The sequence below is a fragment of the Heterocephalus glaber genome, unplaced genomic scaffold (genome assembly GCF_053883595.1).
Source record: "Heterocephalus glaber isolate CG9 unplaced genomic scaffold, H.glaber_assembly_v1.0 deba00001608, whole genome shotgun sequence".
In the NCBI taxonomy this organism is placed as follows: Eukaryota; Metazoa; Chordata; class Mammalia; order Rodentia; family Bathyergidae; genus Heterocephalus; species Heterocephalus glaber.
The window spans coordinates 23,045,682-23,189,860 of NW_028258379.1; the positions used below are offsets into that span (position 1 = coordinate 23,045,682).

The following is a 144,179-nucleotide window of genomic DNA, read 5'->3' on the forward strand; positions in this document are numbered from 1 at the left end:
CTTAGGAAGAAAATATATGCTCTAATCTCCCTTTCTTTACCTACAATTATTGTGTTGATGGACGCTCAAATCTAGAGATCTTGACAGAGTACTGAGAGGAAGTCATAATGTTATAGCACGTTATAGACTTTATAAATGAAAAGATATAAATTGGAAATTTCCTTCTTTTAATTGTGTTTGTGGGTCATGATACTCTTGGAAGGTGAATAATGCCAGCTCCACTCCCTGGGTGGGAGTCTATCCAAAGGGAAGAAGCTGCCTATCATTAGTTTTACATTTGCTTTAGATTAGAAATGATGGTTGTATCATTTGTATTCAACCTTCCACCTTCCCCTCTCCTCCTCCTCTTCTTTTTTGCCTCCTCCTGCACTTCTTCCTCCTTTGTTTTACCTCTTTTTACTCCTCTTTCTCTTCTTCCTTCATCTTCATTGAAAGTTCTCCTTAAAATGACTGAGAGATATTTTAAAGAAATTGCTTCATTTAAATGTGTATCCAGTCGATGTTTCCTGATTTGCTCTGGCCCCCCCTAAGAAGCTTCTGAATGAACAAAATTAGTATCTGGTTTTCACTTTCATTTGTTTATGTATTATTCCTCTGTGATTGGATCATTCTAATTTCTTACATGGACGGTTTAGAATTGAGTTTCTTATTGTATCTAGCTAGTTCAAAAAAAATTTCATAAAGTGAGTGTAGGTATTCATTGGATTCCAAACTAGGTTATTATTCTTTTGGTGATTTCTAAGAGGAAGGTGGCATTTAATAGTTAATCTATAAACTCAGAGGTTTTTAATGTTCACATAACTAAAACAGTAAGCAATTTACATGTCCTGTCTAAATTGCTGGTTTCATATCTGGGAACTCCTGACAGAATTACTCTTCATGCTAAACCCTAAGAACTCCAAGTATACAGGAATGAAAGTGGAGTTTGTGAACAAGCCTATACATACAAAGATCTTTGTGCAATGTCTTATATAAAGTAAAATTAACTGGGTACTTCTTTCTTGTTAAGTAGTAGTACCAGAAAGGATAAGGATCTCAAAAATTTTAAATGTCTATTTAATAAGATAAAACTATCTCAGACTAGTACTAGTATTACTATAATTTAAATTTAGAGCAGTGACAAAAATGTAAGAGCTGTACAGTCTACATTTGTAAATATAGTGAAATAAGCAAACTAATACAAAATGTTTACAGTGATATAAAGATTTAAATAACAAACTTTGCCTAATTTATACTGAGAATTAATGTATACAAAATGGTAAAATTATACTTTTTAAATAAGTAGGAAATGTTTACCAGAAGTGAACCATTCATTAAGTCACAGAACAAGGTCTACAATGTTCAAAGAAATGGAATAATTAACAATCAATTATATGTTCTTCAACTTCAGTGCAAAGCAACCAATAACTTCTCACCCAGGAAAATGGCAAACTGCACCTTTCTATGACTTCTGTCACCTGAGTATAATAGTGCCTTTTGCAGCCACATGTGTGGCACATGCCTGTAATAGCAGCACTGCGGGGAGGCTGAGACATATGGAATAAAAGAGTTCAAGTCCCAACTGCACAACTTGGTGGGACTCTGCTTCAAAATAAAGGAAGGGAGGGAGGGAGTGAGGAAGGGAGGGAGGCAGAGAGAGAGAGAGTGAGAGAGAGAGTGAGAGAGGAAAGAAAAAGAAAGAGAGAGAGAGAAGGAAAGAAAGAAAGAAAGAAAGAAAGAAAGAAAGAAAGAAAGAAAGAAAGAAAGAAAGAAAGAAAGAAAGAGAGAAAGAAAGAGAGACTGAAGAGTTAGCTCTGTGGTAGAGTGCTCCTGGTTTTGATTGCCAGTATCAAAGAAACAATAGTGTTTTTTGCAAAGTGCTACAATTTCTGCAGGGAAGCTCCCAACTCAATTGTCAACCCACCTCCAGATTGTGCATGCTTTGCTTGTGATTTTTTTCAATTCTTTTAAATATCTTATATAAAAATTTATATACTTGTACTGGTTTGAAGATACTCTCATTACCATAAACCAGTATTTGATTTTATTCCTATAATTTGTAGTTTTATTTTGAGGGTCATTCATAGTTAAATAATGAGATGTTGATCTGTCGCTCTTGACTTAGCTCTGCAGAGGATGATCTATTCCCTTCTTGGAGTTTCTGATCCACAAATCCATACAGTTTCCTATTCTATGTCAGAAGGTTTTTCTGTTGAATGAGGGCCTACCTAACTTCTGTTTTCAGTGATAGAAACTAGTTTGTTTAACCACTTACCAGTCCAATAATTGAAATACAATATGACAAAAATTCCGTATTTTCATTATTTTTATAAGATAATATAATAGGAAATATAAAAATGACAGTCTTATCAAATTTGTTCAATACAAGAATCAACAAGTTTTCCTCAATGTGCATCTATGGTTGAAATTACACCTGTCCAAGCCACGCTTAGTATAGTCAGTACGTAAACAAATGCACTGCCCAATGATGCTTGGGGTAAATTGTTAAGTGCATAATTTTGTCTGTACCCAAATAGACTGCAAATATTTAGAATTTAGTTATTCTTAATTAATTTTTTTATTTTAAAAAGGAAATAAAACAAATATATTTGATTAATTTTTATTGAGAGAACATGGTTAGAAAACACATTATCTGTAAATGTTATGTTCTTAAGATTATAAGAAATAAAGAAAACAAAGTAGATATGACCAGTATGCTAGTTTGTTATATAATTTTAGTTTTGATCAAGAATTGTTATCGACATGAGTTCCTGGAGCCCTGGCTTGCAAGACAAGCATCTATCAGATAAAATAGTAGAGGATTTTATTTAATTTCTTTTAATAAGTAAGGGAAATGGCCTGAATGTTCCACTGAGGATAGTAAACCTAATATTCTTATATACCCAATAAGCAATTATCCTGAATAAAAACATTTCCTTGCTTTTTAATATTTAGATTTATGAAAACGATAACAGGAGCAAATATTTTCAATAGACTTCATTTAAATGATGAATTTCAGGAACAAAGACAACTTAGCAGAACCAAAATGTCTTAGGAATTTTGATTGTGAGGTTTCACTATTTTGATTATTAAAAGAAAACTATGTTTGATATATTAATTTTCATTTTAAAAGTTTATTAAAATAGTTTGGATTTATTTGACTCAGATTAGAATAATTGAATACAAGTTATTAAGCATAGAAAGAGATAAGTTCATTCTAGGTAAACTAGTGCATTATTTTAATTGGAAAATTAGAATATGGAAAACATTATTGCATGTTATTTTTAAAGTATCTATACTTTTGCAATGAGTCTAACTTCTTACTGTATGCTCTGGTATGAATCAACAACTTTTGCAGTTATGTGTGTTTGTCATTCTTTACAACAATGAGTGTTTTATCAACCACTGACAATTCTAGTTTTAGTCTTGGCCTGGGAAATTTATTCTCTTTTAGAAGATTTCCTCTGTGATGTACATGAAGAATCAACCACAAGAGAGAGGTAATTACAAAAAAAAAAATGGAATCCACAGAAGTGAATTTGAAAATATAATCCCATTTTTGTCCCTGTTGTTTTTATTTTCTATAAATAGGTCAATCCAGGATAATTATGGAAATATGTTGTTCAGGATTTTTTTTAACAAACCCTTTATATTTCCCTTTACATTTTATATGAGGTGACCATTGGAAAATATTTCCAATGAATTAGCTACTACTAATGAGATTATTAAAGGTCGGTAGAAGCAACATAAGATAACAAATAAAATGGTGTGTGTTGTTTCTTTTTAATTGTTTCAGATTTAAAAACTTCTGTTTCTTGATAATTCACATAAAATAAATAACAGTAAAGCTAGAAACATGAAATATAAATGATTAAAGCTAAGTTTCCCATGATTTCCTTATCCAGATTACATTGCAGAATTAGCCACATTGCAGAATTAGCATCACACAAGTGGTGTAGACATGAAAATAAAATTGATAAAGAGCAATAACACTGCCATGACACAGAAAGAGGACCAGGAATGGAATAGAATAATAAGAAATCAAGTTTTGCTTCATTCTTTCTAAGGCAACTGGAAGAAATGCATTGGGATGTGAACTTTTCAAGAATTCGTTTTTGTATACATGATGCCAGTATCAAATATATGGCTGAAAATTGATAATTAACATACATTTTTATGAATACAATGATAGTATCTATGTGATATGTTTGTTGTAAAGAATATATGATTCTCTTCAGGTTGTGTTTTTCTATAGGTAGTACCACAATAACCACAAACACATATCAAAATTATAGGACCATAAATTTGAGTGTAGATCTACTGAAATGGGATTTCAGATTGGAGGTGGAAAAAAGGTTCCTAACAATTAAAATGTTAAAAAATTGTATATATTATTTTAGACACATGAAACATTAACCATAATTTGAGGAAATCATTGGTTCAAATAACTTTTTATAAAATATATACTAAATGCCTAAATACACTGTCTACTAAATATGTATAAAACATCTGATATTATGAAGTTGAGGTTTTCTTTATCAGGGAAGCTCTCAGTCTTCTAAGAAGTTATACCCATAGATATGAGAAATGTAAATATGAGAATTAAAAATAATATTTTAAATTATACAGGGTAAATATTGGTTGAGGTATATCCCTTCAGGTTTGACACAGTTATATTACTTATACTTAGAATTGAAAGGAAATTTTCTTCCAGGTTGTCTTGGCTAAGAAAAGCTTTTTTAAAAAGAGCAAGACTTGAGTGCTATTTTTGGTTTTAGTGCTTAACACCATGCTGTATTAAAGCTAAGAATAAATTTCTCAATATTGATTTTTACAGCTTGTCTATTAGCACTTTATTTGGTCTAAATTTATTCTAGGCTTCACTTAATGAATTAGTTTATTCATATGGGAAGTGAGGAGTGAGTATGTTTTATAATTCTTATCAGATATGCACATTAATACCCATAAGTGGAGAATCCTCTGAAATTTACTGACTCATTCACAGGGAATGAAGATAGGTTTGGAAAACATATTTGCCTAGAAGATTTCCACCAGGTGATCATCTTGGATGGTGATACACAAATTAGAAAGTGAGGGTATTATTCAACACTCTTATGATGAAACATGCAGCCAAAAAAGAGAAGTATGTTCATTACCTGAGAAGATAGAATTAATATCAGTACATATTTTAATTTAGATTAACTTCACAACCTTCCAGGGTGCCATTGTTTTCCATCTCTCTCTTGACTAGTTCAAGTGATTACATACTTTTTGCATAAACTTTGCATTACATTTAATTTTGTAATTTCAGTAGACATAACATATCTTCCCATTATACACCTCTCCAGGCTCCCCCTAAAGTTTCCATAGAGATCAAGTCATATAATCACAGCAAAAACTAATCAGCTTCACTTGTGAGAAAGAAAGTATGTCAGGGAAAGTAAATAGAAGCAGTAAATCAGGAGACAATTGAGAAGGCAAACAGGGCACCGATGTTCCTAAATAATCCAGAAGAGGTAGGATCAGAGACACTCACAGTATTAACCTTTCGGCACTTTCTGTGATCACATTCTTTACTGTCTCAGTGCTTGGCATGTGCTCTGCCTGCTAATTAGAGTGGGGCGAGTACATTTTCCTTCCTATATGCTAACCAAAATGTAAAATAAAGGTAATAATCATTTGGTATTTCGTTTTGCCCTTGGTAGTAAATGCATATAAGAAGACAAGAGGGATCTTTTGTTTAGCTACAGATGTTGCTTTTTTCCCCTAATTCTTTTTTTAAAGAGATGTTTTTATTCAAACACTGATGGAGCTTATTATGGCCATTTAGTGTGTTCACAGGGGTTTTTGAATTATATCAAAGCCTGTATTAGGCAAGTTAAAGCCTTTCCTTTAAAAACAAATGTTTATTAACTGTATTATTAATTGTCATTATTCATAATTGTAATGGAAGATTATCATTTAAATTTTATTATTTTATTTGTCTTGCTAATCTATTGGCCTTTAAAATTGGCTTTTTATTGCATTAAAGAATAAAAATGACAAATTATAATTATATGATCATTTTTTTCCCTTACAGGCTTACTTTCTATCAATGAAAAGTATTTGTTTCTATATTATCCTAGATGTCAAGTAATAATACCAAATTATAAATTAGTATGATGTATTATTCAGATTTCCATTATCATAACAAATACACTAGGAGTTCAACTTAAAATATGAAAGGTTTATTTTAGTTCACAGGTGGGGAATTTGTTCCACAAGTGGTTGGCTCCATTGCATTCCAACCTGTGGGAAGCTGATATCTTGTAAGAGGAAGCATATGTAGGAGGAAACTGCTCAACTCCAAGCAGTCTGGAAGCACGGAGAAAGGAAGAAATGGAGTCCCACCATCCCCTTCAGGAGCATGACTACAGTGACCTAAGATCTCTCACTAAGCACTACCTCTCAAAGGTTTATACCACCTTTTAATAGTACCAAGCTGAGAAGGAAGCCTTCGACATATGGGCCTTTTGGGACATCTCAGATTCAAAACGTAATACATGACAGAAAAAAAATAACTACAAAATAGAGTTGGACATCTAGCTCAATGGTAGATCACTTGCCTAGCATGTGAGTGAGGCCCTTGATTCAAACCCTAACATCACAAAAATAAATGAATAAATCCCTAAAGGACATAAATCACATGTTAATTCATTAAGAGTTATTGACTATATGCTATGGAGACCACAAGGCAAAGGTTTTTGTGAGATTTCTGTTGGGTATATCTGTCCAGTATAAAGAAGCACTTCATATATTTATTTGCTGTTTTTACTTCTTTGTCTGAGAAATGTCTGCTCATTTTATGAGCCCATGTTTGGATTGGATCTTTAAATTTCGGAGGTCTGATTTTTTTAAGTTCTTTATATATTCTAGATAGTAGATCTTTGTCTGAGGAACAGCTAGTAAAAATTTTTTCCCACATTGTGGGTTGTCTCTTCACATTGTTGGTGGTTTCTCTCGCTGTGAAGAAACTTCTTAGTAAGAAGAGATCCCACTTGTTGATTGTTTGTGCTAGGTCACAGGCAACTGAGGTTTTGTTCACAAAATCTTTTCCTACACCGATGTCTTCAAGAGTTCTACCTAACCTCTGTTCCAGCCAGTATAATGTTTTTGTTTTAATATTTAGATCTTTGATCCATTTAGATTTTAGTTTAGTGCATAGAGAGAGATATAGGTCTATTTTAATCTTTGGCAAATTGAAACCCAATTTTTCAAGCACCATTTATTAAAAGGGCTATCTTTCCTCCAGTGAGGATATTTGTCTCCTATGTCAAAGACAAAGTGTCATGTTTGTCTGGAGTTGTTTCTGCATCTTCTAATCTGTTCCTCAAGCTTGTTTCTTTGCCAGTACCATGCTGTCTTTATCACAGTAGCTTTGTAGTATACTTTCAAGTCCGGGAATGTGTTACCCCCTGCCATGTCTTTGTTGCCTAGAATTGCTTTATCTATTCTAGATCTCTTCTTGTTCCAAATGAATTTTTGGATTGTTTTCTCAAGTTCTGTGATGTATACTGTTGGAATTTCAATTGGGATTGCATTGAATCTATACAGTAGTTTTGGAAGTATGACCATTTTCACTGTATCGGTTCTTCCTACCCAGGAGCAAGGCATGTGTTTCCATTTTGTGTTATCCTCTTTGCTCTCTTTTTTCAGAGTGCTATAATTTTCAGAGTAGAGGTCTTTAATTTCTTTCATTAGGGTGATTTCTAGGTATTTCATTTTTTTCAATGCTATTGTGAAAGTAGCTACTTCAGTGGTTCCTCTCTCAGTTAATCTGTTGTTCATTTACAGGAAAGTTATTGATTTTTGTGTGTTGACCTTGTATTCAGCTACTCTACTGAATTTTGTTATTAAATCTAGAAGACTTTTGGTGGAGTTCTTGGGGTCTTCTATATAGAGTATCATGTCATCTGCAAATAATGACAATTTAAATTCTTCCTTTCCTATCTTTATTCCTTTTATTTCTTTCTCTTGTCAAATCACTGTGGCTAATGTGTCCAGAACTATATTGAAAAGGAGTGGTGATGTGGACATCCTTGTCTTGTTCCTGATTTTAGTGCGGAGGATTTCAGTTTTTGACCATTTAGTATGATGTTGGCTTTTGGTTTTCCATAGATGGCTTTTATTAGGTTAAGATGAAGACTCTCTGTTCCAATTTTCTGTAGGGTTTTTATCCTGAATGTGTGTTGGATTTTGTCGAATGCTTTTCCTGCATCTATTGAAATGATCATATGGTTTCTGTCCTTGGCTTTATTAATGTAATGTATTACATTCATTGATATTTTGAACCATCCCTGCATCCCTGGAATGAATCTCACCTGGTCAGGGTGTCTGATCTTTTTGATGATCTTCTGATTCTGTTTGCCAGTATCTTATTGAGGATTTTTGTATCTATGTTCATTAATTAGATTGGCCTATAGTTTTCTTTTTCATTTGGGTGTTTCTCTGCTTTTAGAATCAAGGTGATGCTTGCTTCCAGGAATAAATTTGGGAGTATTGCTTCCCTTACAATTTCACTGAAGAGTTTAAACAGTAATGGCAATAGGTTTTCTCTAAATGTATTGCAGAATTTGGCAGCAAAGCCATCAGGAAGCATGCTTTTCTTCATTGGTAATTTTTTAATAACATTTTCAATTTTGTTGACTGATACTGGGTTGTTTAGAATTTTTAGGTCTTCTTTGTTCAACTTTCGTAATTCATACATATCTAGGAATCTGTTCATTTCATATTGGTGTATAGGTTCTCAAAGTAGGTATTGATGATCCTCTGAATTTCTGCTGGGTTCATTGTAATTTCACCCTTTTCAGTCTGAATTGCATGGATTTGGGCCTTTTCTTTTCTTTTTTTTTGATAAGATTGGCTAAGGGTTTGTCAGTTTTGCTTATTCTTTTGAAGAACCAACTATTTGCTTCATTGTTTTTTTTTTTTGTATCATTCTCTTTGTCTCCATTGCATTTATTTCTTCTCTGATCTTTATAATTTCCTACTTTGCATGAGCTTTGGGTTTGTCCTGCTTTTCTTTTTGAAGAAGCTTCGGTTTCAGCATTAGGTTGTTTATTTGCACTTGCTCTGTTTTCCTAATATGAGTATTCACTGCTATGAATTTCCCTCACAAGACTGCTTTCACTGTGTCCCATAAATTCTGATATGACATATTGGTATTTTAATTTAATTGTATAAACTGTCTGATTTCTTCTTTAATTTCCTCTGTTACCCATTGGTTGTTTAGCAGTGTGCTGTTCAATTTCCATGTGTTTATTTTGCTATTGATCTCCAATTTTATTGCACTATGATCTGATAATATACAGAGATGCAAATGACAACAATGCTGAGATTCCACTTCACCCCACAAAGAATGGCTGCTATCAAGAAATCAACCAATAACAAATTCTGATGGGGTTGTGGGGGAAAAGGAACACTTCTCTCCTGTTGGTGGGAGTGTAGACTGATGCAACCACTGTGGAAATCAGTATGGAGATACCTCAAAGAAATAGGACTAGAGCTCCCATTTGACCATGCTATTCCCCTGCTGGGTATCTTCTCCAAAGAATTAAAAGAATCAAACCACAGTGATATATGTGGACCCATGTTTATAGTGGCACAGTGTGTAATAGCTAAAACTTGGAAGCAGCACAAGTGCCCATCAACTGGAAACTGGATAAAGAAAATGTGTTTTTTTTTTTATAAAATGGAGTACTACTCAGCCATAAAGAATGTGAAAGTAGAGACATTTATAGCTAAATGGATGCACATTGAGGCAATATTCTTAAGTGAAATAAATAGGACACACATGTGTAAATACCAAATAGTTTCTCTAATGTGAGAAACTGAAAGTGTAAATAAGGATCAAAATGTGTAGTAGATAATGTGAAATAAGAAGAGAAGGTCCAAAGAAGAAGAGGAAGGGAGAGAGGGATGGGAAAGGAAAGAAAGTAAAAGAATAAATATGAGAAATGGAAACCAAGTCGTTGTAAAAAAGGGGGGGGGCGGTGGTGAAAGGAGGGCAGGGGAATGGGAAGAATAAGAACCAAGGTATGTCACGTAAAGGTACAAGTTCCCAGTTCCCATCACATTGTATACCTAAAATGTACCGATAAATTTAACGAATTAAAAAAAAGAAGCACTTTAGACAGGCAAAACTATTCTGTTCCTTAATTGTTTTTGAACACAGTTTGAACCAGGGCTTTTGCACTGTGTAACATCCCCAATTTTTTTTTATATTTTGGCTGGGGTAGGAACTCACCAATTTGCTAAATACCCAAGGCTGCACAATTTGAGTTTTTATTCCTATACAATAAGTTAAGGGAAAGACTGAGCAGAAGAGTGGTTGGCTTAGTGTTGAGCAGAAGAGTGGTTGGTTTAGTATTCCCCATCATTTTTGCTGGAGTCATGTGCCAAGAAATATTGGAGGGAATTTTTATCTTATTTCAAAAACTAGGTTGGAATTTATTGCTGCTAATTAGAATTGAAAACATTCACTCATTTTCTTATTTCCCATGAAAATAAAATAAACTCTGTAACTGATATCCAACATTTGTAGAAAATAATCACATAGTTGACATACTCTGAAATTTTATTGTTAAATGAAGAATTTTTACTGTCTAGTATGGATTTCAAGAATCAATTTTGACAGAAGAGTGAAGTTAGGTTAGATTGATTGTCTTGGTGGGCTACTTGGAGATATATATTATCACCTCTTTCAGGCATTCAATAATGTTTCAAAGACTTTCAGAAATTGCACCAAAAAGAAAAGTATAGACTAATCAAATTTATAAATTTTGATATGAACCTTTTAATTTAAATGGTATGTAATAGAATACAAAAGCACAGTGGAGTAGAATATTAAGGAGAAATTCATCAAAAAGGAGCATCACCTGGGAATAACATGATGCTTTATTATTAGACTATTCATTAATACAATCTGTCAAATTAATAGAATTAAAAGGTCAAATGATTTCCAAAGGTTCAGTATAGATACAGGAAAAGGATCATATAAAACAACATGAATATTTATTTATGTGAAAAAATATTCAGTAAAACAACAATTATTATATGCAATATAATTACACTTACATATATCCTATTGGGTGCACAAGCACACACACACATACACACACACCCACATATAAGTTCACCCATATTAGTTCAAGAGCCAAGTGGTTATTTCATGGGAAACACAAGAATCTCTCTACAAAAGTAGCAACAAGTTATGGATAACCACCATCTCTAGACACATTTAACAACTGGTTGTTTTCACATTATCTAATATAATAAACGATAGAAAATCATTAAAATTGCAAAAGTGAAGAGAATGGATAAACAATCTCTAATTTCATACATATAATTACACATTTGAAAAACCAAATAGAATTCATGAATGAAAAAACTATTTTAAGAAATAACTTATTAATGTAAAAGGCCTAATATTCCTGGAACCATCTCCTACTGATTTGTGAAAACGCACATTATTAAATGATCAGGATTTTTCAAGGTGATGGACGGATTACTGAAAATTTGAAATTGACTACTGTGAAATTTGCAAGAGTCATAAACTCTGGAATATCTCCTCCACATCTCATGTGTTCAGAGGTGGATCATGGGGACACTATATTCAAAGTATTAATCCACAGTTGAGTTCAGAATTGAAGTTTCTGTTAGGAGGTAGATCTCTGCTGGGGAAGGTATATCTCTCACTCTGTTTCTTTCACTTTCTCATCTTCCTGGTTAGCATAGGTGAAAGAACTTTCATCTATTATTTCATTTCTGCCTTGGAGCCAGTCAACAGTGGACTGAAGCCTCTAAAACCATGAACCAAAATAACTTTTTTCTCCTTTAAATTGTATGTGTCAGTTACTTTGTCCTAGGAATGCAAAGGGGACTCATCCATAAGCATATCATTAGTAACCAAAAATAAAATCAATGTTCAGCATTATTCACAAACAACAAAATATGTAAGCAAATCAAATACTCATGGACAGATGCATGGATAAACAGAATATCATGAGTGTGTATGTGTTGTAAATAGTTTATATATGCTTATATTTTCCATATATGTTTGTATATAATGTAGTTTATATATTATATGTGTTTTATATATAATGTGGCATTATAGATTTCGTATATATGATGGAGTGTTATTCAGTCTAAAAAAAGACAGTATTCTATATTACACAAAATTGATGATCCACGAGGGCACTCTTTAATAAATGCTACGTCATTGAGATCCTACAGATACAATTTATTGCATACTTGTGTACTACTTTTCTGATCGATAACATTAATTAAGATTAAGGTCTGGAGACATTGAACCTGGCTCCATAAGCTTGAACTCTAATTCTACTACATAGTAGGCCGTATAACTGGTTGTTAGCCTTCCGTGGTTCAGGTAACTATTTTTTAAAATCGAGGCATTGATATCTTCCAATGGAAATATGGTGAAAATAATATTTTGCCTAAAATGTTTCAAGAACTCAAAGTCAGTTTTTAATATTATTTTCCACATTGTACAAAATGTACTAGGATGAAGTTCATATTAGTTTTTTGCACAATATGATGGGCTCTGATCCAGCAGGAAATCTGGACTTCATTTTACTTCAGTTTTGTTAAGTGACTTAATATATGAATGATTAATACCTGTATTATGACCAATGATTACCTTTTGTGGTAGTGGACATCAGGCTCTGTACAAGACATTTCATGCTTTTTATTAAAACCCATGAGTAGAGAAAAATGACTAGAATTTTAATATTTGGAAATACAGCCTATAGACTAAATATTTTTCCAAAGTTTCCTCAATTATAAAGAAAGAGGTGGAAGTAAAAGGCAAAAATAATCATCCTAAATTTAATTTTATTTTTTACTCCAATCTTTGTCCCACTCATGAGATGTAGTAATTTTTAATAATTCTACCTTTCAATTATTTTGGTATCTGATATTAATTGCATTAGTTGTTCAGTGATTTTTATTTAGTCTGAAATTAACTTCATTATGGAAGTTAAACAATGTATCTCAAAATATGTAAAATAACTCTATTCAAACTATTTTCTCCAAATTTTATTTTTCTTTTCTTTTCTAATCATTTTCAGATTGTTTTCTGGACACATTTTTGAAACTATGAGAAACAAAAATAAATAACAAAGGCAGCATTCTATTACCATTGCTTTTTTAAAAAAATGACATTTTTCATTACACTAGGTGCATGAACTATACAGTATGTGATCTTTTTGACATACTGTGAAATAAACATGGAAGATGACAGTTTTTATATGAAAATCTCTTGTTTTCTTGACAATATTCTTCATATTTTAGAAAAGTTTTCAATTTATGCAAACATTATAAAGTTTATACAGAGAATCTCAAATACTACACAGCCAGGTTGCCCTGTCAATACCATTTTACATGAATATGTTGCATTTGTTACAAATAGGGAAGTTTTAATGAACGTACCATGTGGCTGTCTAATCAGCAATGAATGGGAATTCCCATCTTCTATATCTTTGCTAGAAATTGATATTATCTATTTTTTAGAGGTCAACCACCTCATTATTCAATGTGCAGTATGATAATTAATTACCTAAAAACTTATTGCCTACTAAAGCTTATAATTTTTTTTTCATCTTAGGCTATTCCTTGTCCTGAATCACCTTTAAAAGAACTATTCTTTCTTCTGGAGATTTCAGGTGTAAATTCTCTGGTCCATTTAACCTCTATCTATATTAGGGGTTATCCTCAAGTTTTTGATCCTTTTACTGATTCCTGGTTTTATTTTCAAATATTGTTATGGATTCATTTATCTTATCATAGTTTTGATATCTGCAAGAGAATTCTGGAGGAAGGAAAAGATGCATTTGTGTAGTATATACTGAGAAACAAATATTCATCTTTTAAAATATGTAATTAACAAGGATGATGCTTTGTAAACATAAATTTAATTTAGAAATTTATTAAGGTTGAGTTCTACTTGAACAATCTGAAATGTTCTTATTCATTAAGTTTATTGGTACATTTTAGGTATACAATATGAAGACATTCATCATTGGGAATTTGTACCTTTAGGTGATATATCTTTGTTCTTATTTTTTCCCCATTCCTTTGCCCTCCTTTTAACTCCTCCAGTAGGACACAGATGCATAAATACTGAATAGTTTCTCTGGTGTGAGAATGTGAAAGTGTAAATGAGAATCAAAATGTATAATAGATAATGTGAAGTAGGGAAAAGAGGTCAAAAGGAGAAGGGGAAATAGGAGAGGTTGGGGAAAGGAAAGAAGGGAAAGGAATGAATATGAGAAAAGGAAAAAAATGGAAACAATGTCTTTGTAAATCTGAAATGTTTTACTTCTCATTTGTTTAAGAAAATTATATTAGATATGCAAAGTACAAATACATCCCTTCTTATGAAAATAATTCATAGGTCTTTAGTTGCATCCAGTATAATTTTGATATTGAAGCTCAGCAAAGATTTTATATGAAAAGAAAATTAAAGACCAATGTTGTCCATCAATATAAAAATTCTAAATAAAATACAAACTGATTGAATAGTATCAAATAATTTTCTATCAATTTTAACTACAGAGATTTGCAAATAAAACAATCTATTGGAATCTAATTCAGCACATTAGTAAAAGGTTAAAAAAATTAAAAATAATAGATGCAGATAGTGAATTTAATAAATGTTAAGATATTCACACTAGAGTTAATTTTTACTGTAATAGTGTTGGAAGGACACATTCCTAATCAAGTAAAAGATATCACAAGGACCCTCAAACAAATATCATTTGTTCCTGACAGGAAATTTTTAGAGACACTCTTCTTATAAATCAGAATAAATAATTGCATATTGAATTACTATCACTATTCATCATTAAACTCGAGTTTCTTATCAAGAAATCATTAAGCCATTCATTAAGTTTTAAAAGAAAGCAAAGAGAAAATTTCTCATTAATATTTAGAGATACTTGGGGAATAAGGGAAATTCATTAATTGATGCTAATTTAAATTAATCGATAAATCAATGGATACATGCTATTCATGTGTATCCATTGATATTACAGCAAGTATTCTAGGTGTAACAATAACATTGAAAAGCAACTTCGGCCTGGGATTTAGCTCAGTGGCACCTCATCTGCCTCATAAGCACAAGGTTCTGAGTTTGATCCCTTGTACCAATCTAAATAAATAAATACATACATAAATGTAATATATGGTAAGCATGGTTATGGAATAGTTAATCAAGTTTTAAGTGATGCTAAAATAGGGATAAGAACTTATAATATTTTATTGCACTGTATTGTGACTATAGATAAAAATCATGTAGTATATGTTTTGAAAATCTAGAACACTTTTTAAATTTTTGCCATAATAAATGATAAATGTTTGAAGAGATCAGAATATTGTCTTTTCTACACTAATCTGTTTCCTAGAATTGACTTAAGGAAAGTATAGGAGGCTGATTATTTGGTAAAATGGAAAATAAGCATCAATCATTTTTTTCTCACTGTCACTCTATGTATTCTGGAATATCTGTGTTCTAATATGTGTTTCACCATTTTGTCAATCTAATATGTGACATATATGTAGATGTCCTTTTATCTCTTTTTCTTTCACTCTTTTTTGATGATACATTTTAATGGGTTTCATTTGGGGTATTTAGATATGCACATAACATATTTTGATCATTTTTAATCACTATCTAATCTACACTAGTTTCACAACTGTTTGTGGGAAAAAGTTTTATTTTTATAACATAATCTCTGTTGGCATGTGTGTGAATGATATTTAACTTTCTTTCCATCTCTCTGTGTATACAGATCAAAACAACAAATATCAAAGAACTTCTGATAAACTGATTATGAAATTTAAATGGAACAAAAATTTGACCATCCAGACCAACAGTGATAAAAACAGCATGGTACTGCTACAAAAATAGAGATGTGGACCAATGGAATAGAATGAAGGACTCAGAAACATCCCCAGACACATTAAGCCACCTCATGTTTTTTAAAAAAGGGGCCAAAAACACACACTAGAGGAAAAAAGGGCTCCTTAGCAAATGGTGCTGGGAAAACTGGTTATGCACATGCAGAAAATTGAAGTTAGTCTAATATTTCTCACCATGTACTAAATTAAAATTATAATGATTCAAAGATCTGAGTATTATAACAGAAACATTTAACCCACTAGAAAATAAAATAGATAAAACTTTTGAAGTCATAAGCACAAGCCAGGACTTTTTTTTAACAGAAACCCAATTGCACAAGAAATAACACAAGAATCAACAAATAAGATTACATCCAATTAAAATATGCTGCAGAACAAAGGAAACAATCAACCAAGTGCAGGGATAAGATAGAGAGTGGGGAAAACCTTTGACCACTATACTTCAGAAAGTGGATTGGTATCTACAATATATGAAGAAATAAAATATTTAGACCCCCAAAAAGACACAATTAAAAAATGAGTAACTGAGATGAATGGACACTTCTCAAAAGAAGTGCAAATGGCCAATAAATACATTGAAAATGCTCAGTATTGCTGGCCATTACAGAAATGCAAATTAAAATAACACTGGGCTTCCATTTTAGTGAACAAAGAATGGCTATATCAAAAAATCAAAGAAAACAAATGCTACTACGGGGAAAAAAGTTCCAGTCTATGTTTTTAGTAGGAATGGAAACTAGCACAATTACTATGGAAATCAGTATGGAGATGTTTATGGAAAATGAAAACTAGAAATTCCATTAAACCCAACTATTCTCCTTCCAAGTATTTTCCCACAAGAGTAAAAGTCATGTTATAATGAGAGATAGATATCCATGCTTGTAGCAGCACAACACAGAACAGTGAAATTTTGGAAGCCACATATATGTCCATCAACAGATCAGTGGATATAGAAAATGTGGCAACTATACACAATGGAGCATCACTCAGCCATAAAAGTGACAAATGAAATTATTTGTAGGAAAAATTGCAAAGAGGATTTAACTCAATTTTTTCTTAAAGTTTGTTTCTTTCATTGACCTTAGCTGGTAAAAGCATACTACAAAATCTCCCTATTTTATTTATTTATTTATCATAACCAAAAAAAAAATAGGAAGAAGATACCATGAAATCCTACATACATGGTTGGAGTCCTGGTTTTAAGCAAATAGTTCACAATATTTCCACAAAACCCTCTCATGTCACAGATAACTCAGGTCCATACTAGCAGAGTTAATTTTAAACACTGAGTATCTCTTAAAAAGAATACTGAGGGCCTGGGATTTAGCTCAGTGGTGCTGATGCCTGCCTCGCAAGCACAAGGTTCTGAGTTCTATCCCTGGTACCAAAAAATAAAAAATAAAAATAAAAAATAAAAAGAATACTGAGATGTGATCAACATGGACGGTGAATGTTTACATTAAAAGTAATATGTATAGCATACTATAATGGTGGTTACTTATTGGTGCCTCCTTTTTCTATACAGACTAAATTTTCAAATCCCTCAACCTCCCAGGTTCCCTTGCATCTAGATGTGAATGTATTCAGCAGCTTTAGCTGGAGATAGGTAAAAGTTTCTGGGGAAGGATTCTTGGAAGATTTTAACACCTTTGCTCTTCTCTTGCTCAGAATATAAATGCCTGAAGGCCAGTTAGTTGAATAAAACCCATGTGCTAGGAGTGACGAAGTTTCCAGGAGAAAAAACATCTTTTCTAATTAGCATCTTTGAACATTTGAACTAACCCTGAGTTGCTGACTGTGGAATTCTTTTATGGTGAGAAAATTACAGCATTTGCTTGTTTAAGACATTTAGTTTTTAGTCGGCTTTTGCTTGTGGAAACATTCCTTCTTTTTTATAATGTGTAAAGGGGCTAGAGATTTTGTTAACATAATTTGTACTTAATATATTTTAATCTTTTCTCAACTGTCCTACTGATTCTGCATACAAGAGGGAAAAACAAAACAAAGCAAAACAAACTTATGAAAATCAGAAATTTCTCCATACCAAGCACTTATTTTTCTATAGGAAAAACTCTTTTTGAAGAGCAGAACTTAAGAGTAGTGGAAGTCTGGGATTTAGCTCAATGGTTTCAATGTCTGCTGCGCAAGCACAAGGACCTGAGTTCAATCCCCGGTACCAAAAAGAAAAAGAGTAGTGGGAATGGGCTGGGGATTTAGCTCAGTGGCTTCGCCGCCTTCCTTGCAAGCGCAAGGTCCTGAGTTCGATCCCTGGTACCAAAAAAAAAAAAAAGTAGTGGAACTTTGCAGGGCAATTGTTATAATATTAACTCAACAGTCATTCAATTTTCCTAAGTTATTAATAAATCATGAGCATTTTTAAAAAGTGCTGAAATACAACGTTCAGAAATCTAACTAAATTATGGTTCTATGGTACAAAAAGAATCTGTGTTGTAATTTTGCAACAGAAGATACAGATTGTAAATAAATCTAATATTGTTTCTTTTTTAATTATAACCGCAAGGATACAGGGAAATTAAAAGAATTTAAAAGCCAAAGGTTTAAAAACTTAAAATAGATAATATGTTAAGTTTTGTAAATGAGCAAGGCTATTGACAGCTACATCACCATTGCCTAATTTGAGACCTAATTTTAAAGAGGTATTTCCATCCTGCATAATGTGAAATGAAGAAATATGTTTGGAAATCATCAGTACTTTTAAATTAAACACATTAGGTTCAGTCTCCTTCTGTGTTAATCTTTGGGTATTTATTTTTTGGTTTTTCTTTCAACTTTTTAACTCTTTGAGAGTAAAGTATAGTAATATTGTTCTCTTCATTGATAGGAGGGTTTTGAACCACAGTTAACAGAACTCCCTATTTTTGTGACACCAACCAAGCCTGATACACAGTTTTGTTGTTGATGGTGGTGCTGTTATTGTTTTGAGGCTTCAGAGGCATCTTGGCAGAGGAAGTGGGTACAAAGATGAGCTTCTCTGCTTCATTGATAATTTAGTTTCTGGTGCAAGTTAATGTATAAGCAAATCCTATTGAAAAGTTGCTCCAAATACTAACTGTAGAGTTTTCCCAATTACTAAAATGTGCTGTATGAACACATATCAATGTACTTCCAGTTGGGAGATCACATTTATGAAATGTCATTTTTATCAGGAATCTTCATCTCTAGTTTTCTTCTTATGAAGCAGATATGAGATTAAAATATAATTTTATTCATTACTTATCACTCAGAAAATTACTGAAGGGTAGAAAGAGGCTAAGTGGAAACAAAATCTGATGTTTGATCTTGGGTTGTTGGGATATGTGGGTAGCAGTTTAAAACAATAGGTGAAATTTAAACTATATATTTTTTACATTCGTGCATTGAATTTATGATTATTCTTGGTATTGTTCATTTTACTATGATTACAGGAAATTTTCACATTCAAGGAAGATAAATGAGGATTCTTTTGGTAATACATTTCATTTACTTGTAAGTATATAATTATTTCAAAATGGCACTTTAAAAAGCAATATAGTAGTATCTTAGCTATAGAATCCTAGAGGTACATTTTATTACCATAAGGAAGTTATCTTCCATATTCTTCCTATTAACAGGGTTCTAGGAATTTTATTTTTTAATCTTGAATCTGTATCATTCCCCATTTTCCAATGTAATCATATATTTATTAATAAATGAACATAAATATTTACATATACAAATTATAATAATTATTATTATTTGCAGTACTGGTGATTGAACCCGGGATTTTCACACTGAGTTATATTCCCCAGTACTTTTTGTAATTTTCGTTTGGAGGAGGGTCTCACTACATCATTAAATTGCCAAGGCTGGTGTTGAACTTAGAATATTCCTGCCTCAGCCTTCCAGAGTCTGTGCCACCACAGCTGGGTAAATTTTATAATGTTAACACATACGGGAATAAATTCAGTTTGTTGGAATAGATTTCTCTTTATTATTTATGAACACAATTTTATTTGATATTAATTTAGAAATTGTATTTATATTTATTAGTGAAGTTGAGATATAATTTTATACTTTTATGCTGCCTAAATAGTTTTGAAACAAAATACTAATTTAAAGCTATGAGTGAAAAAAATGTAACTTTCTTCTATAAATAGAGTTGTTTTTTAGTGCAATTAGCTTATTTCTGAAAATTAGAGAGAACCACTTACAAATTCCTCAGGACATAATTTTTGTTATTATTTTGATGCTTCAGCATATGACTATTTAATTCTTATTGTCCAGGTAGGCTTTTTATTTCTGCTTTGGTCTATTATAAGTTGAATGATTTAGAATTTTTCCATTCTACTTAAGAATTTAGAATTTTGCATAAAACACTTCATTTACATAAACATTTTAAATTTTTACTGTTAGTAGCTAAATTGTCTTACTAATTTTTAAAGTATTTTATACATGGTTTCTTTCTTCAGATGTTTATTTGTTACTACTTTCTAAAAGCTATTTCTTTTTGATACTACTAACAGTAACTTTGTTTTTTAGCTCATTGTATTTCTATTTCTTTTTTCCATCACCTTCATGTTTATTCTCTTTCTTTTATAACTCATAAGATTTTTAAACTTACTTTGTAAAAGAAAATTTGAGGTTATAATTTCCAAACACTCTTTTACTGCAATTCATAAGTAATAGTGGAAAATGTTTCTGTTAACTTTCAGTTGTAAGAATTATTGGAAGTTCTAATATTTTTTTCCATTAGCCCATGAGTCATTCATTCATAACTATTTGTTCCAATTTCCATACCAATCTTCTTTGTTTGTTTTAATCCCCTTCCCTCCCTCCTCCAATTCACCTATACTGTTTTTCATTCTTGGTGATATTATTAATCTTAGTTATTGTTGTGGCATATAATGTTTACATTAATTGAGGTCATTAGGTTCCCATATGTGGTATGTCTGAACTTTACTTATATCCGTAACAGTCTTAAAGGGAAGACAGAAGCCCCAATCAATCTGTCCCCAGAAACAGAGGCCGCAGCGTGCAGGCAGGAGCAGCCAGCAGCTTCTAGAAACTGGAAAGGAAAACCATAGATGCTCCCTGGGCAACCTCCAGAAGGAGAAATCATTTCGCTCACACCTTGACTTTTGCCCCACAGGACTCATTTCAGATTTATTCCTGATCTGTGATGGAATAAATCTTCATTTTTTTCTTATCTGCTTAGTTTATAGTAATTTTATATAGAATAAATAGAAAAGTATATACCCTTCCAATTCTTTTTTTTAAATTTGCTTAAATTCTTTTATTAATACATTTTAGGTATACAATATGTTTACATCTATCATTGGGTGTTTGTACCTGTACATGATGTATCTTGCTTCTTATTCTTTTCCCCATTACCTCTGCACCCTTCACCCCCTCCACCCTTCCCTGTTTACAAAGACTTTGTTTCCATTTTTTCTTTTCTCATAATTTTTCATTTGCCTTCTTTCATTTCCCCTTCCCCTCCCACTTCCCCTACCCCTTTGGAACTTTTCTTCCTATTTCAAATTATCAATTACTCATTTTAATAATTGTAATCCTTATTCTCACTTTCAGTTTCTCACAGTAGAGAAACTATTTGATATTTAAACATGCGTGTCCTATTTATTTCACTTAAGGTATGGCCTCAATGTGCATCCATTTAGCTATAAATGTCTCTAATTTCTCATTCTTTATGGCTGAGTAGTACTCCATTTTATAAAAAAAAAAACCCCACATCTTCCAATTCTATAAAAAATACTATCCACAGTATTCATAATCAAAATTTGTCTAATCTAAATCTCTGCCCATCTTAAGATGTCTCTATCACTATAACATCTGCTGACAATGTAGAAGTATATAATCAAAGACATCTTAAGGTAGGTCAGGGAGTTAAGGTAAATGGTAGTGCAGAATGCGTGAGAGTTGTGTAAGACAAAAGGGAGAGGATGAAGGAATCAATGAGATGATGAAAGTTTCTGGAAAAGGGAAAAAGAACTTGTGAAAAACTTACGTTGTTGAAGAACTTACAGAAGTTAGGTGGGAAAGAATTATTATTTGTCTGAAGTTTTAAAAATGATGTGAAAAGTGGTATAAGAAGAGGTTAGTTGGACAGAATTTAGAGCTGAAAATGAATATAATAAGGATTTTTTTACTCTATTTTAGGAGACTTTATTGGAATGGATAGGAATAGCTTGGATTTGTGCTGCAATACATTCATTTTATGGTTGCCACCTCTCCCACCCTTAATAAAATATTTCAATGCTTTTATTCCTCACATTTAAAACATCTAATTCAAATATATGACATGGATCATAATAATTTTATGATTCCACACATTATGCATCTGCAATAATGTAAATATCATAGTTATTATAAGTGAATAAAATGAAATATTATACTTAAGTGTCAATTATTTCTGGTTACTGAGTAAGCAGATAAAATAATTAATGGAAGTCAGTTAATTATGCACATCATCTTAATCAATAAATGTTAGATGGACACAATATTTCTTCATGCCCTTTTGCCCAGCCCTAATGAAAATAGAGATGAAAAAGAAAAATCACTGTGATTAAAACAAATCTTCTATGAGTGAACTTTAAAATTAATGTGTCCCTTGTGATAGTCATGGTCTGGATTTTATTCCCAATTAAGTACAATCAAAAAATGAATTAAAAATGACAGTCCTAAATGGATGGAAAGAAAATCATATATACCAGTGATTTGATTTTAAAGTCCCAATGATATAGCTCTTTTAAAAAATCTAAGAGCAAGAATGATTTGGCCTATAAAACTTCTCGTGTTAGTATTTCCCCAAGACAGATGAGGCCCTACTAATTCTTATTTTAATAGAACTAGTTTGGGTTCAAATGTCGTACAAAATGCCACATATTATTTTATGTTTTATTAGTCTGATGAAAGTTTGAAGTGTGTGGAGCCCCAGAAAATCCTCAAAAAAGATTTTAGAATAAATAAATAATATTTCCCGTGGCTAAGGTAATTATAATCAAGTTAATGGGTACAGTCTCCTTTCATATAGTACATATAGATGTGATTTTTAGAAATTATGATGGGCCCAGATATTTTTGCATGTGAGAAAAAATCTGTTGGTAGATTACTAATTCAGGCTGAAGCAGAAGGATTTAGTTATGTCTCTCAGCATTAGAATGAACTCTGCATCCCAGCAATAAAGGTTTTCCCTGCACAAAGCACTTTGATTATTTATTAGTCTTATTATACCCCCTAGAAACACATTGAATACTACAACCAACTCCTATACACTTAAGGCACCATGTCCAGTCTTAGAGATAAAACACCACATCTTGAATTCAAAAAATGTGTGACTGGTGCAGCAAGGTTTTTTCAGATTGTCCTTTGCTCATTGACCCCAATATACCTCCACTCTTCCCATGAAAATAGTTATTCTTCTTTTATGCTGAGTTTTTAAAATAAGACCTTGTTGTGTACTGTATCATATAATCATTGAAATGTCCTTAAGAGAAAGATTGAGTACAATGACCCTACTAAGCTCATGAGAGTTTTACGATTTATAATTTGTCTTCCTTAAGAATTTCAGATTTAATTCATGATTCTGTGCTTTAGGAGCCATCTCAGGATGTTTTCTTCAATTTCTGTGGGCATAATATGTTCAGGAAGTTTACAGTGTAGGAAAGTGAAAGTTCTCCTAAACACCTTATTTTCATTAGAGAAAATTAGTATATAATTTATTTGTGCTTTTACTGCTATACATCTTAACTGCTCAACATACCTCTGAACAAGGGTATGTAATTTCCAAATTTTTAAGAAAATGTTTGTTATTATAGAAGACTTGTTCCAATTAAATAAAAACCCATATGGTAACATGATTTGGGGGGTTTGGGGGGTTGATTGATTTAAATTGATTTTTTCACCAGTATAAAAAACTGTATACATTGAACATATCAGTTTGGTACCATGTGATATTTCAATACATGTATGGTTGTGTAATATTTAAATGAGAGTAAACATATCTACATATTATTGATCATTTTATCACAGTGAAAATATTTAAAATCCTTTCTTTTAGCTTTTTGAAACATACAACACATTATCATTATCTATAGTCACTACTGCACAGTAGTATATCAATGCTTCTTACTCCTAACTGTAACTTACTACTGCATGACTAATGACCTGCAGAAACACTCTAATTATTACTAGCTACAAAGACTTATATGACTTGTATTTGTTGCATTTGCTTTTTATATTTTCCAGCAACTTTTTTATTTTTTATTTTTTTTGGTACCAGGGATCGAACTCAGGACCTTGCGCTTGCGAGGCAGGCGCTGGAACCACTGAGCTAAATCCCCGGCCCATCCAGCCACTTTTGTTAAATAAATGAGTCTAATAGAATCAATTTGGTTTTCTGAAATCTCCTGTAACATTTAAGTGTAGTCATTTTTAATCCAGTTCCAAATGTAACAAAAATTTATATATATGCCCAAACATTCATAACAGCATAAAATCTTTACAGTGGCTGACTTGATCTTCTGAAACTGGAATATTGCATTAATGTATCATTGCTTCCTTTTTTTTTTGGTACCGGGGATCGAACTCAGGTCCTTGTGCTTGTGCAGCAGGAGGCGAAACCAATAAGCTAAATCCCTGGCACCCGTCATTGCTTGCCTAAGAGGTGAATGTGCAGTCTTAATAAAGGAATATTTTCTAATTTACATTTGAGCTTAAATTTTATTTTAGTATTTAATATTTATATTTATTTTATATTGTAAATTTTTAATATTTTAAAACCAGACTGGAAATTATTATTTCTGAAATTGTCACAAATATCATAGTCACTTTCATTCATCTAGTACAATTTATAAATTATATAAAATCTAGATATTTCAGAAAGAAATTATTATAATGGAAATTGATTCTTAAACAGGCATAATTAAATTCAGGTGGCATACAAGTAGAAAAATTTTTCTGTGAACATTGCTTTGGCTTTGGCGTGCTAATTTGGCTTGAATTTGTATTTTCTGAACCATATGAATATTTTTGGGTTAATAATGCAGTATTGCATTAGTATTAATTAATATCTCTTGCTAGCTTTATTAAATTTTATAAACTCTTTATACACCCCACAAAAATAAAAAGTTCCAGCATGATTCTTAGTGATTCTTAATTTTAATAGGATTCTTTCTATCAGAGTACAAAATGTGATGTGATTTACTATTCTAAAAAGAAAAGTCACTGGCATTAAAAGAACACATGAAATTTGTGCAGAAAAGTAATTTTTAGTAACTATACATTTTCTCTTAAAATACAAGACATTTGATAATATGCTGTATCACAAGTAAATCAGATTCCTAGCCTAACAAAATGCAAGACAATATGGTAAAAGAATGATCAAGATAAAGTGTGGGAAGTTGAAAATGTGTTTGTTAGGATTACTCAACTGTCTTTAAATATAACTTACCCAACATGAAGATCAGGGCAAATAATGATACTCTCCTCTGATTCTCATTGAGAAAACAATTTTCAGGGAGAATGAACACAGGAGAATAATCTGATTCTAAAATCCAAGTAGCTGAGAAAACTTGTATGTTGCTTTTTCTTTTAGTTATGGTTTAATGGGTGGAGCAAAACTACAAAGACTTTTGTAAAAGCAAAAATTGTAAGAATTAGATCTTACAAAATGGTGGAAGATGATAAAAAAAGTTAGGATTCAAAAAATAGTTAAATAATGTAAGAAAAGGATCAACGACAATACCTGGTAGAGATTAAGTGAATCATGCAGGCACCTGGGATCTGGACGTGTTAACCTGCTGTGGAAACATTTCAAATTGTAATAGATGTAGAAGTCTCTGGAAGTATGTTAGCTCATCATGCCTGTGGCTTCTCTATTTCTGATAAAAAATACTATGAGCTGGAATTGGTTTTACTGTAAATAAACAAAGTTGGCAGATCAGAAGGAACCCTGAAACTAAAGCTTGGAAAAATGCAGATATACTTGAATCTGCTACGTTGTAGTTTTCACTCACCACCCCTAGCAGTGATTATATTTGGAATGTCATGGCAATTCTTTCATTTTGCCTACTAAATCCTATTCAATTTATTTTTGGTCATTTCTAACCTGGAACTAAACAGGGAAGGGTATCCTAGGAAATTTCATACCTAGTCTAATGGAGCTGACAAAACATAATCTGATACTCAGCAATGATGCAAATATGTAGAGTTTTGACAAAAATCAATTTGAAATAGAAGTTATGGCTCTCTTAACATACTTGTATAAGTTCATGTAACTAATGAGCAAGAATTTTTTTAAAAGTATGCTGGAATGTTTGAGAGTATTGATAACTGTGGTAAGGTTAAAAAGGATGGGAATTCTACACACAACTGATTTTTGAAAATAAAGAGACAAGTAGGTTTAAACAAATATCTAGTTTCAAAATTCTGAGATTTAATATTTGAATATTTACTTTGATATGAATAGTTTGATTCAATTATTTATCCCTATGATTTTTCTCTCAGGAAAATCCTTAAGAACAAAGAGATATGTTTATATAAACTGATGAATCTGACACAAGTTTTCACCTCCATTTCTTATTCAAAAAATATTTCAAAAAGTAAATTTGCTCTCTGACATGAAGAATGAGAAAGGGGTATTGCACAGGAAATAAAGAATAGTTCAATCCAAAGAAACCTAACATATAACCAATTTCTAATTAATCAGCAATTTTTAAAAGTTTCATAGGATATACGCAGAGTGGAATGCTTTCTTTGTCCTTGATTCATGATATTCATATGACTTTGCTCAAGGGAAGAGTTAGTAGAATCATGCTGCAGTCAATCATAAAGCTATCATTCAATCTTCATAATGATGTCTAGCTTCTAATCATAGTGTGTGCATAATTTTAATCAAAGGTAGAAAGTTATAGCTGGATTAAAAAATACTATTATTCTAAATTTTCAATGAAAAGATATATTTTTGTTTATAAAATTAAATTTTAATTTTATCTCATTTTTATTTTAACTAGGCCATGAAAAGATAATTCTCATATTGTAGTCTAGAAGCCATAACCAAAGTTTTTGTCATATGATATAAATAGCAAATCAGTGCATTACAATATCTTTCTAACTCTCTTTTATAATGAAGCCACTTAGCTTCAATGCATAAATCAAAATGAGTTCTTATAACATCGAGACTGAAAATATCATTAGAGTGCATGAATTGAAAATATAAAAACAAAAATGTAAATGATAAAATCTGTCATATATTTTCTATTTTCAGCTTGATTGGTTCATTTTCTTCTGGATCTTCTTTTGCTCTATTTGAATTCTATCAAGCTAATAATTTTCAATTATAATCTACCATTTTATACTTACTAGTCCAGTAGTGTTATTAAACAAAAAATTGGTGTGATAAATCATACAATATAGTATAATGTTATACATGTTCTATATACTTATATTTATATTATATTCTATAATGCAATATTATAGACATATGTATTTATAAATATCATATTTGTATTATTTTCAATGCATGTAGGTAAAAAGGATTTCAGACTTAGATAAAGTTAAAGTGATATTTCCTAATCTTACAGAGCCATCATATACATTTATTCTGCAAACTTTATGAATATATTTTCTCTATTTTTTAAGTAAACTAGATCTTATGCCAAAAGTTTAAATTTGAGTGTAAGCAAATATTCTGGTAAAGTTCATTGAATTTTTCTGAGAAGAAATAATCATTATGACTGGAAATGTATTTAAATTTAACTAATTAATTTGATTAATTAATGAGAAAAATCCACTGGAAAGAAATATTAATCAATATTTCTTAAGAAGAAAGTTACTAAAACTAGAAAATGAAAGAATAGTTAACAAGATACCTTCTTGTGAAAAGTGTTAACATTGAGTAGACACTCTTTTACAATAAAATTAGGTGCTTAATTTTTTTAAAAAAGTTTGAAAAATTAAAGAGGACACCACTTGGGAGAGAAAAACAAAAGAAATTTCTCTTTTTTGTATTTGTTTTGATTAACTTGCATTAATTTTACATATTAATAAGGCTTAGAGTGATATTTTACCACATATGGCATAAACTGATCAAATCTTGATAAGTAAAATTTATTGATTTAATTTTTTATTAATTAAGTTTATTGGTACATTTTAAGTATACAATATGATGACATTCATCATTGGGAATTTGTACCTTTACATGATATATCTTGGTTCTTAGTTTTTTCCCCATTCCCCTGCCCTCCCTTCAACCCCTCCACCCCCATTTATTTTGAACAAAGTATCCATTTGATTACAAACTTGAAGAAAAAAGATTTATAGTACTACTCTGGTGTAGATAATAGAGAAAACCAAAAAATTGACTGGACCAATTCAGTTGGATCATTTTCTCATACATCAACTCCAATGGTAGGAGTCAGAGTGCAGCCCATCAGCTGTACAGTTGAATAAGGATTTAGTTTCCCTCTCTGTTGAACTTATGGCATCCTCTAAGGTATGCTACCCTGAAAAAGAAATTCATGCCGTCACACCTAGGAGAGGATTGCTTTATAATTTGGGAAAATGCAAACAATTATTTCTTCCAAATCACTTAAAGTTACAGAACAATGAAAGGATTTGACCTGATACATCCCCCAATTCTGCTCATCTTCTGCTGACTGAAGCTCACAGCCCACCCTCCACATCCTATTCCGCGGAGGGCAAGGATGCTGCTGTGTGACACCAGATGCGCACCTACACCAGAGGGAGTAGTAGGGGTGTGGAGAAACCGTCAGAGGCGTGTGGGTCAAGGAAGACATAGGAGGTAAGAATCCTTGGGAACTTGAAGCTTTTGGAAGTGTTTAGCAGAATATTAACAATTCCAACAGAACCAATAAAACTTTTATGAAACACCAGCAGAAAGTGCATAAAAGAAGCACAGATATGAATAGATAATAAATAATACAGTAGTTTTACGTCCATTTAAATCTGAATAGTGGGAAGTAAAGGTAGAAAAATATTTGAAGAAATAATGACAATATATTTTAATGATGAGAAATCCTAATATCCAATATCCAAACAATTATGTATTTTATTACTATATATTGTATTTACAATAGTGGCTAGAGAGTGGGTAATGCCATCAGCATCGATGTCATCTAATTTTTCAATAAAGTCCCAAGTTTCAAAAACCCAATATAGAATATTCTGTTATGCATTTGGAGAAAAATGATACTAAATATATACTATGGTAGTTATGTTTTCCAAGTTCTGCTTCTTAATCAGTCTGGATATGACAAATTTCAGGCAACAGAATGTAAGGAGTAACGGGTGTCACTTGAGTAAAAATATACTATAAAGAAAATTATGACCGTATTTGATTTCTCTTCTCTTGCCACAGTGATTCTGGGTGTACATTGGTGATGATATTGAACTTCTTTAAGATTGAAGCTATCCAAAAAATTGGACCATCACATAGGCACTGCTGCCTGGAGAGCCTCAAAATCCCATCCAACAGTGTGTATGACTGATCAATAGATCTTGGTAAAAGGCTTTAAAATTTTTCCATTGTATCTAAGCGTGTACTGAAGGGCATATCTATTATGACCTAAGCATTTTTTTTCAGGATAGAAATAATAATTTTAAAAATGAATGATGTTTTTCCCAGTAATCAAACAAATGAAAAAATATAAACATATTGGTACAGTGTGATAAAAATGTAATCAGAGAGTCTAGGATGAGGTACCATGTTATAATGTCTTTTTAATCTTTGCCATGTTGATCCTAAAATTGCTTCATATTATATTTTAGGAGCGCATTTATTCAATGACTAATAAGATTAAATGTTTAGTATGTTCAGTTACATTTTCATTATTTTATAAATTAATGTTATCTTTATTAATTGTTGCACTTTTTAAAGGTTTTAATACTTTACTTATGACAAACTAACACAGAACAGGGAAGGTATTTCTGTCTCATATGATGTATTTTACTGTAGTAGTCCAATGCATTTTTGTCTTAGTAGTATTCTTATTTTCTGTAAATATAGATTTAATGTAATTAAATCTATTATCATTGCTAAGATACTAAACCATGTTTACTCATAAATCATATAAATATTTTAATTTGTTTTTTTTTCTTTTGGCTCCCATATGATAAGCATTTTAGAAGCACTTCATAAATCTTTCTCACTGGCTCATGAAAAACAACATTGAAGGAGGAACTACCCAGGCTATCAGAATAGGTCTCAGTAAGAGCAGAGCTGCAGTATAGACCCAGATTCCATGACGGATAGCTGTGATGAAGAAAGTGTTTGTACTCGTTTGATAACTTCACTTGCATTGACTTATACAATGATTTTTACATTCAACTCTTTCATTCAATCTAAACTGGCATTAAGATATGGCACATGAAAAAAGTTTCTTTTGTCCTTATACCAATGAAAATTTCCCAGATTTCTGCTACCAGTGGAGAGATGTTTTAAACAGTTTTAGAATTAGGTGGAGAAAAATTACTGCATATTAAGTCATTTAATCAATGATCATGGTTTTTGTTTTGTGCTTTAAAATAAAATTACCCTCTGGGAAATCACAACATCTGTGATTTGAAAATTTTAGACAATTGTACTTATTAGGATTTTGCTGATTTCCTTTTTAATAAGTAAAAACCCTGGTATAAGATGTCAAAATGATTGAATGAAAATAGGACAGGAAGTTATAAATATCTCAAAAAATAAATATCAAGTTGCTTTCAACTTAGTGATAAATTAAGGTCTCAACTATGTTGTTGTCTTTAAAATGAAAGCTAACTTTGTCAAACAAATGTAAAGAATAAATAAAATCTGGGTAAGTATTAATAGTTATAAAATAATGGCCTGCATTACAGTAATTATAAAAAATCTAAAGTAACCTTTTAAATTTGGTATGATGTCTTAGGGTGTGTTCCTTAGCGTTTTCTAGAGGAACAAAACCAATAGATAATGTATGGATACTTACGAAAGTGTGCTTATTAGGTAAACATCAGGATCAGAAGTGGAGTGTTCACAGTAGCCACTTACGTGCTACTCAACCCAAGCTGCTCAACCCAAGAAGGGGGAGCTGAAGAACAAGAGAGGATCAAGAATGCAGCTCCAGTCCAGTATTGAAGACTTGGAAGCTAACTGGAGAGTGGCCGGTATGAGTCGGCACTGGAAAGCTAAAGAATCTGCACTGGAAACAAGGAGAAAATGGAGACCTGAACCTGAAGACAGATGTCCAATGGTGTCCACAGCCCAGAATACAATCTGGCAAAAAGACAGAGTTCTTCAAAATGGGTACACTTCCTTCTTCTCTCCACTGTCTTTACATCCAGGCTATAGTCATTTGGTTGGTGTCACCCATGACCAGAACGGAACTTCCCTCAGTTTGCTGACCTCCATGTCAATCAAACCCAGAACTGTGCTTTACAAATCTGGTAGGCATCTCTTAATCTATTCAAGTTAACATATCATGATTCAAGGTCACATAGGGTTTATAAGTGTTGTTTTTCTTTTGCATGTATGTGTGGAATATTTAAGTAAAGTCAGTATTTTTGTCATGCTTAGTCCCTGACGTAACACTAATCTCTGCCCAGTTGAGTTAGTGGTCAGCTTGGACAAATTGGACAGATAATTCCTTTAATGCCTTAGACCTTGTTGAGGGTGGACCAAGAAGTCTACAACTGTACCATAGTCATTGCTTTCTGTATGAAGGTCAGCCAGAGATGAGAAAGTTGGATCTTCTAAGATGTGGTTTGGACACATACACAGTCCTGCATGTTTGTATATCCCTCGAAATTTCTAGGGATGTATTAGGACTTTTCAAAGCCCCAAACTGACAAGTCTTTCACTGCCTAGTCTTTTTATGGGCTTTAGTGAACCTCTTATTTGTCATAACTAACATTTTTGCTTCGGGCTTCTCTAATGCTAAACAATTTCCAGGGATTATTTTTGAAAAATATTTTTGATTTTTTTTTTTGCTGAAAACAAGCTCCAAGTCAGGACTATACAGACAAGCAATGAGAATAGATCTTCCATCCATACTAAATGATGATTCTTGTTTGGGCATTGAGCTATTGAGAAGCTCCAAAATCTCCTAGTTATTGTGGTAGTTGCTAAGTTGCTATGTGGTTAGTTTTCATAGCTGGTGTAATTGTAAGACGGTTTTTAATATTATCAGAGACATGATCAGAGGACAATGGAAAGATTTATGGAAAATTAAGAAGTCAGTCTACTTGTTATACTCACTGAGATGTACTCATTTTTTTCCTGAATTATTCTTTGATTATTATAATCTTTTGATTAACTTGTAGAATTTTGGGATTTTAAATCATAACTAGACAATTTGGGCCAGAGATCTCAACATTTCTATAGAGATAGTGATTCTCAGAAATATCTATTCCATCCCTTGACATTTGTTTTTTGTAATATGACACTCTTATCTAATAATATCTAAATAACTAGTTAGTTCATTAATCTTTCCCATCTCTTAATATATTAGATAGTTTGGAGAAATAGTACGGTAAACTGTTTTCATATTTATCACATTATGTTATCCTTTCCTACAGGCTGAATAAATAACATAGCCCTGTTGTACTCAAGCCTTTTCATTGGACTTGTTTCAATTAATAAAAAGTGAGCACAAAGGTGCCTGACATTTGTTGGCAGAAAACTTAAGGGCCATTGAGTACTTTTGCCAATCCTTATTTTTCTCCCATAATTCAAGACAAAATTTATATAGAAGCTGTACTAAAATAGTGGGTTTTTGAGTGAAGCTGTTGTGGAATAATCTGAATCCTGCCATGATGGGCATGTAGTATAAATCACCACCACTTTGAGGTTTGTTCATGCAGCATAAAATAGCTATTCAATTTAATATGGTATTTAGGATGATACACATACATATGCAATAAATGAAATGTGTTTTATGACAAAGGATTTTTTTTTGTTTTTTTATTTCTTAGTAGGCAAAATTCTACAAAATGACAAATTGATTGGTGGAGCCAGAACCTTCTTGTGGACAGGAAGACAGTGATACCACTGAGGGGTGGCAGGGTATATTCATCATCAGCAAGCTTCTGTGGTTGCCATCTGCAGCCTGACTACCTCCTCCATCTGGAAGGGGTTCTTCTCTCTGAACCCCTTATGCTGGACAAAGAAGTCCTTGTGGGCCCCAAAGGAGACAGAGGCAATCGGGCTTCATGGGGTCCATTCTCTTTCCTCATCTCAGTGCTCCCCAATATGGTTACAACCATCTTTATACCTATTGACAAGCACAAAGTTGAAGATCTTTCCTATTACCCTCAGAGAAGCAATCTCTCACACATGCTCTAGCACTGAGGTCCAGGGCTTTGGAGACAGTAATAAGGCTTGAAAAAGTGCAGGTCAGCCTAGTAATGCCGTAAGTCTCCTGCTTCCTGCTTTGATTTAGAGTTTTTGTTGTCCATTAAAACAAAACAAAACAAAACAAAATACTACATTGTCTCAGTAAGCTGCACTTGATTAAATTATACAAAATATTTAATCATTTTATACATTGCAAAAATCTTAAAAGTCTATTTATATTTTTTTCCTAAGGGCAATACGGTGCTATTTATATATCTAAAAGAGTCATAATGAAACAGGCATATGCAGCAGCATTTGTGGGATACTGAAGTTATTAATTTTGTTTTTAATTATCCTCATTCACAAAATAGCAAAACAAGGGGTCACTTTAGGTCCATTTGGGACTTTTACAAGGAATTAGTAAAGTTAAGGAAAAATTTTGACATTTTCTAAATGTAAAGTAATAATATGATACAGATCTATGCAGACTTTCAAAGGGCCATGTTCAGTCATCCATCCCTGATCCACAGGAAGCCTGATCCCAGACTATGTTTGATTATAGCATAACAAGGTTTATATTATGAGCCATTGTAAGCATTCATCTTTCTCAGTCTTTTTGTTGTACGTACAAATAATCTGAAGTTGAGAAAATGTAAAAATAATCTTTCCAAAGAAATGCACCTGTCAAAGCACTTTATTTAGAATGTAACCTAGGCCTTCCATAATCCCTGGCCAGCTGGGCAGGATTTAAGAAAAAAATGTTATTATCTAGATACTACATATGTACTATATAATATATATGCATGTTATATATATATATAGGTTGTGTATTATTCATTTATGTATTTATATATCATATATAACTATACAAATGCAATTAAGAGATTCTGAAGTCAAATAAAGACAAGATAAATTTGGAAAAAAGACCAGGATGAGTCTCATACCAGTGAAGGTAATGGTCATAGTGTTAGGATCTTAAAAAATAGGCATCATAGCAATAAATCATATTCAATTTGTGCATGAAAGTTCATGTGTGGAAGGAGTTTCAAATATGATTCAAATATAATTTGAAAATTAACTCCCTTTTCCTTATGGATCTTCTCCCTTGCTTTGCATTTAACAGCTGCTTGTTGACTGACAGTAGGAATATATGTGTCATTGCTGTCAGTGAAGGGCAACTTCATTTAGTTCATTTAATTAAAACTTCAGGAAAATAACATCTTGTAGTTACACAAACCTTCTCTCTATGCATTGCTGTGTGCATTAGGTCATTGCTGCCATTCACAACCAGCTTTTGTAGGTCTTTCTGTGAGCAGGACATTTGAATTTGGCGAGTCACACTAAATTTCAAATTCATGCTGTTACTAAAACAACATTGGAAGCATCCCAATCATGTGGACAAATAACCTGATGTGGGGAAAAAAAATACCAAGTTTTTCATCTGTCCACAGTTTCTTACCCAAGTCCTAATCCCCACTTGTTTACCATTATCAAAACTGAGCACATGGTTTGGTCATGCCCTGCTTGAAAACATGCCCGGTGGATCAGACAATTCTCATTTTCCTTGTTTAATGTTATTTTAATTTAGGATCCCCTGGGGAAAGGAGAGGAGGGAGTTCCAGTTTGTAGCAGGAAGAGGACCTCAGTGAGCATGTACTTTGGCCCCTGCTGTACTCAGGGATTTCCTGGGGCCAGGACCCCTGGGTGAGTTTATGGTGCAGACTCTGCTCACAAACTAGTCACTGTGCCTGGGAGAACAGCAAAGAGGCAGACACACTTATTAAAGGGAAGACCCTGGGGAATCTGGTTACTCATGTCTTCCCTAAACACAAAACCAGTGAATCAGAGCATCTTTTGAAAAAACACACATGGATTTCACATCTCTGGTTATATCCCTGTTTCACCAGAACATTAGCCGGAAATCTGCCTTTGAGGTTTCCTGGGGTTGCATCACAATTACTGGCAGATTGTTTGATTCTTTATGCAGCATCCTTCTGAGTGCTTGTAAAGCTAGATCAGAAATACCCATATGGCCCCACATTTAAACTTTCTTATTAGAAACAAGTTTTCAGGCAGCTTTTGCCACAGATTTTTGAAGAAGCCTGAACAAGAAATCTATTTGCACACACAGTGTGTAACAAAGGCCAGTGACATCTTTCTGAACTTGAAGCACTGCCTCATAAGCAGCCTAAACACATCTGAGTCAGCATGGGGACCCTCAACCTGGACCTCCTGTGAATGTCTATTTGGAACCTGGAACACAAATTTGTAGATTGGTAGGAAGGCATTAATGTGTGAAAAGCTAGAAATCAGACAGTGCTCTTCATTTGGTTTAGATTGTTTCTCTCTTCAGTGAACCCTATGAAAATAGATTTCCCCATGAACTCTTAGCAAGTTACTGCTTGTTTCTGTTTTCAGTATTTGTTTGTTTTGTTTATAATTGCTGTTCCATACACTGTACTACATTCTGAAGAGATAGATACTATGCTATTAAAAATCCTTCAATAAATTATATTGCTTAACTGGAGAGACCTTTTAAAAATGCACAGTGTTGTTTCAGAGACCAAGCAATAGATGCAGGTAATTGGACGGTAAAAGTTAGGCTGTAATTCCATTTATTTTGTATGTGGCTAGAGTATTGAAGAGGCACTAACCTGCCTTTGGCAATGACATTATAGAATGTGTGAAAAGGTACATTTGGTTTAAATTAACACTTTGTTTGTCAATGAATGAGCAAGTGCTAAAAATTAATAGCTATTCCTGTTACATCTCATAAAATAGGCTTCAGAAAAACTTACAAAATGCTAGAAATGAGTACTTATACAAAAAGTACAGATATTAATTCTGAGGTGTTTTCCATCTGTTGGTTACCAGGAAAAAACTAACATCTTAGGTTATCCAAAGAGCACTGATAAATATATAAAGAAAAGAGCTTCACTTAGCTGACAGGTTTGGAGATCCATGAATTTGACCATGGCCTCTTCTCGGGGCTGGCGAAGCACTTCAGAAATCATGAATGGCAGATGGCTGATGGGGAAAGCATGGGTGAGATGGAATAATCAATAGCAAGACAGGAAGTAGAACAATCCAGGAGATAGGCTTGCTATTTTGATAACAACCTGTTCTCAGGGGAACTAACTGAGGTTCTTCAGAACTACATTTATTTCTTCTGAGTGTAGTGCACCAGTGACCTAATTTCTTGTAATTAGACTCAACTTATTCAAGTTTCCACACTTCCACATCAGTCCAGTACTGGGGACCAGCTCCATGTACTTGGATGTGGAGGATACAAGCCTTATCGAAATTATTGGAGTTGTTCAATATCCTTTGAAAATTCTGATTTGAGATACTTGTTAGATATTTGTTTGGAGATGAACAGTGGCAGTTCAAATGGCCTACAGTTTAGAAGCAAATTGTACACTGGAATATACATTTACAAATTGTGAGCATTTTCGTGGAATTTAGATGTGGCGTTAGATGAGATCTTCTTGGATATGATTCCAGAAAGAGGGCCAATGAATTGAAAACAAATGTAAAGTGCAAGAGTGGAGAAGAGAGGATGGGAAGGAAAAGTAGCAAGACAGAATGGAGTGCTCAGATAGGCCAATAGTAAATGAACAATGAAAATATTTTAAAAATACCAAATAAAATCAAATGTCTAATTGTATTACCAAATAATTGATCATTGGTTTAAGTTACATGGAGTTTTGGTGATTGACAAAAATGGTTCCACTACAATGATGGTGAGTGAATTTAATTCAGTTACAACTGAAGATTGGAATGAATTTTAAGCAAGAATCACTAAATGCATCTCTCCTGTGACTACACTTTATTAAAGAAGAGGATGGAAACTCGACAATATGGAGGAAGAAAAATGAGAAATGTGTTGGGGAAATGTCCATGTATAGGTAAGAGAACATGAGATCTGGGTTCTGCAGGAGAAGCCAGGTACCACTGGGTAGATAAGTGTGATGTTGACATTGAAAATGAGGGGGAAGAAAGACAAAGGCTGTAGGAAAGAGATTTTAATGACTGGCCAAAGTGTTTCTGTATGGTTTTAGTGTCAGTGTAATGTTGTTCATGTAACATGAGTTCGGAAATGTTCTCTTTAATATTTTGGAAGATTTTGTAAAGTATTAGTGTTAAGTAGTCCTTGCACGTTGGGAATTCAGCAAAAACACTAACTCCTAGGCTTCCCATTGTTACCTGGTTTTTGATTCTTTTCAGTCTCCTTGCTCATTTTTAATCTATGCAGATTTTCTATTTTTTCACCATAACTCTAGGTAGATTCTGTTTCATTAAATATATCTTCTTCTAGCTTACCCAGTTCATGCATACTTTTTTATTGTAGTCTCATGATTCCTTGTATTTCTGGGGGAATCAGGCATAATGTCTCCTCTTTCATTTCCAATTTGATTTATTTGAATCCTTTCATTTTTCTTCATCCAACCAAGTATTTGTCTATTGTATTTGGCCTGTCAAAAATCTTCCCCATTTTATTGATTTTTAAATTGACTAGTCTCTGTGTCATTTAATTATACACTACTCTTCAGTACTACAGTCCTTCTGATTTTATAGTTTGTTCTTTTCTAGCACTTTCAGGTATAAAGTCATCTTATTTTAGATCTTTTTTTTCTTAATGTGGCATCTTGAGATCTTTTCCCCTTGGAGACATGTATCATTAAAATACTTCTCATGCAACTGCTTTTCCTGCATATATACATTTTGGTGCACTATATTTCTATTTTCTATTTGCATTTGTCTCATGATACTCTTAAATTTCCAATTTGATTTCTTCTATGACTCTTTCTTTTGGGGTGTATCATTTAATTTGTACACATTTGTAAATTTTCCAATTTCCCCCTTGTAATTGATTCCTATTATCATACCTAATATTTTACTTTAAATGACTATAATGAATTTTCATGGAATCTTTTTGTGCTCTTAATAGGCTGTTGCTTTATCATCCATTAGCACCTGAGAAATTAACTAAGGATATTGCTCTCCAAGCACATATTCTTTGGGGTATTTTATTGGAATTAAGAGAGAAATAAATGTTTTCACTCAAATCATGTATGAAAAATTGTCTTCAGGTTTCTTTAGTCGAAAATGTTATAATCTGTAGCTTGCTGATTTATTTAGTAAATTAAAATAGGCAAAAGAATAATATACTTATATTACTTATCTAAAATATAAAACATTAAAAGACAATGTTTTTAATATATAAATATATTTGATATACATTTATATATTTTCTGATATATAAATATTAAGCATATACTTTTTCTTTTTTATTTTGTATATCCCTTTATTGGTACATTTTAGGTGTACAATATAATGACATTCATCATTGGAAATTTGCATCTTTACATACTCTCTTGGTTCTTATTTTTTCCCCATTCCCCTGCCCTCCCTTCAACCCCTCCATCCCTCCCTATTTACAAAGATTTTGTTTCCTTTTTTTCATTTTCTCATATTAATTCCATTCCCTTCTTTCCTTTCCCCTACCCTTCCCACTTACCCTTCCCCTTTGCTCCTTTTCTTCCTATTTCACATTATCTATTATACCTTTTAGTCCTTATTTACACTTTCAGTTTCTCACACTAGAGAAACTATTCAGTATTTACACGTGTGTCCTATTTATTTCGCATAAGAGTATCACCTCAATGTGCATCCATTTAGCAATAAATGTCTCTAATTGGATATTGAAATTTAAAAGTTATGTAGGAGTACAAAGGACCTAGAAAAGCAAAAAGAAAAAGAAAAAAAAAAAAGTGTTGGAAGACACTTAGTACCTAATTTTAAGACTTCCTCTAAAGCTACAGTAATCAAGGCAGTGTTGGTGTAAGGAAAGACATATAGGTCAATGCGTTATGCCCAGATCGCGAAGTCCCAAAGACCACCAGGAAGCCGATTCCGATGTAAGCACACGAGGGCCGTTTATTCAAGCTCGAGCAGGGGCTCCCAACAGTCACCGACGCAGCTGATCAGAATTGAGAGCCCCGAATTTCAAATTAGCGGGGTTTTTATTGTGGTTACAGCAAGTTTGGAGATTTTTCACTTAGCAGTTACATGATTGGTTGGCATTTAGCAAGCATGAAGTGTATATTTCTGATTGGCTAGGCCTGTCGGGGAGTTTGAGGGGCGGTTACATGTAGGTTTTATGGGGGAAAAGAGGGACAAAGGTTAGTGGTCGACTGTCACATACTGATGGTCAGCACATTGACAGATTGTTCTATAGATAGTGGATCCGGAACGTTCATTTCCTGGGCAAACAGATGGTTGAGTAATTAACTTAGGAACTTTGCTTCCTTACAGGTTGTGTCTTTTGTCCCAGAGCAAGCACATTTTAACCATTAATTTGTGAGGACAATAGAGGCTAGGGGAATACTGGATTTTAGCAAAATGGAGTCGCCTTGGTCTCACAAATGGAATAAAACAGAATCTAGAAATAGAACCACACATATATGGTCCACTGAGTTTTGAAAGATTATTTAACATTAACATTTTATAGAATATAAACTCAATTCAAGAACAGAGGAAAAGATAGTGTTTTCAGCAATGGCACTGGAACACCTGGTATCCGTATATAAAAAATTAACCTCAACTCTTTATTTCCATACATAAAAATAACTTGAAGGGATCTATGAACCTAAATAAGAAAGTATAAAAGTATAAAACTTTAAGAAGAAATTATAAGGGAAAACATTTATGAATTCAGGGTAGGCAAGAACCTCCCAGGACACAAAAAACATGATGCACAAAAGAAAAAAATTGACAAATGAGATTCCATCAAAACCTAGAACTTAAAACGACATCGTTAAAATGAAAAGTAGTCCCCAAACAGACCATATTTACAATACATATAATCTACGACCAGAATATTTAAAGAACTCTTACAACTCACTAACAGACAACCCAATTAAAAAGTAGACACAAGAAGATGATAAATAGCCAGTACAGAACAAGGAAAGATGTGCAACTCTAGAATCAGAAAAATACTAATCAGTACAATAACAAGATTGAATTCCCCCAGAACCTGGAAGGAAGCTCCCCGCCTCCATCCCAGGCTCCTAGGGCAGAGAAGCTCAGCTGGTCCCAGCACCTGGAAGGAAGCTAATATATAAAAATATCTATAGCATGCTAAATAATACATTTTGTAAACCAATAATTGATACTAATGAATAAATTACATATTCCTATATCCTGTATTTGCTAATTCATGTACATTTTGCTAATTATATTGGCCATTCATCCTCCAGTGGCTTCTTGCACTTATTCCTCTTGCTGTTGTCTCAGACAAAAAGCAATTTGCCAGAAGAAATTCTCTCACTTAGCATAAAACTGACAAGAAGGACATCACCATTATTTTACCAAAAGGTGGATAATAATGACAACCTAGATAAATTATACTTTCTCTCCTAGAATGTTGTATCTTGTATGGAAAGGCAGAGGAAGGGAATCTGATTCATTCCAGTGGCAGAGCCCTGACAATACTGTTGATGTGATTGCTTACAGGAATGGGCAATGCCACCTCTCTTCTACTTCAAAAAATATATCCATGTCCGAATCCCTGAGATATGTGGATAGGCCATTAAAGAGACTTAAATGTCATGAGAAGGCTTTTGAAAATCAGATGAGAAACACAGGAAATTGCAGAGAAGTGAATGTGTGAGAAAGACTGTAGCTGACAGCATCTGAAGACAGGTGAAGGCTACAGGACAAGGAACCTGTGCAGTTTCTCATATTAGAGAGGGCAAGGGTGTCCATGCCATGTCCAGAAAAATATTAACCCTGCAGACACCTAGAGTTTAGCTCAAGGAGACTCATTTTAGACTTTGAAACTACAAAAGTGCAAGGTAATATATTTGTGTTGCTTTCAATCGCTGAATTTGTTATAACTGTAACAGATGTTAAACACAGAAAGAACTTTCCACCCTGATTCATGGCATGAGATAGGAACTGTCCATGCCTAAATAGTTCTTCAACTTCCTTTACATTAAAATATTCATCCTAATCAATCTAATAGTTCTACTTCTGTTAAATTCATGCAGAATCTGTTATTGAGTATTTGTAAACAAAATATAAAACCCAATGCATTTCTCTATATGTTTTGGTCATTTTTGTTCTAATTGGATTATAAATATTCATAGAATAAATTATATTTACCCCAAATATAAATGAAATGTAATGGGATTTTGTGAATTCCTTGTTATTCACTAAAATGTCTGCTTAATTCACTCAAAATTTTTTCAAAAAGACTATCTTCCTGAGGAACATGAACAGTACTGTGATTTTGTTAGAAATAAGAAGGGAATAATTTTGTTAGTCAGAAAAATTTTTTACTTTTCTCTATGAGATCTTGTTGTATGCCTAATCTTGATAATGATGCAACAGTTACACAAATTTTATTTTCATCTTCTGCTTAAAAATGTGTTTCATATGCTAACATTATCTTTCAGACCATTAGAACATAATTTATTTGAATGTGAATCACAAACCTGATTATTTTCAAAGACAGAAAAGGAACTTTAGGAAAATTTGCATACATGCTAAACAGATATGTTTTACATTCTTCAATAATACTTAAAATAGAGAATTTCTAGGCAATTAGAATTCAATTTTCTTGAAATGTGTACTCCTTCCCTTTTAGACACACTAGATTGAAAAAATCCTACCTTTTGACCTCACTAGAGTAGGGTTTTCCAATTTTCATATGCCCTGGGTCAGCAATTCTGCCTTGAAGTTTTGCCAGTAGGGAACTGGGTCTGCAATGATGGAGGAAGCCATGCCCCTGTAACTCTGTGTGGCTCTACCACAAGGGTGGCTCTATGCTTAGGTTAAGGACTTGAAGCACCTCTGGGCTATAATCTAATGGTGGTGACTTTATTGGTCATGGGTCTGGGAACTATCGCTATCCAATATTTAGGCTGAGGTGAGCAATAGTTATTTTTAAAAATGTTCAAATACTGATTATGAAAGTGAATTTGTGGTATTATAATTGTTCTGGTTTCATTCCCCATTCTTTATCTCGGGAATATACTTAGAAAATAAATGTTATATTCCAGGTACCAAATGAAACATAATGGAACTGAAGCTCTTTTAGAGACCAATTTTCATAAAAAAATTTTTAAAATATTATTTGGCCTGTCCTTTAGTTCCCCAGAGACTCCCTATTAGAAGAGATTGCGTTTATTTGACAAAAGTTAACCCACATTCTTCTCCTGGGGAATATTATTCAAAAGTTTTACAGGACAGTGTTTTAATGTCATTGTTGCTGGAGATTAAGGATGAAAGTTGGGCCAATCAATAGATTAATTGAAAAGCTTAAAAGGAAAAGGTGAGAAAGGATTTGTTGTATTAGTCAACTGGGTCACCACAATCCCATATCCTGGGTGACTTAAACAACTAAAATGTATTTATTATAGTTCTGGAGGCTAGAAATTTGAGAACAGGTTGCTATCATGATTGGTTTCTGGTACATGTTGTCTTTGTGGTTTGCAGTTTGCTGTGTTATTTTTGTTTCTGGCTCTGATTATATGGCCGTAGTTATCAGATTAAAGCCCCATCCTTGTACCCTTATTCAACTTTATTTCCTGAAAACTTTATCTCCAGATATAGTCACTTTGGTACTTAGAACTTTAGCACATGACTTTTCTGGTAGAGTGGACAATATAGTCCATGTAGACTTACTTCTGAGATCTTTACTGCCATTAATGTGTGGGCTGGGTACGCGCTTATACATGACCTGAAAAGAGTCCACCTCTCATTTTTAGCATACTTTGAAAATCGACAAAAATAAGTATTGAAGGCTAAGGCAGAGTGGTACATTGCCTGGTAGGGTGTTAAATCATGGTCTCACATGAACACAGGCATTTGGACAGAGTGGAGGTGATTTATTAATTTTAGTCATTTAAGGAAATTTTCTGTTCAATCTTTAACTGATTACTAAGGTAACAGAACTGAATCTTCAGTAGCCCTGCCAGACAAGGAACACATGCTTTACAGAATTAATTCTAAATGCTACTTAATAAATAACTGCAACAGGCAGCAACAATAGCAAACTGTAGGGATAGGGAAGAACAAAAAGACACCCCCTGAGGAAGCTGGGTTGGAATTACCGGACACTTTGATCAGCTATGTCTAATATATTCAAATAGCTAAAAGAAAACCTGTTTGATAAACTAAATGAAAGTATAAGTACAGTAATAGAAATGAAAATCTCATTAGAATGATTAATAGCATATTTGAGTAGATGACAGAAGCACTGAAGTAGAAGATAGGTGAATGGAGATTTATTACCTGGAGCAATCAAAGAAAATGAATGGAAATTCAAATTTCTAGAATTAGAAATAAAGAGAGATCATTACTACTCACCCCCAAAATCAGAATGCCTTTTTAAGATGTACAAATTCCTAAAAAACAATCAAGCACCAGCACTGACTTAAGAAAATAATAGAAAATAGAGATTTATAATATTTATAAATACATCATTTATTTAAAGAAAAAATGGTCAAGAGATAGAGGGAGGAGCCAGAGAAAAGAGTAAGGAAATGTAAAAAGATTTAATCTGGGTTACACACAAGTACCAACTCCCCAGAATGAATGTAATCATTAGACACTGCAAACATGTACTAATAAACATACAAATTTGAGAAAACAGATAAAAGAAAAGCAACACGAAAGGAAAAAACTCAGGAACAGGTAGTTTCACTTATGAATCATATCAATATTTAAAGAATTTACACTCATCTTTCAAAAAATAGAAAAAGAGGAAAACAAATTTCTAATATACCCCTTAAGTGCAATATTACCATAATACCTCTACCAAAAGACATTATAAGAGGTACTGAACAATATAATTGATAAGTATACATTCAAATTTTTTCATCTACATACTGGAAAATTGAAGTTTATACACTATGTTGAAATAGGATTTATTCTAGGACTATGACTCAATAAACAAAAACAATTGGTACAATATATAATATTAATAGAATTAAGAACAATAACAACTAAATGTATCTGGTCTTCAAAACAATTTGATAAAATCCAACACATTTCATGATCAAAGCACTCAGCACAATAGCAGTAGCCATCTACTTGTGCAGCATTATAAATAACAATGATAAAGCCTCACACAGTATTTTATAGTAGAAGACTGAACATTGTATTCCTAAATTCAGGAACAATTAAAGGATGTCAATTTTATTGAACACTATACTTGTAATTCTAGCCAAGCCTAGCCTATCAGAAAAGAAAATGGTATAAGATATCCAAATGATAAAGTAAGAAACAAACCCTGTTTATTTACAAATAACAATTTTTGATAGAGAAAATTCCCAAAATATACAGTTACACACAGACCCAGAATAACAAATTACTAGTTATTTTTTTAAAAACCACCTATGATATACTTTTCTCTTGAGTACTTTTTTTTTCTGTAGACCAATTTTATGTCTATTAATAATTATCCAGTAAATTTGTTGACGGAAAGATCCTTTTCATTCCCTTTTATTCTTTTTGTTTCTTTTCTCTTTTCTCCTCTTTATATTTTAACATTTGTGATACATTTATCATATAGCATAACAGGATATAATAATTTGTAATGCAAAGTAGGTATGGAGGAAGTGAAGAAAAATTTATTAAATATACATTTAAATTATATTGGATGAAGATTTATTACTTGGCAAAAGTGACAAGGTTTTTGTAATTGAGAGACACTCAAACATATTTTAACACTATATTAAAAAAGTGTTCTCCTTATCCTCTTTGTAGAAGGCTATTACTAGTTCTTCCTAGTGAAACACTTCTTGGCTATATTTATGACAACCCTGGTAACCTTATTATTTAGCCCATGTATTCTTAACTGTTTCTTTGGCTTTTGTCTCCTCCAGACTTAAAGCTATAAGGCTACCCAAGATGACAATGCCTGGCGCCTATCGAAGGCCATCAGTTTGACTCTCTGTAGAGTAATTCTGACTGATGATCACAACTAAGACCCTTTTCAGCTGGAAGTAGCCAGACTGGTCTTCCCCATTTGACCCCTCACAGCAATTAGGGGTACTTCTTCAGAGGGGGGAATATTGTAGATAGGTAAGTTAATTAGATATCTTCTAGACAGCTAGACAGGGCCTCCCTTAAGGCATCAGCATTCAAGGTCTCAGTCCTCAAGGTGCCAGCCCTCCAGGAGCCAACAGAGCAAGGAGCCAACATGGTGAACACTTGAAGCACATTCACTGGTTAGCATTATAAAAAGAAGAGGCACTACTTCCCCTAGAGATAGATAGCAGTGATTGATATTCTAAATGGGAAATTCCTTGTATGTGACTTGTTTTCGCATTTGATCCCCATTTAATCAATATTACCTGAGTGACTGTACTTGTAATTTTATTGGTTGGTTATGATTTTGTCCTACCTCATGCCCACCTTGTAAATTTCCATTGAATCTTATAGTTTTCTCACTTTGTACCTGCCTCAGCGAATGCCTTTGCTGTATAAAACATCTTTGAAAATTGAGGTGGGGGAGCAACCCATTTTCTGGTCCCCCTTCTGTCTCTCTTAGAAGATATCCTTCTCTCAATAAATTTTCCTACTGTTAAAAAAAGTATTTATTGAAATTCAATTATTTTTCAAACATTTATATAGATAACATGTTAAGGTTAATCACAATTTGAAATAGTATTTCATGCATATTTTAACAAATAAAGACAGAATATTTGTCCATTTATCTATCTAATCTGCAAATACACACATATTTATGTGCACACACACACACACAAACACACACTTGGGTTGTATCTTATAGGTTAATGTATTTACATTAAAAGGTTTTTAATTTATATGATTCAAGAAGGATTTCATATTCTAGAACTTTATTCAAGAGATGATAAAAAGTTTTCATTTCTTCATCATTTAATGTATATACAATGCAGCATGAGGAATAGATAATTTTTTATATCTCTTTTGTTAAGCTTTAATATTCATTCATAGCAACAAGTAATAGTGAGTTTATAATTCTTCCTTGTTTTAGCCTCAAATAAGTGATGGTATTGCTAATGCTCCTAAGAACATCACAATTAATAGGACTTTTTTAGTCTCATTTCCAATAGAATGCTTCTCAACAATATGAGTATCTATTTTCTCCAAATTTGGTCTATATACAAGCTGCCCAAACATGATGTAATGCAGTCTGTACACCAACTCTATGTTGTAGATGTTCTATGTTTCTCGGACAGGTAAGACAGTTAAAACACAGAGAAAAGTATCTTTCCAAATGTAACAATAAATAATATAACTATGCTCCAACCCGATTGTGTAGACTTCTAAAATGCCTGATAATATTTCTGTACTCCATGTTCTAACTCTATATTCAGAGGTAATTCTTCAAAGCTAGTGGCTAGTGTGTAATGAACAATGTAGTTTGAGTTTTGTTGAAAGAAATATTTTCCAGTTTTCATGGGCTTTGAGTTATATCTTCAAATTGTGGTGTCTCTAGTTTATATTTCTTTCTCTCTCTAGTTTTCTTCCTTCTTTCCTTCAATCTTCCCTGCCTTTCCACCTTTCCTCCCTCCCTCCCTTCCTTTCTCTTTCTCTCTTTTTTTCTTTCATAATACTCAAGATTGGACCCAGTACCCTGTGCCTTCAGAAGAAGCACCACCAACACCTTTTACTTTATATGAAATAAATTAATGTTTTGTGATTACTGAGATAATAAATGAAGCTTCCATGGAACACAAGTACATTCAACTCAGATTTTTTCTTTTTCTTATTTTACTATTATAGTCCAGAATATCCACAAACTAAAAGCTTCAGACTGACTAGTAGTATCTTGTAGAATAAGAACTTTTCTATATGTCATTATTAAGCAGTTTTTATTATACACTTAAAGAAGTACATTTTCCAAATATTTATCAACCTTTCATTGAGCATATGGGTATACAAGCTCAGTTATGTAACAGGTATCTCTGGTCTATGATACGATCCTTCCAATCTCTAGAGTAGATCTTTTGCCTGGTGCTGTATTTAATTCCATAGTAATCATTAAATGTATTAGCATAGTGTAAGTCCATTGGACTGTTTTAGCTGCCTTGAATTTTGTATTATTATATACTCGTACTCATTTCCTTTCAAACACATAGAATTACCTGGAATATAGAATTCTTTTATTATTTTTCTTGAATGTGTATGCTCATACAAAGTACTTTGTTACATATTATTGTTAATTGGTAAAATCTCATTGGTTAATACTTTCAAACTCTTAATCCTAACTTGTAAGAGTTTCTTAAATGGTAATAAAATGTTTTAAATCTCCCAAAAGTTAAATCTGAAGCAATCAGAATAGTCTTGATGAGAGTGACATAGTTAAATATGGATATCTTGAAAAGTGATTTAAATGTCATTATGAATCACTTCAAATTCAATAGGGGACAATTTCAAGAAGGCTCTTTTTTGTCTTTGCAAGGTGTGCTCAATAAACACATTAGATGCTGTTCGCTAAAGTGTCAATTAGAGGCATAGACTGAATACCATGGGGCTGCCCAGATCAATTGTGTGCAGGTCAGTCACTGAGCATCCATCAATAAACTAATCAAAGTTGAAATATATTCCACTTACAGCATCTTGTTTCCAATATTTTAGGACACAACTGTAATCATTTTTTATTCAACTCTACCCCTTGGAAGCCTGGCAAAACAGACAATGAGTCAGAGAGTCTTCCGGATTGGGCCAATTCGTGGGGCCATGCCTGAGGTTGAGGAAAGACTGAGGAAATCTAATTAATCTTCTACTAATGACTTATAGTTATACTATAATACAAAAGTTATGATATTTGCCTTTCTGAAGAATGTCAAAATTTGCAAGTAGCTACTAAGTATGAAAAGTATTATTCTCCAATTTAACTCAAATCAAGGTATAGAATTTGCTATTCATGTTTAAAAAGGCCTTAATAATTTTGGTGGAAGGACTCAGAAGGAAATCTTCCAGCAATGATTTCCCAGTCCCAGTTATGTATGACTTTGTGTAATCTCTTCTTCTTCTTCTTGAATGGGAGTGGAAATGGAGATTTGCTTCCAGCCAATAGAATATAGCAACAGTATATATAAAAGATGTCATACTTTTTATTAGGTTATATCAAAGATGATGGGATGCTACCTCATTGTTATTTTTCATTGCATAAAATTATGTTTTAGCATACTTACCACGAAGAAGCAAACATCCCTGTTATGACTTGCCATCAGAGAAGGCCACAGGGAAAGATTGAGGGTAGCATTAAGAACTTAAAAGCAAGGAAATATGGAGACATCATTGTTATGATTGCAAGATGAATTTAGACAACAATGTGAGGGAACATGGAAGCGGATTTTTCCAACTTATCCTCCCAGAGTACTACTCCAGGTGAGTACTGGCCTACTCAGTACTTAATTGCAGGCTTCAGAGATCATGCACAGTGGATTCCTATAAACTCTCCTTGAACCCCTGACAAATAATATGTGAACTAATAAATATGTGTTGCTATAAGCTGCTAAGTTTGTAGTATTTTTACATGATATTGAACATCCATACAATAATGAAGTAATTTTCATGAATACAGCTGACAGCAAAGTTCTGATAAAATAATGCTGAAATATAGGTAAGTTCTCATGAGTGAAAAATTTGTCTTAATAATTAAGTTCTTCTTAAAAAATCATGTATTTAACTGAGGAAGCATTTTGTAGTGCTTAAAATCATGAACTCTAAACTCATGGGGGTCAGTTGCTGCTCTTCCAAATTCCAGTTTTTGATTGAATGTGATCAATGCAACTCTCAAGTCTTGATACTGGCCTTCAAAAACTGGCAAATAATAGTATATGTTTCACAGACATCCTATGAAAAATGAATCAATAAAAACCATGTTGTATGTACTTTTTGAATTACTGAGTAAAGATTTTGGATTTTTCAGTATAATTGTACTGTGAATGGCACTATTATTGCCAAAATAATCAAGCTTCAAAAATTAAATAAATACCTCTTCTCATTATATCTAGAATTAGTATCTGAAACACTACAGACTGTGGAACAACAGAAATTTGCAGATATCCTTAATTGAAAGCCAGTGAATTCAATGAAAGAGCAAAAGGAAACTGAATAGTCATTACAAATCCCAGAAGTTAATTGCAGTAGATTATGGTTGTAAGAATAAATGAGATCATGCAGAACTTTCTTTTAGAGAAAATTACTTACCTATACATAAAGCAAAGTCCTAATGTACAAGTATGACTTAAAGAAATATATGAAAACATAGAAAAGATGCCAAATAAGGATAGGTAACCAAGACAAATGACAATTACTGCACTAATAAACATGCTAATGTTAAACTTTAGTAGAATTCTCTAAGACAAAAGTCACAAAACACCAAAGAAAGAAGACACTCTGGTATTCACTGAAACCACAAAATCAAGGCATGGAAATAATGTATCTACTGATAGACCGACATAGCAATTATAATATACACATACACACCTGTATATACACACAAAATGAAATATTATTCAACCTTATACAAGAAGGAGACATTGACATTGCAACAACCGGAATGAAATTTGAGGACATCATGATAAATGAAATAAATCAGAAATAAAAAGACAAATATTGATTGATCTCATACCTAAAGGGAGCAGTAGCAGAATACAATGGTGATTACCAGGGGCTGAGAGATGGGACAAAAGAGGAAATCATGGTGAAAAGTTGCAAATTTTCAGCTATACAATGAAAAAAATATTGGAAGCAGTTACTATAGTTAATAACAATGTACTACACACTTGAAATGTGCTAACATAATAGATTTCAACTATTCAAGCCACCCAGGAATTCACAAACATAGAGGTAACTATGTGAAGAAATGGATCTGTATATTAGCTTGATCATCATAACCATTAAACATGTATACACAAAGCATCACATTTCAAGTCTTAAATGTATGCAGTATTTGCCAAGCACAGCACATTAGAGGTGAGAAAAAAGAGAAAAATAATGACAAGGAGTCATTTCTCATCGAGATACATTTTTTACAAGAATATCTCAGATAACATAGTCATCTATCTGTTCCTTCATGAAAAATTATATCAATTTCTTTACACCACTGGTGTAAACTAAGCTTACCAGTAGTTGGTGTTTATGGACAGTTCATTAATTAGTTCATCTGTATATAACTCCACCCTGTATGGGATGCTCATTCTGTCAAAATGCACTTTATTAGATTCTTAAACGACAAATACAATTTCTCTCTAAAATCATGTAATTCAACGGATTAGGTCAAGGTTAATTTTTCTGGGACTTGTTTCTCAAGCATAAGAATTTTATTTAAGTCCTTATTCCCAAAACTGAAGCTATTTGAAATAGGCAAAATGTATTTGAAATAGGCAAAATATCCTTGATTTAAATGGACAGTGTTTTTGGTCACCTTTTCAAAGATTACACTTGATTTAAATAATTCTCAATAATTCCGTTCAATTGACGAAATAACGATTCTTTAAATAAAACTATTTTTTTCTTTTGAGTGTCAAGGCATTGTATTAAGATTAAACAGTTATAAAATAACCAACATCAAAAGAACACAAGCCTCCAGTGAAAAATAGAATAGGACTTTAATCCATTTGCCATTCCCTGGAGGCAAAGGAAGACGGTGAATAGGAAGAACATGCTCACCATAGCAGAAAGAAGCTTTGGAGTTCAAGAATTTTGAAGTCTACTTTATGTCGTTGTAATAAATCATAAAAGTATAACGAACAAATATCAGTAAACATGACCTTTTTGAAGGGTGTGTAAATATCACTCTATTTTTCTCTGTCTCTCTTAATTTAGAAAGATAAATAGATCATAATATGGCTCAGGTGCTAAATCAACTAGACATCAATATGTAGAGTCTCATGGATTTTTACCTTTGAAGAGCCAATACTTTCCAATAATTCTAAGTACCCAGAAATTAAATAGTACACAGTGAGCTAACATTTTATTTTCTACAATTTTTATAATGAACTTTTCATTTAAAGCTAACAACATCTATGCATAAAATATGGAATGCTTAATGAACATGTGTCAGAATTCAGAAACAATATTATGAAATACAGAGTGGTGGGTAAAATTACATATATGTATAAGCATTTATCTATGCAATTTAATTTGTATTTCTTTTTTCTATATTTATGTTTAGCCTGTTGTAAAACTCTATCACAATTGATGCTATTACCCCAATGTAAAATTTAGACATTTCTAATTTAAAATTACTGAATATTAGCATAAGTCTAATATTTTGTATGTATCTAGATGTTTAAAATACTTATGGACAAAATTGAGTGAATTATGCCTGATCTAGTAAGATGATATTTTCTATATAGACACTTGAAGCCAATCTTCATGTTTAAAAGAATAGTATGCAGTTATGATATTTATATGTAAACAGAGAGAAATATCTATTTTACTTGGGAAGAAAGATATAGAAGTTTTATATGAAAAATCCTTAAACAAATTGAGAGGCAGAAAGACAATTTATTCAGTATACATGCTGGCAAAGTGAGCACAACAATTTACTCAGTATATACCATTAAAATAAACCCCAAGCTATGATATAGGCATTTTACCACATCAACAAAAATAAAAATCAATTATCTTTGTTCAGAAATTAACAATGCTGAAAATTTACATCACTAAAATATCTGTATATATGATAATTAAATTTATAAGTTTTTATAAATAAATGAATCTGATGCTGGCAAAATAAAAGAGGGTGGAGGAAGGGGAAAAATAAATAACTGAGATATGTAAATGCAGCAATTTTCTACAGTGAATGTAATCATTACGTACTGCAAGCATCTATTAATACAAGTCAAAAAAAAGGAAAATATCCCGCCACCAAATATGTAAATTTGGGGAGAATAAACTTTTCTGTTTTTTCAGACCATAGGTTTTTGTTTAAGGGAAACATTAAGGGTTGAAATTAACAAACAAACAAACAAACACAACACTGTAAGTGGCAATGCAAAGACTTGCTGATATTTGTTGTTTATTAGGTTGTATAGTCTGATTTCAAACATACCATTTTACATTCCTTTCATCATTAAATAGCTCATGCTTATGCATACTGCAATATGTATGGAGAAAAGGCTATGATGTCTGGGATATGCTTCAGAATAATCTGAGGTGGGTGTGTGGAGGACATTCAACGATGCCAGTCTGGCTATGCACAGAGAATTGTTGAAGCTTACCTAAAGGGTCCACAGAGTGCCCTAACCATTCTGTTTTTCTGTATGTTGAAATTTTTCATAGTAAAAATTTAAATAAACTACTTCTTAATGGACTCTAGATAAATAAGTAAATAGCAGCAATCTATACTTTTTCTTGAATTTTAAAATTTTGTATTAAAGCCAGTTCTTTCTTCTACTAATATGTTAATTTATTCAGCAAATGCTGTGATGTAAGAAATTTTTTTTAGGAATTCAATATGTCTCAATACATGAAATATATTTTGCTATACAAATAATATTAAATTTACCATATACATTTTAATGTCTATAAAATCATTTTAGAAAATATATAGAATGCATGGCTAAGCATAAAACAAGGTAATTAAAAGGCATTAATCATTTTGTTGATAATATTTATTGGAAAATTTCTTTTGGTAGATTATTAATCAGATTCAAAAAGTTTGTTAATATATTTCTCATACATAAGTTCACATACACATATTTATATACTTAGGTATATATATTTTTAAATACATCCATGTAAATGTAAATGTATGTTGATATTTACATACACATAATTACTCATTCAAACCAGTATATAAATGCAAATATATTTTTGCATATATGTATTGCAAATTGGACACAATTAACAATTGTTAACCAAATCTTATTTGAAATCATGATGGCTTTATTTGCCTTGATTATGAGATGTCCACAGAAATTACTAACAATAGAAAATCATTAGAAGATATGTGAATATCAATATCCTTCTTATTCACACACACAAAAAAGATGTATATTCAGGGTGCATTGAATATCTGAAAAACATTTCTTATCTCTCTGAGTGAACAGAAATTACTTTGGGTTGATTTGATAGAAAAGACAGGTCAAAGGCAAATAGGAGATGAATTTTGAGATTCATAGCATCATATACATCTTTTGCAATGTACATATAAGTGGATATATATATATATACATAAATACATATATTTATTTTTAAAATAAAAGTAAATTTTTCTGTATTTTTTTCTCTTAAACGGTTATGAAGCTAGATATTCAGCAAGATAATGTCACAGTAAATTAAATGGAATCTTCCATGCAATAGCAATAAAAATTTCTTAGCTGATTAAAGAGGAGATAAGAAGATTGGCTAATTCAGATTAGGAATCATAGACTTTCCAGTTTGCTCTCATTTCAACGCAAATAATTAGCAACCCCAGTCATGGTAAATCTGTGTGTAGAAATAAAGCTGAATAGATCTTATTCTTCCAATTACAAAGGTAGCACTCAATTTTAAATTTTCTTGTTGGAAAGTATATAACAGTGTACATATTAGTTATTAAACATACATTATTTCTTACATCTGATTTTTTGTGTGATAGATATACTCAAATTTATTTTTTATATAGTAATGAGAGCTAATAAGAATTGCTGGCCAGGCTTGCTGGGGCAATCCCGAAACCCTACCATTCCAGGATGCCAAGGGAGAAAAGCATGGCTAGTTTGAGCCCAGATTGGAAAATAGCACCTTAACTAGACCCTGTTTCAAAAAAAAAAAAAAAAAAAAAAAAAAAAAACAGAAAAGAGGTTGAGGAGATAGCTCGGTTTGAAGGCCCTGGGTTTGATTCACGGTTTGGAAAAGATTGCCCTAAATAAGACCTTCTGAGGCACATTACATTTTGAGAATATATGAAAGTATATTCACACAAATAAATGATCCATTTGCATTTATCATCAACTACTAAAACAATGGCATTCAAAATCCAGGACATTTCACAAAAATACTCCTGGATTTCTTATTTTTCTGATGAAATTTCCCATTATTGTAAAAACCCTTCATACAAAACTCAGCACAAATAAAATGTCTTATTTCTTGTGTGTTTACAGGAGATACAATTTCCTACAAACTTTGCTTATAAATCAGATCACTTTAAGGTAAAATGCAGAATGTACATAAGGAGCTGTCTCCTTTCAGACATTTACTGAATCCTTTACTAAGGGCATGTAAGAAATGGACAGTGAAGAACAGGTCTCATTTAACAGTGTGCAAATGTAATAAGAACATGGCATAGAGCAGTATGTACAGGAATTTTATACTTGCAATATGGTGAGGAAAAATTTCGTACCCAAGCTTTTGAGGGTGAATTGAAAGTAAATTGTATCAAAAATAAATATTTCATAGTAACATTCTCCCAATATACAAAAACATGAGAGTACAATATATCATACTCCCTTCTCTTGGTAGATTTTAATAGGCATTTGTGCCCTTTAAATCATTTTTTTATTTATAACTCTTTAGTTATAGATATGTTTCTAAAAGATGCTAATGTCTTTCCCTTTCAGAAATTCTGTGACCATAGTAACTAAAGATTTTGCTTGGATTAGCTGAATTATCAGTGCTTGTTCTTGTGATAGTAATTTTTGTGATATTTAGAAAGCATTCATTAGATTTTATTCCCAATAGTTTTGCATTGAAAGTGGCCAAACTTTGGAGACATACAAACTTTCTGTGTTCTCATTTTTATATACACACATAACCCATATAATGCCTATGACCATGAATAATACAATGATGTAGAGGAATCCTCATTTTTCTTAGAATAAGAAATTAATGAAACTATGCCACATAAAACTCTATCTTCATAAATGGATAAAGAAAATGTGATATTTATATACCATGGAGTACTATTCTGCGGTAAATAAGGATAGATTTAGGTCATTTGTAGGATAATGGATGTACCTTGAGACCATATTAAGTGAAGTAAATCAGACACACAAGATTAAATATCACATTATTTCTCTTACATGAGAAATCCAAAGTAAAAATAAAGACCAAAATAAAAGATAGATAATAAGAAGTAGGAATTTAAATCATTCTTAAAGAGGAAGGGCCAGAGAGAGAGAGAAGAGGGAGAAAAAAAGAAGGCATGAAAAAAGGAACTGTGATGTGTTAAATATGTTTCTGTACCAACTCCACAAAAGGAACATAAACATTATATCCTGCAAATGAAGAAGAAGAAGAAGGAGGAGGAGGAGGAGGAGGAGGAGGAGGAGGAAAGAAAAGGAGGGCCAGAGATTTATCTCAGTGGTGTCACCATCTGCCTTCCAAGTGCCAGGTCCCAAGTTCTATAGCTGGTACCAAAAAAAAAAAAAAAAAAGAAAGAAAAAGGAAAGGAAAGGGATTAGGAAAGGGTGGAGGAGAAGGGAGGGAAAAGGGTGGAAATGGGATGAAGGAAAACAATTTAGATGTGATGTAAACATATACTAACTTCCCACATAAATTTAAACATCATGTACTACACATATGTACTAATAAGCTAAACTAATAAAAACTCTGTATTTCAGAAGTATTACTCAGTAGGCATATCAAGCTTCTCACATACCTCCTCCAAAAAGGTCAGGATGTTCAGTTGCTTGAGGGTGATGTTGTGGCTCAAAATCTTTTTCAGGTATACCAAGATGCTCTGAGCCTAAAAGGAGGGATGCTTGTTTTAAGACCCTAGAGACAATGAAAATTTCAATTGCTTATAAATTTCACCAGTATTTTTGCATAGGAGTTCCTCTGTGATTTACATCAAAGAACTTAGAACATGTCTACAGATTGACAAAATTTTAACATATTTGTGAAAAATTAACTCTTCATCTGTATCACTCTGTTGCCTACACCCACACCCACCTCTGTAGGGCAGAGGTAAGTCTGGTGGAAAGTCTTTAATAAGTAAGGAAAAACATCCAGTCCCTTATGTTTGAGATCTCAAGCATAAAACTGACATTTAATCTGACAATAACAAAGTCTGTGCAGGAAACACTTGTACCATGAACAAAGACATCTTTGTAGATAAATGAATAAGCAATTATTATTATATTCTAGGTAGTTATGTTACCTTATTTTTTCCCAGCCCTACCCTGTTTCAGAAAACAATGATTAGCAAATAAATAGCCAAATGACTGACAACTCTTCTTTTTATATGCATTTTCATTATTTTTGCTATTTTTACCTTTAATTATCCTGTCTTAAATTATATTTACTTGACTACATCCCTTCTAATCATTTTGTGTACACATTTTAAGTGAATTATTAATGTATTGTCTCTGCTACACTCAAGGTAATAATGTACTCAATGTTGAAAGGAAATAAACCTACTGAGAAAAGATTGTTTCCCCATATCTTTAAAAATGGATATATTAATCACTTCAAGAATGAAAGCCATAAGGGAGAAAGAGTGATTTGGAAACTGAGATCGGAGATGACAGGAAATCAATAGAAAAATCAATATGCCTAAATGGTGAAAGATCAAACCACCGCACTTCTAAGAAAAATACAAATATCGAGTATAATAGTTTTCAAAAATGCAGTATTATCCTCCTCAGAAAGCAAAAAAAGGACCAGTGTATGAAATATGATAATAGGATAATTAAAATAAAATTTAGTGTTTTGCAGAAAGTGGAAATAATACTGAGTTCCAGGAAAGAAGGAAAATTGTGATGGATTACCACATTGTATTTGAGAATCTTGCTGATATCAATGCATTATAAATCTCTATTCACACTTATGTTTGTGCAGATGTGGTGTGTATGCATGCAGGAGCATATATAAAAGAATAAAACAGGGGCATCTAACTATCTGAATCTGTACACGCCCAATTGTTTAAACTGAAGTTGTACACATTTGTATTCTAAACTTGTAATCCTAGGTCCTGGAATTGATCCCAGAGAATTTAATAAAGATGCCCACATCTTTATTAAATAGTAACCCTAAGTGACAAAAATCCCAAATTTCTACCAACTTACATATAATAAAATAGATAATCACATCTTGGTGTATTAACTAAGAATAAACAATAGTTAACTTTATATAATTAAAAGTTGTTTGCATCACTAAAGTTATAATTTACTTGAAAAAAATGGGCTAATCATTAGTGCTAAACTCCATCTATGGAGTTTAGAAATGAGCTTTCTCCAGTGACAGAACCAATAGGATGGATTGAGAGATAGATAGATGATAGAGAAATAACAATATTTGGATATATCAGAAGCTCTATTAGAGGAATTGGCTAATATGATTATTCCAACTGAGAAGTCCCATGTGAGTTCTTCAGCAAGCTGGAGACCAGAGTTTTAGTCCAAATCCAACAGCCTCAAAACCATTGAGAAGCCAAGTTTCAGGGTGAGGCAGGAAGTCTGATAATTTGAACCACTGTTGGTGTTAAGTCCTGAAGTCCAAAAACCAAGGAGGCTGGAGTTCTGGGTTCCAAAAGCAGGAGAAAGAGTCTATTTTACCATTTAGCAAGAGACAAAACTTCTGTTGTATTTGTTCCTTCAGTGGCCAAATGGATGTTGTTCATCCAAACTAATCTATTCTACCTCATGTATCAGTCTCTGTAGACACACTCAAATACACATTAAAAATTACGTTTCATCAGCTTCGTAGGTATTTCTTATTCCACTCAAATTGGCACCTAAACTTAACCTTCACGGGCAGTTTTGAACCTAGCCTGGGCAACTTAATGACTTAGCAAGAGCCTGTCTCAAAAAAGGGGGTATGGTGGTGGGATATAGCTCCATGTGAAGGCTCTGGGCTCAGTGTCTAGCACTAAAGAAAAAAAGAATGAAAACAATACATGACTAGAGTTAACTATAGCTGCACACACACAAAAATGACACAAATATTGACATGAAAATGTTTATATTCACTGCTTATCTCAAATTTTATGTATTTTAAAAAATAATAGTGATAAGGAATTGGGGAAATTAAAAGAAAGATATCACAAAGATATACTGCTCTATCTATGTCTGTATCTAAATTATCTATATTTATAAATTATACTTATATTCTATATACAAATGATGCATGGAAGAATCTTAAAAATGTTAAGTGATAGACAATCACACACTAAGAATATCATAACAGTGTAAAACTAGTGCATAGCTTTATAGTTTAGATCTAGAATATTCCTCAAATGGTTTACACATTTAGGGATTGTCCAGTCCCGCGGGTAAGTCAACGGAGACCCTAGAGGGGGAGTGAGAATGACAAAGGACAGGGGACACGAGAGATGGAGACAAGACAGGTTTCTGATCAAGTCTCGTTTATTGCAGAAGCTGCTACAGCATATGTAACGTAGGGCTAGAGGGAAGGAGCAAGGGGAGGGTACTGGGGCTACTTCCTTGTTGCCGGGTAGACTTGCAGCAGGCCCAGACATGCACGTAAAAGGCACTCAAGAGTTCTAGCAGCGGGGGTGGGGGGGCAAGGCCCCCTACAAGGGATAAGCCTTCTATATTAGAATCTCATGTAGCTATAATGTCAGAAAAAGCAGAATTTATGGCAATATTAATAAGGTAAAGAAACATATCTCAAACTGACATAACAGCAATCAAACAAAATATATAAAAATCATAGATGAACATGTACCTAATAATGTAACTTTAGAATATAGTAAGCAAAATGCTCAGAAACCCAAAAATAAGTAGTCAAATTCAGAAAGGAAGATTTGAATGTATTATTTTCAGCAATCAATAGAAAATTGAGGTTAAAGAAAAATTGATTGTGAATTAAAACTGTAATCAAATTTTAGTATCTAAAATACAATAATGGTGTTATATCTGAAACACAATACTGCAGAATTCTTTTCAAGGGTCTGTGTACCATTGACCAAAATGGAAATACACTCATAAAGGAAGCAAGTGTACAGTGTCTTGCTAATAAAAAGTAGAAGATAATTATAAAATAACATAGTATTTAGAAATCAATATATCAAAGAATTTAAATACATATAAAATGATAAAGACAGGAAAATTTTAACTCAAGAAAAATTGAAATGTGACATTTATAATCTTATATTACACAAGCAACTCACTATTTAGAGAAAAATAAAATATTGCTGAAAGTGAATATATTAAAAACAAAAAAATAAGCATTCATTTTAGGATAGAAGTAGAAGAGGGTGGAAGAAGGTCCAAAGCATTTTTTGTACTAGAAAACCAGAATTATAAGAAAGGTCATTATTTTAAGGTGGGGCTTCAAGCTTCCAAGAGCTGGAAGAAAATTAGCTGTTAATAAAGCAAAATGATTTTATTTGCATTGAAGGCAGTTAGCACTCCATGTAGTCACAGTGACTTTAATCCTCTCTTGTTCTGTTTCTGATTTTCTCTCCTGCCACACCTTGTTGAGATAAGCCATATCTGGAGCTCTCCTTGTCTATGTTGTCTCTTTCTCATACAAGTCAGTCTTTAATCAAGGAAGTGCACCACAGGGTTAGCAATCCCGGGTATGATTTCATAGAATCTCAGGATGTCTGGGTTTTTTCCACTGAAAGTTGAAGAACATTGACTATAATAAGCATAAAGAAGTCAAGTGATCCAGAATGTATAACACATGTAAATTATAATGATAGCAAACATTTTCCTAGCCCTAACCATAATCTTTGATCAGTCTTTAATGGTTAGTCATTACTTAGAGCAAGTCTAGTAGGTGGGTACCATTATAAACCCCATTTATGTAATAGGACTCTCAGTAGGAATTGCTGGATAACTTTCCTGACTAAGAGAGTTATTTCATGCTCCCTGAGTCAAGGTAGTCTAGTTTAAAACTATACTCTTAGCTATTGTGCTATATTGCTATCTATACACTTACATAAAACATACAAGTTTACACAAATATGTGTATATGTTCTTTTCATTGCCTGGTGCCTAGTTTCCTTTTGTACAGTTTAGATCTCTGAGTGAGTTAATCTAAAATATCTTCATTTTATAAAGTTTAAATCTGAAAAATGAAAATCTTTGAATTTTGATTATACTGGACTTTTATAAACTACAGGAATATAACATACACAGTGATTGTTTATTCATAAAGTTTTCAAGTTTTGCCCTTTTACTCATGGGCACTGTGCATCTGATTTCTGAGGCATTGTGGCAGAGCTGGTTGTTTTGCCAGAGTATCATCTTTTAAGGCAAATGCCTTGATTTCTAATTTCAACTCACAGATTTAGCTAAATGAGTTCAGATGAGTCACACAAACTGGTATAATCCCAATTTTCCCATGTGTAGAGATGAAATTGTTATCTCTGTCCCATAAGAAAATATTAAATAAAATAATGCAAGTCAAAAGAAGTTAAAAGTATTCATAGAGCAAGAGAGAGAGAGAGAAAGGAAAAACAAGATCAATCAACAACCAATACATGAGAATTACAATAACACTATGGCGTTTGGCATACTGTATCTGACTGTGGAAGGCAACAGAAGAAGGAACGCCCTAGCACTTAAGCTTCCAGTATAGTTGAGCTGGGAAGCATAAGAAATTCAAAATAATAAATGTGCAAACCATAATTTTTAATTAAATACTAACTAGGATGCAGAAGTAAAGGTCTCAAATATAAATGTATATAGATTGCCAGGGTCTCTACAACCTTGTCTCTATCTCTTGTCCCATCATTAATCCATCAGACCCCAATGTTCTTTGTGATGTTCTTTTCAAATAAACTATTTGCATGACTTTACATAAAGCTACAAGTTCTTTTATCTTCTGAGAATGGGAACCCTATCACTTTCTAGTCTTCCTGGCAAATGCATAACAGCTTCTTGAATTCTCATTTAATTATCATTTTCTGTAGTAAGCATTTTTGACCTCTCTACACTTTGGGGTTTTCATTTACTTAGTGTGATGAACTATATTAATAGACTGTAATTCTAGTATTGTCAAACTAAATTGTGAATCATGTACTATCGTTAAAATTCCTACAAGGGCCAGGGATTTAGTTCAGTGGCACTGTGCCTGCCTCGCATTGCAAGGTCCTGAGTTTAAAACCTGGTACCACAAAAACAAAACAAAACAAAAAATGCTTAAAAATGCTATGTGTGAGTTATTGTTCTAAAAATTACTAGTCTGTCAAATGACCATAAACAACAGTTAAACTCTTTATGCTTTGGGTGACTCATCTAGCAAATGAAGGCAACACTTCCAAAATCTTATAACAAATATATTTTAACACTGGTGACTACAGTAGTAAATGATATCCACTAACATTGCAGAGCATTCATTAGATCTCACAAATTGTTTTGAAATGCTGCATGTATTAACCAATGCAAGCTCTATATGATTTGTGTTATTTTTAACATCACAGATGAGAAATTTGAAGTCCCAAATGTATTAAGTCACACAGCAGAGCCACAACTTTGAGCCAGATACTGTTGCTAATGAATATGCCCTTAACTGGTACAAATAATTTATGACATTTAGCCAGGTATGTTGGTACATGCCAATGTTTCTGGCTGACGAAGGAAGATCACAAGTTTGAGGTCAACCTGGGCAAATTACTGAAATTCTCTTTAAAATTTTTTTTTAAAAGACTGGGGATATAGCTTAGTGGTAAAGGACTCTATCCCACTCCCACTACTGAAAAAAGGATAGGATTTCCAAACATGATATATGATACACAGAGAAATATATAACAAATAACAGAAAATAAAAATGCTAATAAATATTTCAACTTCATGTAATTAAATTAAATTCCAGATAACTGAAGGGTGATATATTGTTTACTTCTTTTGGTTTTTATGAATAAGAAAACACTAGCTTCTATTTAAAGAAGCAATAAACATTTGTAATCCTCTTGTGAGTTTACAAAATTGCATTATGCTTCATCAGTGAGGAAGTAGAAACACTCTGAAACACTCATGTTCAAACATGATCAGGCTTGAAAAGCCAAACTTTCTGATTTCTTAATAGTCATGATAGATGGTTTATAAATTCAATCTATTGTAATGAGTTCACTGAGAAAAATTATGTTGCTTAATATTATCTAACATGAATGGAGTGTTCATCAACATTGTTATTTTGCAAATCAGCTAGGTATTGTACATTTCACATAATCATATAAATTACCCTTTTAATCTATCCATTCTATGCAATGTAGGATATGTTAAGTAACTAAGCCCTTGTTGTCAAGGTTTAAACTACAAGGGCATCAAGCAGCTGTAATGCTAACTTCAAATAAATAAGCACACTTAGAAAACACATATATGCTAAATAATTTATTCTCATTTTAAGGTAAAATTTCATAAGCCATGATAAAAAATAAATACTACCCTTGAACCCAAAGATTGATGTGAAAAGACATTGATTACAATCGGAGACTATCTGATTAGATAATATTACCATGCTTGGGATAAAAAAAAAAAAAAGTTCTGAACTGCCTGGCACTTGCTATAAACAAATGAACTACACATAAGTTTAAAAATACTCCACTATATCAAATATCTAAATATATATGTCTGTGCATACATATACTACATATGGATATACACCTATATGCCTATATTTTATATGTATGTTTATGCATACACACACATACAAATATATATTGTTATCATATACAATGTTGGTTCTCTAATCCCTTGAGATCATGAAATAGAGCATCATTAGTGAGCCAGAAGTCATATTAGAGATAGTGAAATAATAAAAATATTACTGAGAAAAATTATAATTGATCCTTGTTAACCACAGCATCATTTTAAGAAGATGAGGAATTGTGTAAAATATTTATTTTTTCAAGAGTGTGAAATAAAATAACATAATTTATAAATCCAATTTTGGCTTTAGTGACATTAAATTTCAAGATGTACATAGAGGCTTAATTGTGTAATAGCTAATGTAATAGGAAAGGCAAATCTGTAATCAGTTAGACTAGAGAACCTCAAAGAAGCTAAAAAAAAGAAATTTTAAAAAATATTTTGGAATCCAGCTGGGGATTTAGCTCAGTGGTTCCACCACACCTGTCTCGCAAGCACAAGGTCCCAAGGTCAATCCCCTGTACTATATATATACAGTACATATATATATATATATATATATATATATATATATATATGTATGTATCCTAAATAGTAGAACTTCTGAAGGATTTGATTAGAATGTATGGAGCAAAGAAGCAATTGATGACTGATCTTAGTTTGGACAAAGGAATGAATAGTTGGCTCAATAACTAAAACAAGACAGTCTAAAGAAAGAATGTTTTATGGTCCTTGGTAGAGCTAGGAGATATGTTTTAATTACTGACTGTGAAAAACTTCTTGAATTCAGTATGCAAGGATTTCTCCCTTGATGGTTTTTCTGAAAGAAAAGTTTCTTCGGTTTCATAATCTCAGGGTAAAACTGCCTCTAATTTTCCCTTCAAAGTTGAAATTTTTTGAGCTGCTTTAGAAATTCATTTTAATTGACCATATCTCTCCCACTTGCAGAATTTTCAATCCCAGGTATTTGTCTAACATTCTTAAAATAGTTGACCCTTTACTTTTTGCAAAAATTCTAGATTATTCTCTATAATTTTGAGAAACATTTCTAATTCTGGTGTAAAATTTTAAAATATTTATATATAGAATTTTTATATTGTCATTAAAACTGTTTACCTTAAGTCTTTCTGCACAACTTCTTAAACAGCCAAGCAAACATGATTTATTTCATTATAATAATATACTATAATGACCTTATGCATTATCATTTTCAACAATATATTTAAGTAACTACTTAATTATGTATTTACCTAATTATTGAATGTGGGTTAATGTTTTATTCATATCACTTTTTAAAAATTCAGTAATTGCAGAAATAGAATTTTGTGCTTCTTTTGTATCTCCCTTGTAAAACTGAGCCACTGATAAATACTAAGAAATCAAATATCTATGAAAGAAATTGAATGTTTAATTTCACAGACTGGAGAGAGACACACTCTGAGGTAAATACTTTGTCAAATTCCTGAATGTTATTTATATTTTTAATTGAAAATTTTTCCATTACTTGGTCTTCATTATTTCTATAGTCAAGTTACTGTCTCACTGCCAAAAAGTGTCAAGAGACTTTTATGTTTATAATACAACCACACAATCTAAATTCTACTTCTTTTTAAATTTCTTGACATCTTTTATAAACAGTTAAAAAATAATTTAGCAAAATAACTACAATATGTTATTTCTCCTGTTTTTTAAATAAAAACAATGAGAAAATAGAAAAATAGCTTATAACTAATATTCCATTAGATTATCACTTGTTTTCTCATTTTTTTTTGTGGAACACACACACACACACACACACACACACACACACACGTTTGTATTTTTTTCTTTGTTTCCTGGAAGGTAAAACTGGAATTAGTAGGAAATAGAATGCTATGGAAACTAAAAACTCATCATTATCCCTGATCTTTATAATTTCACTTTTTATATGAGTTTGGGGTTTAATTTGCTCTTCTTTTTCCTAGAACCTTCAGGTTGTTCTATTTTCCTGATGTGGGAATTCATCACTATAAATTTTCTTTATAGGATCACTTTATTGCATCCCATAAGTTCCAGTATGTCATTTAGTATTATAGTTTAATTGTCAAAACTGTCTAATTTTTCTTTAATTTCATGTGATCCATTGGTTGTTTGGAAAGGTGTTATTTAATATCTATGTGTTTATGTAGTTTTTGTGCTTCCTTTTGCCATTGATTTCCAATTTCATTGTATTATGATCTGATAATATGCATGTGGGATAATTTGAATTCCTTTGCATTTGCTTAAGCATGTTCTATGATCTAGGATATGGTCTATTTTGGAGAAAATCCCATGTACTCCTGAGAAGACTATGTATTCTGTTGTTGGGGGTGAAACATTCTATAGTTATCTACTAAATCCATTTGTTCAAAGTTTGTTTCAGCTTTGGTATTTCTTGTTGACCTTTTGTCCAGTTGATTTGTGACAGTGAGATATTGAGTTCACTCATTACAATTCTATTAGTGTTTATCTGATTTTTCAAATACATTACTGTTTGTTTTTATACAATTGAGTGCAGCAATATTTGATGCATATATGTTTACGATTGTTATTTCTTCCTCATGGATTGTTCCTTAACAAGTATGTTATGACCGTTTTCTGTCTCCTTTGATCAGTGTTGGCTTGAAATCCACTTTATTTGCAAATAGAATAGCTACCCCTGCTTTTTTCTCCAAATTCCTGTTACATGGAGTATTGTTTTCCATCCTTTGACTTTCAGTCTTTGAATTTCTTTTTTAGTTAAATGTGTTTCTTGTATGGAGCTATTGTTGTATCTTCTTTCTTGATGAATTCTACTAATCTATTTCTTTAGATTGGTGAATTGAGGGCTGGAGATTTAGCTCAGTGGCTCCACCACTTGCCTAGATTGGTGAATTGAGACAATTTACATTGATAGTTATAGCTGATAGTTATTGACTTATCTTTGTCATTATATTATTCTACTGTTGTTAGTTTCCTTTCTTTCCCTTCTATTTAATTGCTTGCCTTGCTGTGTGGATTCTTTCTTTTGGGATTCTTGGAACTGTTGTATTCACTCTCTTTTTCTATAATATCTTTCAGAATTTTTTGTAGTGCTGATTTGGTAGTCATGGATTTCTTCTGGTGTTCTGTATTATGGAAGTATCTTCTCCATCAATTTTGAACGATAACTTTGTGGGGTACATCAATCTGGGTTAGAACATTTTTTAGGGCTTAAAATATTTCACTCCAACCTCTCTTTGAGTCAGTGGTTTGTGATAAGAATTCTTCTGTGATTCTGGTGGGTATTTTTAATAGGTGATTTGATTCTTCTCTCTAACAGATCTTAATATTCTGTTCTTGTGTTGAATTTCTGGAGCCTTGAATATTATATGCTTTGGAGTAGTTCTTTCCTGATCATAGCTATTTGGTATTCTATGTGCTTCACTTATTAGTATGTCAAATGTTTTTTCCATGCATGGAAAATTTTTTGCTATTACTTCTGTGAACAACTGTTTTTATGTTCTTTGTGCTATCTTCTTATTTTTCGTTGATTTCAATTAATCTTATTTTTTTCTTCTTTGTATTGCATAGGAACTGTAAGATTGATTAGTTTGTGATGCCTTGATATTTTTAAGAAATCTTTCATTTGATGGTTGTCTACCACAACACTGTTTTCTAAATCTGATATTCTATCTTCACATTGGTGGGTACAGCTGGGAATACTTTTAATAGAAATTTTAATTTCCTGTATATCTGTTTGAATCTATTTTATGACATCGAGTTCTTTCCTATGTTGGTCATTTTTGGTTTCCCTGTCTTTACTAAGCTCCTCTCTCTGTTTATTTTTTATCTATATCTATTCTAGTTTCACTACACATTTCCTTCATTACGGTCATTGTCTCTTTAACTATCTGTGTAATTATTTCTGTTTTGGTTTTGTCAAGATCAGAGTGGAAATGAATGCAATTAAGACTAAGTAAACATTACAAAGAATCAATGAATAAAGTTGGTTATTTGCAAGATTAAATAAAATAGACAAACCTTAACCAGGCTTCTCAAAAAAGGAAAGACCAAAATACATAATTAGAAATGAAAAAGTGAAATCACAATAGATAAAGCAGAAATTTAGAGGATCATTAGTACCTACTTTGAGAAATTGTACTCTAATAAGATGAAAAATGTGGAAGACATTGACAGATTCCTAGATACACATGAAGTACAAAGATGAATCAAGAAGATATAAAAACTCTAAATAACCCAATATCAGTCCATGAAATTGAAGAAGCAATAAATACTTACCAAAAAAGAAAAGCCCAGGTCCTGATGGATTCACTGATGAATTTTACATGATCATTACAGAAGATTTAATGCTACTACACCTCAAACACTTTAAAGCAATACTCCCAAAAGCATTCCTGGAAGCAAGAATTACCCTGACATAAAATGAAAAAAAGTATCAAGCCAATAAAGAGTAATATAGGTCAATCTTCATAATAAATATACATTTAAAAGTCCTCAATAAGATACTGACCAACAATCCCCAGTACCCCTCCCCCCAAAAAATCAAAAAAGATACTGACCAACAGAATACAGCAAATCATCAAAAAGATAAGACACCATGACCAAGTAAGATTCATCCCAGCGATGCAAGGAAAGTTCAACATATGCAAATGAATAAATATTTTTAACAGCACATTAACAGAATGAATGATAAAAACCACACAATCATCTTAACAGTTGCCAAAAAAAAAAAATTGACAAAGTTCAACACCAATTCATGCCAAAAAACCCTAAAAAATTGAAATAGGAAGTATTTGTCTCTATCTGGTAACAGTTACCTATTAAAAACCAAGAGTCAACATCATACTGAAACTTTAAAAACTGAAATCCTGCACTCTAAAATCAAGAACAAGAAAAGGATGCCCACTATCACTAATCCTATTCATTATAGTGCTAAAAACAGTTGCCAGAGCAATTAGACAAGAGGAAAAAATAAAAAGAATATGCATAAGGAAGTTTAATTTTTATTATTTGTTGATGACATGATGTTCTACATAGTAGACTTCTAAAATTCTATCAAAAGACTCCTAGAATTAATAAACAAATTTAGAAGCACAGCAAGATACAAAGTCAACATCCTAAAATCATTCCTATACAGAAATATAAGCTTGCTGAGACAAAACTCAGGGAAACTAAACCTTTCACAATAGCATCAAGAAATCAAATATTTAGGAATTAGTCCTATAAAGGGAGTGAAAGACATTCACATTGAAAATTAGCTACCGTACTCTAAAAAACAGAGACTGAAGTGGATATCAGAAAATGGAGCCCGGGGATTTAGCTCAGTGGTTCCGGTGCCTGCCTTGCAAGAGCAAGGTCCCGAGTTCGATCCCCGGCACAAAAACAAACAAAAAAAAGATGGTGAAACTTTTGGGCCAGGCATTTAGCTCAGTGGTTTTGCCGCCTGCTGTGCAAGTGCAAGGATCCGAGTTCGATCCCCGGTACCAAAAAAAAAAAAAAAAAAGAAAATGGAATGACATCTGTTCTTAGGCAGAATCAATATAGTGAAAATGGCCATATTTCCAGAACTGTTATACAAATTTAATACAATCTCAATCAAAATACCAATAGCATAACTCACAGAAGTAGATATAATAATTCTAAAATTTATATGAAACCAGAAAAAAACTAGAATAGCAAAAGCAATTATGGGCACAAAGGCAAAGTAGGTGGTATCAAACTCTCTGATTTGAAGTTATATTACAAAACTATGGTGATAAAAACAGCTTGATATTGGCAGAAAAACAGACTGAAGGATCAATGGAACAGAATAGAAGATGCAAAACAACTTCAAACACACTCAACCACCTTATCTTTGACAAAGGGGCCAAACACCTTCACTTGAAGAAAAATAACCTAATAAATGGTGCTGGGAACCTGGCTTTCAACATGCCAAAAACTGAACCTGGACGCATGTCTTTCAAAATGGATTAAACTAAAATTGAAATGAATCAAAGCTCTAAATATAAAATCAAAAACACTTAATCTGTTGGAAGATAGAAAGAGTAAAACTCTTGAAGAAATAGGCATAGGCAGAAACTTTTCGAACAAAACCTCAATCACACAAGAAACACTACAAAGAATCAAAAACTCAAATCACATTAAATTAAAAAGCTTTTACACAGCAAAAGAAACCACCAACAGAGTGAAGAGACAATCAAAGAGTGGGAAAATAATTTTACCAGCTACTTCTTGAACAAAGGAATAACACCTAGAATTTATGAAGAACTTTAAAAAATCAGATCTCCCAAATTTAAAGACCCAATTTGAAAATGAACTTCTTAAATGAATAGGCACTTCTCAGATGAAGAAGTAAAAATAGCAAATAAATGTATGAAAAAAATGTTCAGCATCACTGGTCATTTGAGAAATGCAAAATAAAAGTACACTGAGCTTCCATCTCACTCCAGGAAGAATGGCTATCATCAAAAAATCAACAAATAACAAATGCAAGAAGGACTGTTGGGAAAAAGGAATCCTTCTCTACAGTTGGTGGGCATATAAATTAGCCTAACAACTATAGATGTAAGTAGGGAGAATCTTCAAAAAATGAAAATTAGAGTTTCCTTTTGCCCATTCCAGTTATCTTCCTGAAAGAGTTAAAAGCGTCATACCACAGTGATATGTGTATACCCATGTTTATAGCAGTAAAATTTACAAAGCTAAATCTTGGAAACATGCCATATTCTGATCAACAAATGAATGGATAAAGAAAATGTGGTATTTTTATACAATGGAATACAATTCCGCCATAAAGAGGACAAACCTGAGATATTTTTAGGTAAATGGATGCACCTCGAGACTATAATGTTAAGCGAAATATATCAGACACATAACTTTTATTATCACATTATTTCTCTTTTGTGAGAAACCCAAAGGGTAAATAAGGAGCAAACTGGAGGATAGATATTGGGAAGTAGAAAGAACATGTTCAAATGGGAAGGGGAAAAAGAGGGGAATTAAAAGGAAAGCCAGGGAAAAGAGAATTTTAAAAAAGAATGAAAGGAAAAAAATGGAAACAAATCTTTTGTCAATGGGGAGAGGAAAAAGTGTTAAAGGGAGAGAAATGGGAAAAAAAGAATTAACAAATATTGTATGCAGGCACAGTCCTCCATGATGAATGTTATCATTATGCATGGCAGATATTTACTACTAAAAATGGAGAAAATTTTAAAGTAAAAATAAGTAATAATAGTCAAAAAATTCATTATTAACCTACAAATTGCATTTTGTGAATTAAAAATGAGTCTTGAGCCTGCAACCCAGATCGATGTACCCTGCAAAATTATCTTTCAAAATTGATGGAGAAATAAGATAATTTCATGACAAAGAGTACCTTAGGATCTTCATGAATACCAAACCAGCACTCTGGAACATTTTAGACAATATCCTAGGAAAATACAATGAGAATCACAAACCCAGGAAGCCCAGCAGAATGAATCCATCAGGAGTGACAAGAAATTAAATGCAAAGGCGGAGAATCCAACAAACAGAAAAACTTGTGACAATGATAAGTCAATATGTATGAGTTATAACCATCAATGTCAATGATCTCAACTCACCAATTGAAAGAAATAGACTGGCAGAATGGGTCAAGAAGCAAGATCCAACAATATGCTGCATGCAAGAAACACATTTAATTCAAAAAGAAACTCATAGACTGAAAAGTAAAGGGTGGTAAACAGTACTCCATGTGACAGGAACCCGAAAATAAAAGGAGGAGTATCTATTCTCTTTGCAGATCAAATGGATTTCAAATGAAAATCTGAAACACTCTGGTCCCAAGAATTTCAGATAAGGGATAGTCAACTTGTATGTACAAATCTATTGTGAACATGTGTTTTCCTTCCTCCTAAGTAAAACTTTAAGAACAGAACTGTTGGTTCTTAACAGTAATACAAAAGATTTCTATATTGCTTTCCAAAGTGGTTTTATCATTTTACATTCACATTAGCAGTATTAGAAAGTTCTAACTGGTTCACACCTATGCTGACATTTGTTCTTTTAAAACTTTTAACTTCATCTCCCTAATGAGTGTATAATTCAATCTTGCTATTGTACTGATTAGTAGTTTTCTGATTCTAGTGTTGCACACTCTTTCCTTGTGCTGTACTAGTTATTTATCATCTTCTTGGGTCTATTCTTTAATTGGGTTGTCATTAATGTGGTATAAGAGTTCTGTATATATTCTGGTCATAGGTTATATCCATTATAAATATGTTTTGGTTAAAGACTACTTTTCATTTTCTTAACGATGTAATTTAAAGTTCTAAATTTTGATGGAATCTCATTTATCAATTTTTTCTTTTATACATCATGTATTTTATATCCTAGGAAATTGTTACCTACCCTAAATTCATAAACATTTTCCCTTATAATTTCTTATCAAAGTTTTATAGTTTTAGTCTTTTATATTTAGGTTCATAGATCCTTTCAAGTTATTTTTATGTAGGGAAATAAAGGGTTGAGGTTAATTTTTTAAATATGGATACCAGGTGTTCCAGTGCCATTTGCTGAAAACACTGCCTTTTGTTCTGCTCTTGAATTGAGTTTATGTTCTATAAAATGTTAATGTTAAATAATCTTTCAAAGCTCAGTGGACCATAGATGTGTGGTTCTATTTCTAGATTCTCTGTTTTATTCCAATGATCTATATGTTTTTCCTTACACCAACACTGCCTTGATTATTTTAGCTTTAGAGGAAGCCTCAAAATTAGGTAATAAATGTCTTCCAACACTGTTTTCTATTTCTTTTTACTTTTCTAGGTCCTTTGTACCCCTACATAACTTTTAAATTTCAATATCCAATTCATTTATAGCAAATATACATAGACCTGAATTTTTATATATACCTTGTGTTTTCTAATCCTGCTAAATTCAAGTACAAGTTCTAAGGGCTCCTAGAGATTTCTTAGTATTTTCTCTGTAGATGATCATTTCATCTACATATAAAGATTTTACTTCTACCTTGCCAATCCTATCCTAATTTTATTGCCAGACTATTTTGCTTTGGGCCTATGTTTCAAAGTTTAATGGACAGATGAAGAGCAGGCATATCTGCCCTTGAGAGTAGGCATTTCTCCCACCTTAGGGAGAAAGCATTGTATCTTCTCCATTCATATAAGTTGTTTTTGCTGGAAGAATGGAGTACATGGCTTATCTGTTGAGAAGGTTCTGTTCTACTTCTACTCTCCTGATAGGTTTCACCATGAACAGCTGTAGAATTGAGTCCAATAATTTTTCTGCAACTACTGAAAGGATCTTATGGCTTTTTCCTTTCCTCTGTTAAAATGATGACTTTTGGGGGTGGATCTTCCAATGCTGAACCAATGCTGCCATCTGTATAATAAAACCACTTTCTACATACTGCCAGATCTGCCTCCTAATAGTTTGTTTTATTGCACAAATTTTTATCTATGTTCATACTTTTTTCTTCTATTATCTTTATCTAGTTTTAGTATTAGCACAATGTTGATTTCCTAAAATGAGGGGAGAATTGTTTCTTCTTTTTTGTGCTTTAAATATTTGATATAATTTATCAGTTAAAATGTATATGAGCCTATTGTTGTCATATAGGTAGGTTTTCAAGCCAGGAATATGCTTTCTTAAATAGGTGCTTTTCAAATTTTATATTTCCTCCAGAGTTAGTTTCATGAATTTGTCTTCCAAGGTATTTCTTAGAAGTTGTCAAATTTATTTCAAAAAAGGTTTTTCTAATATGCTATCTATATCTTTTTAAATTCTGTAAATTCTGTGAAAATATCTTCTAGATCTTGATATTGTAATTTTTTAAATGTATAATTGATATTGTGTAATGGAAAGAAAAGGTCTAAAGGAGTAGGGGAAGTGGAGGGGTAGAGGAAAGGAAAGAAGGGAAAAGAAAAAATATGAAAAAAGGAAAAAATGGAAACAAACTCTTTCCAAATAGGGAAGGGTGAAGGGGGAAAAAATAGGATGGGGTGAAGGGAGGGCAGGGGAAGGGGAAAAAAATAAGAACCAAGATACTCCTGTAAAGGTACAAGATCTCAATGATGAATGTAACTGTATTTTATACCTAAAATGTACCAATTAACTTAATGGAAAAAAAAGAAATTACAACACACTCTGCTTAAAACCAGATTATTAGTAACTACTTTAAGGACCTTTACTTTAATAAAATGGAAAATTCAGAAAAAAATGAGTCTTGAATAGCTGTACATAGCATTAGGGCTAAAGAAGTATATGCCAAGAAAATCAGAAACACTAAACTTCCTGGAAGCTAAGTTAGGTAGAAGTCTTCAAGACATTGGCATTGGAAAAGACTTTCTGAACAAAACCTCACAAGTACGGGAACTAACACAAAGAATCAATAACTGGGACCTCATCTTATTAAAAAGCTTCTGCACTGCAGGAGAAACCACCAACAGAGCTAAGAGACAGCCTAGAATGTGGGAAAAAAATTTTTATCAGCTGCTCCTCAGACAAAAGACTACTATCTAGAATATATGACAAACTTTAAAAAATCAGACCCCCTAAATTCAAAGACCCAATTCAAAAATGGGCATCTGAAATGACATTTCTCAGACAAAGAAGTAAAAATGGCAAATAAACATATGAAAAAATGTTTAACATCACTGGTCTTTCAAGAGATGAAGATGAAAATAACACAGATTCCACCTCACCCCACAAAGAATGGCTGCTGTCAAGAAGTCAACCAATAACAAATGCTGGCGGGATTGTGGAGAGAAAGGAACCCTTCTCAGTTGTTGGTGGGAGTGAAGACTGGTGCAACCACTGTGGAAATCCATATGGAGATACCTCAAAGAATTAGGATTAGTGGTCCCATTTGACCCAGCTATTCCTCTACTGGGTACCTTCCAAAAAGAATTAAAAGAATTATACCACAGTGATATATGCTCATCCATGTTTGTAGCAGCACAGTTTGTAATAGCTAATGCTTGGAAACAGCCCAAGTGCCTATCAACTGGAGGCTGGATAAAGAAGATGTGTTTTTTTTAGTAAAATGGAGTACTACTCAGCCATAAAGAATGAGAAACTATAGAGACATTTATAGCTAAATGAATGCACTTTGAAGTCATACTCTTAAGTGAAATAAATAGGACACACATGTAAATACCAAATAGTTTCTCTGGTGTGAGAAGCTGAAAGTGTAAATAAGGATCAAAATGCATAATTGATAATTTGTAGTAGGAAGTAAAGGTCTAAAGGGGTAGGGAAAGTGAGAAAGGTAGGGGAAAGGAAAGAAGGGAAAGGAAAAAAAAATATGAGAAAAGGAAAAAATGGAAACAAAGTCTTTGTAAAGAGGGAGGGGTGGAGGGGTTTAAAGGAGGGCAGGGGAATGGGGAAAAATTAAAAGATGAGATATATCATGTAAAGGTTCAAGTTCTCAGTGATGAACATAATTGTATTGTATACCTAAAATGTACCAATTAACTTAATGAAAAAAAAATTTTATGCCAAGGTAACTCATTAGTTTTCATTTATAGTTAAATTTATTTTAATACATTATTAAAAGTAAGGTATAATGACTGCTAATATGTTCAATTAGTTCTTTTTTTGACAGTCATCAATATAGAGGCATTCAGTTGAGTGTTCACATCTATGCCATTTGTGTTATTTATTGATAGAGGCAAGAGTACTCAAAACACTTGCTATTAGTAAACTGGTAGTACTTCTTTGTTTTGCTCATACCTTTCTACTGACCAAAGCCTCAGTTTGACTCCCCAAAATTATTAATATAATTGTACAATTTAATTGAGAGATTTGTATTTATTAGAAGTGATATACAGTTTTAATGACAGTATAATTTAGATCCCATAAACATTGACTGCAAACTTGAACTTATTCTTTCTGCTTTAGTTTTGGAAAGAAGGGTGATGTATGTATTTACTTTCCACTTTTCATTTCATGAAGACTTACTGTCCTTGGCATTATTTAAAGAAAAAGTCATTGTTTCTGCTAATAGAAGAAATGTTCTAAGATGCAAACCAATGAAATGCAATACTTTGAGAAACTTCCCTTATTTTTCCATAAATAATTACTTTTTCAAGAATATGTTGATTTTGTTTTATAAAAGACTATTATAAATATTATTAAAATTTGTTATTTAATTCCATTTATTTGAAAACATATGGGTTACATGTTCTTTAGGTGATATTATTGACTTATGTTGGAGTAGCCTTTTGCTATGATAATGAAAGTTAACTAAAGCTAGCAAAATCTTACAATTCCCTGTGGTTATATTCATTCCATTAGATGAAACTAGCTAGTATTTGGAGTGTAATTTGTTTCCATGGAGCAAAGCAATGCTGATTGACCTTTAAGGCAATTAAAGCTATAAACTTGCCTCATTTGCCATATTTAAGCAAAATGAGCTTGTATATTTATCTAGCATAATTGCCCTGTGCTCTAAAATTTAGAGTATCAAGGTATACTCAATTTTATAAGATTTCTTGGGATATATTTGCAGCCCCAAATACAGAATTCTTATATTTATTATACATTTTGTATTTATATATTTTCCTCATCCACAGCATTTAGAAAACCCACATTATTGGTAATATTGTTTTGAAAGATCTAAATATCATTAAATATTTATTTTTAATAAATTTAAGAATTTTAATGTTAAATAACAATAATGAATGCAGCCCAAACAACTTGTGTTTTCTGTTTTGAGTCCATACACTCAGCCACAGATTGACTACACATTTCTCTAGGTTCACTGAAATTTCTAATGTGCATGTTATTTAAGTAATGTGTCATGTAATTAAACAAATAATGTGGTAAAGAGGAATTATTGAATAGTAAAATCTGGACGATTTATGTCACGTTGATAATGAACAAAATTTACCAACTGAATGAAAGGATAATAAAAAACACCTTCCATGGATTTCTCAGCAACAATGCCACCAACAATGTCCCAGGGTTTCGAGCTACAAATAACAAATAACAAAGCTCAGCCGTCAATGCTGGAATCCACACTGATAAGCAATCTTGATGAATCCAAATTCAAAAGTCTTGTCATTTTAATATTTCTGCAGAATTCAAGTTGCATAACTCACATCACTAAAGGGAATAAATGCAAAAGTTGTCGCATTTATTGACTATAATTTTAAACACTAACTAGAACATGTGGCAATTAGTATATATATGGAAAGAAAATATCAAACTCTATGTGTTGATTAATTTTTTTACCTCATTAATAACATGCAAATTTTATCTTCATCCATTTCCAGAATGCTTATATGGTATTTGTAAGAAATAGGGCCAGGGATTTAGCTCAATGCTTCCACTGCCTGCCTTGCAAGTGCAAGGTCCCAAGTTCTATACCCAGTACTAAAATAAATAAATAAATAAATAGTCTAAGAAAATATCTAGTACCTGGATTATTAAAAATAGGCCTACATATTTTGAAATATGCAAAAATTTGTTACCTTAAAAAATGAGTGAATATTTTTGTAATACACAAATGATAAAGAACATTTTAGACACCAAGTGCCCAAACTACAACCCCAACCCTTTATATTGCACAGTGCCAACTGTATAATTAAACCTGAATATCCAGTGCTCAGCTCTGGGGTGACTTGCCTCAAGTGCCAAGAGAGAGGGCTCTGATATAGATAAATACATACAATTTTGATTATTTTTCATTACTATACCATTTCTTAACAGTATCAAATCTGACCAAATGTATTTCCTTGATTCTATTAGTTTACCTTTAATGATAGAATGAAAGAAAACAAACAAAAATAAAAAACCACTGGAATATTTTGACTCTGCAATGAGTATCACTAGCAAGCATAGATCATTTCTACAGTAGAATTTAAAACTGAAGCATTTAGCATAAATTTATAAGAATAAAGGAAGTTTAATCAAAAATATGAGAAAATGAAAAGGGAGAGAGTACCTCTGACAAAGATCAACCTGGCTCCTGAACAAAAAATGTAAAAGAAAATAGGGGAAGGATTCACTTTGCAGGGCTAAAGGGGCATAGATCTAAATATCAGACTCATAAAATAACTAGATCAGCTTTTATAGATAACCGAGTTGGCCCTGAGTCTGGTGGCTCATTTTCTCAATTTTGGTTTCATAATTCAGGAAGAGGAGTCTTCATGGGTTGGGTAAGTCAGTGATTGTTCTTGAGAGAGATGGTTCCCTCTCAAGGGATCACAGGGTGGTCTGAGATGCTCTGCTTTCCTAGAAACTGAGGTGATCACAGGTTTATTTAGGACAATAGCCAAAAATTTCTAGGCATTGCTCCAGGGCAGCCTGGAACTGGATGTGGTAAAAGCTTATAATTTTGTATACTTGAAAACCTTGAATATTACTATAGCTACTCTTTCTTTCTATTATTTTTTATTTTATTTTATTAGTACATGTTTTCAGTAAATGCTATTTACAATTCATTTTAATTGTGGGTATATGTACTTAACATATCTGGATTATTTTTTCCCCTTCCCCTTTCCACCCACCTCTCCCTTATCTTGGTGTGCTCTGTCTTGGAAGGGGATGAGATAAATTTAGGAGGAATAAAGTGGTTAAACTTGGGGTGAATGAATGCTTAACTGTCATCAGTTGAATATTTGGACAGTTTCAAGTTTTTGGCTGTTATGACTAATGTTGTTATGAACATTCTTGTATATGTATCCAGGGGATATGAATTTTTAATTATCTTGAATACAACACAGGATAACTGCTTAATTGTGTAGTAGATGTGTATCACAAGGTATAAAATAATGTATAGTTAAATTGGACTTCGCCAAAATTTAAAACTTCATTAAAATAACTTCAAAAGACACCAAAAATATAACTCATACAATAGAATCATATATTTCCAAATCAGAGAGTTTATAAAGGTCTTGGCTGTAAAATATAGAAAAGTGTCTTTTGAATTAATAAGAAAGAATCATTATTAATAAAACAAACAAGTACAGAATAAAGGAACAAAGTTACATGTTTCATAATCTTTAATCTTTTCTTGAAAAATGACTACAAGGATAACAGTAAATATACAAACACTGCCTCCTACCCATAAGTACACATTCCTGTCAGATAAAGCAACCACTTCGAATAGATGTAAAAAATTAATGCTTCCATGGACTTCAGCGCTCAGCCTTGTCACTCACTCTTACCATAGAAGAGTGAACAAGAAACTAATTAAAGGAACACAGTAAGAGGTAATAAAAAGTGTTCATTCTTTTTCATGGAAAGATGTCATTGGTCTCTCTAGAGGGAGAGCACCAACCTTTAAAGAAAGAAAAGGAGACAGCCTGGAGGATGAACAGAAGTTTATTCTCTGGACACTGTTTGACAATCACAAAGGAAAGAAGTAAGGCTTTTATACATGTAGGAAAGCAGCTTAGTTATTCTGGCTATTATCTTTCTGGTTTTAACATCTGGTAATAACAAGTGACTTTAAGTGACTCATAAAAGCTACAGGCGAATTTACAGGTCCCATGTTTCTGTTCACCAATCCATACATCTAAGAGCACACCGCAGCCCTCTTCTTATCAGATGGTATCAAGAAAGCAGGGCGACTTCAGCAGAAGTCAAGCTCACCCGCCCACCACAAACATCACAGATGTACATAGTGAATCATATCTCTCTCACCACCCTTAGAGTCATTGGGTCGCAGTCCTCTGACCCCAGACAATGGTTAATTAGAAAACTAGGAAAACCTGTTTTTCTCCCCTAAAACTTTTACAACATCTCTTAAAGTTTCCTAGAATTCTTTTAACAAACAGACTTGTGGTAATTCCCAGAAACAACTTCTTAATTTTCTCAGTTAACTAAATTCTTGTGATCATATTCTTACAATTAAATTACTAAATTCTACAATTTCCCACAGAAAGACAAAGCTCATCTACCAGGGTTTGTCTTCCAAACTCTGTGCTTGTCTGAAGACCAGAAACAGTCTCTCCTGGAATCAAGACTTTGACAGAGACATTCTGTAGAAATAATTCTGTCACTGAAAGTTTTTTTTTTCCACCTGCTTCTCTTCTCCCAAGGGACACAGCTATAAACATGGGAAAAAAGAGATACAGCAATAATAATAATAATAATAATAATAATAATAATAATAATAAATCTTTTCAGAACCTTGTATTTCTGGTCCTATGATATTCTTGAAATACGCCAGGGACCTACATGCCCAGCTTCCTCTTGAGCTTCTGCCCAGCACACAGCTGAGGAAAATGAGTGCTTGTCAGGAACACTTCCCAGTCTTCTCAGAACTTCACTCCTTTATGGGAAAGTCTCAGAGGAAATGGATTAGGGTCCACTTATATAGTCTGGGGTATATGAATGCTGACTCATTAAAATGAACTGGAACAACATCCTACATTAATATGTTTAACATAAAATAACTAACCCAGGGCCATAGGTTTCCATCCTGTTGTTCTGCTAATACAGGAATCAGACAACACCCATATATCACACAAAGTCAGTATCCAGTGAGATAGTAATAGCCTTAAATCATTAGCTGTCATCTCAACTCTATCCTTACATAAGAAAAAGTTAATAATTTTCACATTTTGAAACTTATTTTTAGTAACAGATGATTCATAATTTTCTCTAACATTCCCTTATGCATCTGTGGTTTGTGACACATGGGTGATACTTTCTCTGAGACACAGTCAGGTACTTTGAGTTACTGTGACATCAGCTGCTGTGGGTACTTTTTGAAACCATTATTTCTCTGGAGAACTCCTGGGACCAGCCTTTGCTTCATGCTTTGAATGTAAGATTAAACAGGAATTTTGGTTTTATCAATCAGGCTATCTCCTTTCATTGGAATTTTGGGGACATAAACTTTGGCAAATCTTTCTGAATTCTATAGCTGTATGTATTACTCCATGTTCTTCCAAAATTCTGCCCAATTGCCATTGCTTCCAACAGTCTTTCTACATTTTTATTTCTTCTAAATTACTCAAAGATGTAGTGTGTGTGTGTGTGTGCGCGCGTGCGTGCGTGTGGTTGTGTGTGCATGTTTTCTTTTTCTCTTTGCTGTAGAGCATTTTCTAGAGAGTAGGAAAAGATTATGCTTGGATATTTCAGTCAACCTTTAACTTACTTTTATTTGTTATGATCAGGAGACACTCACCTAAATAATCCATTAATTTCACTCTTGTCTCTCATGGTCCTTCTGCCATATATAAAGTTACATATCTTCATGGAACTATTTCCAAATCTAATCCAGACTCAATTACTCTCTTTGTCTCCAAATGCTGCAACTACATTGCCTTAATTACATCATTGTTACAATTACAATTCAAGTTTTGATATTTTCCAACACAAACTGCATACCTCTGTCTATTCTTCAATATTGACTTGACTATTTTTTGAGCTATTCATGTACTATAAATAAAAAATAATGTGTCATTGTATTACAACTGGCTTAAAATTATAGATAATCTGGGCAGAAATAGAAGCTTCATAATTTATAGTCTCTGTCTTCATTTATATATATTCCTTTTTGTGTCCTTCAGTATTTTATAATTTTTTGCCAAGTTTCAATTTTGATTATTCTTAGCAAACTGAGGTCCTTGTTGCTATAGGAAATAGAACTTTTTTTTTTTTTTTTTTGGTACTGGGGATTGAACTTGGGTCCTTGCGCTTGCCCAGCAGGTAGCGAAACCACTGAGGAAATAGAATTTTTGAAAAGAATTTGCATTTTCTGATTTGTTTTTTGAGACAAGGTCTCACCTTTTAGATCAAGCTGGCCTTGAGTTCACTATGTGTCCAGGCTGGCCTGGTGCTCCCAATAATCCTACTGCCTCAGCCTCTTGAATGCTGGGATTACAGGCATGCACCACCACAGCCTGGTAAAAATTACATTATGTCATTAGTTATTAATTGATATATGTGGATTCAGTACTGTTACAAGAATTATGACCTGAGAGTCTACAAAATTGATCTTTTAGTTACAATTTAACATAAGATGATCTAGGACTTTGTATATAATCAACATAATATCTCTCAGGATATAAAGGTGTTATTCCCTTCTAGCCACATCTTTTTCCTTCTCTCTTTTGCTTACTTTGTTTTTCATTGTCTTCAATAAAAGAAAGGCATTAGCCATTAATTAATCCTGCTAAGGAGAGGCACAGACATCACAGTAAAAAGAATAAAAGATTTCCAATGCCATATATATGGTGCAAACAAAATTCAATTTTTGTTATATATTTTAAAATCACAATCTCCTCCTTTGTCCTCAAGTCAACTCCATTAATTCTGTCAGACAATCATGATATTGGTAGAAATTTTTAAAATCATGGCTTTTTTGTTCTTCCTAAACATTCACCTTCTATTCAAATTTGAGCTAATATTTGCTACCTAGTTCAAATTTTACCTATAATCAAAAATCTTAATGTTCTCAGATGCAGGATTTTGCTCTTCTGTGAATTTCCACAGCAATAATTTGCTGGGCAGTTCTTTTGCAAATTAATTATGAATAACATTAGGAAAATATTTCACTGTCATAATGAAGTTCTATGTAAGTTATAATTTAATTGTTTCACTTTCATATATTGCTTGTGGAACTATTTAAACAAACTTATTAATTAATTAATTAATTAATTTGATGTTGAGACTAGAACCCAGCTCATGAGGCATGCTGGACATGTAATGTATCAGGAATGTACAATCCCAGCCTTCAAAATGGCTTTTAAATACCTTAAGGTAAATATTTTTTCCTTGGACATTGATCCCGAGTCAGAGATTAAGCCTTTCCATGACAGATACACCTCACATAAGCCCATATTTCTTCTGTGTTTCTTACAAAGCCTTTACAGCACTGCTTGCAAATATTAGTGTTGAGTAATACTTTTCTTGCAAGATGTCAAATCTTTCATTATTTTCCTATCATAAAGCCAATGGTATTTTTACAAAATAAAATATGTAAGATTTTGCTTTAAAAAGTATTTTCCTTGAATTTATTGGTAACAGCCTAGAAATAAGCAGATTTAAAAATTAAGGTAGGGAAATTTTTCAAAGTTAAAGACTTACTGATTATGCTCACAGTTTCTCTAACTAACATGACTCTCTCAAGTCACTCTTATCGGAATTTTATACATATAATTTTTTTCTTGAACATGTAACTTGATTTCCTTCAATGTCTTTGAAATTTGTGTCTCATTAATGTAAGCAGGAAAAATCTGAAGGAATAGAGATATAAGAAAATAAAAAGATCCCCATAGACTGTGGGCTGAATGTCTATATCCTCCCCATTCATTTCATATCCTGAGATCTATTCCCCAGTGTGATGGTATTTGAAAGCAGGGCTTTAGGTAATTATGTCATGATGGTAGATTACTGTTCTTGTGAGCTCTCTTGTCCCTTGTTCTGTCTGTGAACTGTGAAGAGTTCCCTAAGCAGACATTGAAATTGCAGGGCTCTTATGCTTGGCCTTTCTAGCCTTCAGAACTGTGAGAGGCAATTGTTTATTTGAGCCACAATGTTTACTCTTGTTATAGCTACCTGAATGGATTTACGCTGCTTTGGATCACTACAGTTCAGTGCTTTCAAAAACCAGGTTGTATAGCCTGGGAGTGAGGAAGAAGATTCAAGAAATCAAACTAGAAACTTCCTGGACAAAAAGAAAAATTTAGGTATTTTGGAATGAAATGTAATGATATATGTGAAATGAAGAAAAAGCTTAAGGATAACGGGAATGTAAATAAGGAAGATTTAGGTCAAAACAAAATGACTAGAGAAAATTGTGGACAATGAGTCAAAACTGCCACATATGAAACATTTCCAAGTTGATTTTTTGTTGTAAATGTGAAATAATTAAATGTGAAATAATTTATGGCTTTGTGTTTTTGGATTCTCTTATCTCTGTGAGTAGGCATTGAAATTCCTTTCATTTATGAGAACTGTGTTGCTTTTCACTGTTGTCATTAACTGAATATACTGTTCGGGGTCTCTGGCAACCCTTCTGCCCACCATAAATGCTAAGGACTTATGAATTTGGAAACTATCTCTAAAATAGTTCATTTTCACTGGTGTTAAAACTCAAAGGATCGTGGTCAGTCATGAATGAATTTTAAAGAAATACATCTCTTCACATTGACTGGAAATAGGATGTTTAATTATATTTTTAAATATACTGTTAAAGTTAAATAGAATAAAAATATAACTTCAGAGAGAAATTATACACTGGTGAATCTTAATAAAGATAGTCCCAGACCTTTTTCACTCATTTATGCTCTAGTTGTAAAACCAAATTCATTTCTTTTTTGTTTCATTTTGTTTCATTTCTTTCCTTATTTAAGTGAAACCACGGAATGCTCAAGTATAACTAGCAATTCCTGTCCAAGCCAAAACCAGGAGAAGAGGAATTTTTGGGTTGTCAGATTCCCGACAGAGGCTGATTTAAGAGTCTACCTGCTGATACTTCTGTTTTTTCTTCCTTTATTTTAATTTCCTGGCTCTGAACTGGTGTTTTCCACATATTTTCCCTTCACGACATTGGCATATGTTACATGAAAAACAGTAACCACAGCTTTAAGATATTAATTCCTTTTATTATTGAATTTTTAACTTTTTTTTTTGGTACTGGGGATCAAACTCAGGATCTTGTGCTTGCAAGGCAGGTGCCAGAACCACTGAGCTAAATCCTCAGCTCTTGAATTTTTAAGTTTAGAAAAACATGTTCCAAATTTGCTGATGGACAAATAAAACAAACAATATCTTTTATCTGGGAGACCTAAAAGAATATTCAAGAAATATTTAAAATTTCATCTGTATATTTTTTACGTCAAAAAATGAGAATAATTGCAAGTTCAACCTCAATTTCCCTTTTTTTTTTTCTTCTATTTCTTCCTTTTCAGAGTCCCAACAAAAATGGAAGAAATGCCCTTTCACATCTCAGTCTTTCATATTTAAAATGCCAGAGGTGAGGGCCAATAAATATAATGTGGTTCAGAAAATTATTTTTTTGTGCTTTTCTAGGGGAATTAATCTGCATTACATTTGTAGTATTTGAAACCTGAATAGATGCCTTTCTATATAAGACAGTATTATTTGTCACCCATTCCAGAAATTAAATTGACGCTTACTCTCCATCTGGCTTAACAACCAAACAAAGCCATTTATAGATCCTATGTTTTACTGAAGAAATTTTTTTAAACTATTAAAAATATATGTCCTTAAGCCAGCCATGGTTGCACATACCTAAAATCTCAGCACTCAGAAGGCTGAAGCAAGAACTTTTCTAGAGTTTGAGGCCAGCCTGGGCTACATAGTGAGTTCAAGGTCAGCCGGGACTATATAATAAGACCCTGTCTCAAGAAACCAAAATTCCAAAACAACAAAAAAAATGTTATTAATAAGATTTCCAAATTGTTTATTCTCCATTTAAAAATTATAAGGTTTATCTTAAGTGATACAAATTCCAGGTTTTCCTGTGATGAGTATCTGAAAGTTATAACTTCAGAACTGAATTATCTTCAGTTTTCTTTTTTCTATTAAGTAGTTTATGAAAAGGACCTTAGATAATACCCTTGTGTTACAGAAAATCTCCATTTTTGATTCAGAGTGTATTCATACTGGGGGATGTTGGTCGCCATCTGCTTGAAATACAGATTTTTTACAAATTACCATATCTATCTTTGTAAATGCTAATTTTGTACTTTTTTTTCTACTCTCTACTCTCCTTCATTAGAGAAATCCACACTGCTTTCTAAATTTTCCTTTCTAATTTTCAGTTAATAGAAATTAATCACATATATTTATGGAGTACAGTGTGATATTTGTGGATTCATACTTACTATGTGTAATGAGCAAATCAAAGTAATTAGCATTTCCATTGAATCAATCATTTTTAATTTCTTTGTTTTGGGAACATTCAAACTTTTCTTTATTAGTTATTTTTTGAGACAATAAAGTATCGTTAAGTATGGTCATCCTACTCCATTATAGAAGAGTAGAACATTTCTTCAATGTAACTATAATTTTACACTCATTAATTAACTAACATCTCCTTATCCTTCCTCTGTCCTCCCCAGGTGTGGTAACCACTAATCTCTGAATTTAGGAATCTACTGTAATTCACATTCCCAGTAAAGCATGCAACAGGTTTTTCTTTGCATTTTCATTAGGAATGTTTTATCTTTTTGATAACAGCCATTCTCTTTGGGAACAGATGTTATCTTACTGTGTTTTTCCTTTGCACTTCTCTGATGATTAGTGATGTTACAAACATTAGTGATGTTTGGCTTTTCCAAACCCCCTAAGGATCAATAGAACCCAAAGTCTAGCTGACTCTAAGTAAGTGCTATATGCTGACTTACCTGTCAAGCTCTTTTGTTTTAAAAGTTTTTTTGAGAAAAGATTTCACTAATTTGCCCAGGCTGGTCTCTAACTTGAGACCCTCCTGTCTCAACCTCTCAAATTCCTCCTAGTAGAGGTGAGTGCCACTGACTCTGTAACAGCAGATATTGAATACTTTTTAATATACTTATTGGCCATTTGTATGTCTTCATTTAAGAAATATCTATTAAAATATTTTGTCTAGTTTTAATAAAATTATTATTATTTAATAAAATTAGTATTATTTAATAAAATTATTATTACTATTTTGCTGTTGAATTGTTTGAAAATCCCATATGAGATAAATAGTTTTCCATGCTTCTTTAGGTTTAATGGCCATTGCAGTTTTCTTTTATTGTATGTGAGGTTTTTTTCTCCCTGAGGGATTCTTTATTATAATAAAAATAATATTTTTTCATGTTTGTGGTAAACATTTTCCATTTATTGAAACCTTGCTATAACTTTTAATTTTACATGTTAGTTGCACTATAATGCCTCATTGTTTGGTAAACACCATTCTAGATATGGTTAAGAGGACTTGTCTACATATGACTAAAATTATATCAGTAGATTTTGAGAATAACTGATTACTTTCCATGAAGTGAATGGGCCTCATCTATGGATTGGAAGGTCTTAAGGGAAAAACTTAGGTTACCTAGAGTAAGGATTCCTACCTGCAGGTTGCCATAAAAAACAAGATTCCAACATGAACTAATTTCAGAATTTTTATCCTGCTCTGCAGATTTCCAACTTTTCAGCCCTGGACACTTACAATTCACAGATGAGAAATATGATGATCAGAGATATGAAGTAACCATAATAGAATAGAGAGAAACAGGTTTCTGTGTCTTACAGATGTCTAAAGATCCTTCTGAATTTAAGCTTGTCATGCTGCTATTGTATTACTCAGCATATCTTATTTTAGAAATCAGGCAAAGAATTTTTTATTTTAATAAGAAAGTGTAAAAATTGCTGGTTAGGTTAACTTCCTTTCAGGAAATAACAAATGTTTCATGTTCTTTCATTTTACTTGCTTGCCTTTTTGTTTTCTCAGTTAAACATAGGATTAATTAATAAAAAATTATGGATAAATTCCAAGCCTAATTTTGCATTTTGTGCAACTCATATTTTTAAGGGACTCAAAAAAAAAAGAAAAGAAAAACCATGCTTTAAAATAAATTCAGAGTTGTTTTGCATCTCTTGAATGATCAGCCATGTTGAAAATTTTGTCATATATTCATTTGCATTTTATACTTCTTGGAAGTGTCTATTCATTTCAGATGCCCGTTTTTGGATTGGCTCTTTAAATTTTGGGGGGGTTGAGTTATTTACACATTCTAGACATTAATACTTTGTCTGAGGGCTGGGGATTTAGTTCAGTGGTTCCGGTGCCTGTCTCTCAAGCACAAGGACCCGAGTTCGATTCCCAGTACCAAAAAAAAAAAAAAAAAACTTTGTCTGAGGAATAGCTGGCAAATTTATTTTTCCATTGCGTGCATTTTCTCTTCAGTCTGTTAATGATTTCTTTTTCTGTGCAAATGCTTTTTAATAAGATGAGATTCCAGTTGTTGATTTTTTTAATATTTCCTGTACAATCCAGGTTTTGTTCATAAAGATTTGCCTACATCTATGTCTTCAAGAGTTCTATCTATTGTATCATAGAGGAGATTTAGTGTTTCTGTTTTTATATTTATATGTTTTACCCATTTCAATTTTAGTTTAGTGTATAGTGAGAGATACGGCTCTCATTTATATCTTCAGCCTGTAGAAAGGCAGTTTTTCTAGCACCATTTATTAAAGAGGCTATCTTTTTTCCAATGAAAGATTTTGGTCCCTTTGTCCAAGAAGGTGGCTGAGTGTGTTTGGAGTTGTTATGGCATCTTCTAATCTGTTCCATTGATCCTTAAGTCTATTTATTTGCCAGTACCATGGTGTTTTTATAACAGTAGCTTTGTAGAATAATTTCAAATCAGGGATTGTGATGCTTCCTGCCTTACATTTCTTGCCTAGAATAGTTTTTTGACATTTTAGGTATCATCTGGCTCCAAAAGAATTTTACAATTGTTTCCATCTCACTCAAGAAAGAATGGTTATTTAAAAAAAATCAACCAATAACAAATGCTGGCAGGGCTGTCAAGAAAAAGGAGCACTTCTCTACTGTTGGTGGAAGTGTAGACTGGTACAACCACTGTGGAAATCAGTGTGGAGATTTCTCAAAATCTAAAGCTAGAGGTTTTATTTAACCTAGATATTCCCTTTCATAGTATCTTTCTGAAAGAATTAAAAGCATCATACCATAGCAATATATGCACACCCATGATTGTAGCAGTGCAGTTTGTAATAGTTAAATCTTGGAAACAGCCCATATGCCTATCAACTGATGAATGGATAAAGAAGATTGTGTGTGTGTGTGTGTGTGTGTGTGTGTGTGTGTGTGTGGTACTGAGGAATGGACTCAGAACCTTGTACTTGGAAGGAAGGTGAGGTGCCCCTGAGTTAAATACCTGGCCTGAAGATATGTATTTTTTATACTATTCAGCCATAAAGGATAAACTTGAGACATTTCTAGGTTAATGGATGCACCTGAGACTATACTCTTTAGTGAAATAAATTGGACACATGCATATAAGTGTTGAATTTTTCTCTGATGTGAGGAAACTGAAAGTGTAAATAAGGACCCAAAGCATAACAGATATTATGAAATAGGAAGAAAATGTCCAAATGGGAAGAGGAACTACATAAGGGGGAGAGGTAAAGGAAGGAAGGAAAAAAAGAGAAAAGAGGGAAAAAATGGAAACAGAACTTTTGTAAATAAGGAGGGGAAGAGGGGTTGGAAGGAGGGGAAGAGAATGGGAAAAAAAGAAATATCAAGATATATCATCTCCAGGTACAAATTCCCTATGATGAATGTCATCATTATCTATATCTAAAATGTACCAAGAAAATTTATTAATTAAAGAAATAAGTTTAGACAAAGGAATTTCTCTAAAACTAATAGGAAATATCAAAGCAATTCATTTGTTAGCAAATTACAAAATCCTTACCTGGTTCAGAAACAAAGAGCAGGGGAAGGGGTTCTTGGAATGTTATAAGGACATAGATTGATTCATGTCCACTTGGAACAGCTGTTGGTAGGAATTGTGAAAATGTGGAGAGGAAGACACCTGGATTCCCGTGGAGGGAGGCAGGAGCATAAGTACCTGAAGTATTTATTTTCTCACTTTTGTATCTCACAGAAATTTCTCTCATTAATCAGAAACAAATTGCCTAAGGAATTCAGTTTCTAAAAATGGTCAAAATTCCTATCTACCTCCATGCAAGCTGGGGTGAGGTGTTCTCTGACTGGCTTAAGGAGCAAACATATACCAACTTGAACACCCCAACAACAGGTATATTTACTAAAAGAAAAATCCAAACATATCTAGAATTATTTTGTTCCCTAAGAAACCTATGTATGAGATATACAAATAACTGTTAAAATTTCCAAAATATACTGCAAAAGTCAATATTTCAGACAATTCTTGTGCTATGTCATGAACCCATAAAGTATAGTAAGTAAATAAAGATAAACTTGAGATAATTTACAAATCCCATTTGTATTTTCAAGTATTTAAGAGTATCTTGTCAATCCTACTGTCTTCATTTTACCTCCTGGAAGTTGCAGGCACACAGGCAATGTCAATATTGTCTAGGACACAGTGTTAGAAAGACCAGAGGCTTGTTTTCTGAGACTATCACTTTCTGTTTCCATTTCTACTTCACTTGCAAACTTTTCTCCCTCAGATGGCCTTTGTCCTTGAGCACACTTTCTTGTTTTCTGCATAAACCCCACTCTCAAGAAAAGATTTGCACACCCAGTTATTCCTTGGTGTATAGCACACTATTAGCCTACCACTGTGTCTAGACTGATGAAAAGTCCCTGGTGGGTGGAAAAGGTGGAGTGTGAAAAATGACTCAAAATCCATAGATTATTGAAAGTTTGTGGAACTAGAAAAGGAAAAATGGAAGAAAACATACATTTGGTATAAAACACAGCATTATTTGTTAGTTTTCAGTCATGTGTACAAAAGCACATTTTTTGCAGAAACTTAGCAGTACCAAATCATGTTGTGAATTCATTAATTTCATTGGACTTTAGGACTAGTCTAGAGGCAGAGTGGGACAATAATTTCATTCTTTTATGCATACTAAAACTTATAATTTTGAGAGGAGAAATAAAGTTAGGTACACAAAACTTATAAACACTGGAGCTGGTGTATTACATAATGTACTTAATGTAGAAATATTATTAAGCACTGCTTAACTTTTTAAAGATTCTCACTTCTTACTGAATATTTGAGAGAAATCCTAGTCTTTTCCAATCGATATTATAGAGTTCCATACCAAAAATGATTTGAAATATGGTGTCCCTCCCAGTGAGAGGGTTATTACAAGCTCAATGATAGGAAAAGACATTGCAGGGCTCTATCAGAAAAAGATTATTGCAGAGTTTCCACCAGCTTAAAAGTCACTTGGCTAGTTCCCACTGACAGAGGGATCACTGTAGAGCTCCCAATTCCAGGAAGCCTGAAAACAACTGCACAGCCCTCAGATCCAGGAAATCTGGACCACTGCCCATAGCAATGTTATCTCCAACCCCCAGATTCCTTAAGGCAGAAATGTCTCAGACCAATACCCAGCAATTACCTCCACCCCTGGCAATCATTTCCTGTTTTAAAAACCTTGCTCTCTCCTTGCTTGTGGTTAGTTCTGCTCAGAGCCAGTCATCCTGCTTACTTCTGCTGAATAAACGTCTTCATTTGTTCACACAATGCTAGCCTGGGTAGATTTTCTCCATGTTCCCATGTCTTCACCCATATGGTACCTAAACCCAGGAATAGGTGACCCTCCCTGGAGGGCTTTCCAGCCCTATCCCAAGCCTTTGCCTTGATGAGACCACCCAGTGACATCTGTTCCTGAAATCTTGCCTTAGACCACATTTCAGACAGCCTCTGGCAGCCAAGACAGATTGGGTGAGAAACTTCCCTATTCCTTCCCAGCTGAGCTGCAGCTGCCCCCACAGTCCCTCCTTCCACTTCCCTTCACTCATGGAGACTCCTCTCTTTTAACCTTCACTCACCAAGACTTTTCTCTCTTTAACTCTTCACTTACAAAGACATCTCTCTAAACCATCACACACCAAGATTTCTCTCTCTTTAACACTTCTGCCACCAAGATAGAGAAAGGCTCATTTTGCCTTCTGTGTTCCTTAAATCCAGTGTCCTTCAGGAACATTCTCTGGGAATACTGCTTTCCAGAAACTTATCCCTTACCCCTCAGTTCCTGCTGTGAGGTGCAGAAGGAATAGTCAGGGCTCATGTTCTTTTCTCTCTGACAGACCTTTCCCAAAATTAATCAGTGTTGGGCCTCCTCTTCAGACCCTACACAATATATCCAAGAGTTCTGATATATAACTGTCATGCAATCTCACTTGGGCTGATTTAAATATTATCCTTACCTTTATGCTCTCTTAGATTAGTGAGAACAAATAATCTGTCTGATCCAATCTTAGGGGCACAAACACCAACTTGCTCAGGCCACCCTTCTTGTGGGCACTGTGGCTATCCCCTTGTAGAACCCAAACTGGGACTATTTCACAGGATCTAGGAACATAGCCAACTGAGATCATATGGTTGACTACCTAGTAGAGGGGCTTTACAGGTCAGCCCATAAGGCAGTCAATATTGACAAGCTTAAAGAGGCCACTCAGACCAGAGATGAAAATTCAGCCCAATTTATGACTTTCCTGGCCACTGCCCTTACGTGATACACAGCATTAGACCCAGAAAATCCAGAAGGACAGCTCATCAGAAGATGCATTTCATTACTGAGTCTGCCCCAGATATTTGTAAAAACTACAGAAATTGGAAACTGGCTCTCAAACTCCACAGCAGGAGCTAATCAATTTGGCCTTTAACGTTTTTAATAACAGAGATGAAAGTGCTCAAAGCAGCATGTTTCCTAGCTGCAAATGCTGATCTCTACTGAAAAAACAAAAAACAAGCAAAAGTCAACTACTGAGTTGATCACAAAGGGGTCAAAGTCAGCCCCTGACTAAAGGCACACCTCCAGGGCCATGCTTCAAATGCCACTACAATGCTCACTGCACTATGGAATGCCTGCAGCATGGGAATCCTTCCAAGACATGTCCTTCCTGTGGAAGTCCCCATTGGAAGTTAGACTGCCCAGTACTGGCGGCTCCCACTGAGTCACAACCCCAGAGGCCTTCAACTGGGTCCTTCCCAGACTTCCCTGGCTTGGCCACTAACAACTGATGCCACCCAGAAGCCTCAGAGGCCCCCTGAATCATCTCAGATACCAAACTCTGGGCAACTCTTATGGTGGAGGATAAGTCCACCCCATTCCTGATTGATACAGGAACCAACCATTCCAACCTACCTTCTTTCCAAGAACCATTTTTTCCAGCCACAACTACTGGTGTGGACATTGATGGAAAAGTCATCAGATTTTAACCCCCACCAATAAAGTGTCAGTTGGGTTAACAGCTTTTCCAACACTCATGCCTAGTCATCCCCACATAGCCCATTTCCCTTTTAAGGTAAGACATGCTTTTTTTTTTTCCCTCCACCCTTTCCTATTTACAAAGACTTTATTTCCATTTTTTCCATTTCTTTTCATTTTTCCTTTCCCTTCTTTCCCTTCCCCTGCCCCTCCCACTACCCCTACCCCTTTGGACCTTTTCTTCCTATTTTACATTATCGATTATTCATTCTAATCATTGGTACATTTTAGGTATACAATATAATGACATTCATCATTGGAAATTTGCACCTTTACATAGTCTCTCTTGGTTCTTATTTTTCACCCTTGCCCAGCCCTCCCTTCAACCCCTCCATTCCTCCCTATTTACAAAGATTTTGTTCCTATTTTTCCATTTTCTCATATTAATCCCATTCCCTTCTATCCTTTCCCCTAGCCCTCCCACTTCCTTCTCCTTTGCCCCTTTTCTTCCTATTTCACATTACCTATTATACATTTAGTCCTTATTTACACTTTCAGTTTCTCACACCAGAGAAACTATTCGGTATTTACACAAGTGTGTCCTATTTATTTCACTTAAGAGTATCTCCTCAATGTGCATCCACTTAGCTATAAATGTCTCTAATTTCTCATATTTTATGGCTGAGTAGTACCACATTTTATTAAAAAACCCCACATTTTCTTTATCCAGTGTTCAGTTGATGGGCATTTGGGCTGTTTCCAAGTTTTAGCTATTACAAACTGCGCTACTATGAACATGGGTGCACATATATCACGGTGGTATGATTCTTTTAATTCTTTGGGGAAGATCCCCAGCAACGGAATAGCAGGGTCAAATGGTAAGACATCTTAACCAAGTTGTCAGCTACTCTGACCATCACTAGGACACAGTCAACACTTAGGATTCCCATACTGCTGGCCTCCTTCTTTGCCATCTCCTGGGGTTCCCATCATTTCCCCTTATCTTATCCCCAGGGTCTGGGATACTTCCACCCCATCCTTAGTTTATCTTAACAGCTGCTCACCATCCCTCTCAAGCCTATCCACCTTGCCCAATGTCAGTATCCCATCCCTGACCTGGCTTTATGGTCCTTAAAACATATCATTTCTCCCTACTACAACACAGTCTTTTAATCCTCATCAATTCCCCTTAAAACACCCCTATTCACCAGATATGAAAGGCAGATGACACTTACAGGCTGGTGCAAGATCTCTGTACTATCAATTAGATTGTCCTTCCCATAAACCCTGTGGTGCCTAATCCCTGAACACTCTTGTTCACCATTCTGCCATCTCCTACTCATTACTCTGACTTAGATATGAAAATTCTTTTTTCGCTGTCCTGCTGCACCCTTACAAGCTCTCATTGTTTTCACCTGGATAGACCCTGACACTCATCAGTTCCAACTGCTAAACTGGACCATCTTTCCACAGGGTTTCAGGGATAGCCCCCACTACTTTGATCAGGCCCCAATCCATGACTTACTTTCACCCCTCCTCCTCTCATTTTATACAGTATGTAGATAAGCTCCTCCTCTGCAGCCCCCCCCATGAGGCATCCTGTAAAAGATACCATGTTATTATTACAATATCTAGATTCCAAGGGGTATTGTGTCTCTCCCTCTAAGGCCTAAATCTCTTCCCAATTTGTACCTCCCTGGGCATCATTCTTCACAAATATAAGGAGGCTTTACCCACAGACCACATCCACTTGGTCTTGCAGGTCCTAACTTCCACCACCAAACAACAGCTCCTTTCATTTCTTCACATAATAGGATGCATCTGCCTCTGGGTTCTAGGCTTTGGTCTCCTCACAAAATCCCTCTACAAACTTAAAAAGGGAGTTCCCTGATGAGCCCTTAGATCACAAGACCTTCCCTTCTTCATCCTTTCAATCCTTAAAAGAGGCCCTAGAGACAGCCCCCTCCTTGACCTTTCCAGACCTCATCCAATTCTTCAGTCTCCATACAGTAGAATGTGGGGGATGTGCACCAACCAGGTTCTGACATGGATCCCAGCCCATGTCCAATTCCATCCCTGACCAAAGAGCTTGACCCCACTATTTTTGGCTGGATGCAGCAGCCCTGTTACTTTTAGAAACACTCAAAATCACTACACATGCTCCACTCACCCTTTACTCTTCTCACAGATTTCAGGAACTGATGTCTTCATCAACTCTCACAGTTTCTCTCCTCCCTTTGCCTTCTTCATCTCTATGCACTTTTCATGGAAACTCCTAGGATTACCATTGCTTTAGGCCCTGATTTCACATCAGCTTCTCATTTATCAACACATCTCTGCTTTCCAAAAAGCCTGAAAAGCACAACTGCATGTTTCTTATACATCTAGCTACCTCCTGTTTCCCTCACATTTCCACCTTCCCTCTTCCCAACCCTGACCATGCCTGGTTCATCAAAGGGGATTCATACATGCTCACCCTCAATTCCCCTGGCAGGGTGGGATTTGCTATCATCTCCTATGATTCTATCATAGAAGGTAAAGCTCTCCCTCCTTCCACTACCTCTCAACAGGCTGAATTAATTGTGCAGACTGTGCTCTCACACTAGCTAACAGTTTATTTATTAACATCTATAAAGATTCCAAGTATATATTTCCTATATTACATAATCATGTTGCCGTTTGGGCAGAAAGCGGATTTTTCACTACATGAAGGTCTTCAATCACTAATTCCCCATTCATTGAAGCCTTTCTTCAGGCCACTCTCTTGCTGACTCAGTCAGCTCTACTTCACTGCAGGGACACCAGAAACGTTCAGACCTTATAGCTGCCAGAAATGCCTCTGCAGATAAAAACACAAAAGAGGCAGCCAATCCCCCTCTCTGCACCCCCATGGGTAAATATTTTGCGTCTTCTGGCTTCACCCTGTCCCATTCCTCTTCTGAATGACAACAGTATCAGGATTTCCCCATCGAAGGTGGATGGCTCCTGAGTCAGGGAATGTTTCTCCTTTATGCTTCATAGGCCCATGCTATTCTCTCATCCTTTCATAATAATTTTCACACAGGCTGCAGACCTCTACCCCATTGCTTGAATATTTTATCTGCTTTCCCTCCTGAAAATTCTTCCTTAAAAACATCATTGCTCAAAGCTCCTTTTGCCATGTGACCACAGTTCAGGGCTTCCTGAGGCTCCTTCCTTTTCCTACCCATCTACTGTGGGGTTTTCCCCAACTCAGGACTGGTAAATTTTTTTCACCTACATGCCACAAGTAAAGAAGCTGAGAGAACTTCTTGTCTGGGTCAATACCTTCACTGGTTGGGAGGAAGCCTTTCCCACTGGCTTAGAGAAGGCCTCAGTCATTATTAACTCCCTCATAGCTGATTTTATCTCCTGGTTTAGCCTTCCCACCTCTATTCAATCAATGGCCCAGCTTTCATTGGTCAAATTACCCAAGAGTGTCCATATTACTTGATCCACATTACTTACCTATCTGCCTCAATCATCTGGAAAGGTAGAAAGGGCTAATAGCCTCCTCAATGCCCACCTTATTAAGCTCATTCTCCAGCTCCAAAAGGACTTCATTTCCCTGCTCCCAATCACTCTCCTTCACATCTGAGCCACCCCTGGGAGCCCACAGGATACAGCCCCTTTGAGCTTTTATATGGATGCACATTTCTGCTCATACCAAACCTCAGCCCAGAGTTCAACTCCATTGGAGACTGTCTCCCAGTTCTACAATAAGCCCAAAAATACATCCAACATGCTGAAAACCTTCTCTTGCCTTCTCCTTACACCCATCCTTATGAAGATGCCCTAACTAATAAATTGGCCTTTTTAAAAGATTTAAACCCCTGGTCCCTGCACCCCAAGTGGACAGGACCCTTCCTGGTCATCTACAGCACTCTGATGGCTGTCCAGCTATGAGATCTTCCCTAGTGGGTACATTGCTCTTGGGTGAGCCTGAGACTCTTTGCTAACTTGCCTTACTTCTCCTTGTGGAAATTGCAAGTAATCTTCCCTTCATTCCTCAGGCTGACTCAAATTCCAGAAGACATTTAAATGCCTGGCCTATCCTCCCACTTCCCCCACTTCCTTCATTCAGTCTGCTTTGATTTTATTTGGTTTCTCTCTCAAGCCTCCACCCTCTTTCTTTCCTTATGTAAGTAGAAGATCTCTTTTTGCAGGGCACTCTGTGTGACTTTTTCCCAGAAGAGATTGAATTGTTTTCCTTCCTTCTTCTCCTCTTCCTCTTCAATGATTGATAAAGAGGACCTAAAACAACCCCTATTTCTATTATGCACTCTCCTGTGGATTTCACTTATGATCCTGTTATGGTTTCAACTCAATTGTCTTTTGGCTCAGGAATGAAATAACTTCTCATGCTCACATTCACCCTCACTCTAACTATATTCTTCTCCTCTTCTCTGTGTTCCTTTATCTGAATGGTTCTCCTGTTCCTTTTATTGCCCCTCATGGCCTCACACCCACCAGTTTTCCTGATAGCTTCCAATTATTTCCACAATACCCTGAAGTTAACTCTTTCCTTGCTGAACCAGTCCAATCTTTCCTAAGCCAAAAATTTCTGGCTTTGTATCTCCATGTCTTCAGCTTCCTATATGACCAATCCAGTCCCTCCTCAGATCTAGGTCCTTACAATCGTACACATCATCCTCAAAAGGAAACATTAGGTCCATTTGAACTCTTAAACAAAAAGTCCTTATTCAACTTCCCCACTAATGAAATTACCAAAACACTCAGATGGGATGTGCAGCCCAACTCATTCAGTCTTATGTCACTAACTTCACCATATATAAGAGCTCAACAAAGCTTATTAGATGGCCTTATAATGACTGATACTACTCTGACCTTCGAAGCCCCTCTATGCATTCAGTGCAATCTACCCTCTGGTACACCACTTAGACATCTACTCTACCACCAATGTAACTATATGTTACAATTACTGGCAGTTGTTGACTATATTAATTGCCAGGTTGCTCAAGATGCCCCATTCACTCAGCCTGTCCATTTTTCTGGCCCTCCTAAAATTATAACCACATCACTGTGTAATAGTCAGATATCTGTAATGGCCACCACTTCCCATGCATAACAGTATATCCATGGACCCCCTGTAATCAGTCTCCCAGTCTCTCAGATTGCCTTCTTTTGCCTACTTTTAACTACTCCTCACAATGGTATCTAATAAATATCAAAAGATTTTTCTTCCAATGGGAGAACAGAACAGTAAATGACAGTAATATCCCCCATCTGAGGCCCTGATGGTAGCTATCCTATCAAGGACTCTGGGCTTCTGAGAGAATGAAAAAAAAAAACACTAACATCTCTTTAGCATCAATAAATAATTCTGATTTCCCAACCAAGGTGTTTTCTTGCTTTTTGAGGCACCCACCTATTTATGCCTCCTCACTAACTGGATTGGGACCTGCACCTTAATACACCTCAGCCCAAAGATAGATATTGCCCTGGGAAACCAGAGTCTGCCTGTATCAGTTAGATCCCCAATCTGTCAACACAGTGACCTAATAGTAGTACACCTGCTTGTCATCTAGGTATCGACACAGCTTCAGGGACTGGAATAGCAAAAATAGCTATCTTCCTAACCTAATACCATTCCCTATCCCAAGATGTCTCTAACAGCCTTAAAGAAAGAGCTAACTCCATTCTAACTTTACAGAACCAGATCGACTCCCTGGCAGTGGTGACACTGCAGAATCCCAGAGGTCTGTACCTACCCACAGCTGAGAAGGTAGGTTATATTTTTTTTAGGAGAAGAAAGGCTGTATTTTTTAGGAGAAGGATGTTTTGTTTTTGTGGGGATTTTTGGTACTGGGGATCAAGCTCAGGACCTTGTGCTTGCAAGGCAGGTGCCAGAACCACTGAGCTAAATCCCCAGCCCAGAATGTTGTTTTTCTATAGATCAATCAGGCATACTCCATACATGGGTTGAAGAAAAAAGGCTGACAGAGCTTCAGAGATTGGACAATGCATGTCTGATCCTTGGACGGGTATTTAGAGGTAGACCACATGGCTCCTTTCATTAACCAGCCTTCTCATCTGTATTCTCTTCCTCCTTGTCTTCAGGCCATGCATCCTCAAAGTTCTCTCAGAATTCCTTCAATGAGACAAATGATTGCTCTGGCCACCTTGTATCTTTCTGTCCCTTCTCTCCCAATTAAGGAGTCTGTGCAACTCACATGTCTTGGATGAAAAAGTCTTGAGAGACAGCATCTGCCTCTCTCTACTTTTTTCTCTTTGTAACAAGGAAGAGACAGGAATGTCATTCCCAGCAGGAGGATCATTATGAGTCTGCCCCTGGGAAAAGCTACTAGGAGGTTCCTAGCCCTCCAAAAGATCATTACAGACCTCCCCCTGGTGCAAGGACCTTTGCAGATTTCCCACAGGTATGAAGGACTATTGCAGATCTTGTGCCATTGTAGAATTCCAGGAAGCCTGAATACAACCGTGCCACTCTTAGTTCCAGGAAATCTGCACCACTGCCTGTAGCCATGTTATTTTCACCTCCCAAGATTCCTTAAGGCAATAATACTTCAGACCAATGCCCACCAATTACCTTTACACCTGGCAATCACTTCTACCTAAAAAAACTTGCCCTCTCCTCCTTGGTTGTGGCTGGTTGTTGTCAGAGCCACTCTGCCTGTTTGCTTGTGTCAAATAAACAACTGTATTTGCTCACACAAGGCTAGGCAGGGTAGATTCTCTCTGTGTGCCCAATACAACTGGGTTAATATCAGAATTGCCTGTAAATCTTAATATAGCAAAGTCTTCGAAGGACCACATTGAGACTTTAAAATGTACAGTTCAGGATTGTTAACCATTTAACAAAATTAAGAGTTCATGATAACTTTTTATCATATGGTCATACAATAATTCATTTTTCTTCCTGAAAAACAAATTTTAAAATAACATTATTAGGAGTAGGTGGTGTGCAGTAGGAAGAAAGCTTGATTATGTAATTGAAATAGAGGAAAGGCTATCATATATTGGATATAGCATGTTTATAATTCACTAAAATTTATTCAGCATTTTGAGAATGATTAATAAGGGTTGAATCAATTTGACATTTTAATAGTTTGATATAAGAATTTAGCTTGAAAAATTTACTTTATGAGTTTTCATTTTATTGAAACGTTTCTTCTATTTGCAGTAAATCTTAGGATCTACCACTCATTCTTTATTTTTCCCCTTCCATTGTTGAACACCACAGCTAATTGAGGACTGCATTATAATTCATAGTGGTTCTTGATAGATCTTTTCATTACAAAATGTAATAAAACAAGTGGTACTTTTGAATTATTCTAAACAAAAGAAATATCTAAACACTGCTGTTTTTCGAGGCTTAATTTTTGGTTGTCATGTGTAAAATGCTGTACTTTAAGCCACAATTTACTTTTGCAATGTTTTCCAGATATATATTTGGGAATTAATTTTATGTCAAAAAATAAGGTTCAATAGTAATTTTTTTTGTAAAGACATTGAATCATGTTTTTGTTGGGCACATTTAACTATGTACTAACTAGATTAGTAATAATTTGTATATTGAGTGTTGATCCATTTGAGGTATCAAGTGGTGATGTAAATATTTTATTTCTATACCTTTTTAGCTGATTTTCTAAATTTGAAAAGAATTATTATGAATTCTCTGAGCATCTTATGGAACTCTAAGTTCAATAGAATATCTTCCCTGCTTATGATTAAACTTCATTTTATCAGTGATAAGGAAGCATACATTTGGGAAATAAAATTGGCTAATTGGTCTGTAAATTACTTCTTTCAGTGAAATCATCATCTTCTTTTTCATTAAATATTTATGAAATAACCATTTAGTGTGAGTCTTTTTATGTAGAAGTCACTATGAGTGTTATAGCTAGAGAATTTAGTAAATGAATTGTATCCCATGCAATTGTGAGGGAATTGGCAGAAGTGATAGTCCTGAAGGAGCTCTGAAAGGTGAGGGAAATATCAGTGAATTACAGAAGTTAAACTCTGTGATTCCAAAGTGATGGAAGGGAAACCTATGTGGAGGTCTATGGGAATCTGCTGGCATTTTTGTGAGTAGCATTTGTGTGAGTTCACAGTGAAGTTATTGATGAATCTGGTTTTGCAGAGGTCAGTTTGTCTAACAGGTGGATAGAAGACCTAGGAAGAAGGGAGAGGAGCAAAGGGATGACAAGCAGAAACATGTCAGACATCTTTGCATTTGTTCATCACTAGAGGTAATTATCATGACACTCAAAGAGATAATATCTGCTTCACTCCGGCTTCCAAATCTGCCATAGCTTCCACTTTGTGCTAAGCCTAACCCGGAGCCATCTATGAAAAATTCCAAGATTGGGGAAGCCTAATGTGTAAATTTCTATGAACCATATATCTTGCAATTAGAATAATTCCCATAAGAATTAGTCCAATGGTGAAATTTAAAATTTAATACATTAATTTTTTGTTGCTCATGCTTTATTTTATATTGAATTCCTTAGAAACCATTTTTAAGAACAATATCATTTGATATCAATTAACTAAGAAGTAGTCAATGGAAAATCTGGTAAAGAATTAAAAAAATGACTAGAAGAAAAAAGAGTCAAAAACATATGTAGTACTGCTTCTCCAGCATTTTTTTGGCCACTTTGTCAAAAACTAGACAGCTTAATATGCCTAGTGTTGTTGTATCCATAATTTAGATACATTGAACTACATGCCTATTTTTGTGCCACTACCATGCTATTTTTATCACTGTAGCTTTGTAGTGTAACTTGAAATCTGGGATTGTGATGCCTTATGATTTTCCTGGGATTGTTTTTGCTATTGTAGGTCTCTTCTGCTGCAACATACATTTTAATATATTTCTGCAAGGAATAGAGTTGGTATTGAGATTGCATTAAATCTATGTATCAGTTTTTGTAGTCTGTCCATTTTGGCAATATTGGTTCTGTCTGTTTAGAAAGAAGGAATATCTTTCCCTTTTCTGGTGATGTCTTCTTTGAGCTTCCAATTCAGAATTCCATGTTTTTAATATGTATAGATCTTTTACTGCCTTTGGTAGGTTAATTCCTAAGTACTTAATTTTTCTTGAAGCTATTGTGATTTCCTAATTTCTTTCTCAATGAATTCAATAATTTCTTTGTGTTGACTTTGTATCCTGCTGCCTTGCTGACTTTGTTTATTAGTTCTTGAAATCGTCTATTTAAAAACCAGACCAGGACTCAACTAATAAAGAAAACTATGCACAAATATTCTTAATGAGTACGAATGTAAACATTCTCAAAAAGATACTGGCAAATAGAATGTGACAAATCATTGAAAAGATCTTACATTATGACCAAGTAAGCATCATCCAAAGGATGCAAGGATTCAACATACAAAAATAGATAAATGCAGCGCAGCACATAAACAGAAGCAAGGACAAAATACACATGGTTATCTCAATAAAAGCAGAAAAAGTCTTTGACAAAACCCAACATCTGTTCATAATTAAAACCCTGCAGAATATAGATTTAGAAGTACCTTTTCTCAATCTGATAAATGTCATTTCTGAAAAACCTCCCCTGATAACATCATATTAATTGGGGGAAAACTGAAAGCTTTTCTCTAAAATCAAGAACAAGACAAGGATGATCACTATCACCCTTTCTATTACTCTAAACATTAGAGAGAGCAATCAGGCAAGAGAAAGAAATAAATGAGATAAATATAGGAAAAGGCAAGGTCAAACTGTCCTTATTCATGGACAATAGGATCCTTTAAATAAAAGACCAAAAAAACCCACCAAAGCTTTTTTTGTCTTTATTCTGAGGAAAACGGAATACTTTAAGTGGGCCATGCTGGAGGAAAGAGTTTACATTTGAAATTGTTATGCATTAAATACTTGGAGATACTCAAATGGTGATGTAGACCAGTTAGATATATTGTGGACATCAGAACAGGTCATAATTTGTCAGTTGCATATATTATTGTAGAGACAGGTATCAACTTTGTAGTTTGTGGGGGTTCTGTGCCTCTATTCTCTCCCATGTTGATCCCATAAAAAGCATGGACTAGATCACTTACAAATAGTTAGTATACATCTATGTGATGTAAAAACCTATTTAAAGTGAAAATTTAAAATTAATTTATTGTGTATAACAATTATATGCTAAGAGAAAAACATTTGTATTTCAAGGCAAAAATAACACTTTCCTCAAGTGAATTCTATAATGTAATGGGTGAATTAACAATCTTGCATAGTAATGTTTGAAATCCCTGAGCAGTGTCCTAGAATTTCATAGATTTTTTATGTATTATAATGTAGTTTTCAAATTCATAAAAGTTATAAATATATATATGTATATGTATTAGTTCTCTATTCTCTCTCTCTCTCTTTAATTTCATACTTGGACATGTATAATCATTCAAATATACAATTCATAAAATATATCTTTTTTAAAAAATCAATTAATTATTCAAAGGAATAGATGAGAATATGCAGGACTTCTAAGAAATATGCTTTATTTTAAATGTTACTAGCAATGTTAAATTAATCACTTAATTAAATTATTTAATACTGTGTGTTAGATAAAATATATTGTAAAAATTTAGAATTATCTAGTGTGAAATCTGTGTCAACATCATTAGCTCGAGAGCTGCCTAGGGCACTAGTAAAGGACTCTTGCCCTGTGTCTGGATACGTCATGGAGATGTGACCTTGGGTAATCTACCTAGTCACTGACCTCTTCCTCTTAGGTGCTGTTGCCCTGCTCTGCTTCCTAGTCCCCAGGAGTGAGCACATGTTTTATCACACCTGTCTGCCATAAAATTTTTTTGCCTTGGAGCCAATCAACCATGGACTGAATCCAGTGAATCCATGAGTCAAATTAAACCTCTCCTTCTTTAAACTGTGGGTGTAGAGTACTTTGTCCCATGACAAAAAGCTAATACACCTAGCTAACAATTTCATATCTACTTAACAAATTTTTTATATTAACTTCTGTTAAAATATCTGGTGAGATTTGCATCTCTTTACCACAAGTAGTATTTAATGAATATCTAAAATAAGGAATTGTACATAGCAAGAGAAAGAGAGAAGTTAGAATCTTAGTAGATTTCTGCAGCTGTATGAATCACTTATTGAAAACATAATAGTTCTGTGAAATTAATTACATCAAATAATTAGTGTATATTTGGAGATGAATTTTCTTTGGTAAATATTACACTGAAAATTTGGGCAATTGCTTTTGTCCAAGATTGTTGTAAGAATAGTCATGCGTCTATAAGAACTGAGCAGGAATTATGCAAGCTGGTAGCTCAATTTGTCTTAACCTGGATGTGACGCAACGAGAGAGGACATCATATTTATAAAGAAAGACTAAAGAAAATTCAAAGATATAGTCAACATATTAAATAATTTTGATGCATAAAAAAAATAACTGTTTTAATGATTACATTTTATATTACTTAGGATCACTGTGAACATCTAAAAATAGTCTTTAGCTAGGAGTAGTGAGTTTAAGAATATTATGTTTGATTGCTGAATGTAAATATAGAAAATAATCAAATATGTAATATTATCATATTAGGTTTACCTTTTCTTAAAAACAGTTTATAGAGATTTATAAAGAGAATATTTTAAGTCATCTATTATAGACCAAATTTTCTCTGTCCCTCAAATCTTTCCATTTCAAGCAATCCCTAAATTTCTTCTCAATACCTAAGTAGTCGCATATTTGTTCCTTCTGTATTATCTCTATAAAATAATAAAAATCATATTAAGCACTGGAAATGTATTCACTGGAGGTAAAACATGTAGCTCTGAAGACAAAGTACAGCAGCCAATTTCAACACCCAAATCACTGAGATTTTCAACATATGTTCCTGCATCTCGTGACTTGTTACTTACAGCACAATTCACTTGACTCTCCCCATCATAAAAATGAAAATATATAAATCATTCATCTTTCCAGATTTTCAGACATAAATCTGGAAACATCTGTAGCTTTTTGGTTCAGTTTGCAATGTTCATACCAGTCTTTTAGTGTTCATTGTTTCAATTTTTCCTTCAAGCTTGGAATTTGCTTCATGGAAACACTTGAACAAATCTGAATATTTTGACAGGGTTTTTACTTACTTTTTTTCTTTTCCCTTGAAAAGTTTTATTTTTTTCTCCAGGATTGCTTAGCTAATGACAGCTATGACCTCACAGCTGTGCAGGACACCAATGTGAAATTCAAAGCTCATACATCTGGTAAAGAAGGGAGAAAAAGGAATGTATGAAATATTTCATCACAAAATAAAATGCAAGGTCTGGAATTTTAAACTGTCAGAGATATAAGGTACTGTTAACTGTTTTTAGTTTTCATATTTTTCAAAAACATTTTAATAATATTATTGGAACACTATTCCCTGCTGCAAAGCTAATGAGTAAATATATTCACAGAAACATATTTTAAACAGTGAAATAAAGTAAGAGAATATTATGTGTACAGTATTCAAGATGGAGGCATAAACAGTTACAAAGTGGTACAAGTCCTACTAGCACAATTTTTTTGTGAAGAAAATATCCTTAAAGTTGAGATCTTAATGCTAGAATGACAAGTCACTCTTTACTTTAAAATGCTTTTCAGAATCTTTTTTAAAATCAGATATTTATTGTAAAAGACCCAATCTGTGTAAAATCATGCTTTCGGATTTTCTTTATATTTCTTTTCTCAAACACTTGGCTGTGAACTTGAAACAAATCAGGTGCTTGAAGTAAGAAAATATGATGAAGGAAGTGAGTATATATAATGTTTAATTTTGTTAATGAAGAGGCCAGAAAACTATACCCATTGGACAACTCTGACCTGTAGTTAGGATCTGGACTGTCTCTTGTCTCGTAAAGGCCCATGTCTCAAAGGCTTGGTCCTCAGCATGATTTGCTTCAAGGGTGGTGGCTACTTTTAGGAAGTAATGCCTTAAAGTGGGAGGTTTCAGGTCATGATGGACATCCTCAAAGCGGATTGTGGAGCAGCAGTCTGTTTCTCTCTTACACTTGGCTTCCTGTTTCCCATGAGGTGAACTACCTTCTTCTGCCACACACTTCTGCCATTAGGCACTCTGCCATCACAGTTCCAAAACAAGGGGCCAATTGATTGTGCAGTGAAATTTGCAAAACTGAAAGTCTTCCACAGTGAGTTAAATCAGGTATTTTGTCATAGAAAGAGAAAGCTGACTAATACACAGAGATAGAAACTGTAAGCACTACCAGTAGGCCATGGAAAACATATTAAATAAATTTGTTATGCTTTTCCTCATACTAATCTGTGTTTATATAGGTCAGCCATGAACTTTGAGAAAGACAAGAAAATATATTATTTCTTCTCTCCTACACAACAAATGCTCTCATTCATGGGAGTCTTTGTGTGTGTGTGTGTGTGTGTGTGTGTGTGTGTGTGTGGTTTTCTAATTCCTTCCTGAATATTCTATTTTAGTAAACAAGTGTATTTTAAGTTTAAAAATAATACAAATTACATGTGGTTTTGAAAAAATCCAAAGTATAGTTTAATATATCTGAGGAACATTAAACTCTGTGTTTGAATATGCCCCTGGGTAATGTTCATGGGATTGGTCTGTAGATGACTCTTTGCATAACAATCCTTTAGACAGTTGTTATGATTACTCTCTAAGAAGTGATCCCATCAACGGTAGGTCCTGAGTCCTTCTTGATCAATAATTATCTCTTATACTAGGACCTACTGGTACAGTATCTACAAGATTCAGTGCATATTTTTTGTTTCTTTCTGGCATCTATTGCCTTTCCTCTGATATTTTCAGTACATGAATATTTTTTTTTTCAGAGAAGAGACCTCATTCTCCTTCTGGATTGTTTTGAGCTATTGCCTCTTGAACAAGAGTGAGAATGAGAAGTCAAAAAGAGAAAGCAGAAAAGATGACCAGTACTCACTCCATTGTGAACTTTGGAGGAGGCTTGTGAAAGAAACACTTCTTAGACCTTTCCACTCCAAAAAAGAAAAAAAAAGTGTGAAAGATTGCTCCTCTAGTTTGAATCTTCTTGAATTTCTGAGTCCCACAAAGGTAAGCACCACGGATGTTTTCACAGAGCTATAGCAGCAGAGATACCCTATACAGGAAGCAAGGATCATAAATCTTCCATAGAATGGATCAGTGCAACACTGGCCACAACAAGAAACAGGGCCAAAAGGACTAAAATACCATGGGAAAGATAGTCGTCTCTCCAGCATCCTTCTGAATCCATCTCCCTCTCTGCAGTCTTTCTTTTCTAATCTCTATTTGTCACCCAGTGCCACCAGCCAGAAACAGTCACTGATTATGAAAATCCACTCCTTGTGTGTTTTCTCTTCCATTAGGGCTTCTCCTCTAGTCAGTATATGCTGAAAACTTTTCCTGCTGAATCCAAGTTCTGAATATTGAAACGTGCAAACCTGGGTTCAGTCAAACTCTGCTTCTCACTCTCTAGGTTCATGGCTTTTTTTTTCTTCAAATGAAGATCAAGGATAATCATAGTATTTGCTAATATGCAAAAAATTCAGTTGTGATAATAGGTGCAACATAGTTCCGGAAATATTAAAAACCTTCACAAAATACAATTTCTATTTTGCACCATAATTAATATTACATAATGAAGAGAAAGCCCTATGAGATTCTTAAAAAATGTGTACTCACCTCAGAATTGTTTGTATTTAAAAGGAGAAAAATGTAATTGGAATGATCAAATATTGCAGTTTTTTATACCAAATTTTGATGAAATAGGTATTTATCTCCCTTAACTGCTTGTTCTTCTACTCTGAGACAAAAAACTTGTCCTTTTAAAAAACAAGTTTTGACAGAATGTCAAATACATCATGCTATTCTTTACAAATTTCTACTTTAGAGATATATCAAGGATACATAATTTCAGTAGTAAACGTTTCCCATCCTTCCCAATTTTCAGAACAATTTAACTCCTAATCTATACTTAAAATCCACATTTATTTAAAATCAATCATATCTTTATGACCTTCTGTTCATAATCTGTGGTGGAATGATGAATTACATGTAACAGGTTTGAAAGCCTAAAGTTAGAGCTTATGAATTGCGATTATCATGGCTCAGTAAAATAAAATGTAAAACGAATCTACTTACTGTTGGGGGTTAGCAGAATAATCACCTTTTAAGCATGTTGACTCCTGATGTGCAGAACTTCCACATAGGTTATATTACACAGCCAAGGAGAAGGAAGGTAACACGAGCAATTTGGCTTGATAATCAAAAGACCTTAAAATAGGGACATTATCTGGACTGGCACAGTGTGATCACATGGATTCTTCAGTGTGGAGAGGGAGGCGAAAGGGTCAGAGTGTGAAAAAGGCTGGACAACAATTGATGTCTTTGAAGGCAGGCATGAGGAAAGCAAAGTGTACAATTTCTAGAAGTTGAGAAAAGCTAGGAAATGAATTCTCCCTAGAGCTTCCAGAAAGAAATGCAGCCCTGACTACAACTAAACTGTGTTCTACAAGATCCATTCATACTTTAATCACCGCAACTGTAAGATAGTGAATCTGTGCTGCTTTCAGTTAAGTTAGCAGTAGACATATCAGGAAACTAATACTGTTTTTATGATGAAATAACAGTAATTTATTAAACAGCTAACTTGTTAGATAATTTGCTACATATACAAAGTGAAATGATTTTTAAATGATTTCCAAGGTCATAATAATCTTTAAAAGTCATAGTACATCTCTTATTATAAACTACTTTAGAAACAGGCAAAAGATAAGTAGAAGCTTAAAAGGAAGAAAAATATTATGCACTATTACCGCAACTGTATGCAATGTAAATGGGTGTACAGAAGATCTAGAAAATACCATGAAATAAAATACTATAGTGCAGTTGAAATAACAGTTTTACATTTCCTGTGTTTTCATTGTTAAATCATTTTATTGTGTGTGAAATCTATAGACCCAGTGGAGAACTGAGCCTACAGGGCTACTTCACATCAAGGCAGAATCACAGGTGTGAAGTGGGCTAGAAGACATGCTACTTTCCCTTTCCCTGGAGGCTTGGCTCCCTGGAAAGATGAACTTCCACCACAAGCCAGTATCAACAAAGTGGAAGGAAGGGATTCAAGGGCAATGAAGTTGGCGCTCCAAGCTTCCCTCCCACTCCACTTTGCATTCCTCCCCCTCTGCTGTCAGTGAGACCCAGTAAGCATAGCCTTTCCCCTTACATCCAACAGCAACAAGGCAGCATGTGAGGGCTGCTCGCTACTTCCTGGTGACAGGGGGCCTAACGTGAGCCTGAGCTTACATTCTGCCCTGGTGGAAATGAGGAGGTGCAAACTGTTGTGCACCTTCTCGGACAGTATTTAGCAGGGCTGACAGGGAAGTGAACTCTCACCACGCCTGTCTGCAAGGAGGCAGAGTGAGTCCCGGGGCGCTGCTCTTGCTGGTGTGGGGAGGCACCGTGGATAGGAAATCCCCATGCTTCTGAACATGCTGCTTAGAAAAAAATAGGTTACATGCCACTGAGGAAATCAGTATGGAGACATCTCAAAGAACTAGGACTAGAGGTCCCATTTGACCCAGCTATACCCCTGCTGGATATCTTCCCAAAAGAATTAAAAGAATCATACCACAGGGATTCACATATGCACCCATGTTTGTAGCGGCACAGTTTGTAATACCTAAAGCTTGGGAACAGCCCAAGTGCCCATCAACTGGAGACTGGATAAAGAAGATTTTTTTTTTTTTATAAAATGGAGTGCTACTCAGCCAAAAAGAACAAGAAACTAGAGACATTTATAGCTAAATGGATGCATATTGAGGCGATACTCTTAAGTGAAGTAAATAGGACACACATGTGTAAATACCAAATAGTTCCCGTGGTGTGAGAAACTGAAAGTGTAAATAAGGATTAAAATGATTAAAATGAATAATTGATAATTTGAAATAGGAAGGAAAGGTCCAAAGGGGTAGGGGAGGTGGGAGGGGAAGGGAAAAGGAAAAGAGGGAAAGGAAAAACTACGATGAAAGGAAAAAAATGGAAACAAGCTCTTTGTAAATAGGAAAGGGTGGAGCAGGTGAAGGGAGGACAGGGAATGGGGAAAAAAATAAGAACCAAGATACATCATGTACAGGTACAAGCACCCAGTGATAAATATAAACATATCATATACCTAAAATGTATCAATAAAAGAACTTAAGCAAAAAAATAGGTTACATGGAATTGAGAGTCTCATAATATCCCAAATGTCATGAATATAATTGAAAAAGCATGTTTCATACCAAGAACCAGGAAAATCACAGAATGAATGAGAAAAAAAATATCAACAGACATCAGCAGTGAAATTAGTCACAGTTTGGAATAATCTAAAGAGGACTACAAAACAGCAATGATACAAATGCTTCAATAAGCAATCATGAGTTTTGCTGAAGTGACTAAAAAACAAAACAAAACAAAATTTCTGCAAAAGTAAAACTTATAAACAGAAAACCAAATAAAAATATAGAATTGAAAAATAATAAATGTCTTAATGCATGATGTGTTGGGGTTATTTTCTACCACACACAAAAATGAAAGGTCGTAGTACAATGGCCATTTGGTTTTAATTTTGTAATAGACAACCATAGCTAGCAGAATGAGGTCATGACTTGTTGATCTTAGCGTCTGTTAATATATTTTTGGTAAATGAAATTGATTTAAAACCTAACACTTAAATTTCTCCTTGATAAAACCAACTCTTCCCACATTGTCCCCGTCTCTGTAAATGACAGTTCTACCTTTCCACTTACTCATGACAGAAACCTTGGAGTTATCTTGGTTTCTTAGATTCTTTCATCCCCAGCATAACTCAACTGCAGAAGCTATAGAACAACTCGTCATCATGTCTTCTGACATTTATAGTCAATCCATTGTCATCTCTCACTGACTTTGGCTGCATTGGTCCTAATTTACAGTATCTCAAGTGCACCAAAATAACAAATACTCTCATTTTTATTGAATCATTAAGAAATTAGAGAAACTTGAAACCATTCATGGCCCTAATCAGACATTTTTGCTTTCCAAGTTTATAACACAGGCATTCGTAACTTTTAGATGGCTTCCTAGAGTTGGGGAGGATTGGTTTAAGATTTATCAGTATAGGGCTGGGGATTTAGCTCAGTAGCATAGTGCCTGCCTGGCAAGTGCAAGATCCTGAGTTCGATCCACAGTGCCAAAAAAAAAAAAAAGACAGAAAGAAAGATCTGTGTAGCTTAGTAAATTAGAGAGAACTTTCTGAGTTTGGTCCCCGGTACCAAAAAAAAAAAAAAAAAAAAAAAAAGATTTTGCAGTAAATTGTAAAACTTCACTGTCTGTCTTTCATATTTTTCAATTTATTTTGTGCAGGAAAAGTAAATAATTTTAAATATATATACATATGAATAGAAACATATTAGATAGATAATATCTAACAGATATAGATAGTATCTATACCTACCTACTCAAATACTGCAAAAGATGTTTTGCCTACCCAAGGTGTGCCTCAGATATCAATACTGATGGTGTCTCATAGACAGCAGACAAACACAAGTAAACATACACACACATAAACACACAATACCCAAGAAGGTATGAAAAGAACTTTTACTTGTGTACACTGTTTTCTAGAAAAGTACGAGGCCACTCCAAAGAGGGTGTAAATATGTCTTGAGAGAGAAGGAAAGAAAAAGAAAAAAAATACAGGTTTCATGCTCTTGATGTATTTCTATAGGTGAACTGGCTCTAAGTTTCTGCTTTGGATAGGGTCTTGTGTAGTTTGAACCTACTAATGGCACCAAAGGAGAAACTCTCGGGGCTCCTTTACCAGCTTACCTAGATATGGTTCAAAGGGGAAGAAGCAGAGATGAGGTTTGAAAATCTCACAGCAACAGTTGGATGTCCAAGAGGCAGTCAACTCCTCACAGACATCATTGCAGTGAAGGCAAGCTTAGGTCTCCCTGTCGTGTCCAAGAACTCCATGGTCTAGATCCTTGAGAGACTTTCACCAAATCCCATCAGCTACTCCATTTAACCCACAGTAGCTTTCAGTTTTTTCCAACAATTCATACAAACTCTTAGACACTATGAGTGATTGGTTAGTATTTGTTGATTAAATGGATACATATTTTTAATGAAGTGAGGTAATTCAGTATTCTCATCCTGCTCTCATACTGAATAATGTTCTCACGTAATGTGACTATTCCCCAAAATTAAGTCTCTTGCTTTTTTATTATAAATGGCCTATGGAAACTTAATTTTAGATCTTTTATTAAGTAAGAATTAGTAATGCTTTTTGTTTCCTTCAATATTTAATTAAAATAGATAATACATTTTACAGTTTGCTACAATTTGATGTTTGTTCTGCATTTATTTTCCTGACATACAGTCAGTTCTTGCTTAAGTAGCCCTTCTATTAGCAATTCAGCAACATTTATCCGGAGAGAAAATAAATCTCTTAAAACATGTGAATAATTTAAAAAGGAGTTTACCTATTCTTTCTTTAGTAAACTCTTTTGGGACAGTAATTTTCCATAAATAAATTGAAAGGATGCTCTTCATCTTCCATTCTGTATTATTACTGGTGAGAAAGGGCTTGTCTAATAATTGCTCAATTGTAATCCATCTTCTCCCTCTCTCTGGTGTTTCTTTAAGAGAAAAGTATAGATTTGTGCATTTGCTTTTAATCCAGCTATGATTGAGTGAAATGTTGTTTGCTTGTTGTAAAGGTCAATTTTATTTTCTTTGGTTTATTATCACAATACTCTGTCAAACATTTTCAGTTTCTTCCACTGAGGTTCTATGTCTAGATCCAAATTGTACATTGGTAGGTTAGAGGTCCTGGAGTTTAGTAATATTGGGGTAGGACAGATTCCACCTATGAGATGTAAGCACTGTAGTGCAGCCCTGAACATCTAGCCTATAAACTCTTCTGAGCTTCCTGGTATGAAATTTTCTGTAGACTGTGGATAAAGAGAGAAGCAATAGTTTTTGCGTTCCAAGTTGTATGCAGTAGGCATGGCTCTAGTAAGTTTATTTTCACAGGGCACTTCTCATTTTTGACTCCATTACAGTGAACTATGTTTCTTAATCTGCAGGGCTACACTTGCTTTCTAACAGACTTGAAAGTTCATCCTGTCTCACTGTCTTTGTGTTAGTTTTCCAGATAGATATATCATGGAACACAGTGCAAAAATATACCTTAATAGTAAGCATTTTCAAAAGTATAGCAGACATATTAGGTCATCTGTGATCAGTTGACAGATTATCAACCATCTCAAAATGAAGACACACACAAGACTCCAACCTGATGAAGAGAATGTCACCTGCCTTCCAGAAACTGCTTTGTGACCTTGCCTAGTTTCCAAACACACTTTTCACCTTAAAGAGATCCTGACTTCTTTCTACTTAGATGATAAACAAGGATATGGCTCTTCAAATCTCTCTTTAGTATTTTATTTCTTAATGGTATGAATTTGTAGCACAGGTCAGTGGGAAACTACAGTTTAAAGAAAGAAAAATGATGGCACCTCTCTGAAGTTAGATCTAGAAGAATATTTCTGAGATAATATTTGTCTTTGGGGCTCTCTACAGGAAGACCCATGACTGAATCCCAGCCGTCATGCCGGGGCCTTGTACTATGGAACCAGCCTTTGATAATTACAGTCAGTTAGCATATATTCACTGTTTTTGTACTTAAATGGACTGAAAGATCAGTTGTAATAGCACTTTCATGAATGTGAAAATTAATGATATAAATGATTATTAAGTGATCACAAGTGCTTTTAACCTACGTCATTAAACGTCTTTGGCTTCATTGTCAGAGATAACATAGAGCTAGGGAGACTGGTTTGCCTGATGTGTGAGTCTTAGGATAGTCCTGTCATCCAAACTGATGCCATTTTTGCCTTGAAATTTACTCTTAAAGTAAGTGGCTTGGGACATTGCACATGTGTCTGTGTGTTTTTCAAATGAAATCTAAAACTGGTAAAAATTATTTTAGTTTGACTCTTTTTTTCTCTGTGTAAACCCCTAAATGGGGCTCAGGAGAAGTGTCAGGTGAACTTGGCCCATGTTTCAGGGGAACTCACTCACTCCCAAAGGATATAAAGAAAAGATTTATGACTCCAGGTGAAAAGCATAAGAAAGCTGGTGACCATAGCAGACTTCAGCTTTGGGTTTCTGGTTCACTGGGAGTCTAAAATGAAACTTGGTGATTACAGCGGCATGCCTCTATATATGGAAAGGGAGGGCTTGCAGAATTTGGGCAGGAATGGGGTTTGGGGTTTGGTCTGTGCCTGTTTATTGACATATACTCTGTCCCCAAAGACTGTAGATTTAACTTATAGAAAGTAGACTGCAGTTTCATCTTGTGCTTAAGTGTTGTCAATGATATTTTATTAATACTTTCGAATTCCCCATTCCCTCAATTAAAACAAATCTTGATAGCATTTTGCTTTATTCACTAGTGCAATTGAAACACTAGCCCTGAAATAGACTCGATCCATGTTCCAATATGTTCTCCGGTATTCTAACAGGAAATCAAGTCATGTCTGTCTGTATAGCTCTCACCATGAATATAATTCATTAAGGAATTAGAGCTCTAAGGTTTTGGAGTATTTTCTGCATGCTATGGAATTTTTAATATGAAAGACTAAATCACAGTGTCTGTTTGTGATTTAAAAGCCCACAAATTGAAGACTTTTGCAGGTGCATGTTGGCATGTGGGTGGGATCTAGATCTTAGACTAGCTCTCATTTCAACACCAAAGTAGAAAATGGGCATGGAATGAATCCTCCCTTGCCCCATTAACAACTAACCTCATAGGCAACATCTGGAGTTCTCATAGGTATTTTATGACTAAAATAGCAGTAGTGATTCTACCATTGGCTATGGCACTCCTGGGCTAAGAATGACAGCATAGTCATTGAAAGAACAGTCTTCTCATTGATTAAAAAATGCCGAAGTATGTTTCTCTTTCAATTTATGAGGAATTATGAAAAACTATACACATTATCTCTGCTTTCTGCTTCTCATTTAGTGCTTTATAATATTTAATTGTCTCCTGTCATGCTGGGAGGTAGAAATGAGCACTATTTCCAAGGCACATCATCCTTCAGTTGGCTCCTCATACTGCTTGTCCTGCTGTGCTTCTGTCCATGGTGTCAAAGTCTTGTAACCAATAGGCAAATCTACAAAATGGCAAAATGGACAAGATGTGAACTTTTCTGTTCCATCCACTACAATGACAATAACACATACTATTAAATGGCTTTAAGACAGTATGGAGCACTGGGTAGTATTTTCCATCAGGAATTTTTTTTTTTTAAAGAACAAGGGTTCTTTTCCTTGAATGTTCAGATCAATTTATATGAGTGAGATAAACCACTAGGGAAATATGAAGAAAAATCTGATATTAAAGAAAAGTTTCCTAAATGCTTGGGTAATTTTATCTTGCTGGAAAAAGAGTTTTCCTTAGTTGCTGTGAGATATCAGAAAGTATTGTTTCAGCCCTCTTAACCATGTCAAGCAAGAGCTCAGCATTATCATGATGCTGAGATTAACATAGAGAAAATGCTTCAAGAAACAGTTTTCTTCCTTCACAGAGACACCATGACTCTAAACTTAGGACACATGATACTCAGAAGAAGAGCTCAGGAATTCCAAATGCAGAGCAATTGATTGCAATTTCATAAATAAAATTTGCTTTTTTTTCTTCTTTGGAAAGCAAAGCCTTCATTTCTTTTAGGGTTTTCAATATTCCAGTTAAAATGTTATGCTGTAGACATACAAGTGAGCAAGATACCTGCTGTGTTTAGCCTTGTGGAGTTTATAATCTAATGAAGGGTATCAACAAACAAATACCAAAGTGAGTTTAATAAGTTAAATCACCAGCATGTTCTGAGAGAGTAAAATCAATTGAAAATTGTAAGAATAGACCGCTCTGAGAGGTGATATGTATAAAGATAATGGAAAAATGAGATGTTGGTTTTTCAAAGAGCAGGAACAGGAAATTTGAGGGCAGATTAGTCAGTTTTCAGTTCCTGGGGCAGAAATCCCTGCATTGATTAAAGTAGTTGGAATACAACTGGACAGGAAATGAAACTGAACAGAAAGGTGCAGGATTAATGTTCTTTTCTCCTATTTAATACTTGGAACTTGTAACATAAAGGTACATGGACTAAAGGGTCTATTGCATATAGCATGTGTCGTGGGATTTCAAACACTTACAGGACTGAATGATTTTTTACCACAATAGACAGTGAGAGAGCAACTGTCTCTTTAGGACAAAGAAATTTGTAATCTGGAAAGAAAATCATTTCTAAAAATATTTTATATTTGTACAGAGCTTTTGAATAGCAAATTTCATCACAAAAGTTAATTCCTGTTCTAAGAAATAATTTTAAGCAGAGGAATCAGATTTATGGTCAATTTATCAAAATAGATGCTAAGTAAATATTTAAAAATATAGGAGAAATATTGCTAAGTAAAATAATTAATTTTAGAGATTACACAATTTTTATTTAGAAATGTTTCATAATAGTGGTGAATCAAAATTTGAAACAGGTATGACCTAAAAAATTATTTTCCCTTGGTATTATGTAAACCAGTGGATGAATATAATTCCATTTATTTGAACTTCAAAATTGGTAAAACTAATAGTTGATGGTTCTGGTGAGCAATTAGAAAGCAGAATACAAGAATATACTGGTGATGGGATTTGCTATATGCAGAAAAATAAATAAATAAATTGTGGTTGGGCCCCTAAGAGATTCTGATCATGATTATATGAGCAGAATTCTATAGTCAACCAGGTTGTTCCATATCAGAGAAAACATTAAATACTCACTAGTTCTGATAGTTTAAGTTCTACCTTTCTTGCTATGGACTAAGTGTGAGAACACACTAAAGAAGCTAAGTTCCTCAAGACACTCTACTGATACAGATGTTAAAGAGCAACTAAGTGTAAACATTTACTGTAGTTGAGATTGAACCCCAAAATGAAAATGTGAAGCATAGGAAATGTTTTTCGCGTTGCTGATACTAAATGCATATAAAATAGCTACATAACATATATAAAAGATTTGTGCATTCATTGATTAAAATATGTTTAATTCATCTAGGCATTAATTTGTTCACATTCATTGATCATGTTGGAAATTGTAAGGAGCACAAGATATCTTGGGCAAAGTGAGCTTAGAGTAGTTGGAGAATTTAGATACATCTAAACATGACAATTGGCAATAATTGCGAGGAATTAAGGAACATATCTCAGATATTCCCTAAAGACCTATTAATTCTGGGAAATTAATTTAATTATGTAAAAGGTTTTGTAATATAACGAAAACTGCTATTAGTTTTTAATACCTGATCATTGCATTTTCTTTTTTTCTAATTCCTTTTTAAAAACCAATTAATCCTTTAGAAAACCACTCTTTCTCTTTAACAGTGATATAGCCTAGAGATATCCCATTATATAAAAGTGACACAGTGTTCCACCTTTAGACTAGAACCATAAATTAAGAGAAAATAGTCCTATAATCTCAAATCCATATTTGGATGTGAAGTTTTTCAGACTGAATTTGTCAGGGTACTTCTGCCTCTAGGTTCATTTGTCTGTTTTCTGTCCCACTGATGTTTATTCTGTAAGTTTTCTAACAAGAATGCTTCATTAAGTACTCATTTTAGAGCCTACAGAAGTTCATGTTTTCAATTCTAAACAACTAATAGGGACAGGATAGAAAGGAGTCATGCAAGGTGGGTTTAAAATGCTTTTAAATGAAGATTGCCTAACAAACGTAATCCTTCAAGTGTAAATCTTGTGGTGCTTCATCTACAGGCTTTTCTGGTCTCTGCTTTTCTGAAATAGCAGGAAATGTTTTAACAATTAGATTGAGCAAATTGTGAAGGGAAATAATGGTAGTGTGCTACCAGCCGAGTCCTTAAATAAAACATTCCTTTCTTAATGTAGTCCTGATGCTGCCCGTCTTCTATTAGTTGAGGCCATTTCATTGCCATGGGCAAACATCAAATATACAGTAGTTTCATAATGGTAATACATGCAGCAATAGAACGAAACCACAATTATGATAGGAGAAAATAAGACATAAATTAATTTACCTTTAGACATCTTTTCTGGTTTCCCTTGAACATCTCGAAGAACAGATGAATTTTAGTGATGTCTGTTGTCTCAGTTGCATTCTTTAAACATTTGTAACTTTTCTAAAATTAATTATTAAATATATAGATACTAGATATTAAGCATACTTTGTCAAGGTAGGAAAAATAAATATTAATGTATGAGTTATGTCTTTCCTTTGTACTAATGAAGAAGACAAGTATGTTTTCAAAAGTAAAAATTGTAAGAGATAGAAATGAATATTTAATGAGATAGGTATCTTTCTAAATTTTTATATAAATGTAAATGTTTTTAAATTAAGGGCTTATAGTAGTGTTGGATAACTAACTCTTCGAATCTTCATCCTATATAAGACTTTGAGGATTTGTTTCTGACATCAACCAATTATATATTGTCTAGTTTTAGAGGATAAATGAGCAAACCAATGAACTTAATAAAAACTTCCATTAGGATAGCTTCATCTCTGAAATTTTGGAAGCATTATTGTAAGAAAAAGGACAATACTTACTTAAAAGTTGTTCTATTTGATATTCTTAGATTTTCTTTTTCTGTAAAAGTAGTGTTAGTACTAGATCTGTGAATTTGACTAAAAATTAAAATCACAAATAAAATAGAATTATGTCCTATGTTCTTATTCAATAAAGTGCAGTAATCAGTAAGAAGAGTTAACAAATCTCTAAACCTATCTTTGTATATATATGGATATATAAAAAGTTTCAAGTTTGGTAGGGAACAAATTCAGATAGCCTTCATCTTTAGAATATATCCTCCTCTAGTTAGAGTATTTATTATAAACTTGGGCTCTGGGATCAGGCATCATCTATTCAGGATTATTCTCTATCACCTTGCTACCTCTAACCTCCAGCAAATATTTAATTTACTAAGTTCAATTTTGTAATTTAAAATGTAGGACACTAGTACTCTGTAATCTATATGAACGAGTTGTGGGAGACTGTTCTGAGATAATTCACCAAAAGTGCTTCATGCTGTTTGCTCTCAGGTCTTAGTAAGCTAATGCTCACTTGCTTCAGAGCTAATAGTTATGTATTTTATGTCATCCACTCTCCACTTTACTCTTGGCTTATATTTTAAATTCAAATTCATAAGAAATTTAAAAGAAAAGAAATAAAATTCAATTATAACTAATCAGCTTCCCTATGTAGTATGAGATTCAGCAAGGAGTTAATATTAAATATGCCAGATCTCTTTGAATACTGGAACATTTGATGATTCTTTTTTGTGTATTTGAATCATTTATGTTGTGTTTAGGTCATTTATTGCTTTGTAAAACCTGGTACACAAGTAAAACTATGAATTGTTTTTCATCATTTCACACAGTCTTATTTGCTTAGCCTGCAGACAAATAAATTCTTTCTGGATGATGCTCTCGGAACTCTTTTCTACTTATAGCCTTGCATTGTATATCAGCATTGTTGTCAGTGATGGCCAGCATATCTGATGGCACAAAGCATAAATGCCTGGTTGTATAATAGTTTTTACCATCCAGGTTTCTGTAAGTACGCTCAATGATATTTGCATAGTTACACCATTGCTCTGAAATTTACTTATTAAAATATATCCTCATCATTAAGAGTTAAATTTAATTTTGATAAAATTTACAGTTTAGTTCTCTTTTAACTTAAAACATTTCACTTCAGAGGGTGCTTTTCTTCATAACATTGTTAACTTATTTATTACTAGCATGATTTTAGTGTTTTAAATTATCTTTTAAGGCTAGTTATAAATGTAATATATCCACCACTATGTTGTAATTTTCACCTTTTTCCTTTTAAATCACCAGTACTTAACACTATTTCAGGCATTTAATGGCTCTGAATAAATGTTTCTTATGTTTATGATAAATAAATGATTTTATGAATAATATATACTTATTATCTATCTAAACTTTTAGGCCAATATTAGGTTTATACAGTGTCTGAATAACAATATTCATACTTCTAATAAATTTTAAAGAGTTTAAAACTGGGAAATTTCTAGACATATATCATGTAAATGATTTGATTTGGAGGAAGGTATGCATACCTGTTCATTGTGTCTGAAATGAGAAGCATTATGGACCATTTACCTGAGACAAATGACTATATTCATTAGCAAATAGTTACTTTATCCAGAATTAAGGGGACATTTAAAACATTGTCAGAGTGGAGAAAAAGAACAAGAGAGCTTTAGACATTTAACAAATCTGACTGAGAGATCTGAAATTACTCTACATGTGGAATCCATCAAGCCAACTTTAGTGGCACTTCCAAACTTCCCTTTTCTGTAACTGTTCCTCATTAAACTCAGAGGGGTGGAGGATAAGTTTTTTCAGTAATTTATGACATTTGTGTCTATTTGCAACAGTTGTAAAAATACGGCATAACCAGGAAACATCATAAAACACTCATAAACTCTTCTAAAGAAAGCCAAAGAGCTAGACTTTCCACAGCAGTTAATGATACAAATGTGAGCGAATTATCCCTCAGCAGAGGCTATGTGAAATCTGTAAACTATGTAATGCATTTTAACAAATATTTATGGCACAAAACTAAACAAAATCAACTTTGAATAAAATAAATTTATATAATAAAAGATGTCCAATAATCCTGTCACTATGAAGTGTAAATTTTTATGAAAGATCCACATGTAAAACATTCATTCTTTTCACCTATTTTAAACTGAATTTTCTACAGGTAATAATTTACTTATTTCTATAATAATCCAATGAAAGCAGTTTATTAAAAGAAAATGAGTTGTTTCTTTCACAGAAAAACACATACTAATATTCTATAGTGGACAATTTCATAAGAAATTTCAAGCATAGGAAATATATATTTTGTAAAATTAACGATACAGATGTGTACATATATATCACTTCAGTTTAATTTTATCATGAATGATATATGATTTACAGCTTTTTAAATAATATTTGAAGTACTTTAGTGCTTTGAAAGTTCACATTTTATAGCTCTATGACTCCATATGAAAATAATTCTAAAGTAATGTTGGCAAAATATTTTCTGCCCAATTGATAGTACTTGCTGAATTCCATTTCTTTTCCATTTTCCAAGTTCCTGATATTTCTTTGTATTTATGGGAGACAGTGAGACCTTTCCTCCCCAAACCATGCAACAAATGCCCTAGAATTGAGTTACAGTTTTCATATGGATCTTTTCCCCAGAAACTAGGCTGCTGAGAAGATTTAAAAAGAGATAGAGTTTTCACAGTTTTGCTAGTAGTTTGAATCAGATTGCAAAGAACAAAAATCAGGTAATATTTGCTGATTTTTTTACTTAGCATCAGCAACAGAACTCCCATTATTATTTCCCGCTGGTTCTCTTGGGGATTTCTCACTCTGGAATCCAAAGATTCAAGCAAAAAGATGGAACTCATTTTTCCCGGAGTGGATTTCCAGTTCTAGTTTGATAAAAAAGGATGGTGAAAATAACTTTGAAGTATCACTGGCCAAATTAAATTTACTTTGCAATGTTTCCTTCCTAGTGAGTTTGTGAAAAATAAAATGTAAGAGTGAAATATAAATTGATATCTCTGACAAATTAGTACTACATAATAATAAGATAGTAACACTCAGTGATAGAATACACCAAGGTAAAAGGCTCACTAAGGGCCATATGTAGAGTTAAAGATAATGAAATATATTTAGAGAAATGATGTCCTGTCTACCACTCCACAAACCCAACACATCCTTTGTCTCCAAGCACTAACTTTTGATCATCTATTATTGAAGATGAAACAAAAGATGGATATGTTTAAATATAAAATAAAAAGAAATCAGAAGAGTGGAGGATAAAATAAAGTAGAAAAACAAACAAAAAATGAGGCAGAAGAAAATAATGCCAATTTATTTATGCTTCTAGCTTGGAATTGTTTGATATCAGAAACCACTTAATCCCAGCAATATTTTGTAATAACATTAAAGACATGAATGCGACATGCATCTGTATGTAAAATGAACCTACTAAGTATTGAGTTTAAACTGAAAATTTACTGAAAAAGCAGGATAAGTAACAAATTTTTTTCAAATTAAGATGGATACAGTCCAAACATCCTCTGTATTTTTGTTTCTTTGTCCAGCCACCCAAAGTATACAGTATTGACATTACAGAATGCAAAAACATTCATGACACTTACATCATTATATCACATGCTGTTAATCACCGAGCATGCTGTGAAATCTACTAACCTGCTATAAAATACACACATTTTCTTATTTGGAAATGTTTCAATTTATTGCCTTTCTCTCTAAAAATGACCTGAAATTGATGTTTTCAAGACATGGTTAAACATTCATGACAGTTGTCACAGAAGAAAGAGGTAATCATGTACATTCTCACTAACATTCCTCTAATAAGTTTCTGCTTGCATTTCTGGCCTATTTTTAATATGGTTACAAACGGAAGGTCTTATAATGAATGAAGATATTTCTGTACCTTAATTATTAAAAATATGTTTTGAATAACATCTTAAAAATCAAGAGACAATAAAGAAGTCATCATTGGTGGGATTTGGAACTCGGGCTCTGAGTAGAATAGCTAGTGTACCACCTTTCATCACTTCATTAAGATTATAAATAACAGATGAAAATAAGGAATGATGGCTAGGATATTTTATTAGTCATGATGGTCACTCATTTGTTTTCTTGATTCTTCCAGTTAATTCTCGAGATACTGTCTTGATACCATATGCTTTGAAATACTAGCAGTGCTGAAGAAAATCACTATGGCGGATTCCTTGCTAGCAAGAGTGATACTCAAAAGCAGCCCTGATACAAACAAGATGGTACCTTCATTCTTGTTGTCTTTTAGATTCCCTGAGCTACTTATGGAAATCATAAATAACATTCATTTCTGATCAGTTCCGGCTGGATGAAATGAATTTGCACCCATCTCCTATCACCCTTAGCCTCACTTCTTTTATTTATTTACTTTGTAGAAAATTCCTGTGCTTGTACTTTAATCAGCTGGAATATCATGTTTTCTTTAAAATCTTTCTTAAATTTTTTCAGCAGAGTATTTCTTCTCTTACTGATTTTTCCATAGTACTTTGCTCATAGCATTTCTAGCTTTTATCACATTGTATAATTTTATGCCTTTTTCTATAATTCCTGGGTATTCTACTGGAATGCACAGTTTTATTTCTCCAATTCTTGCTCCTCTTCCCCCTCTTTTCCCTAAATTTGTGAAATCTTACACTAAGTATATATAAAGTAAATGGTTATTAATTTTCAACTTCAGGAATGACAAAACTAATTTCTTCTCTGAACCAGTATATATTTCAGTCTTCAGTAATAAAATTGCAAATAGGTAGGATGGTTCATTTTAAATATTATTTTGTTTGTATTATTTGTGTGTATGCTGTGTATAGTGTAACAATGGAAATGAAGAATTCAAGGTTAAGACACAGCCTTCTACTAAAAGATCTGTGTATGCGAACTTGAGTAAGGACATAAATGATAAGTGAACCAGTTTTACACTGAAGACATTTCCCGAATTGTTTTTTCTATAAGCTCTACTTAGTTGGGAAGATTAAAGATATAAAATGATCAGGGGAAAGTGTAGCTACAAATAGTTTGAAAATCAGCATTGTCTGAAATCAGACTTTTGGGAAGGAAATCTTTAGGCAAGCTGTTCTTCTGCTTCTTTGTCCCCACAACTTAACTGCCAGAGATCGACCCGGCTATGTAACACTCTCGATTATTGGGACATAAGGCATTCATAGTTCTTAACTGCGATAATAAGTCAGGAAAGGAAGCAAGCACACACTCTTTCAGCCTATATTGGAACCTATATTTCCATTAAATTAAAAGAGTAACTTTATATTACACCCTTGAAGAATACTTTATTACAAATTTGCTTCACAATATCTTTTTGTAGGTATAATGAAAAGATATTCAGTATACAAGATAAAAAAATTATACATGATGGAGAGGTGTCAGCTTGTGAAAGGGGAAACCATAACATCTGTGACATTGAATAAAAATGGTATGGAAGATTTAAATGGGAGAGGAAGGTTTAGAAAAGAACATATCCAATGGGAAAAATGATTTTTTAATGTTTGACATGGTTGGAAATAATGGAGAGAGTGAAGTAGAAAGATCATAAGACCCTAGTTTTCATAAGCTGGGAAGTAGAGCCACATTCCCTGAGTTGGTTATAAGCAATTATTTCTAATCTCTTTTATGGTTATTAATATGTGTGGTAAGCATTTGATTGAGTAGGGATAGGGGATGAATGGATGGCACTCTACTATGTAAGAATTAAGTAAATAGTTTAAGATGATATATAATTACATTAGGGGCTGGGGGTTTAGCTCACTGGCACCTCGCCTGCCTTGCAAGCACAAGGTTCCGAGTTCGATCCTTGGCACACACAATAAAATAAAAATTACATTAACTAGATGCAGTGGTAAATGCTTGTAATTCCTATCTACAGTTATAAATCCTAAAGCAAGATGATCAAAAGTTCAAGGCAGCTTAGTGGACCCTATTTAAAATAAAAAATAAAAACATGTAGAGATGTAGCTAAGTGGCCGAGCACTTTTGTGTCTGACTCTGGGTACCACAAACACACACACACACACACACACACACACACACACACACACACACACAATATTAGATAAAAGATGCTGTGTGTAAAATGAATAGGTTATACTCTGAAAGAAAAATAACCACTCTGTTAATTTAACATAAAATATTTATCCTTTAGAAACCAGTGTACCTTTAATTTTTCTCAGATTTCACTGTACTGTCATCATATAGAAGTAATAAATGATACCTGTGATATAGTCACTGCAACTTTAAATTTATTTTTTCCACTTTTGATAATAATACTTTGTAAGATTTACCAAAGTATGAGTCATCAATGTTTGAGGAGCATATATCTGAACAATTCTTCTTAAATCTAAGAATTTCCGTTATACATTCTGGGAAATAATTGCTTTTGGAAAATTAGCTTGTATGTAAACATTTTCTTGTTTTCCTGTCATAGTAGTGGTAGACATAATTAGATCAAAATGAATATAATTATTTTACTCTTTACACCCTAAAAATAATGCTGATTAAATATGTCATGCACTTGGTTGTATAATTGTTAAATATGTATGTTAAATTTCTGGGGCAAATAAATGTCCTACTGATCAAATGTAAAAATTCACAGCTGCTCTTCCATAGTCCCCAGTTTCCTCATATTTTTCCCTGTCATGGGTAAGTCTGATGTTTTCCACATTAACTTTTAATATAAAACTTAGCCAGATACAGCAAAGTAGAGTTTAGTAATAATGGTTGAATTTATAGTCCTTCAAAAGCTAGAAAGCTCAATGGCAGTCACATTCCAAAAACTGTGTAAATGTGAATCCTGGGAATGGTTGCAGGACATGTAGTAAATTAATGGCAAATCTAAGTAACAATGTATTTTATATGTCTGTATTGTTTAACAATTCTCCAAAACACATTTCAAAATTCATGTCATTGTAGTTTCAAAATAACTCCAAGAAATAACTGGTGTAGACATTATTTCTTTATCTCCCCTTCTTTGAAAGCAAAGTAATACTGGGATTATTAATCAAAGCCAGAGGATTAGAAAGAAATCTAATGAGTAAAACATCTTAATTTCTTTGGCAACAGCCTTCATTCCCTTTACATATTTACTGATTGATACTGTGGACCAACCAGTATTTTAGGATGACAGGTGTTGAGTAAATGTCTCTTTTATTAGAGTTTTATATCCTAGCCAGTATGTTAGTGAACAGTAAGAATAGAACACATATTAAAGTTCATTATAATAATAATGTGACGATTAAAATACAGTAATAAAGTCGATGGTAACAGCGGCAATTGTAATAACTGTGACAATGTAGCCTCAAGCTACTGAGAAAGTGAGAACATAGAAAAGATTGAGTATAGATGATCTCACAATGGTGCTTGTACTTTATCATATGTGTTTCAAAATCACTACACGGTATTAGCAAGGAGTGATGCATTTTAAAGAGATTATTGTGACTGTATTTTAACTTTTAAAAATGTAATCCTCATCTCACTGTATAAAACCAAATAAATGTTAAAATTTTTATAAAAGAATTGTTTTTCATTTTTATGAAATATCTTCATAGTCACTAAAACAAGCTCTAAATTCAAATATTGACTGCCTTGTTACATGCCATGGCACGCTCTTGCTTCCATTTTCTCATAAATATGGAATAATGAGCATCTTAGAGGACTAGCACAGCACATGCAGATATCCTATATACCAAACATCAGATTTTTAAAAAATGAAGCACAGTACATTTATAAGTTTAGAAAAAGAATATTCATTAGATTTTACCAGCTAAATAGAGGTTTTATTAATGGAGAAACAATATATAGTGTGAAAATCTTAAATGTTCATAAATTAAGTTATTGTTTTGAAATACAGATAAACAAAGATAAGATATGAGAAGTTCTCCTTTATATTTTGGACTTTAAGTGTTAAATAAAATAAGAAGATTTGTTCTGCAGAAAACATGGAAGTATATCAGGTGAATTCCTGAAAAAAATTAATAATATAAGTTCTCCAAGAGAAAACAATGTGTTTTTATATTCAGTTGTTTGTAGATCTGGTAATAAACTTAAACATACCTGTTGTTTTTAAGATTGCTAATACATAAACAGTGAGTAAGAGTTGATTTCAGTGGGAAGTGACATTTATGAAAGGTTTTAGAAAGTAATGGTTTAAATTCTCAACATAAAATTAGGTCTTTCACAATTTTTAAACATCAACTAGTGCTCCAAACCTTATCCAGAAGATTTTGTAAAAATATTTACTTCCGAAATTTTCCTCCCTTACGTAATATGTGTAAAAAAGATTACTCCTCAAAATCAATAACAAAAAAATAAAAAATACTTTAGACGACATATACCATTTTCACTGGGCTAAAATATTTATAGACAAACGCAGATTTATATTAGTAACTAAAGAAAAACAATTTTTATGAGTGGAAGTATTTATGAGACCAGATGAGTTAAAGTCTATAGTGAGAATCTTTAATCAAGGGGAATAAAAAAACCCTTGGCTGTATACAAAACAAGATAACTTCATGGGGTTTAACATATTTCATGCACACTGCAGTCCAAATCATTTTACACAGTTAATTTATGTAAGGTCTTGGATGGTACATTTATATTATGTGATATAAATTATAGAAGTATGTAAATACATTACATTATGACTAACTTAAACATTCAATCATAAAAGCCAAAAGTTGAGAAAGAAGGAAAATAAGAATTACAAGCAAAAGCAAGATAATGTAAAAATGATATTTTACCTGGTACCCACAGTCAGGCCAGGTAGCTCTAGAGTAATGATAAGATAAAAGCCCAAAGATAGCAAGTATGCATTGAGGCCTAAAAAAAGTCATAATAAAAAACGAACAAAAAATCTGAGATTTTGAAAGTTCACCACACAGGGCATCTCTGACTCATATTTTAGAACAGACACTAAGATTTAAAACTTGTAGCAATGATAACTATTGAAAGAGAAAAATCTCAAAACTTAGGTCCACACCTCTAGATCAGAAATTTTAAGAATAGTACTGGAATAAGCTGAGCATCTGTTGAGCTCTAGAAGAGGTTGCTGGGGGCTCAGTCTTTCTGGGGTAAAGAGAATATGAAGGATTGAGAATAAATGGCTTCACATTAACTTAGAGTCTAGAAAAACAGTGTAGCAATTATGCAGCCTTCAAAGACCTAAAGCAGATGACCAATTAGTTATATAATTGGATTTGGAATATTATCAGTATCATTGTTTGGGTAAGAAAGCCTATTGTTCTTACTAGGTATTTAGATTAAAGAGAAATAGTAAGTAGTAGGCCATTTACTAGCACTGAAAGAAGAATTTAAGCTAGTATGTCCAAGAGCAGCTCTTCCGGTCAGCGATATATCATGATTAAAAAATACAGTGTAGAATAAAATATATCTCCCCCACCCAATAAGAAAAGAAATGAATTACAAAGCAGTTTATATTCTTTTTACTTAAAGATGGAGGAAAGACAAAAGGAAAATGGAAATCTGAATTTTACTAAAAAATCTAGTCAAATTTTCTCAGTAGTATATTTTGTTCTGTATCTATGAATGGATTTTTGCTAATAGAATCACAGAAGGAAAAGAAAAAGCACAGTAATATAAACAAAGACTAATTTGCATTTATGTGATCTCCATTCTATTTACATTTCCATAGAAAAGAAAAGCATAGCAATCCAATAAATAAGTAGACTCTTCCTGCATTCCCCATGACCCCCAAAGTGCTGGAATTATTTACATTGAAGAGGATTACAACAGAAGTCCAATGTTACTGTAGAGAATAATCTCGAATTACCACTATAGGTCCCCTTTCAGCACTGTGAGCTCAGGCATCCAGCCCAAGGAAATTTCAAAAGTTAAGTAAAAATCTCTCAGAAAAACAAACAATAAAACATACAAACAGCACTTAAATTGAGCTGGAAATCTAAATTCCAAATATTCCAAGGGGTTTAAATAGTAACAGGAATAGCTTACAGAATCAATGATTATAGCATAAACTCATTCCATGTAAAAACACAATGGACTATTTTAAAATAAAACCATTTTAATAAGCACACAATACAGAGAGACACATAGTAGAATTAAAATGAACTTTCACACATACAAAGGAAAAATAATGAATTTCATAAGTTCTTGATGAATCCCCTTCTCCTAAACATTCATAGTGATAAAAATACTTCTAAAATATTGACTAAAATACGTTGATTCCCCAATTCCAGATAAAAATAAATTTAGAACCAAAATTGTATCTAAAGCATCTATCTGAATGTATGCAAAATTAAAGAATGATGGTAATTCGTAGATATAATAGTCTGACAAACAAGCAAAATAGAGATATATTTACAACCACACATTTTAGACTAAATTTGTATTTCATCACTGATACAAGCTATTAAAAACTATCAGACAAAAAGAAAAATTTATGTGCTAACTAGATGAATAAGACTGACCACAGACATGTGAAGTGACAGATGATAAAGACTAAATATCTCAGTAAAAAGTGAGAAAGTAACTAGAATTATATACCATTTAAATTGTCACTCAAGTATAAAGACAATATTGAGACATACAAGATAAAAGAGTTTAACATGCTCTGATTCACAATAAAAGAATTAATAATGGATATATTTCAGTGAAAACAGAGGGGAGGAAAATGATGTACAAATCAGGTGCTCAGGAACTGTACACTGATTAATTTCATGAAACTAAATTCAAATTAATAATAATCTTGTTCAGTTACATAAAACTTATATATCAAGAGCAATGAGGAAGAACACTTAATAGGACATGAGCACTCAAAAAAAATCCCTGAAGTTTCTGTTTTTAAGATTTACTCTTAATTATGTACACGAAGACAGAAGTCATCTCTTTAAAATTATTGAAACATATTTTAGAATTTTACTTCCTTGAAGTCAGAAAAGGGAAAAGGAAGTATATAAAATTCTTATCAATCTAATCAGAATTTAAAAGAAATAAAATAAAACGAAAAGCATACAAAAATAATTCCATATAAAATATATGATCATAAAGATATTTTAAAGTAAGGTACTATCATACTGAAACATATTATCAGATTCTTTTAAGAACAATACCAGCAATATAAGATCAGCTTTATTTTGCTTATGATGCATACAGAAACTAAACACAATATGTAAGAAGTTAATGCCATCTTGAAAGCTCGTATGGTATGTAAACTTTAGTAAATGAGAAAAGTAGGTAGAGCTATATTAAAAACAGATATAAAGTAGTTTATGCTGAAAATATTAATAACACTTAGCATTACACGAAAGTAAAAGAAAACATACAAATCTTTTCAAGGAGATGTAAGTATATAATCACTTTGTGTAGTCTTCACATACATCAAGCACACAATCAAAAGCAAAACGTTTAAAAACAATTTAAGAATCAGTAATGGTGGGAAAGTTTTTCACTATACACCCAGAAATTTATAAACTAGCCAGACAAAATACTCAGCATATGTGAAGAAAATTTGAACAGGAAATTATAATGTATTTGACATTGAAAAATATTTGCAAAGAATCTGGACTTCACAAATGAAAAAAAAATCAAAAGCTTTTTATTAAAATATTTACAATTATAATACAAGAAGCAATATAAATTCATATAATTGTACCTCAATATGGTGCCATTAAAATAATCAAGGATAGCAAAAATGATGTTTAAAGATATGAAGTGTAACAAAAAATCATAATGAAAGTCTAAGTTAAAATAATTACATTGAAAGAAACATTGTTATTAACCTCCTGAAAAATACCATTGCTTTCTTCAAACACATTTATTATATAGTTATGGGCACTTTCTGATGGAGTTCTGGAAGTCTTCCTTAGTGTCTTCATTTGAGCTGTCCTGGTTGCCTAGATGTCATTCATCTATTCCAAACTTAGACTTTTCATTGTCATTTTGACTTTGTGGAGAACCAGAAGAGTCCGAGTGTCAGATCTGCTGAATAATGAATGTGGAAGAAGACACACTATAATGTTTTAATTTGATAGAAATAGCCTTAAATTTTTTGAATTTATTCAAATCATTGAAGTAGACTTGAAAAGATACTCATGAAAGAGAATTTCCAGAACTGCTTCATAAAGTGCCAAGAAAGATGGGATAAATGTGCATGAAGCAAGGCAGAGTATTTTGAGGAGATTAATGGCATTATAGTTTTTACTGTAGTAACTTAAAAATAATTAAAATTTCGCCATATATTTTCATCACACCTCATAAAGTGCATATCAAGTGTCTTGGGGCATTGAAATTAACCATAATGACATTATAATATATATATAGTGTGAAGCAATATCGAAAGTGTAATACATTAAGATTTGTTAAAAACAGTTAAGGTATTAAAAAGAGGTAAAATTGTAGCTTGAGATGTATTTATTTAAAAAGAAGCTAAAGAATAAAAAACTTAACCTTTATAGTAGAAATCAATTACACTAGGAAAGAAAAAAAATCAATTTACTTATTGCTTTAGCGATATTGATAAGGGAAGAAAAGCAACGAGCATATTTAGAAATAATGGAGCATATAAATCAAGAAACCAGAGTTTCTAAAATTTACGACATTAATTTGAACAGTTTCCTATCAATTTTGACAATTTAAATAAGCGATTAAAGCGTACTCATGAAACATAGAAATATAAAAAATGAACTGAGAACATTAATATATTCATAAATATTCAAATGTATATCTATAATCCCAAGGTTCTGACTCACTAGCGACATACTTGATGTAGTTGACTTTATTTTCAAGGAACAGATCGCCGTGAATTAATGAAATTTATAGCAATAAATTTCACAAAAAAAGAAATCTGCACATTCGGTTCATAAGCCTCCTATAAACTTAATAATGAAACCAGAAAAGAATGGTACAAATATTTGAACCAACATCTCTGAATCACTCACATACACCAATCCAAGGTTAAATAATAGCAAATCAAGTTCAATATAATAAACACACAGAAGACACAAAATATCACATAGAAGGAATAAATTCAAGAAACTGATTGTATAGCATTGTGACTATAGTTAATCTAAATGTAACGTTTTTCAATTTTGCCAGAAATAAAGATACATATGCAAAAAGTATTTTAACAAAGTGCATATTTCCAAGAACGCAAACAAATGTTGATTTCAGAGAAAGTCATCACTGTATTATGGTGCTTAGTATAAAGGTGAAAAAACAAAACAAAACAAGACAAGACAGAGCAGAACTGAAACAGAACAAACACTGGCTTCCCATTCAGTAAATTTCAATTCTTAACTCATGATGAAAACTCTTGCATGTTTTTCAGCTAGAAAAGCAAATCCAGAAACACCTGAAGAGGATCTGGTAAAAACCTATCTACACTAAAAAACGTATTCTATAACTCAAATCAGAAACCAAATTTTAGTTGTCTTTTAATGGTATTTCCTAAAGATTGAATTATAGAAATTAAAAGAAGCAGTGCAAAAGCTAGAAATTTTTCCTGTTTGTAATTTTATAAATATCATAGTAAAATATTTAGGAGAATTAAAAAACTTCAGCTGTTACTTTTATTTAAAATTAACGAGTCTTCTATATTCAGGATCCACATTAAAATCAGTATTATTTTTATAATACCATAGTAAGTGGAAAGTACGATGGAAGCAAAAATACTATATCTATAAACCTAACATAATTATAATTTACTCAGAAATAAAACTTTAAAATATTACATACAAGAATTTAATAGAACTTACCAACCATTATTGAAAGATATAATTGAAATTATGTACAAAAAGATAGCTATGCTATATCCAGGATGAAACAGTCAATTTGAAGATGTCAGTTTCACAAAATAATTCATACACCAGCAATAATTTAAATAATATTTTAATGAGTTTGACAAATTGATACTAACATGCAGATAGATTACAGGCAACAAATGAATTATGAAAGAGATGTGGGAGATGTTAGAAGAGGAAACAGTTTTCTAGCTTAAGGGAAGATGAAAAATTATAGTTTTATTAAAAACTCTTCCGGTAGAGGGAGGAACAAGTAGATAAATGACACTGATTAGAAATCCACATACTATTTATGTGTTTCAAGGGTAATAATATCAATTAGTGGTAATATTATCAATTACTAGGGAAGAGCATTTTGTGCAAATAAAATGGCTGGACAAATTCACCATTAAAACATCTAAAACTCTACCTCGTATCATAATAAAACAATTGCAGATTTTACATGAAGTTATAAATTTGAAAAGTACATTTTAAAACCTGAAAGTAAAATGTAGAAAATATTTTTTTAAAACTGAGATTTAATAAGACTTCACCAAACAAGGCCCAAGAATACAAATTAGAAGGAAAAGACAGACAAATCTGGTTATGAATACAACTATAGTTCCATAAATACTTTTTAAAATATAGTAAAACTTAGGAGAATATATTTACTATTCATTAAAAGACTAGTATTCAGATTTTCTAATTAACATCTTAAAGTCAATACATTTGAAAAAAGCATGAAGTATATGAATTTAATCCTAATAGAAAATTTTAAAAGGGAATAGCAATGAATAGATGCTTAATAATGATGCAATATTAAATCAAATTTAAATGATATTTATATTGATGAAGTAAAACCTTCCTACCTCCATAAGTTATTGAAAATGTGGATATAAGATACATTATTTTGTCTGTTCAACATCTTGAGTACAATTTGGAAACAGCCAATGTACTTTAATTTGAAAAGTCATTTAATAAAACGATTGCATGTTTAGGAGATTTTACATGAAAATTTGGAAGGAAAATATATGCTCCTACATCTTTCTGTAATAATGAGAATTTGGAAAATTCTCAAAATATCCATTAACTAGAGAACAAGTAAAACCATATACTATTATATACAAACTTGCAAACACAATTAAACTAATCAACTGTAGTTATATATAATATTGTGCATAACTCAAGCATATTTTACTTTAAAAAAAATTACATTATGCTTTTTACTGTAGAGTAGCATTTATATGAAGTTTTACAAATACCAAATAACATTACATCTTTAATGTATACATGTATGTAATATATGAACATGCATAGGATGATAAACTTCAAAGTAAGTATAACTAATGATAATGGAGATACTTACAGAAAAAAATCTATTTATGTGTTCAGAAACTATTCGACTAATATTCACTTATCAATCTGATCAACATGTTTTCAAAAATATTTGATAATTTTTCCAATTCTACCATAAAATGGAAAACAACATTGAGCAGGAGTAGACATTTCATAAAAAAAGATGTATGACTGACCAATAAAATTATTAAAACATTTCAATATCATTACTCTTTAGATAAAAACATGCTAATGCATTCCTATTATACACAGAAAGAATTTGATACAACTGAAAATGTTAAATGTTGGTGAGCATATAGGGTGAATTTAATTTTTATTATTTCATTGTAGGACTGTAAAATTGTACGATCAATTTGGAAAAATGTTTGATGGTTTCTTATTCAATTTAACATGGTCTGTACATATACTACAATTCCTAAACCTTAAAGTATGTTTTTTATTTGAATTATGTGAATAATACCTCAGGTAAACAAAACATGTAATGGGGAAAAAACTCCAAAGTACCTCGTCTTATTTTTTCATAATTTAATCCTCTAGTACACATTGTTTTAGAATAAAACATACATTGGATAAGGTATATAAAAGTATTTGCTATGTAATTAGTAAGTAGTAAACATTAGCCTTCAATATTTTGATGGTTTGAATCAAAAATTAAAAATTCCTTTTACATCTTTTTAATTTACAAAATTTATATACATTATACTCAGATATCAGTGAATGTTAATGTTAATATGAACATTTTTGTGTCTCTGTTTCATATTCACGTAAAGATAAAAGTAATTTTTTTCTTGATAGGCTAAGTGAATTTTCTACACCAGTTCTCTTGCATATGGAACAAATAATATTTCCAGAAGGTTTAATTATTCAAGCAGTTCTTAGTAGTTAGCTATAGCCGTACTAGTAAGAACACTACTATCCGCAGCAAATATGCTATGAACACTAATACCCACTTTGTGAAATAAAAGTTTTTATTTTATTATTGTGACAATAATTTTACAAATTTATGTGACTGAAAGACATACTAATTCTAGCTATTTTTCACTGTTAAATATTTAAACAGGAAAGAAAACTTCTAAATATATAAATTTTTTCATATACAAATATTCCTTAGTCTCTAAATAGTTTGTGATCTTGCAAGCGATGACCAAGTTACCTCTATCTTGCTTTATAACATTTATAATGGGATTAAAGGTTAACATCTGCAGAGGATGAAGTTTTAAGATGAGCTCCCGCCGCTCACATTTATTCAATAGGCAGTAATTGAACTCATAATGCTATCAAGAACTAAACTTTGCACAGGAAAGACAGAGCAGACTTCTAAAAACCTGATTCTTTAAAAAATACCTTATATAAGAAGAAAAGGCTTAAATGAAAAACTATATAATATGTGATAGGTAAGAAGTAAAAGGAATGGGCAAAAGCAAGATAGATGTAGGAGAGATTGGTTAATTTGGGGGTAGAGAGTTGATGAAAGCCATCTGTATGGAAAGAACGAACAAGTAATTTATTTCAAACTCAGAAATGTTATTCAACAAGCACTCTTCATGCTGAAGGAGGTAGTGACAAGAAGTTCCTAAAAGTCATACCCTTACAGACTGATGAGATAGAATGTGGGAGGTTGCCCTAAGGACAAGTGCTGTTTTTCCATTTATGTTTTCTCAGCAAGTATCATGGTGCTTGGGATATAGTATACGCTTGATGTCTTCGGGCTGAATGAACAGATAGATGTAGACCATTCCATTGAGTTCTTGGATCTTTTCATCAGATAATGAAAAATAAACTGAAACATCAGTGAAATTTTTATCTCTAATGGCAGAACCATATTTAAAAAAATCTCTGTATTACTACTTACTACTACAATAGAGTCGGGTACTGAGTTTACTGCTAGATCTTCACACATGTGAAGGTGAGTCCAAGCTAGGTGATGAGTAGATTTTCTGCTGTTGGAGCTTGTCTGGTAGATAGCTTAGGTGCTAGAAGTATTACCAGTTTCAATTTCAGAAACTCAATGTTGTAAATCAGAGTGTGATGATGGATAGCCTCTCTACTTCATAAATGTTGAAATAAACAATAATACAGGAGTATTTAAGTAATTTTATTTCCTTTTTCCAGATTCCTCAAAATACAACTTATCGAGGCAGATTTTGACTTATCGATGAATGTGACATACTACCCACTCCCTCTTCAAGCATTCCTTTTCTATCAATAGCTTGGAAATTCAAGGATTGTGGACAGTAAATTCTGAAATGAAAAGGCAGCAGTTGTCCTAGTCATACAACTATGATATCATGTAGATCTTTTGGTGTTAGATCTTTGCAGTGTTTTTCAAATTTAGAATTAAGTTAATCAATGTCACGTAATGCAAGAGGCTGAGATGAGCAAAGAACTCAAACTCTTGAAGCGTAGGCCTGAAAGTTACTTGAGGGCTGCAGACTTAACTATGGGAACCTAGGTCTCTAAGGAACCACTTATATTTTATATGTTTATTTTTAACAAAAGAATGATGTATAATTATTATTATATAATTGATTGTTTAAGGATAAACTCCATGTGTTTATAAATAAGAAAATTGAGAAATATTTTTCTAGGAAAGCTTTTGAGTTTTCTCTTAACTTAAATATGTACATATATAAGATAATATATTTTATATCATTTTAAATCTCAGTTTACACATATAGAATAAACTTTGCTATATTGTCAGTACAGTGGTAATATTTAATAAATACTCTGATCCACTACTGTGAAATCAGGGACATTTCACATGGATTTGAATAGTTGTAAATCAGTGATAATTAAACAAAGTGATGGTGACATACAAGAAGGGGAAAAAATATCATTGTGTTACTCTAGTAAAAAAATGTCATTAATGTTCTTCCATTTTGATTTCAAAAATATTTATGACCATTTTCATGGCATCAATTTCTTATGAAATTAAGAGATATTCAAATGTTCTCAATGGAACATAAATTACAAAAGTTTAACATGCTCCATAAATATTTTAACCCAAAGATCTTATAAAAACAATTTCTAGGGTATCAGTTTGCCTATTGAGATTTCCTAATGCATATTTGTCTGCCTTATCATGATTCTACATTTTAAAGGATTTGTTTCTTTCCATTTTATTAACTCTTTTTCTATTAATATTAAGGACAATTTTACTATACTTACTTTTCAAAAATTTTTATTTGTACATGTTGTCAAAAGCTACATATCCAAGGGATAGTATGTGCTAAACCAAAATTTTAAGTGCAAAAGAAAATGTTATCATCAATATTAGATTTATACATCTGAAATGTAATATGTTTTAGAATTTAAAGTATATTCTTAGAAATCTAGACCCACTTAGGAAAGTCATCTGCCTTAGGCTTCTCCTTGGATGTGTATGTATGGATTGAAAAAGGACATATAATTTCAGTGTCAGAAATGATTGAAAGTAATCGAAGTGAAAAGTGCTTTTAGCCATGCTAGGAATGCAAATGACTTGAATTTTTAGTAAAGTGTTCTGTGCTTTATGCGTAGATGAACTAATATTTGATCGAATAACCACTGTGTGTTATGTTTTATATATCTCCTTTAATCCCACAATTTGAGGTATATATCATTCTTCTAGTATTCTTGAGTCAATTGTGGCTCTGATTATTTCAGTGACTTTTTAAAGAGCACACGATAAACTGCAGTACAGAATTTCAAACTACTTTTTCTTTTCAGAGTTGTTTAACTATGCCAATTTTTTTATACTGGCTCAAAAATATTGCCAGGTGTAGTAAAGAAAACTAGTATTCAAAAAATAAGGAGTCTCATTTTCTGTTATGTAGTTATATGACCCCTCCACAGAATTGTTCCTACAAGTATTGCACTATGCTATGAATTGTTCTACACTTACTTTTTATTCACTTTTTTACCTGTTTCAGGTTGTTTTTAATACTTATACTAATGAAACTACTCTTGAATACATTTTTATGTTGAAATAAAATGAATAGTTCACAATCATTATTTGCAGATTTCTACACCTTACATTTTGAAATATTACCTGCTCTCAGATTATATATATGATACCACATTTTAATTTGCTTGATTTGATTTTCCTTTTCTGGCTTCTTTTTATTCTGATGAAAACTAATGGCTTTGTCTTCACCAAACTTTAAATTCTGGGCAGTACCAGCCTTTGAATTAGCCATTTTTTCTCTTTATTCTTTCTCCCTAGGGGATCGCATTTATTTCAAATTTTTAAATATTTTTCACAAATTAATTGGCACCTATCATCTTTAGATTCCACATAGAAATTATCCAATTCATTCCTTGATGTTGACACTCAAATATTTATAAACATCTTAAACTGATTAGCTCTATAAAGCAATGAAAAATACATCATTGCTTAGTATTTGCTATAAAAATGAAATATGTAACTATGCATGCAAGTTTGCAAACTCCAAACTTCAAACTTAGCTGTTTAAAACAATGCGCATATATCTCATAGATTTGTAGGGTAGAAGTACAGGTACCTTAACTAATTTCTAGGCATAGAGTCTCTAAAGGCATCGTTATGGTAAAAGCTCATCTGAAGACTTTAAAATGCATTTTCATCCTCATTTACTCTGTTGATAACTGTTGATTTCTTCTGGCTATCAACTGGAGCAAGTTGGTTTCTGATGGTGGGATCCATCTGTATTTCTTCTCATGTGGTCTCCTCTATCTTCAATTCAATAAAGAAATGTTGAAACTGGGGACTGATGTCTCTGTCATTTACCCTTTTGTGTGGAATCAAAAAAATCCTGTGTCTGTATTTATCAGGTGGAGACTTATTTTCTTGGCCTTATTGCTAAACAATACAGTACAACAATTATTTATATAACATTCACACTGTATTAAGTATTGTAAGAAAAGTAGAGATAGTATAGAAATACATGAGAAGATGTGTTCAGGATAGATGCAAATACTACCTCATTTATCTGGTACTTGGGTAACTTTGGATTTTTCTATCCTCAGAAGAAGCGTCGTGGAACCCATTCCTGCAGGTAATGAGAAAAAACTGTGTGAATACTTAGAGCAATTAATACAAGCTTTGGCTTACTGAAAAGTGATCCCTTACTTTTCTCCACTTTATCTTCCCCTAGGACTAGTCTGACAGTGGTGGCTGTCTTTTCTCTATTTTCTTTAAATGGCTACTTACAATGAGTTGTCTTAATAATAGGTGTGATGTTGGGAAAAGGCAGATATTCATTTGAGTAAACTCAGAGTAAGTGATTATTCTCTTGAGCATTAGTATAAATCCTGTGAAAAGTGCAACGGTACACATATAGGAAACTGTGCCTTTGGAGAGCTTGGAATCAGAGGTGGAAGGGCAATTAGTAACCTCATGAAATAGACCTGACATCTCTGCTGTAAACAAAAACCAAGGTTTAATTTCAGACAATGGGCATGTCTGTCTCCAAAAGGCGTCTTTCAGATTGGGCCACTTATTTAATTTTAATTTGCAGTGGGAGAATTGTCTGAAATGAAATTTGTTAAAGATGTAATAGAATAAGTGAGGTAGTATGAATATGCCCTACTGTTTTCAAAAATAAAAAAAATGATACATAAGCTTAAACCACCATTGCATGCAGTCTTTGGAAAGCAAAGATTCTAATTCATTGAATATGTTTTTCATAATTGCTATTTAGTTAATGACTGCAGTTAAATAAGACACTATCATGAGACACGCTATGTTAGATACTCATTATTTAAAACATATGTTTTAAGGCTAAGCAATTATAAAACAAGCTATTCACCTCTTAAGCTTAAATAAATAGATCCATAGTAACTCACTTGTATATAATTAACAAATGATAATTACTTTTGTAAGCCTATATTATAAGATTAGATGAATAAAAATAAAGAACAAAACTGTTGTGTTTAATTTCTCAATGTTATATATATTTCCACGTTTCTTTCAATGGATTCAACATAACAAGACAGAGTTTCTTCTGATGCTTAGATCTGAACAGAGGAAATAATACTATTTCTTACAGTAGCTCTTGAAAATGATGAAAAGTAAGAAGATGTGATCCTATGACAGACTTTGTTTATCTCCATTGGTCCCTTGTTGCTACAAAGATATCCCTCGAGCATAGTTATTTAGCAAATTTATGAAATTTGACGACAATTTCATTTTGGTTTATATTCATCTGGTGACAGGCAAACTTGTTACCGCCTACTTGCTCCTTGGTTGCCCTAAACTTTATCACCAATTTAGGTGCAAACTTTAAAAGAAGAGGTATTGCTATATTGGTTAAGTACTTTGAAACATTGAGTGGATCATTATAATATGCAAAATATTCCTTTTGAAATAGCAAGCAATGAAATTGAAAGAAAACGCTCCCTACCCTCTCAGGCTCATCTCAGGAGTGTCCCCCTTCTGCTCTCCTGATGTATTGGTTTAGCCCTATCTAAAGAACGAGGACGGTACTATGATTCTGTCACTACTTGTTTATAAAAACTGCTAAATGGTAAGTTCTAGAAACATGTGTTATTTACATATATAATTCCTGTGCATTGCAATGCTTTGTTTTAGCAAGTATTAAATGAATTTTCATTGAATAAATCATTGAATGAAGTATGAGATTTTGTTATTTGGGAATAAAATGGTAAAATATTTAAGCTAGTTTTACCTATTAGCACTCATTTTAGCCTCTATTAAAAGAAGGAAGTTAAATTGCTAAGCTTCAGCTTACTGTATGTAGAGTAAGATTATTTATTTAATTATCTAATTTTGTGAATTCCTTAAATTTACATTTCCCATTTCTTCAAGGCACCTTATATCCTGGCCTTTCTTATATCATTTCACACATTTAAAAAGTATATATGCCTATGTACAATTACAGAATCTTGTCTTTGGAATATTTGTCTTAAAAATCAATTGGTCCAGAATATTTAGAGGAACATACAAGTGTGATTGGAGAGTTGCATCCTTTAATGGAAAAGTATGGAGAAACTTCAGGATCTAAGTTGCTTAAATGGTTTGAATAAGGATAAAATAAATATTCTTTCTAACAATAGAAGTTACAAATGATTAGAGAAACCATTGCCTTTTATTATTTGGAACCTAAACTTAACCAGGGGATCACAGTCATCTAACATTTAAATTATTATTATTACTGTAATTATCTATAAGAAGATAAAGAATGCTAATGTAATACCTTGGTCTTTTTCATTGTACTCTAAGACCAAAACAGTGCCTTCACCAATGACTTCCAGATTATCTCCAATCACACTGAAGCTGAATTCTCCTGTTAAAACAATTTAGCAGTGACCTTCTTAAGAAACCTCAGTGGCTCCCTATTAACTACAAAATTGATAATTTTGAACACCTTTCTTTTGTAATTCTTTTCAATCAATTCAAGTTGACTTTCCACAACATGCCAGTAGCCATCATTTGCTTGTGCTTGAGTGAACTGAATTATACCAATATTGTTTGATTCTGCTCCTAAATCTGCACTTAACACTGTTTACAGTATTTCCTCTATTGTATGCTCTTTTCTACTTAGTGACTGCTCAGCTAGCTGATGACATGTGATTCGATTTCCAATCTTCTTTCACATAATTTCTCCACCTATGCCACTTAAGCTTTTCTTTCTGTGTAATTATTCTTGGAACCAAATGGTTTGAAACTTAATATTTCTCATGCTTTTATATTTTAGAGAAACTACCTGAAAACATAGATCCTGGCTGACAATTTTTAAAATCTCTCCCATTTCTTGAATAAACCAGTGACTTTCTAGCAATTGATTATTAGCACAATTTATAATACTGTATAAAAAGAATCATTGTTAGTATTGATAATTGATTAGAAATGAAAAAAATCTTGTGTGGAATTGGTATTTATTACAGCTAAACTATCCATGAGGCATGAAATAAATATTTATTTGTTCATTCACTATTTCAATCAAAATAATAAAGAAAGCTAAAGGAGATTTTTTTCAAAAATAAAATGTTATCACCCACTTCCCTTGATCCTTGTAGCTTTTCTCACCAATTTTAAAGGTTTTTCTTCATGTAAGTTTGCTTTTTAATAGATATAGCTAACAATACTACAATAAAGAGAAAAAGATATCTTTTCATTACCCATCATAAGGGTCACAGCCAACACTTTTATAACAAAAGACAGATTTACAAGAGGAAAGTATAAATAATTCACTTAACTGAAGTTTTACAGGACACAGGAGCCTTTAATATAAAACCTCAAAGATCCAGGGAAAACAATGTATTTTATGGTTAAGTCTGATGAAGAATAGACAGGAGTAAAGAAGTATGACTGCATGAAAAGTATATGATCTAATGATGATAAACGGAGAGATGGTAGCATAGGTAGCAAAGCCTGTGTAGATTCTTCTTGTCCCTCCATGGGTAGGGCCAAACACCTATCATGAGAGAGTCCTGGGTCCTGCTTTCAGTGCCCAGCAGGCAGATCAGAGAATTCTTTCTTGCCTAGCTCTTACACAGACAAAAGTGAGAAGGTCAGAGAATGACCAGTGTGGCACATTTTAGGTACCATATTCTGATTCCCAGCAATATCTTTCTGAATTACAGCCACAACAACATATATTCACACATATAAATCAAATGGGAAGAAAACCAAAATGTTATTTTAAGGCTTTTTCTTCTTTTGCCTCTTCCTCTTCCTCTCCTCCCCCTCCTCCTCCTCACTACCCCCACCCCTTGTCTCACCCTTACGATCCATCCTTTTCTCCTCTCCTTCCCTTCTCCTTTGCCTATTTTGGGAAAATGAATTGGAGCAAGTAATCACGGTCACATAACCAAATTGTGATTCACATGGATTCAAACTGAAAAGCAGTTGTACTCTATTGTCTTACTGCATAGCATGAAACTTGTAGACATATTTTACCTTGGAATTGGAATATATTAATGACATCAATTACCTGAAGAGACTTAATAAATCCTCTGATTGAACTATTTTATTTTTTAGCTAGAGATCATATGAGACCCTTTTATTAGTGATGCCAAATAAAGTTGAGGTACCTAATAATATTCTGCCATTAAGCTACTCTTGTGGATATATGTTGGCAGATCTGGATGAAGTAGCTTAAAAATGGTAGGTAGGCTTTCTATTCTGTAGGGCACGATACCTGCTTTGCATTGGTTTATTAGTGTGAGTTCTAGGATGTTCTCTAAATTTTGTGAAGTTTTTTGTTGTTGATCTCACAATTTTCTCTAAAAATTTCCTTATTTATTCACTATTAATATTCATCAATCTTTTAAGTTGACTGAGTGACCAGTTCTGGTTTTAGATTAATTTTACTTTTATATGCAAATTTGTTATTGTCCTATAGGATATATCTTTAAAAAATGCCTTATGATAACAAAAAATGGATTCATGGGATTTGAGAAATAGATCTGCTTTGAATTACATTGAAAGGTTATTTAGAGATAGTTTGTATTATGTGGTTGGAAGAACTCAGGATGTGAAATTGAATGATGAGGGTTAAAGCCTATTTCTGCTCTTAGATCACTTTGGGAAATTTATTTTGCCTCATTGGATTTTATTTAGCATGTATTTAAATTGTAGATGATAATATGTAACTCCTTGGATTGTTGAAAGAAAAAATGTGAAATGTAGTATATAGATAGGTAAATAAATAGATCGATATATATGTATATATACATATATACAGGCATGTGTAACGCAATAACAGTGGCTATTTTGATTATTATATTTACTATTGTTAGTAAAATTATTGCCACTTCTTAAATTCCTAGAGGTATTAAGAGGAACACTAGTCTGTTTACATAACTCATGAACTCATCTGCCACATGTATGAGACTCAATATGTGGAAAATTAATGATAGTAATTATCATAGGTGCTGTGAAGCATATTTTTATGACTAAATTAGACTTTCTAAGAGAAAACCATCCTTAGTTGTTGAATTGATTGATTTTGCAGTTTTTTCAATAGGATCTAATTTTATGCATTTTATTTATTTTTATTCATTAAGTTTATCAGTACACTTTAGGTATACAATATAATGACGTTAATCATTGGGCATTTGTACTTTTACATGATATATCTTGGTTCTTATTTTTTCCCCATTCCTCTGCCCTCGCTTCCACCCCTCACTGCTCCCTTTTTATAAGGACTTTGTTTCCATTTTTTTCCTTTTCTCATATTTATTCCTTTTCCTTCCCCTACCCCTCCCACTTCCCTTTCCCCTTTGGGCCTTATCTACCTGTTTCATATTGCCCATTATACATTTTGATCCTTATTTACACTTTCAGTTTGTCACGCCAGAGAAACTAATGGGCATTTACACATGTGTGGGAAATAAATAGGTCAACGGGATGTAATTTGAGAATATTATGTTTCAAATACATTCTAGTTGAAATGCTAATCATTTAATTTATCATGGAAACCTATCACTTTATGTATGCTGTATTTATCTTGATAAACCAACAATGCATCCTTCTGAAAGGAATGATCCCTTCCTACTGTCAACATAATATCCTCTTAGGTGACACAACATCCTTCTTTCATTCTTCTTTCCTTGACTTAAACTTTATGGACACCTGGTTGTTCACAAGCCAATCAGTTACTTCTCTGAAGACTCCGAACCTGGGCATAATCTTGACAGGTGTCAAAGCAATGTTTTCTCCCATTCAAAGGAGTTTTGTCTGCAGAAAGAGAGAACAGACATTCTAGCATAAAGAAATGTAGACAATAGAATTCTTATGACAAATAAACTTCTCTGAATAGTATCCTTTTAGCTTGAAGTGACATATTGGCCTTCTTCGATACTTACTATTGAATTTTGCCTCACAATCTGAGATATCTCTCAATAACCTGATTTCATAATTATTTTTTCTCATTTTAATTTTTTCATCTCATCAACTCAAATTTTTATTTGATTTTTTTATGCTTAAGCAAAGCAATACATTTTATGCTTAATCTAACTCTAAATATTGTGTTAGACAAAATTTATTAAATTAAATTTTATCAAATTGACTGGATTAAAAGCTACAGGACTGATTGAGATTGAAGGACTAAGAAAGGAGAAGACCTAATAGTTTTCTATGGTTTATAACTTGCTTTTATTTCCAAAATAACCTTAACATAAAAGGAAATTACAAGCTTGTACCGAAATACAGTTGGCTATTTTCACTGGATGGCATTGCTATAGCTCAGCAGTAAAAAGGAGCCTTTCAATCTATTCAGAAAAAAAATATAAAAAAATAACTGTTAGAACCTGAGCAGTTATACAAAACAGAAATTGGCTTGGCCCACTCCACTCAAATCCTGTTGCTTTTATTGGAAATGGTTTCTTTTTCAATAAGTGCTTTTTTTAGTTGCTGAGCCTGGAACCATAACTACAGACCCTTGGTTGAGAAAATGGTCATACAGAGACACTGCCAGGGCATCTTGCCTAAAAGGGAATTCTGGGGAGGAAAACATGGGTATCTAACAGTGGGATTGTTTATATAAAAATCACATTGGCTGCTTTATGCCGTTAGTGGTTGAAAGCTTTTCTCTATAAGAAACTCCATCTACTCTGAGTCTCAGTGTCTTTTCTTTCTTCTTACAATGTCATTGATAGAAAAAGAAAGAAACCCAGAATCTTGGCTTTTTTTCAGCTATATTCTGGTGAACTACTCTGCACACTAGTTTCAATGGTAACCCACCCCTGGACCAAGAATGGCAATTCAGGAATTGAT

At 33.1% G+C, this 144,179-nt stretch overlaps 1 long non-coding RNA gene across 3 annotated transcripts; it reads right to left on the reverse strand.

The window, feature by feature from the left end:
- Nucleotides 1-33,066: 33,066 nt before the first annotated feature.
- Nucleotides 33,067-106,898, reverse strand: LOC147822787 (uncharacterized). Of its 3 annotated transcripts, none has more exons than XR_015445082.1 (6): nt 106,777-106,898; nt 103,763-103,876; nt 55,875-55,961; nt 36,219-36,298; nt 34,509-34,678; nt 33,067-33,209 (listed from the first exon to the last, which is right to left on the reverse strand). It is a non-coding gene; the product is annotated as an uncharacterized LOC147822787 (long non-coding RNA). The 3 variants fall into 3 exon arrangements; XR_015445081.1 differs by having other exon boundaries at nt 36,210-36,298; XR_015445080.1 differs by having other exon boundaries at nt 34,509-36,298.
- Nucleotides 106,899-144,179: the final 37,281 nt, after the last annotated feature.